The sequence below is a fragment of the Malaclemys terrapin genome, chromosome 14, assembly GCF_027887155.1.
Source record: "Malaclemys terrapin pileata isolate rMalTer1 chromosome 14, rMalTer1.hap1, whole genome shotgun sequence".
Taxonomy (NCBI): Eukaryota; Metazoa; Chordata; order Testudines; family Emydidae; genus Malaclemys; species Malaclemys terrapin.
The window spans coordinates 24,406,383-24,531,271 of NC_071518.1; the positions used below are offsets into that span (position 1 = coordinate 24,406,383).

At 42.7% G+C, this 124,889-nt stretch overlaps 3 protein-coding genes across 3 annotated transcripts; 2 read left to right on the forward strand and 1 right to left on the reverse strand.

Moving 5' to 3' along the window:
* Positions 1–64,483: 64,483 nt before the first annotated feature.
* LOC128848708 (histamine H3 receptor-like) lies at positions 64,484–71,560 on the forward strand. Its single transcript, XM_054048807.1, has 3 exons — positions 64,484–64,751; positions 65,170–65,336; positions 66,685–71,560. The coding sequence occupies exons 1-3, from the start codon at positions 64,484–64,486 to the stop codon at positions 67,573–67,575; spliced, it is 1,326 nt and encodes a 441-aa protein (XP_053904782.1). The 3' UTR covers positions 67,576–71,560.
* On the reverse strand, positions 71,028–110,378 carry VPS35 (VPS35 retromer complex component). Its single transcript, XM_054048806.1, has 17 exons — positions 110,289–110,378; positions 96,080–96,178; positions 93,560–93,656; positions 92,397–92,520; positions 90,267–90,449; positions 89,188–89,401; positions 88,169–88,252; positions 87,154–87,263; positions 84,125–84,221; positions 83,887–84,035; positions 81,942–82,149; positions 81,079–81,234; positions 78,734–78,856; positions 76,572–76,751; positions 74,915–75,154; positions 73,722–73,865; positions 71,028–72,006 (listed from the first exon to the last, which is right to left on the reverse strand). Exons 1-17 carry the CDS (start codon positions 110,289–110,291, stop codon positions 71,827–71,829), a joined length of 2,391 nt encoding a protein of 796 aa, XP_053904781.1. The 5' UTR covers positions 110,292–110,378; the 3' UTR covers positions 71,028–71,826.
* Positions 110,379–110,592: 214 nt separating this feature from the next.
* Positions 110,593–121,682, forward strand: ORC6 (origin recognition complex subunit 6). Its single transcript, XM_054049171.1, is given in 8 exon segments — positions 110,593–110,694; positions 113,430–113,559; positions 114,445–114,608; positions 116,866–116,955; positions 118,337–118,449; positions 119,532–119,606; positions 120,578–120,699; positions 120,702–121,682. Coding segments are annotated over 8 exon segments (825 nt in total). The 5' UTR covers positions 110,593–110,617; the 3' UTR covers positions 120,756–121,682.
* The last annotated feature ends 3,207 nt before the right edge of the window (positions 121,683–124,889 follow it).

Below are 124,889 nucleotides of genomic sequence, written 5' to 3' on the forward strand. Positions count from 1 at the left end.
CCCCTCCCAGGCTTGTGGCGCCAAACCGCTGATTGGCGCTGCAAGCCTGGGAGGCAGGAGAAGTGGAGCAGCGACCGTGTGCTCGGGGAGGGGGCGTAGGAACGCTGTAAAAAAAATTGGGGGCACCGCTTTTTGGCACTCCCAAATCTTGGCGCCCTAGGCGACCGCCTAGTTTGCCTAAATGGTAGCACTGGCCCTGCCTTGAGGTACATGGCACGTTTAGCCATGAGGAAACCGTAATAAATGAAAATAGTGGCAACAGTTTTTTCTTCGAGTAGATGCAGCCATGTATTCCATGTGGGCGACTGGCAAGCAATACTTGCAGGAAGTGGGGCTTAAAGTCTATTTAAAGAAAGACTCCAGGATTGCCATCCCAAAGTTTGCATCCATCTGGATGCAGACATAATAGCATAATGGTTTACAGAAGTATGCAAAGAGGCTGCTCTGCAAATGTCCAATATAAAAATTGGATTTAGAAATGCCGTTGATGTCATCTGAGCTCTTGTGGAATGAGTTCGTACCAGTGAGGCGGCATAGCCTGGACTAGTTCATATGCTGTCATGATTCAGGAAGTTATCCACCTGGAGATTGTTCCATATGCAGATCGAATGAAGGGTCAAGTGGTCTCTGCACAGACAAGGTGAGGAATGGAAAGGTTTAGTTCTAGCCAGATAAAAAGCTAGACATTGTCTGACATCCAGTGTGTGAAGACGCTGCTCTTCTGGCATTGAATGCAGTTTAGGGAAGAACACTGCAATAGATATGTAACTTGGTTCAAGTGAAACTGAGAAACCACCTTTGATAAAAACTTCGGGTATGGCTGAAGGGTTAAATTGTCTTGGGAAAATTGAATGTAAGGATCAATGCCTGCGACTCTCAAACTCTCCTTGTAGACAACACCAGAGTTTTCTGGAACAAAATGGGGAAAGAAGAGGTTGTCAGAGGCTCAAATGGAGGTCCAATAAGAGAGACTAAAACAGTATTAAGGTTCCACAAAAGAACCAGCTCTTTAACTGGTGATGGAGATGAATGACTTCTTTCAAGAACCTCACTGCGTGGAGTTTGAGAACACCAGCTTCCCATGGATAGTTGGATGAAATGCAGAAACTGCCGCCAAGTGGTCTCTCAGTGAACTAAGTGCAAGACCAGAAGACTGAAGGTGTAACAGGTACTCCAAGATGTCCTGGATGCAAGCCAGTGTCGGTTGAACTCCCTGGGCTAATTACCATGCTGAGACTCATTCCCATTTGGCTAAATAGGCTGCCCTCATGGAGAACTTCCTGCTATTAAGGCAGACCAGCTCTGAACATCATGCCTCCTCTTCATCTAGCCATGCAGCATGCACACTGTGAGATGCAGGGAGCCAAGTGCTGGATGCAAAACCTGACTATTGCTGAATCAGGAGGTTGGGGGTGAAGAGGATGGAATATGGGAGGCTGACTTGATAATGCTTCAGCCACACTAGAGCAATAAGAATAAGTTTGGCACAATCCAATTTCAGCTTGAAAATGACCTGAGGCAATCTGAATTGGAAGAAAGTCATAGCAGAGGAAGATTCCCAGCTTGCTTTCTCTTCAGGCAAACAGGTCAATGGTCAGGATGCCCCAAACCACAAAGATGGGCCACAGGATTCAGGACTTCAGAGATCACTTGTGAGTCAGGGAGAAATTCCTGCAGAGGTGATCTACCAGGTGGCTATGGGTCCCAGGTTAGTGACTTGGCCACAGGGGTAATGTTTTTCCTGATGCAAGACTGCCAGAGCCTGATTGCCTCCTGACAAAGCATGTTGGAGTGTGCTCCCCCTGCCAGTTGACATAATACAGCACAGTGATATTGTCGGTGAGTATGAGAACTGCTGAGCCACTGATGTGATCCTGAAAGGTGTGACAGGCACTGTAGATGTCATGAAGCTGCAGGATATTGATATGTGGAGAAGCTTCTCATTCTGACCACAGACTCTGAACTTTCGTCGAGTTCAACTGCACTCCCCAACCTATTAAGGAGACATTGGTGACTACAGTCCTAGGTGGTACAGGCCCCAGGATACATTATCCTGAATTGTCCAACACGGTAAGAAGTCCAGAATTTGTGGGGGAAGTCACACTAGCGTGTCCAAGGGATAGCAATTCAGACAATAGACCAACTTTAGACACATCTGAAGAGGACACAGGCACAGCCTGGCATATTGAACTACCTCTGTTCACATGGCCAAGGAAACTTAGGTATATGTCGGCTTTGTTTGATGTTTGAGACTGTAGCTCTAGTCATAGGGTGCGGATTGCCTGGAATCACTCAGTCAGTAATAATGCTCTCCAAATTGTAGAATCTATCCAGACCCCAATGAACTCAAATTTTTGAGTTGGAACCAATGTGGACTTCCCACTGTTTAGGATGAGACCAAGATGATTGAGTAGGCCTACTGTGAAGTGAACATGAGAGAGGACTTCCTCTCTGGACTTGCCCCTCAGTAACTAACTGTCCAGACACTGGAATATATGCATTCCCTTCTCCCTTAGGTATGCTGTAACCACAATCATACACTTGGTAAAACCCAAGGAGCAGAAGACAGGCCGAAAGGCAGCCTGGTGTACTGGTAGTGCTGGCCAGCCATGACAATTCTGAGGAAACTCTTGTGACTCAGGAAGATTGCCAGGTGGAAATAAGTGTCCTGAAGGTCCAGGGCAGTGAACCAATCATGATTCAAGATGGGCAAGACAGTTGTCAGGGTCACCATATGGCATCTCACATATTTGATGTATCTGTTCAGATCGTGGCAGTCAAGGATAGGTCTCATCCATCCCTTGGGCTTGGGGACCAGGAAATATGAGTAGAACCCTTTCCCCAGTGCTGTGGGAGGACCTCCTCTATGGTCCTCAGAGCCAGTAAAGACTGAACCTGCTCAAGAAGCAGTGTCTCATTAGAGGGGTCCCTGAAGAGGGATGGGGTAGAGGGATGGAAATGAGGGTTGGAGCAAAACTGTACTGTATAACCCAATCTGACAGTGCTAAGGACCTAGTTGTCTGTGGTAATTGAGTCCCAAACTCTATAAACACAGGTCAGCCTGTCCCCCAACAGAGGGGACAGAGAAGGAGAGGTTGCCATTGGATTGTTGTCCTCGACACATGAGTTGAAACAGGCAATTGCTAGGTGCTGGGGAGTGGGGGCGAGGATCAGTCACTGGATAAACCCAGAACCAGAAGACCTTCTCCTTTGGGATCTGTGGCTCTTTCTGGAGTAGTTCCAATGCTACGCAGGAAGGGAGGAATGAATTCATAGTCTGCAGCCCAGACAACGCAAGTGACATAGCCCAAGAGCACAACTAAGGATGAGCCGTAGAAGCCATAGGACTGGAAAACTCATGGGCTAGTGAAGAGTCCAGGATTGATTTGACTTGTCTATGGATGCTGATCTCAGCTGTGACCCACAGCCTGTCCCCAAACCACAGTTTCAGCGCTGCCCTTGGCCTGGTCCCAACTCTACAGCCAGCTTTGGCCCTTAGTAACTGTTCTCAACCATGGCTTCAACCACCAGACCTGATCAACTAGAACCCAGAGCCTGACAGCATCCACAGCATCGTTCTTGTCCTGAGCCTGCTAACTATGCAGCTTCCTATAAGACAGACAAGATATCCAGCACTCCAGGGCCTTGTCTACACTAGACTCCTTTTCCTAAAATTTTCCAGTGTTGATACCAATGCAATGTCACTGGCAGTAGCTATGATGGGAGCACTAACGTGCACTGTTTACTGATATTTTGATCATCCTGTCACCTAACACTGTTCAAAGAAGGACTTGACAGCATGGTGGTTAAAATGCTGGTAGCCAGCAGTGGCCTATTTTTCCCAGTGCTCCCAGCGATGGCATGCTGGATGCACTACTTTCATGATGCACTTTTCCTAGTGAAGTTCTGCACACTTGTTGGGATGATAAGAACCTCCCATTCCAAGGTCACACTTAGAGGTGTCATCAGTACACTTCTAGTAAGTTTGGCAATGATAAATCAATACTTCTGACACTGCTGGAATTAGAATTCTCGCCAAGCTTTCCATGAAACCACTTTATCTCAATTCCTCTTATGTGGCTGAATAATAATGCCTCGATCATATATGGCCCTTTACATCAGTAGAACTCAAAGTGTTTTGTTTTTTTAAAGCAGAACAACAAAGATACTTAAAAAGCTATTTCACCTTTGAGAAGGTTTATTACAGGTTTATTACATAGAAAGATATTGTTGCTGGTCAGAGACACCAAATACCGACAGCAAGACGAGTATTTCTTTCACTGCATCCAAAGATAGAATTTATTTTTCCTGGCCCCAGATGAACCTGGTACACAGCTGAAGAATATCCAGTATTTACAGACATTTACTGTCTTCAAGTCACAGCATGCAAGAGGCAATTTCTATAAGCCAATCAAATACTGAAAAATATGGCTCTCTGCAGAATACCATGTTACAACAAAGAATTTCAAGGGTTTCAAAAAGATTGTACCAAAATGAAACATTCCACACATGCCTACCTACATGTAGAATTTATGTAAATGTACTTTAGTCACCACTGTACATGCTAATCAGAGCTCAAATTAGAAGGTCAAGAGTTAAAGTGGTTTTGCCATTAACAACCTGGAACTAAGGGCATGTCTACACTGGCAGTTACAGCGTCAGGAGTTACAGCGCCACTCAGAGAATGCTGAAGGGAAACCGCTGTTGTGTGTTCACACTGCCAGCTGCCTGTGCAATAGCATGTTCACACTTGTGGCACTTGCACTGGTATTCAGAGCTGCACTCTGGGCAGCTATCCCACAGAGCACTTCTTTCTCTTATGCCATTAAGAGTTGTGGGAAGGCAGAGGGGGTTGAGGGGCATCCTGGGTCCTGTCCCAGTGCCCCGTGATGCATTGCTTCACATCCCAGCAATCCTTGTGCTTCTGTTAGCATTTGGCACCATCTTTCAACGGTTTGGGTATTGCGTGCCCTGCCTCTTCAGGCTGCAGGAATGGATCCCAAACTGTTGACAGTATGCTGCTCGCTCTTACTAATACACCACAAGTGGCGGTGAAGTTATTCCTTAAACTACAAAGGCAAGAGGAGTGCAACATTGATCTCACCATGCGTACTAGCCACAACGCAAGATTGCTTGTCTATACTGGCACCGTGGCGCTGTAGCCCCGGCGCAGAAAGCTTTATGCCTCTCGTTGGGGTGGTTTTTTTTAATAGTGCTGCAACTGTGCAGTTTCTGCGCACTAAGTGGCTTGGCAATGTGTACACCTTGGGAGTTACAATTCAGAAAGCTGCTTTACTGCGCAGAAACTTGCCAGTGTAGACAGGGCCTAACACCTACATAGTGCCACAGAAGTTCATGTAGCCTAATAAATATAAAATGAGACAGGGCCCTGCCCAGGGAACTTACAGGTACAACACAAATAACTTAAAGATGAGGAAGGAGAGGGAGATCACAATGGAAGGGTAGGCAAAAGCAGTAGGTATAAAGAAAGAAGGATGTGGACAAGGTGCTTTGTGCACAGGCAAGCAGAGACTGTTCCAAATGCAGGAACCATTGTGAAAAAAGTCATGAAGCCGAGATTGTCAGGAGCCAGTTGTGCAGGAGCATGAAAGTGGAGACAGGACAGGTTGTCTAACCACTTTTTCCGTGTATCAGAAAGGAATGGATAGCAGAACACACCAGTGTTTGGAAGTGAAGTACTCTGGAAAAATTAGATTGGCCCAGACATTCTAAGTATGTGCTATATTTATATGTGATATTATTTCTCTAATCCTCCTGTGGCAAGATTACTCCACAATTAAAATCTGTCAGAAATAATTTGATACAATGGCTACATCTCTCACCCCTCCACCCTACAAATACATTTCTCTTCATAGCACACAGTTACCATGGTTTCTAGGTGCTAAAGATAGCATTGGGCATAAAATCCAGGTATTATTTCAGAGCCACTTTTAATTTTGTATATTACTAATGACTTGGAAGTGCAAATAGCCTGCACAGACACAGGAAACCACTGTCAAAATCATTGCATTGTGTAGATTTAGCTATCTAAACAATTTCTAATCAGTCAGATACTTTGCCTGTGATTCAATTTTTTTCAATCAATTTAACACGTATCTAGTAATGACTCATAGGCTTGATTTTGGGCTAGTCTACGCTGGCAATGCTAAAACGCTGTCGCAGCAGTGCTTTAACGTGGCTTGTGTGGTTGCGGCACAGCACTGGGAGAGAGCTCTCGCAGCGCTCCAAAAAAGCCACCTCGATGAGGGGCACGGCTCCCAGCACTGGTGCAACGGCTACACTGACGCTTTACAGTGCTGAAACTTGCTGCGCTCAGGGAGGTGTTTTTTTCACACCCCTGAACAAGAAAGTTGCAGTGCCGTAAATTGCCAGTGTAGACAAGCCCTTTGGGTGATATACCATGATATTTTTAAACTATACTAACAACCTGCCAATTTACTAAGGGTATGTCTATACTGGAAACTTCAAAGCGCTGCTTCGGGAACGCTCCCGCGGCAGCGCTTTGAAGTGCGAGTGTGGTCGCACGTGAGCTCTGGGAGAGAGCTCTCTCATCGCTCCTGGTAATCCACCTCCACTAGGGGATTAGCTCTGGTCTGAGCACTCGGAGCCTGTCTACACTAGCGCTTTAAAGTGCTCAGCCTTGCTGCACCCCCCTGAGCCAGCAAGTTAAAGTGTAGACAAGCCCTTTCTATCAGGTATGTCTGGTGATTGGCATTAGACTAGCTATATGCAGTGTAATTATAACCAGGTCGGTCCAGGATATTAGAGAGACAAGGTGGGTGAGGTAATATCTTTTATTGGACCAACTTCTGTTGGTGAGCGAAACAAGCTTTCAAAGTCCCACAGAGCTCTTCTTTAGGTCTATAATCTAAGCAGAGAAAAAACTGACAGGAAGGGGATGCAATAGAGCGTCTGACTTCCCTTACCCAAACAAAAAGTGAGAACTCTGTTATTCTCCGACACCCACTAATCCCCTCTTTGTCCTAGGACTGCAGAGGTGTTAATGGGCCACTAACTTGAATGGTCCCTTACAGCACGTGGTCACTACTTATGCTTAACGATCTGTTCCACCTTGCATTTTGCTGTGATTCTAGGAGTTCCTTTCCCAGACCTGACAAAGAGCTCTCTAAAAAGTGGGCTGTAGTCCACGAAAGCTTATGCTCTAATAAATTGGTTAGTCTCTAAGGTGCCACAAGTACTCCTGTTCTTTTTGTGGATACAGACTAACACGGCTTCTACTCTGAAAAGAGCTCTCTGTGGATCAAAAGCAGGTCTTTCTCACCAACAGAAGTTGGTCCAATAAAAGATATTACCTCACCCAACTTGTCAGACTAGATTTATGTTAAGGTCAAAGATTGCATCAATTTATTCCTGACTAAAACAAGGGACTTAATGTTGCCATAACTATATAACCTGTCCTATTTCTGTCTTGTGAGCCAAAATAGCTCTCATAACTGCTCCATGCATTATATCATAGTCAGCAATTCCTGAATTACTAGAGGAAACTGCATTTCTTCAGTGCTAATTCATGGTGATGTTTAATTAATCACAAGACATTAAACACCAGAACTTTTAAAATCCCCAATATATCAAACAATTAATGATCAATCTGACTAAATAATTAATTGTAATAGTTTTCATATGCCATTTTAAAACATTACAGCTAGAGTTACATTGCGTAGGTGTTGACTTCCTCACTGACCTTTAGATGTTCAATGTATAAATCAAAAATTAGCACATATCTGGTCCTATGTTGGCACCTTGTATAATTACAATTTACAAACAGCACTCAAATAAGTTTAAAAAAATATTGTAGGGGGTTTTTCTTTAAGTTCTAGTGCATCTAAAAGGGTAGATTTTACCCTGAAAGTAAAACACTTCCCTCTGAAAATTTCAGTTCACATTTTATATACACTTCATGTATTATAACACAATACTTGGGAGCCAAGAATTTTGTTGTGAAAAACAAATTGATGCCACAAACAACCCTCTCTTTTCCACTGTGGAGTAAGCCCTAGGACATGACATGAACGCGAAATTCCTGTTTTTTCATGCACTCTCACAATGACCTTTCCAAACATCATGTACTCTAGGCATTATTTTTAGAGTAGATCTGAGAAAGAGGTTTGGTATTGTTTTTTTAAGTCCACCCTTTGACACCTTCCCCTTTATTTACAGTATAGTGTGTGAATCTTTCCCTTTCCTCCATCCCCCCTGTATTGTTAATCTTGTACATAAAGAGACAATACAATCACCTCTGATTTATGGTGTATATGAAGCAGACAGATAAGTTCCAAAATACAAGGAAGAGTCCATAGGGCAAAGGATGTGAATGAGGATGGTGCATTTATTACATTTAGGATGAGATTTTTTCATTTGCCTAATTCCACTCCCATAAAGTCAGGGGCATTTTAGCATTGATTTCAATAGGAGCAGAGTTAAGCTAATCCTGAACACTTTTGAAAATCTCATCCATAATGACTTAAGACAGGATGTCTGTCACTGCCTGATATTTTTCTCTTTCTTCAGCCCTCTATGCTCCAGCTACCGTAGATTAGGGTGACCAGACAGCAAGTGTGAAAAATCGGGACAGGGGTGGGGGGGGGGTCCATAGGAGCCTATATAAGAAAAAGCCCCAAATATCAGGACTGTCCCTATAAAATCGGGACATCTGGTCACCCTACGATAGATGGACAGAGGGCTACTGATTAGGGTGACCAGATGTCCCCTTTTGAACAGGACAGTCCGGTATTTAAGGCTTCCTGCAGGTGTCCCCATGTGACCCCTAAAGCTTTAAAGGTAAGGTAAATAAAAAGAATCAACTACACAGTATTTCTTTTTAACAGGGGCTCAGTCAACTTGATGTTAATTTAAATGTTTGTACTGCATAGTTCTGATTGATTGCCGTTGAACTCGCTTGAATATGAGTAATTTTACCAGGTGTCCCATATTCAGCATAGGGAAATATGGTCACTCTACTACTGACCATACCTTCTATGGAAACATTTGCTCTTAATTTACATGAAAATTGGAAACTAGCTGGTTATTAAGAGACATTCTCAACACTAAACAACACAGATGCTTATTTCTGCTAGAAACGGGACTAAAACTCCACAGCAAAGCTAACTCTCTTCTCTGCTTCAGGCTTTGGAGAAATTAAAATCTGAATCTAAACTTCATGACTTAGTCCCATCTTTCCACTAAGGAATGTGCTATCATTTAAAAATACCTGGAATACATCTACTTCGTGTCTGATGCAGTACAAACTTGACAGTAGGTATCACTGGACATCAGTCAAAGGCAGCTGAACTACAGGGAGGAGTGTGGCTAAGGAACCAGAGCCAGTCCCCACATCCATTTGTTTTGTAGCTAGATGCCCTTGAAAATGGTTTGCTTTGTAAGGAACACCAATATCAGTTCCAAAATTAAAAGAGTTCTGCTGCCAATGACACAAACTGTTTACCTTTGTTATAGGTCATTCCACATGTTGAGAATATTGATGACTATGAGAATTGATGACTATGTTGGGCAGTTGCATGAGATATGGGACTATCCTGAGGACAAAGCATGTTGCTGATGTAGAACAGTGTAAGGGTGCCCCTGTACATTGTAGGTCTTTTTCTCCAAACCTTCTTGCTTATGTGTCAGACACAGTGTGAAAAGGTTTCAGCTGCATAGGTTCCTCAGGCCAAATCCTCAAGGATCGTGAGGATATTTTTATAATACATTGACTTGCAACCGTAGCACACAGCCTCTTGACCATGAGACTTGGTATAATATCATTTTTTATAGTGGATTCCTACCGGGCTGTGCCTCTGCTTGCATCTTGTGCAGAATACCTGATCACTTGTAATCGTTTAACACCTACACTGTCTTCTTTATTCTTTCCTCTGGCTCCCCATAAAGTGGTGCATTGATTTTTAGCTGGTCCCAGTGATTTACATTCCTTAAAAAATCCTCACTATATTTGATCCTCATGCCCCCCATAGGTAGTTGCAGTCTGACACCAAACAACCTATGGTGCAATGATGGCACCTCAGAAAGATACCTGGTGACTGAGTCATTATGGTGGTCCTAGGGTGTGCTATTCACCACTTCAGTCTCAGCCCATCCCACCCAACTTTCAAGATCTAGTTCTGAAAATTGCACTGCAGAGTAATAGGGTTCACCCACATGGAGTAATTTGCAGCACTGGAGCCTTTAAATAATTTATTGAAAAACTTCTTTTCCAGCAGTCTATGTTTTAAAGCATTCTCTGTTCCACTGAGACAGCCCCTATATAATGATACCACTTTGCCTTTTACAGAGTGGATTTTTACATTATAGGCCAGATTCTGAACACAGTTTTTATAAAAGTAACTTTCATTGGCAGGACTCTGAATTCACACTGGTGTAACAGAGATCAGAATCTGGGCTCATGTATTTTCCAAAGTTTTATTTTGCTAATCTTATATTCATCCATTTGATTAGAGCCTAAGGTGTGTGTGTGGGGGGTGTATCTTTATAAATGAGAATGTCACTATAGCTGTTGTATGCAGGGCCGGCTCCAGGCACCAGCTTACCAAGCAGGTGCTTGGGGCAGCCGCTTCGGAGAGGGGCGGTACATCCAGCTGTTCGGCGGCAATTCGGCGGACAGTCCCTCACTCCTGCTCGGCGCGAAGGACCTCCCACCGAATTGCCAACGCAGATCGCAACTTTTTTTTGTTTGTGTTCTTGTTTGGCTGCTTGGGGCGGCCAAAGCCCTGGAGCCGGCCCTGGTTGTATGTGTATTATAGCTAAAATATATATAACATTAGGGTCCAGTTCTAACTCTATCTTCAGTTAGGGACAGATTCTGATACTGTTATCCCTGTTGAGTAGCACCTTACTTCACAATTAGCCTCACTGACTTCAGCAGGACTAGTCATGAAGTAAGGTGCTGTTGGAATTATTAATAATTTAGGATACTACTAGACATTAATTTAACCCTACTTTCTTTTATACACAATTGCTGTAAACATGTCTAAACAACAAGCCCTTTACTACATCCAAACAGTGACAAAACACATTTATAAGTAAGGCCCTACTTAACGTGCACTATTGCAGATTCCGCAATATTAGGCTTCCGCTGCAGTTGTGACAGTGGGAGCCCTGGCCACCCTGGGGCTGAGAGCAGCAGCCTCCACTGGCAGCTGCTGGCAGCCCTAGGCCCCTGCTCTCAGCCTCAGGCCGTCAACAGCAGGAAATTTTGGAAAATTAATAATGCACTTGATTACAGCAAATAAGGCCCCTTACTACTTTTCTGTAGTTTTCCATGGCTTGTGTCCAACTCAGCTGCAATTGTTTGACAATCATGCCGAAATTCAAGTAGGGCCTTATTTAGAAGTATTTGATCAAAATACTCAAATGGACTAGACACAGGCGTGCTTAGACCCATGTTGGTCAGCTCCAACTTGGTCAAGCAGTTATTAGCAATGAACCCCTCAAGAGTTTACACTTCATATCCTTTAACAAACAAGTGATGTAATTTTTTTTTTAGCTAAGTTAGCAACAGACAGGTTTTGACCAATTTGGGGTCCTTGCCAATTAAACATGCACAATCCTCTCTCATTAACTATGCCTGATATTTGGGTCTTCTTCTTCTTCTTCTATCTGACCAGTTACCTTTCAGGTTCAGCTTTTCCAGTGAAGTCATATTCTTTCAAGGCTTTCCTACAACTTTAACAAAACCTGCACTTAACACAAAGTGCAAAGCATTTTTTCATTAAACTAAGCTAACTGAGCATGAGGAACGGAATGGGAATCTGGCCGTACAGTCCTAGCTTAGCAAGAATTATAGGATGAGGTAGGGTTTCTGTACCCATGAGAAGCCAACCACCACTAGGAATAATCCATTACTAAAAAATGGGGAGCCCTTTTCAAATTTATACTTAAAATAACAAAAGGCTACAAGTATATATAAATATTAACTTAATGTAGCCATTACACTCCAGATCATGCAAAGCAGGGAAGAAGTGGAGGAAGGGATGGAAACCCAACAATGAACCAGCAGACACTTACATTGTAGTTGGGTTCTTTAGTTACAAGATTTAATCATTGCTTTTTTCTTTCCCTTTGCTTTTCTCAATATTTTTTTTTCCATTTCAACCCCAGACACTTTTCACCCAGTGATTTGTACAGATCAATGGCACAAGATACAACACTTCATATAAAAAACACCAAAGGGCCTGATCCTATTCCCATTGAAATCAATAGGAAGTGTCCCATTAGTTTATATGGGAGCAGGCATGTCAAGTGTTAAATTTTATTAGAGCCAAAACAAAATGTGCAAGGCAAGCTGGTGAGAAGGCGGCCTGAAGCAGCTGGAATAAGCAGTCCATCTGATTTTAAGGAGCTTTGTCAGTGTAATGAGAGCTGAAATAGTGATTTTACACAGAGTGACCTACACTCTGTTGTCTGTATGGCTGTGAAGCCTGCTGACCATCTGGGAAGGGTACGCCAACTGAGACTAGCTCAGGAAGCAAAAAACAATGTTACATTTTGAATGAGATAAATATAAATGAATTAACATCAACATATCAAATGAGAGGAACAAAGAAAACAAAAGAGTGAGAGTCCAGAAGGACCCAACAGTATCTGTTTTTCTTATTTTCAAGCTGCCTGGAGACTAAGTGAAAAGACCTGTGGTGAGGCCCTCATGCTGGTATTACTGTCATTATCCTGCTGAGCTTAAGTACCAGACAGGCCAAGCCATGCCACCAAGTATTTCTCTTTATTATGCAAAGGTCACATCTGCATGATCATATTCTATGCAGCTAGATAGAAGAATCCAGAGGGAAAGCTGCACCTGACAACCTGGACTTCCACACACGCTAATCTACTTCAGAGGAATGCTGTAAGAGCTGCTAATTCATAAGGGACAGATTCTGAATCCTTTATTTTTGTTGGATAACCTCTGACTCCCTGATTAATCCTAGTAAGGTCAGTGGAACTTCTTGTGGAGTAAGGCTTTATGCAACCTAAACAGGTATATCAGATTCTGGTCCTAACTGTTTGTAAAACACTTTAAGAACAATCTGAACTGCTACAGAAATAATGTAATAAGATCAATGAAGTATCATAAACCATTTACCATATTCTCTCATCTCACATAATCCAGTACAGTCTGAATTGACCTCTATGCTTTAAAGATATCAGTAATCTTCAGTCTTTCTTCAGACCCAGTGAATTCAGGTTATAGAAGGTTGACTAAGGTGAGAAAGCAGACATGATCACTGGAAATCTGTGAGGGCCTTAAAAAAAGGGGGGGGGTGGCTTTTAAGGAATGACTTGGGGGAGGGAAGGAGAACAATTGAAGGAGAATTTGAAATGTTTTAACCTTTGCCTCTTGCAACTTGACAGAAAGCCATTTTATCTGTGTAATGATCCTCACTCAGGGGTTGGTCAGGAAGCATAGCCTAGTGATCACAGCCATGACCCGGGACCAGCAGGGGGATTGTTGGGAGGGGAGCCCAGGCCCTCCCACTCCACCAAGCTCCAACCCAGGGCCTTTTGGGGCTACTAGTGGTCTGGCAACTGAGGCTGGACCACTTCCTATTCCCCACCCCCACTCCCACCGGGCCAGCTCAGTCCATGGCTTTCCCTGCTGGGGTAATCCACACCAAGAAAATAAAAAGGGATTACCAATGTCCAGGGTCCATGCAGGGCAGAGGGTGATACTTCCCTCTCTGACAACTGCCCTAAAGGGGCCCTCCCTGAAGGAAGGGAGGACTCACCCCAGAAACAGACTAATCAACCTTTCCTTTGCTCTTCTGGAGCTGTGGAGTGCATGTCTGCCCCCACATGAGCTGTTCCCCTGTCTTAATTCCTCCACCAGAGGACACATTTGCTGGCTGAGCCCAAAATAATCCCTTAATTTCCTGTTGCCCAGTGTAGGGTTTGTACACCCATCACACCCGGTCATGTAATAACAAGTTGCCGCTGATACTTCATGCTGCATTTTTCTGAGTGTTCTACTAGGAGAAAATCCATTAGCCTTTGTAATAGGGATGACACATGCATTGCATGGCCAGAAGTGCAGCTTCTCCATTCATCTCTATACACAAACATAAGAATCTGAACTCTCTCTTCAGGGAGGAATGGTATTTCCTGGTCAGCATCTTGAGTTTGCTCCATATGAGAAATGAGTCCCTTCACCTAGTTAAAAAAATATGGGTTCAAGAGTAGGGCTACCATACGTCTGGATTTCCCCGGACATGTCCGGCTTTTCGCTCTTTAAATAGCCGTCGGGGGGGGGGGGGGGGGGGATTTCTAAAAATCTAAAAGTGTCCGGGATTTCCCCCCAGTCGGCTATTTAAAGAGTGAAAAGCGGCTGACAGGGTGGCCGAGCGCCGCTCGCACTGGGGCCTCGGCAACCAAAGCCCCTTCCCGGTTCCCCCCATCCGCTGCAGCCTTAGCACGCCGCCCAGCAGTGCTGGGGGGCGGGGCTGTTCGCCTGTGAGGGAACGCGGCGGTGGGGCTGGCAGCTGCAGCCAGAGCCTCTCCCCCACTTCCCCCCTCCTCCACAGCCTTTGCATGCCGCCCGGCAGCACTTGGGGGGGGGGGGGGGCAGGGCAGACCCCTGCTCTAAGCCGAGCGGCACAGTAAGGGGGCCGGGGAGTTGGAGAAAGGGGCAGTCAGGGGACAGGGAGCGGGGGGGGGTGTTGGATGGGTCGGGAGTTCTTGGGGGGCTATCAGGGGGCAGGGGTGTGGAGTGGGGGTCGAGGCAGGCAGGGAGCAGAGGGGGTTGGATAGGGCATGGGAGTCCTGGGGGTCCTGTCAGGGGGCGGGGAGCAGTTGGATAGGGCATGGGAGTCCTGGGGGGGGGGGTCTGGATAAGGGTCAGGGGACAAGAAGCAGGGAGGCTTAGATAGGGGGTGAGGTCCTAGGGGGCAGTTAGTGGCAGGTGTCCCAGGAGGGGGCAGAGCAGGGCTCCCCCCCCCCTCTTTTTTGATTGTGGAAATATGGTAACCCTACTCAAGAGAAGATAAGAGACAGAAGCTTGAATGATTCAGGGATCTTCAGTATCACAATGACCAGGGGGGAAAAAAAGGGGCTGTGTGCAAATACAAATTCAATAAGACCCTGATTCAGGAAAGTACTTGAGCACATGCCTAATTTTAAGTATTGTTTGCAGTGTTGTTGTAGCTATGCTATTCCCAGGATATTAGAGAGAGAGAGAGAAAAAATGTGGGTGAGGTAATATTTTTTGATTGGACCAACTTCTGTTGGTGAAAGACATAGAACTCGTATTTAAATCAATAGAAGTATTCATGTGCTTGAAGTTGAAACTTAGGCATGTGTTTTTTCTGAATCAGGCCCTAACACTTTGCTGAACTGGGATCTAAAAGTGAAAGCGAAAAATCCAGACGGGCTTTCACCCTAATAATTTCTAAGCACTCATTCTTTCGAGGTGTTGCATAGGAAATGAGACAGAAAATATTACACTGTTTACAGGAGTGAATAAATCAGTATTACATACATACTTGGCACACTTTAATGGTCCAGTAGATCAACTTACTTTCATTTCCACTGTTCCATTCTGTGTGATAGCCACACACAGTGGATCTCCTGCTCAGTTACCAGCAGCTGAAAAAGAAATTAACTGAGGCCTCCTGTATGCACAGAGCTCTTTCAAGTTGTTAGAGAACTGCAGGGTGAAAATGATGAGTAGAATATAACATTCACTGTCAGCTTTCCTGCCAGGCCTGAGGGAAAGGGTTGCTGATTTCAGAAGCAGAGCTGTAGCCATTCTCTCCTGTAACCAAGAAATAAAGAGGGAAAGGTGAGAAAAGACTGAGGGAAAAAACTTGGAAGAGATGAAGAAAAATGCTTGTGAAAGGAGGGAAGAATAATGAAGAGAGCTGGAAAAGGTAGGGAGAGAAAAGAGGTAGGGAAAGACAGAATATAAAGGACATCAAGGAAAGATGGACAATAATTTTCATGTATTTGTGTCATCAAAGTCCCCAGCAATCAAGACTCCATTGTTCTAGGCACTGTACACACATCATTTAAAAAGAGTCCTTGCCCCAAAGAGCTTGCAATCTGAATTGGCATGACAGATGGGGGAGGTGGGATGCAATATATAAACAGAGTCATTTAGACCAGTGGTTTTCAAACCATATGTACCCCTGGGGGTACTTGGAGGTCTTCCAGGGGGTACATCAACTCGTCTAGATATTTGCATAGTTTTACAACAGGATACATAGAAAGCACTAGCAAAATCATTAAACAAGTCCTTGTCTGTATGAGCTGTTAGTTTGTATACTGCTCTATATACTATACACTGAAATGCAAGTATAATATTTATTTTATAATCATAAGGTAAAAATGAGAAAGTAAGCAAATTTTCAGTAACAGTGTGCTGTGACGTCTTTTTGTCTGATTTTGTAAGCAAATAGTTTAAGTGAGATGAAACATGGGGTACACAAGACAAAAATCACATTATTGAAAGGGGTACAGTTGAGAGCCACTGTTTTAGACTATCAGTTTTATGGGGCAGGGACTAACATTTGCTGTATGTTTGCACAGCACCTAGCACAATGGGGCCCCAAGCCAGTTGGCCTCTAAGTTCCTTTCCAATATAAATGTTAAATAGGAGCAATCACTGAGGTCACATTAGTTCAATTGGGGGAAGATCACGTTTGTTTATTTTATTTTTGATTATTGATGCATCTATAAGAGGGGAGATGGTGGAGAGAATGAGAGTTAGGGAGCCTGGGCATATGGAAAGGAAGGAAGGGATGGGCAATATTGAATGGTAAGGCAAAAGGGGTGGGGGATAGGGACAGGGAGAGGAGAGATGGGGAGGAATGTTAAGGGCAGGAGGAGAGAGGGCATTTTTTCATATTTAAATTATCAAGTTTCATGTTACAACAGCAAATATGATGTTTGTCTCCACATAGAAGGTGAAATCATGGCCCCATTGAAGTCAACAGCAAAGCTCATATTGACTTCAATAGGGCCAGGATTTCACCTGCAGACCTTGCATCTATGGGGATAAGGGCCACAAGATGCATTATATCCAGCTCTACCATTCTCTATACCAGTATTCTGGCCACTCGATTTAAATGAACAACATTAATTTGAACATTCTTCACAATGAAAAAGGCATTTACAGTTATTTTGAGCAGACAAGATTTTTGTTCAATGCATTGATATGTTTTCATCTATATGAATTAAAATTTTTGCTTAGGTAATGTGAATTACAATTCCTGTCATAGAGGAAGTGAGGTAGGTGTATCTGCTACAAATTGTATAGATCACCATGGCATTCGAAAAATACAATGTGTGAGTTTACATATATATAAAATCTCTGTACACAGATATAGATATAATTTAATCTACTCTAAGAAACATTTATACAGTTAAATGAGGAAAGCAGGGAGACAAAGTTAAAATGCCCCATCTCACTTCTATTTGTATTAATGTATTTTGCTTTAATTGCAAAATGTAGATTTCCCAGTGAAATTAATTAGAATGTTGTTCTCAGGAGATCTTACAACATGCAGCAAAGAAATTGTGTTCATAAGCTAAATATAAAACTTCATCTGAGTGAATTAGATGTCAGCAAATTCCCTATTATAACACATTTGCCCAGTGCTGATAATACGCTATTACACTTCCTGCTCCCAGTCATTATTAACCTTAACAAGACTGATGACCCTTTAAAAAAAAAAAAAATAAATAAAAAATAAAGAAGCCAGCATAGCCTTATCATTCATGTAGCTTTGGAAACAAAAAATAAAATCTATCCTGACTAAAATCCTGATCCTACAATTAGATCTCCATTGAATTTAAACTCCCAGCTCCAAATTGCTTATAGTCTAAACTAGTGGCTCTCAAACTTTCCAGACTATTGTACCCCTTTCAGGAATGTGCTTGTCTTGTGTACTCCAAGTTTCATCTCACTTAAACTATTTGCTTACAAAATTGGACAAAAAAAAATACAAAAAAGTGTCACAGCACTCTATACTGAAAAATTGCTTACTTTCTCATTTTTACCATATGATTATAAAACAAATCAATTGGACTATAAATATTGTACTTACATTTCAGTGTATAGTATATAGACTAGTATAAACAAATCATTGTCTGTATGAAATTTTAGTTTGTACTAACTTTGCTAGTGCTTCTTAGGTAGCCTGTTGTAAAACTAGGTAAATATCTAGATAAGTTGATATACCCCCTGGAAGACCTCTGCAAACCCTAGGGATATGTGTACTCCTGGTTGAGAGCCACTGGTCTAAATAAGATTTTACAAACTCAGGCCTTGATCTTGCAGCTGGATATGCCTGGACAGAACCTGGCACCTGTGCCAATCCCTACTGCCTTTAGTGGGGCACTGCATGGACAGAAGCATCTGCCTGCTTGGAACCAATTGCAGGGTTGGGGCCTTCAAACCTACTCGTGCTCTGACCAAAGTCAATGTCATGCAATGCTTTTTGGCAAATTGCATGTTCTGTCATTTGTATTGTATAGTCCGTATATTGCACATCACAGAAATAGATGGAATTCACTTAAACACTTACCATAAATCACAGATTGTCATTTATCTTCACTTGTTAATCCTAAAAGTCATTAACCTTAGCACTATTATCCCACTCCACTAAAGAAAAAGTTGAAGAACCATGGCCTTGATACAGGGAGTTATATCAATGCATTGGGTAATAGACCTAGGCAAAAGCTATTCTTAATGAAAGAAAGTCACAGTAAAGGGGAAAAAAAAACAAACAAAAAAAACACCTCAGGGGATGCCTGTGACTGGCAGGTATTCAGGCACATCTGAAGAAAACTGATTTCCGAGATGACTTGGACATAGAATTAGAGGCGTCAGTGATTGAAGAGATTTATTAGCCCATTTAGTCCATCTGCCTGCCATTGCAGGACTGTTTATGGCCTATTCCAGACCAATCCAGTTTCAAATGTCTCAAACAACAAGATTACTCCCATACCTTTGGGAGGTTATTTCACATTCTGTTCAATTTAGGATATTTTTCCTGATATTTAGTCTAAAAATTTTCCTTTGCCTAATTTGATTTAATTACTCCCAGGATTATATGAAACCAAACAGCCTTGGTGAATGATCCCTGCAGGCCTGGTTTTTGCACGATGGAGCATTTTCAAGCTGCTGAACTACTAGATGGCAGAGCTGAGCAATCAGCTAGCTCCTCTGAAAAGCCTTCTTGTGGATTTGGGGACACTGGGCTTATGTCCCAGATATGCCAGATGAAGGATGCATGTTAGCCAACCCCCAAACATCCAGAAGGGGACCAGGATAAAGTTCCCAGGGTCCTCTGCACCTTTGAAGGATGCAAAAGTGAAGGCATGGGTGTAAGGCCCACCAGTTGGACTGTTGGAAATGGAGTAAGTGGGTCTTGGGGATTGAATACTTTAAGTTTTACATGAACTTCTAGCCAGGGGTGAATGTAACTTTAAGGACTTACCAGTACACCGGAGTCCTGAGCAGGGGGGTGGGGCCTCAACCGGAAGGTAGCGGCAGCTGGGAGCCCCGGGCCCTTTAAATCACTGCCAGAGCCCCATGGTAGCAGTAGCTGCAGAGGCAGCCGGGAGCCCCAGGGCTCTGGCAGAAGGGCCCTGGCAGCAATTTAAAGGGCCTGGGATTCCAGCCCCTGCCGGGAGCCCCGGGCCCTTTAAATCATCAGCCTGGGGAAGCTGCCCCCTGCTGGTACAGTTGGCTGTGTACCAGCTCTTGCCAGTATGCCATACTGAACTGGACTGGCTTACTTTCACCTCTGCTTCTAGCCCATGTTTGTGCAAGCTGGGGAGAGCTTAAAATTTTGGGGCCAGTTTCAAGTTTTGGGTGAGGGGGAAAGGAAAATGTCATGAACTTTTCCCTTTTTTTCTGAAATTCAAAATTTCATTGACGTTTGAAAAATTCCAACCAGCTCTACCCAAAATATTGACATAGTAGTTCTGTCTTTTCTGCCCTGGATCACCCTAAATATTTCTATTGCCGCCTTTGTGCCTTGCATTTTCCCAGTGTTTGTAGGGAGGTCTTTGATTCTGAATTCTCCAATAGTCAAATGTCTTGCAAAATAGTTTAATAGAGAGCATGCAGATTAATGGGAGTTACAGATGCTCATGATTTGCCCTATAAAGAGGGGATTTTAAAGACAGAAATCTCGCATTTGCAATAAATAAATAAAAAACCCCCACACACTCCAGGCATGGGAGAACTATAAAACAGAAAGCCATGCCCAACCATCAACATCTATGAGCAGTCTCAGTAGTTACCTGAGATTGGATCTTTTAGCTAGCTCGCACAGAAACTGGCTTGTGGAAAGACCCAATTGCTTGCTTGGCAATGATCAAAGTGCTGTTGCCAAATCCCAGTGTTTGAGTTCATTGCCAACCAACTTTGGAATGTTGCCATGGTTCTAGGTGTGGCCCATGAACCGCTGGTGCCAACTGGCAGAGGGCACAGGAAATGCGAAGTTTTACAGGGATTCCCTGCATAATATGCATAATAATTCATTATAGGGTTGCATGTGAGGTTTCTACCAAGAGTCAGTAGTCAACTTGTCATCATAAGTCACTGCAAATGTATGCTCAGATAATATTTAAGAAGCTGTCTTTTTACTGGTTTCAGAGTAACAGCCGTGTTAGTCTGTATCCGCAAAAAGAAGAACAGGAGTACTTGTGGCACCTTAGAGATTAACAAATTTATTAGATCATAAGCTTTCGTGGACTACAGCCCACTTCTTCGGATGCATATAGCCACAAGTACTCCTGTTCTTTTTGTCTTTTTACTGAAAATGATGTTCTTAAGGCAGGTGACCAGAAGGCGATATACCTCAGGAATGTTCCTTTCAATCAGGTGGTACAGATGTTTATCTCCTTTCTGGTCACTGTGTAGGGGATATTGTCCACCTCACAATACATGTCTATTTGGATACTGAGCCTCATCAGGAAATTGCGACACCAACAAGAGAGGAAAGCCACAGGAATCAGCTGGGGGGCTTCCTGTTAATGAATATTAACAATGGATTGTTAATATATCTGGGGGTGTCAGACACCCTGGTCCTTTCACCAAGGAGACAAGCTGCCAGTGTCTCAGGAACAGAAAATCACAGTCAAGCCTGGCTGTAAAATGCTGGAAGAACGTGGGTGAGATTTGCTCTACGACATGAAAGTATCTAGTTAAGGAAGTCTAGGTTCTAGAATGCGTCTTATGATTTTATATGTAACCATTTGTTTCCAATATTTCTACTTGCTATCACTTGTATCTCTATACCTCATTGAATAAAACTTGTACTTGTTTTCCCTACAAAAATGTCTACATGCTGTGTGTTAAGCGGAGTGGTGATCTAAGGTGTAACTGGTAAACTGAGGTGCATTACTTCTTTGGGAGCAGCACATCTGGAAATACTGTAAGTATCAGTGGAACAGGGGCTGGATTCCCCAGGGAGATGCTCAGAGGGCTCGAGGATTGGAGTGGAGTGTCCTCTGGTAGCTTGTGAAGAGACAGCAGAGCCTGCTTAGGTCTTAGGGAGTGCTTGTGTTGCCTGTTGCCACAGGAGTCACGGAACGGACCTCCACCAGGCACAGACAAGGGCTCCTCACACAGAGGGCCTCAATCCTGGGAAGCAGCATGCTAGGTTGTTCATCACAGGTGAGGCAGCATGGGCAAATCTTGCACCACTATACCTGTTATATGGAGAGAGGATTTTAGTTTCCTATCCAGCCTTTAAATTACCCTTCACAAAAGGATTAGAGTTTGTCTAACCCAAGCCAGGGAAGTTCAATGGAGAAAGCCAACTATATATTGTACATATACCTTAGTACTATGGCTCTCCTGTTTCTCTTAGGCTTAAGCCCGTCTACATCCCACCCTTTCAAATTTAAAAAGGTATTTCAAACAAAATGGAGAGCAGTAACATTTCAGCCATTTGGTTTTGCCTGAGGATATTAATAGTAAAACAGACACACAGGACACAGTCCACCATGTAGACATAATTATGTCAATTGTCCAGTACCCAGAAAAAAGGAAATATAGGACCATGTTGCCATGGAGACCAAGTATTAAATCTTCATTAGTTCTAATGATATTCAAGAGGACAAAGTGCTGTTGTAGAAGCCACTAAAGCAGTTTTAATGGACCGAATAAATAAATATCCCTCAAACTCATCACAATTTTTTTTAAACAGAAAAGGTAAAGTTATTTTAATTGTATCTACATTTTACTGAGAAATTTCAATAGACAAATAGTAAATCTGCTCACTACAAAAAGTTAACTCTATATCCCCATCTGCCTTGTAGTTTTTAGATTATATAAATGTTTTTATATAACTTACTCTAATTTTCAGTACAAAAACCTTTGTCAGTGAAAATGCACAATACCTAGAGCCCTGTTCTCCTAGGACCTGTTACAAGTAAACCCTACTGAAGTCATTGGGGGATACTCATATCCTGCTCTAAGAGATTTGAGCATTCGGACTTTAGGACAGCAACCATTTCACCATATCCTAAATTAATCTTAGGGGAGTTTAAAAGCTCAATATGGTGAACAGATACAATGATGGTCATATTAGAAATAAAAAAACAAAGGGTTAGAGAGATAGAAAAGGTGTGTAGGAGAAAGAGAAATTAGGTATACTAACTTTCTACTGACCGCAATGTTGTCTTCTGAAATGACAAACCCTGCATTGGGGAGCTATCTGACTAGATGATTTGTATACACATAAGGAGTTTTGTGCATACAAACAGCTGCACACTCAAAACTTGCAGATGTAATTCAGAGATCAGATTTTAAAAATGTGACCCTGTAGTTTGCCAGTGATATTTTGTAGAATTGTAAATTTGTGTCACAAGCTACGCACAATACTACAAGCAGAACAAGAGTCCTTAGGAAGTTTTCTACTAGTAACCTTAAAGTTACTTTAAGCAGATAAGTCTGCTGTGTATTAAAGTAGGTCTCTTAGGTGACACAATGACTGATGAAGAGACATACTCAGCTCTAGGAAAAGACATCTTGATACAAATTAGAAATGCAAGTTAGGTACTCTGGATCCAAAGCTCATTGAAGACAATGGAAAAAGATTCCCCCTTACTTCTATGGGTTTAGATTAGTCCCTTAGTCCTCACAAATATGCAGCTGCCAAATCTAAGCAAAACTCTGCTCGGATCTGGATTGTAACTCCCATAGATTGTGTCGAGGTGTTACGAGGATGATTAGAATGTCATGGATGTAAACAGCAATTTACAAATCTATAAAGAGGACATACCATTAATCTGAGGTAAATGAAAATCCAAACAATAAAATATCAAGCATAAAATTGAACATTTCTTGTCTGGGAGCTGGAAAGTTGTAAGAAAGGGTGATTTGAATAAAAGGGCAGGGAATGGGGGCATATTTGGCACACAGGAAGGGAGTTTGTGCCAAACCTAGTGTAAAGAATAGAAATGAGGTGCAAAGTTAACAGTAGGAGGAAGAGACAAAGGAATGCAAGTTGCAATTCCAGGCTCTGAATGTTCACTAAAGACTGGTTCCATAGATAACTGCAGTGTGGATCAAAGAGCAAGATCTTTCCCATTGAGAGTAATTAGCAGGTCAGGTTAGTAGCAAAAAATAAATTCCCATTATACAGGTGAATAGCAGGAATTGTATTACTTATGTGTGTCATCTTTCATTCTATGGTCAAATATCCACTGCTAATAACGTCTTCACCATTTGACAGCTCTCTCCTTGTTAGCTCCCAGTTCATTGCCATATTATGAACATGCTGTGCTGTATTATCCCAACTTTCACCTATGATTTAATAACAGGTTTCAGAGTAGCAGCCGTGTTAGTCTGTATCCGCAGAAAGAAGAACAGGAGTACTTGTGGCACCTTAGAGACTAACAAATTTATTAGAGCATAAGCTTTCGTGGACTAAGTGGGCTGTAGTCCACGAAAGCTTAGGCTCTAATAAATTTGTTAGTCTCTAAGGTGCCACAAGTACTCCTGTTCTTCTTTCTATGATTTAATATCTGTCTACCTAACACTCAGCTTCAGAGAGCTTATACTTCTGAGGCTGCTCTGCAGGATGGTAAAGTTCTGACACTAGAAGAGTTTCCTTGTTGCTAGATTTTTTTTGTTTTGTTTTATATTCAATACTATATTTCATTAGTTCACTAGCTCTTATGAAAGAGAGGCATGTCAACTCACATATTTGTCATTATGCCTGGCCTCAATTATCTTGCCACTCATTTACTGTTTCATTTCTATCCAACCCATCATCAGCTGTTACTAATGTTCCATAGAGCTCAGATCTGTAGCACAGTCTACTTTTTCCATTGCAGAAATTGTGACATGTTCTGGGTTTAATTATCACCATCATGAAGAGCATACTTATGCTCCATGGAAGTCTTAATCTTTTCCTATATATTGATTATTGAAGGGTTTAATTGAGACTGAACATTGGATACTCAACGATAAAGGACTCTCAAATTCTATACACACACTTTGTTATTAGCTCTGTTTTATAGAATAATCCACAAAGTACAGGTTGGTTGGAAGTGGTCTATTAAAATATGGTTTAAATAAATTTTATACATTTTACCACTAATCATATTTCAAGCGAATTATTAAATTGTAACACTTTCACCAGAATATTTAATTTAAACCGCATTCCTCTTAAACCAGGTTACTAATAAAGTTCTTATTAATTCCTTTATTTCATCCATTTGTTTCTTTTCCATATACATTTATATGTTCTATGAAGAAGAGTTCATATACACCATAAGATAGGGATGTTAGTAGGGTAACAGGAATGTGGCTTAAAAACAACCATGTCAGTGACTGAGACATGGGTGGTTGTGCCCAGGGATTAGAGCCAGACTCAGGAGCCACATGCCAAAGCTGGAATCAGAAATTGGATCCAAGGATCAGAGCCCAAGTCAGGAATCAGAGCCCAGGGACAGGACCAGGTTACCTGGAGTGAGGCAAGGCAGGGGTAGGACTGGGAACAAGCAGGCTTTAGGTACTATCACAACCATGAGCAAATGCTTTGAGCAACCACTGAACTGCTGCTGGCCTGCCATCTCTTCCAATCAATCAATTAGGCAGCCTTCTATTGGCTGCACTTGAGAGGTTGCCAGGAGACTCTGTCTGCTTGATTTGACAATGTCAATCACTTTCAATAGTTTTTAGCTCCTTGCATTTTTTTTTTTTTTTTTAACCCTGTAGGACTGTACCTTGAATGTATGCGGACATGTGTATGAGAGAGAGGTGAAATGATTAAGTGGGCATATTGTAACATGCATAATCCTACAAGCCTAAATCCTTAAAATTCCCATTGATTTTAGTGGAAATTTTACCGGAATAAAGGACTAAGCATGGGCAGCAGGATCCATCCCAGAAAAAAAAAAAAAAAAAAAAAAAAAAAAAGAAACCACACACACGAGGATTTCAAATGTAACAATTTAAGAGTTTCCCCCCCATTTTCCTCTGCAGAATGAGAGAAACATGGAAAGTTATTTGAGGCCTCAAGCCAACGCGTATTTTATTCTGAATAAATGGGATATAACTGAACCTTCCACTAGAATCATATGAGCCAAAATTAAAGAACAGCAATCATTAGGAAGCCTGTGTATTTCACAAGCAAGGCTGGACCTTAACATTTTCTTCATGATACGGGGGTGAGCTTTCTAAGGGACAATGAAAGAGTTAGTCACTGACACTTTCACTGTGCAACACAAACCCACTGAGGTTCTCACACACAGAAGAAGAAACTTTAAACAATATGTCTGCTCACATACCTACTGAAATGGTAGACAAAATAATGGCATTTTTCCTCCCTTCCTCAAATCAATGTGAGAGAAGGGCCCAAACCAGAACATTAAATCTGAATACTGCCACATTTCAGGGGTTGTCAATTCAAATCCCAAGTTCCAAAGCTTGTTTTCTTATATTTTAGTTCTGAGTTAGCTCTATAATTGGAAGAGACCTCTTTTCCTACATCTGATACAGATACAGCCCCTAAGTGATGGAAATCTAATGAAAAACACCTGACTATGCAGGATTTCTGCCATTTGAAGCCAAAGTCTCATGATAAAAGCTTGCAAGATTTCAGTGCCATCAAAACTAAACCCCAGATTCTCACACTATTCTGTGTGAAACTGTCATGCTAGCAGAACCCCGAGGTGGATGTGGATTTGCACACTGCTTCTTTGACCCATCTGTGGCTAATTCGGATAAGCTTTTTCGAATTAATTACAAACCATTTATTGCATCTCTTCACTTCAGTATCTCCACATGCCTGTATAGAATATCTTATGAGCATTCATTTTAAATGTTGCTGTTTTAAAAATTAACTCTGATATTATCCTGCCTGCTCTAACAAGTCACAGACCTGTCACTTTTCTCCCCCCCCCCCCCCCCTTTCTTTCCAAAGACTAATTTTTGTTTCTACAGGAATCAGATTTCAGGGCACTGTAATCCAATATTAAACTCCATTAAATCCCAGTCTGCACATCTGTAGCCCAGCAGCCCATTATTTTTGCAGAGAGTTACCATATTCTACAACCGGGTGTTACTTCTTTACATTTCAGATACTCTGTCTGCAGCTATTTAACTCTTCCAAGCAATAGACATGCAGCAGATAGCTGCTAAACTGAATTGCTTTGATATACATAATTCTAAAATAAGGATGCTTTTATTAACCTGACTTGTCTTCAGGGAGATTGAATCTCTATTAAATATTTTCCAGACATCTAGCAAGAGGACAATGATTTCTGTCTGCAGCTTAACTCAGAATCCACTTTGCACTCAGAGCACAGGAATATTTTTCAGTCACTTGTTCACTCAGCTGAACATTTTATTCTGCAGAAGAGTGTAGAATTTCCCCCCCTTACATTGGTTTGGGGGATTAATTCCATCTCTTTTCTCCCATATGAAATTGGACCAGCTGTCCCCATGCAAGGAAGGCGCTGATTCAGTCCTAAAGAAGGCGGCATTCCCAACCAAAATAAGAATGGTAGAGGGCTTCACAGCCTGGGAGTACTCAGCTGGCTGCTTTCATATGTCCCGCATTCACAGAAAGGACTGATATTTTCCCACCACCCATATTAAGAACACCAACTTTTAAAAGCTTCACACTGGTCATATCTACGGTCACATCTTTACATAGATTCAGTGCATTTTATGCAATCTATGCAGTTTGTGTTGATGTGACGGGGTGTGTGCACTTCATCTAGGAGTTTGGGAGGGACCTTACTCTCTCAGGAGATGCCACAAGTATCAGCCCTAGCTGTTGAGACAGCAAAAGCATCCCAGCCATAAGGGCTATATGCAGGATTCACATGGGGATAGACGCTCTTTAAAGGCCTGATCCAAAACTCATTGATTTCAGTTTAAAGATTCCCATTGACTTCAAATCAGACCCTATCTATATATGGGCCATGGCCCCTCGGCCCCACCAGTATTCTAGAAAGCAGGCCCAGACACACCAGTGTTTGAGCCAGGGTGTGATCAGAATTCTATTCAGGAGGGGGATGCAGACTACTTTGCCAACCACCCCAAATTAGATTTTGTTTCAACCTGGTACATGGGATTGCAATGCCACTCCAATGTGGACCGGCCACCCTGCCATCATGCCATACTTACGTAGGGGGCTTTACCCCCCAGATGCCCAAGTACAGGAAGCTCTGCTCCTTAAACCCCTGCCAGAGGCCCTGGGCCAAAAATGTTACAACCAGGCAGCTATGGTCCTATAGGACCCTTACCTGCAAATTGAGGGGCTGCTCCATCTCCCCTCGATATCACTAGGAGTCGCAGCTGCTCATTACCTCTCTGGATCACTTATGGCCATGTTTCAGAGGAGCTCAGTGCATTGGGAGTGCACAGGAGACTGAGTGGTTTTGGAAATCTGGCCATCTGAGTAGCTTAAATGGGAGCTCAGCTCCTTTGAAAAATCTGGCCCCCGACTGTGGAAGATGAATACTGCAAAATTGGTCCTGAGCTCTTTGCCAAAAAAAAAAAAAAAAAAAAATCTCTAGTTCTAGGTGAGTCTGGGTCATTTCCCCTTGCTATTCGCATTAACCACATAAGTGGTTAATGAGTCTGCTAGAGTGGCCAACTAAGGGATTTAGGTAAAGACGTTTAAAAACAGGAGCCTACAATTAGGCATTTAAGTCCATATTTAAGCTTCTAAATAGTGTTCTGTTCTAAAGAGCCATAAACTAGTCTGAATTGGCAAGCTGCTCCTTTTTCGCACAGGGTGGAAGCCTTATGTTTTTCAAAGCTACCATTTTATGGGTTGTATTCTCATGCCATGTACGTCCCTTACAGATATCTACTTTGATAGATCAGTGCAGTGTGCCAGATCTTCCCATTGAAGAGATCCAAGGAATAGGAATAGTTAGATGGTCTGGAGCATTCTTAAATAACTGCTGCTGTTTTCCCCACAAGCTGCCTGTACACACTATACAACAAAAGCAGCAGAATAGGCTGCATCTACCCTGCATACTGTGTCAGAAAAATTGCCAGGCCTTTCTATTTCTAAGCAATACTAGATTATCCTCTAATAAAACAGAGCTGAATGAGCTCACATTGAAAAATAGCATTTATTTTAGTGAAAGGAAATGTATTAGTACCTACAAATCAATTCCCTATGAGATGGAGGATCTGCACACACAACTCCTTAGATGTTAACAGCAATCAATGCATTGTTTTGTAACCACCAATCAAGCCAGCTGAAGCCTCTGTGTAGCTTGCACTCCATCCTTATTAAAATGCAGTTACCCAAAATGTAAGAGTTCATGCCATACTGTAGATTACTGAGCGACCAATTAAAAAGGAAGTGTATTTGCATATAGTATGCTTTCAACATAGCAAAATGCCTACTTAAAGCCGTATAGCTCCCTTGGAGAGGGAGAAATTTATGTCCGTCTAACCCAAGGGTCGGCAACATTCGGCAGGCGGCTCACCAGGGTAAGCAGCCTAGCGGGCTGGGCCACTTTATTTACCTGCTGATGCGGCAGGTTCGGCCAATCGTGGCTCCCACTCGCCGCGGTTCACCGTCCCGGGCCAATGGGGGCGGCGGGAAGCCACGGCCAGCACATCCCTCGGCCCGCGCCGCTTCCCGTGCTGGCATCAATGAGGTTGGGCCTGAGAACAATCAAAAAAAGGCCTGAAAAAGTGAGATACATGACAGGGACAAACTGAAAAAGTCAGATATCAGAATACAAAGAAGCTGTGCAGAAAAAACATAATATCTCCAGTGAAAAACATTCATTTCTTCTAAGAGACATGGAACAATGTAAAAATGGGATTATGAGAGTGTCTGAACAAGTGTTGGGCTACAAGGACAAAATGAAGAAACCAAGGTGGATTAGAGATGAAATGCTGCAGTTGAGTGACAAGTATAGAAAGCTAAAAGATGCAAGTCTAAAAGCTGAGTACAATAGGTTGACCCGAGATACACAACAGGAAGCAAAGAAAGAAACAATTGGATAAATGAACAATATAAAGAAGCAGAAGAATATATGAAGATAATGCAATACAGGGGTTGTATTGCAGGGAAGGAGAAGTGAGTGTGACATATGAGTTGAAGATGGTGGTGGTGAAAGATAAGCACAGGTAGATAATTGAGGGCAAACAAAATGATGTAAAGAATATTCTGGGGGGGGGGGGGGGGGGGGTGTACAACATACAGAGCTCAGGAGATGAAATTGAACTGGAGAACCTTTCCAGTACAAAAGAGGGAGAGCAGATGCTGGAATACTTAGAAGTAATAAAGATCTCAATTGAAAGTTTGAAAAAGAAAGGCTCTAGGAGTGACAACGTAACTGCAGAGCTGCTAGGTACACATAGTAAAGGCAAAGCACAAGCTATTTAACAAGAGTAAATGCCAAGCAAGTGAGGAAGAGTGGTAATAGTACCGATTGGAGGGGTTGGGGGAGGAAAGAGGAGGGAGTGCAAGATCTACAGAGGAATCACCTTACTGAGCATGCCAGGAAAAACATTCCCCAAGGGTACATCTACTAGCAATTGTATTTTCTTACATGTCCATAGTTATGCCATAATCCTGCTATTGTCCACAGCTAAACCCCAGAAGCACATGCCTGAAAGCTAGTAGAGGGTGGGCAAGCTAGCACGCCTGAGGGATATGGGTGAGTACATGCCTTAGGATTGGTCTACACTGGGAGGATGGTGTCCAACTGAAGCGCTACAGAGACATAGCTGTAGTGCAGCAGCTGTGCCAGCATTGCAGGTAAGTGTAGGCATATGCTTTGTCTGTGCACAGCCTCAGACCTGTGCCAGTTTGCAACAGATGGGGGGTAAGGGGCATGTATGAGGTCGAGTTTCAGTAGTCCCAACAATGCACTGAATCCTTTTCTTCCTGCCCTTAGCCAATCAGTAATAGCGTGCTGTGCTGACCACTTCAGAACAACTTTCCGCTGCACTCTTTACAGATCAGTACAGGTGTTAATGGATCCAGCTCCGATAGCAGCTACTTAGTCCGGCAACCACATGAGTACCACATCAGCGTACACCAGCCTCCACAACGTCACCTGAAGCAGCAGGAATATTCACCTCCAGTGGGAAATTTCATGGAGGTAGGAGCAGGTGGGCATTCAGAGGACTGTCTTCGTTCCAGGAACACATTATGCACTTGAAGCTCCTGTTCAGTAAGCCTGAAGACTGAAAGTCACTTCAGGAGCCTTGTCATACATGCCCCTTCTATTAGGAGCTTGACCGGCTGTTGTCAAGTGCTCCACATACACAGCCTGAAGTGGCTCACAATCCCCTCCTTGTTCTCAGTCCCTCATTGTCCAATTGAATGCTGATGAAGGCCAGGGCAAGGAGGATGCCACAGAAGAACCAGAGGGCAAGCAATTCTGCACCTCTACCTGGAGAGGCCAATTGAGGAAGCCCCTGATGACTCTGAGGTGGCCCCCAAGCCACAACAGGAACCAGGCCCTGAGGCTGGTAAAGTACAACAGACCTCTACCCTCCCCACCATTATCCCATCTTGTTCTGATGATGAATTCCAGATTTTAAAAATACAGGGCATTTGAATTACTGTACACTGGCTTTTCCTCGCTGGATAGTGTGCCATGTGTTATGTCTGAGTCTGAATTACAAGTGCTGAAACCACAGCACTGTCACACCCTGTCCTAGGGTGACCAGATGTCCCAATTTTATAGGGACAGTCCCGATTTTTGGGTCTTTATCTTATATAGGCTCCTATTACCCCCCCACTCCCATCCCGATTTTTCGCATTTGCTGTCTGGTCACCCTACCCTGTCCCCTTACCAAACTACAACTTTCACCCTCCATCCAGCCCTCACTCTGCTACACCCCACACATACCTCAAGCAAGACATGGTTATAACTCAATTGTTCTGTTGATTTCTGATTAAGCACTATCATGCATTCAGATTCTAAAAGGCACTTTTAAAAATAGGTTAAGGAAAAAATCATTGTGCCCCCGTGTCTGTGCATTTCTCAGACAGCAGTCAGGCAGTGATAGTCCTGGCGCTATGCAGGCAGAGGCAAGGGAGGGGAGGACTGGAAAGGTCCCAGCTGGGGATAGGATAGCTGTGGAAAACTTATAGTTGGTTGTCTAAATTTAGACAAGCAGTCTTTTGTCCCTTGGAAGATTACCTAGTTTCGGAGCTTCTCCCGTCACCGATTTTACCTCCCTTTTACAAACAGGAGATGTGCAGAATGCGGGAGGTGGTGGGAACTGAAGAGGGAGTTAGGCCTGGGGAGGGGAAGAGAACAGAACACAGCTGTAGAATACTTTGGTTGTCTGATGAAAAGTTAGTCACAACAGTCCTTTCACCCTCGGAAGATTGCAACATTTTTACCACCCCTGTCTTGTCTCTCCTGGAATGCTGAAACATAAAAAATTGTAGCCTTTTACAGCCAAGTTATGTTTTAAGGGGAGATTTGTCAGCTTCTTCCAAAAATAAATACAATGCTATCCTTGTGTCACAGGGTCCTCTTACTGCTAGTGGTACCTCCTCCTGGTCATTCTGGGGATTATCTCCTTCCAAGTGCTGTGCCCTCCTCTGCATAGGTGCGGGAACTAACAATGCAGTGTGTGCTTCAGGACCCCCAGTTTTTGTGCAGTATCCTGGCACTGGCAGCCTGGCACTCCACTCCCAGCGCCGCACACAGGGTCCTGACTCCCAGCTGCTGCTGGACCCGCGTCTGGGGCTCTGTTCCTGGCCCCACATGCAGGGTCCCAGCCTTGACCCCTTACCCTTGTCTGTGGCTCTGGGGTGGGGGGGGGGGGAACGCAGACCCATTCCTGGTCTCAGCTCTGGGGGGCAGGGGGGGACATGGTCAGGATAAGGGGGGGTGAGGTAAAAAGTTTGGGATGGGGAAAACTGGCTTTCAGCCCCCCCCCCACTGTAAAAAAAAAAAATGTTCCGGCGCCACTGCTCCTCTGGCAGTCTCTCTGCAAAAATAGCTCCCACATGCTGTGGCTCCATTGTCTCTTCTCCCTCCCTTCCCCCCCCTCCCCCCGCACTACAACTTTTCACACTCCCCTTGTATCAGAGGTGACTGCTTTATACAATTTTTCCCAGTCCACCGCAGACTCCCCTTTTATCAGGGGTAATTGCCTGCACAGTCTTTCCCCTGCCCTTTGTATCAGGGGTACTGATCTACCCCAACATTCTCCACCCAACATCACAGGGTTCATGCACTACTAGTGATGCCTCCTCCTAGTGGCTGTGGGGTTTAGCTCTCACCAGGTGCTGCACCCTCCTCTGGAGATGTCTCCATCGGTCTTCTTCTCTTACCCTGCAGGCTCTCAGTGTCCAGGAGCTGCATCTTCCTCTGTGACTTGGCCCACCGGGCAGGTCACTCTGGTCCTCCCCTTCTGGGGTATCAAAGTCTTCCAAGGCCAACTGTCCCAGACAGTCCAGTTTCTGGTCCATGCCACTTTCCCTGCAGCTGTTAGGGGATCCTGGTCCTGACCTGGGTTCCAGCTCAGGGGCCCTCTCATCAGCAGCCAAGATCTGCCCTACCCCATACCTTGCTGCCTTTCTGACTCTCCCCCCTTCTCTGGGTTTTCCAGCCCAAACTCCCTCCTCCCAGGGAATAATTGTAGGCTACCGATCTCTATTGCCCCAAACATGCCTTCCTTCACTCAGGGAATCACTGCAGACTACTTCCTTGCAACTCCCAGCTGCTCTCAGCCCCTGGGCTTTACACAGGCCCTTCCTGTTCTTCTCCAGCTGGGCCCATTTAATCAATCCCTGCTCCCTGGCTCCTCCTCCAGGTGCAGGTTGGAGAGTTAATTGGCCCACCTGGCCACCTTAACCACTTCAAATCTTGCGTGGACAGATTGTCTTTGAATTGGGAGGACCTTCAACTCCCAAGAGGGAAACCATTCCTCCAGGAGGGTAGGAGCATCAGCATAAAGACAGCAGAGGCAGACAGGGAAGGACTTGGAAGAACTGCTTATAGGGATGGATAGGAGAAACCAGGAGCAGTTTGAGTTCCTCAGGGTACAGGACGAATGGGCTCTTCATCAGGAGGTGATTCATGGAGCAGAAGGAGGTACACCTTAGGGCAGTGGTTCCCAAACTCATTCTACCGCTTGTGCGGGGAAAGCCCCTGGCAGTCTGGGCCAGTTTGTTTACCTGCCGCATCCACAGGTTCGGCCTATTGCGGCTCCCAGTGGCCGCGGTTCGCTGCTCCAGGCCAATGGGAGCTGCTGGAAGTGGCGGCCAGTATGTCCCTCGGCCCATGCCACTTCCAGCACCTCCCATTGGCCCGAAGTAGCGAACCACGACCACTGGAAGCCGCAATCGGCCACACCTGTGGATGAGACAGGTAAACAAACTGGCCCAGACTGCCAGGGGCTTCCCTGCACAAGCGGCGGAACGAGTTTGGGAACCACTGCCTTAGGGAATGGGAGCATTCGCTAATGGAGAGTGTCATTGAACTGGTGACCAAACAAGGTCAGGGTCTGACTGCGGCTGAAGTCACTGAACCAATTCATCAACAGCAACCACCACATTCTCCTCTCTCCTCTTCCAGTTACCGCCCAGGGTGCTGCTGAGCGGCAAGATCCTGTTTTAAGGATTACCCCACCCTGAATCACTGGGAGGAGAACATGGAGCCTGCAAGACTCCCAAGAGCTCACCCTCCACTGACACCTGAAACTCTGCACACAGGGATCCCCCAAGTCAACAAGAAGGGAATGATGAGCCAGTGGGAGTCCTGATGTCAGATTTGTGTCAATTTATTCTTTTGCGTAGATATTCTCCAGTTTGGCCAATGTACATGGCAGAGGGGCATTGTTGGCCAGTGGACACAAATAAATGGACACAAATCTGACATCAAGAACCATAACATTTAAAAACCAGTAGGAGAACACTTCACTCTCTCTGATCACTCAACAGGCCTAAAAGTGGCAATTCAACAAAAAAAACTTCAAAAACAGACTTCAACATGAAGCTGCAGAACTGGAATTAATTTGCAAATTGGATACCATCAGATTAGGCCTGAATAAAGACTGGGAGTGGTTGGGTCATTACAAAACCTAAACTTAATTTCCCCAATACTAATTTCTCCTTACTGTTACTTACACCTTCTTGTCAACTGTCTGTAATGGGCTACTCTCTTACCACTTCAAAAGACATTTTTCCCTCCCTTGGTATCCTGCTGTTGATTTCTCTCATTAGACTGACCTCACCCTTGGTAAAGCAACCCCCATCCTTTCATCTATTTATACCTGCTCCTGTATTTTTCACTTCATGCATCTGATGAAGTGGGTTCTAGCCCACAAAAGCTTATGCCCAAATAAATTTGTTAGTGTCTAAGGTGCCACAAGGACGCCTCTTCCCCTCCCGCCCCCGATACATACTAACACAGCTACCACTCTGAAACAGATCAAAAAGGTTCAAAGATTATACCAGCTTCATGGCTTAGTTAAGACAAAAAGTGGTTTAAAAAAATGTATTCAGACCCATCATCCCTGCTGAGATGATGAATGGGAATCAAAGAGGAAAAAGAAGAAAAGTTACTACATTTTATTTCTGTAGCTTTTTCTGAAAGAAGATCAAGAGTAAGAAGTGCCAACAGCAGAAGCGTGTCAGAGAAAGTTATTTCTTTTCTTCATTAGATCATATGTTCCAGTGTAATTTCCTCCATTTCTTTTATTTTGTGCTATTATTTTCTGTAACAATGTAAGGGCAAGAAAACCAGATAGATTTTCAGTATTAAAAAAAGAAGAACAGGAGTACTTGTGGCACCTTAGAGACTAACAAATTTATTAGAGCATAAGCTTTCGTGGACTACAGCCCACTTCTTCGGATGCATATAGAATGGAACATATATTGAGGAGATATATATATATACACATATACAGAGAGCATAAACAGGTGGGAGTTGTCTTACCAACTCTGAGAGGCCAATTAATTAGGAGAAAAAAAAAAAAAAACTTTTGAAGTGATAATCAAGATAGCCCAGTACAGACAGTTTGATAAGAAGTGTGAGCATACTTACAAGGGGAGATAGATTCAATGTTTGTAATGGCTCAGCCATTCCCAGTCCTTATTCAAACCGGAGTTGATTGTGTCTAGTATTAAAAAAATATGGTTCATTTTTGGTTATTTCCATTTACTAGAAACAAAACATTGTTCTGCAGTGTTTTCTATACAGCCCTTCACCAGAGTATTGAAATTCTAAAATTGAGACAATTCCTGAACGCAGACAGACAGAATCTGGACTCCACTGAAGCTGCTCTGGTCCATTCTGATTGTGCAGAGCTACCATAGAGCCAGCTTATTCAGTGTCATGGAGATTCCCCTGGCCTGCAGGAATCCCTAGGCTTTAGTCATAGAATCATAGACGATTAGGGTTGGAAGGGACCTCGAGAGGTCATCTAGTCCAATCCCCTGCTCAAAGCAGGGCCAACCCCAACTAAATCATCCCAGCCAGGGCTTTGTCAAGCTGGGCCTTAAAAACCTCTAAGGATGGAGATTCCACCACCTCCTTATGTAACTCATTCCAGTGCTTCACCACCCTCCTAGTGAAATAGTTTTTCCTAATATCCAACCTAGACCTACCCCATTGCAACTGGAGACCATTGCTCCTTGTTCTGTCATCTGCCACCACTGAGAACAGCTAAGCGCCATCCTCTTTGGAACCCCCCTTCAGGTAGTTGGAGGCTGCTATCAAATCCCCCCTCTCAGCTTTTCTGCAGGCTAAATAAGCCCAGTTCCCTCAGCCTCTCCTCGTAAGTCATGTGCTCCAGCCCCCTCGTCATTTTCGTTGCCCTCCACTGGACTCTTTCCAATTTGTCCACATCTTTTCTGCAGTGGGGGCCCCAAAACTGGATGCAATCAGGGCCAGTGCAAGGAAGTTTCACGCCCTAGGCAAAACTTCCAACTTGCACCCCCCCACCTGGCCCTGTGGCAGCTCCCCACCCCCCCTTACCCTGAGGCACCCCCCCCCACGGCAGCTCCCCCACCTGCCCTGAAGTGCCCCCCTCCCACAGCAGCTCCCCCCCCCCGGGGAGCCATGCAGCAGCTCCCCACCCCAGCTCACCTCTGCTCTGCCTCCTCCCCGCCGGCAGCCCAGCCTAGGAACGCTGTGAAAAAAAAATTAGTTGGGGGCATTGCTTTTTGGTGCCCCCAAATCTTGGTGCCCTAAGCAACCACCTAGTTTTCCTTAATGGTAGCACCGGCCCTGGATGCAATACTCCAGCTGTGGCCTCACCAGTGCCAAATAGAGGGGAATAATCCCTTCCCTCGATCTGCTGGCAATGCTCCTACTAATGCAGCCCAATATGCCGTTAGACTTCTTGGCAACAAGGGCACACTGCCTCATATCCAGCTTCTCGTCCACTGTAATCCCCAGGTCCTTTTCTGCAGAATTGCCGCTTAGCCTGTCAATCCCCAGCCTATAGCAGTGCATGGGATTCTTACATCCTAAGTGCATGACTCTGCACGTGTCCTTGTTGAACCTCAGATTTTTCTTATCAGATTTCCTACTTCTTTCCTTTTGCTGGGGTATGTCAGAGGTGCGTATGGGAAAAGGAGGCATGGCCAGAGAGCTACCTGTAGCCACCTTCATGCATACAGCCCCCCCAGACCTGCACTGTGCTCCCCAAGATCTACCCCACAGCTAAAAAAAACCTGCAGATAAAACACATGATCATTTACAATTGATATTAAAAACAAGAAGTCCTACACATTCAAAGGATGATACACTGGCAATACTTTTAATCTTGTCATATTTGAAATTGGTTACTTTGTATGGCTTTCTAAGGTGGTCTCATATGAAAGCAAAGTTCTTAGAAGATTGTAACAATAAAATCATATTCCCAGCCAGTGAAGGCAGGCTCTGGATGTTCTCCCCCCCTACCCCCGCCCCCAAACCAGCTGACCTGGTAAGAAACCCTTACATAACTGGACCCTGTTGTGGAGAGAGCTGTTTTCACTAGCATGAAGGTGGAGAAATGCTGGCCTTTGGCTCAGTCTTCCTACCCAGAAGCTGGAAAATATTCTGCTTGATTATATACCATCTGTGCTTGTTCAAAAAAATTGTTCTGATCAAATCAGGCTTATCCAAATGGAGAGCATTGAGCTACCTCACTCTAGAAGACCAGAAAGAAAACAAAAGATCTAAAGTTATTGATCTGTTGATGTGACATGATGCAGTGTGAGACAGGAGATGATTGATCACATATAGCATGCCATCTCGTCACTTTACATCCAAGAGGAATATATATGAAGAGTTGCTGCAAACATGGCCGGCTCCAGGCACCAGCCTGGCAAGCAGATGCTTTGGGCAGCCGCTCCGGAGAGGGGCAGCACGTCCAGCTATTGGGCGGCAATTTGGCGGACGGTCCCTCACTCCCGCTCGGAGTGAGGGACCGTCCGCCGAATTGCCGCCACAGATCACTATCGCGGCTTTTTTTTTTTTTTTTTGGCTTCTTGGAGCGGCCAAAACCCTGGAGCCGGCCCTGGTTGCAAACCATAGCAAGGTGCTTGCTGTACATGGCAGCCTGCAAGAGCCCCTGTCCTTTGGTAACTGTCATGAAATGGTTGAGTGCATTAGTGACTCCAGGTGTGAATAACATTTCTTAGAGGGAGTTGAGATCATGTGCATATTTTTACATGATAAAGCCCCTGATATAAAAATGCCTGTCTCAGCACCTTCTCAAATGATTGACCTACGATTTGGTTGTAAGAGGCAGTGATAACCATGGAAATACTCAGCTATGCCATTATCGCTAAAGTTACAGTGTCATCACAGCCACTGAGAAGGCATAAAAGGTAAATTGTTCAAGCCTTTTCTGAAAATTGAAGAGCCCCTGACTGTTTAGATATTGCAGTTCCCATAGACTATAAGAGACGCTTTGCATCACTGATTTTTATGACATTCCAGAAGCAAAAAAGTAAGCAAATACATTATGTTCTAAGTTCATTTGTAATCGAATAGCAAATATTTTACAAGAAACAGCAATACTTAGTGAATGAAATGCACATTTTCATTACCAATGGCAAGATGCAAAGCTGAACGATAGAACCAGCTAGCAATACGAGCTGAGGATCACACTGTTTGCACTTCCTTAGTAAATGAGCGGTCACCACTGCCTATCGTGTTGATCAATATTGTCTGTTCACTTGTGTTCCTGATCAGTTCATCTGTATCCATCTGTTGCCTCATTTTATATTTAGATTGTAAGCTCTTTGGTGTAGGGACAATCTTTTGTTCTGTATTAGTACAGTGCCTAGCACAATAGGGTCCTGAGGCTCCTAGGTACTATCAAAATACAAATAATAAATAAGGCATATAGACACACATCTCTACCTAGATATGTACACTCAGGGCCCTGTCCTGCAAACTGTTGAGCACCTTCCACTCTTACTGAACTGAATGGGAAAGGAGAGTACTCAATACCACACATGACCAGGCCAAAGACACACACTGGGAAGTAGATTAAATCTATTCTAGAAATGCACACATCATGAGAGTGCACATCTTCTGAAATGAACTCCATACAGCCATCAGATAGTAACAACTAGAACTAGCCAAGTATATTAGCTAAATACAACATTTGACATATTTCCCAGGTATTTGTGGACTAGCAGGTTCACTGAATAGTGTTCAACCTGCTAAAGAACTGGTAAAACAGAAAAGATTATTCATAAATAAATTTGACAAAAAACAGTGACCTTCATTGAACAAGATGTTTACCAAATACTATTTAACTAGTTGCAGAAACAACTTGTGGTCTCTACCAAACTGACCTTGTACTTGAATTTTGTTCTGGTGTTTTATTGTTTAGGACTTTAAATTTCATTAGCATATGCTTGAGTCATTTAATACCCCCTTTATTTCCCCATGTAATTTAAGTAAGTGGGCCTCTCAAGTCATTTCTCCTACCCCCATGCTAGCTAAGAATCAGTGCAGGCACATTAAAGATCAGTGTGTGACACAGAGGAAAAACTCATGCAGGAGACATGGCAGATTGTCAGATGATTAGCATCTGTATTAGCAATGCAAAGCTTTGACAGTATTAACCTTGCATGCAAAATCCCATTCAAAGGAAAAATAAAGAGATTTTAAAGTAATGAAAATAATATGAAGGGTGGGCAGGTGGAGATGTTACATGAGAGAAACATGAATTAATAAAAAACAAGAGAGAACAAATTACATTATGGATCTACTCACTTCTTATCGTGCTTGCAAGCCTTTCAGTGAAGGCCAAATAACCCATCAGTGAAATCTCATACTTCCCAGCAGAGCAGTTACAGTATTAGGATGTGTTCCTGTAAGTTGTTCCTTGCATACAGGTCCCTGTGCCTAGAAGATGGAGCTCCATTGACATCCATTATGTTCTAGGTAGACACAGAAATCTGACCTTGTGGAACAGATTACAGAATCAGGACGTTAATGTGAAATCAAAGTGGTACCACTAATGCACCCTCAGGTTCAAAACCACAAACCCAGTACAACATCAATAGAAGTGGCTCATACAATGTATGAGCCCTAACACGGTCTTCAACATCATATTGGATCCAAGGGAGATGCATATGGTACATAAGAGGTATTTATAGACTAACAAGAGGTGGGGACAGGAAGGCATCGCTTGGAATCTGAATTGAGTTTAGGATATGATCAAGACCAACTGAGGAACAGTATTTGCATCTGATTGCACCAAAATTGTATGATCTGATCTTGCAAAAATAATGAGACCACAAAACAACAAAAGTGTCATGATTATGTGAGTTCTCTTTTCAAACTGTAATTTTTTTTGGTTTCTGACACCCTTCTAGCTTTTACCCTTTTCATGGGTGAATTCTGATTCTGGCCTCCCTGACATCCATACCACTTTTGTGCTGTCAGTTTCCAATACATTATTGAATTCCAGTAAGTTTCCTTTAACTAGAGTTACTCATTTCCTGCAGTACCTAGACAAAACTAAACAAGTTAAGAACGGAATGGCAATTTTAACTCTGAGTTTCCTTTCATTTGCCAGCTGAAATTTGATCTATGACATATGAATTTAGCTAAAATATTTAAGAATGGCAATAATCATTTCTTCTCTGAAAGAGCTAAGATGAATAAACATTGATTGCAGCAGGTGGTTGCTATATAGATCACACAATGCCAATGGTCACTGTGCAAAGCAAGGTTTGTTTGTACAGTTGGTACAAAATTAGAAGTTTTATTAAGGACACAAGGGATTTGAGATACCAGCCTATTTCATATTTTTCTTAATGAGCTTCACACTGTGAATCTTGTATGTTAGATTTTGTTTTAATGGCTTGTACCAATATTTTTTCAGTTATGGTGCTGGAGCTTATTCTGCCTTTGGCAATTATTATTAGAGCCACCACTGGACTAAGCAATTCAGGTAGGTGATAAGCCTAGAAGTCTGTGGATTTACAAACAATAGGCCAGATACTGCAGGGTGGGATTTTCAAAAGCATTCAGGGTTGGTCTAGCTCTGCTCTCACTGAAGTCAATGATAAAACCCCATCGACTTTCAATGGGAGCAGAGTTAAGGTCAAGGGTCATTTGTAGACCCTATTCAGGCAGAAGTAAGAGTAAGTATCACCTGAGCAGGAGCTGCAGAATTTGGCCCAATGCAGTCAAAATGGGAGATGATGAAATAAAATATGGGATAAGATAGCATGTACATATCAGAGGTTAGTCTGGGCACTGTCCCAACTGCTGGAGTCCCATGAGATGCAAATGATATCTCTTGCACTACCAGGTAATCTATTCTGTTGGACCTAAACACTCCCTTCATGGAGAATCACAACCGCATTAATGATGTAGGAATGGCATAGGGAGCAAGAGGCAGGAAAAAGGAAGGAAGGGAAAGAAGAATATTTCCTCCTACTCTGTATTTGCATTCTTTGGATTTAAAGAAGATTTTTAAGAGGCATCCTGACAATTATCCTTACAATGATATCATTGTAATGGTCACCCAGATGCATTAAAAAAATACCACATATTGGTGATTCAAACTCAGTCCAACAGCAGCATTAAACAATCATAAGTGATTACAAGTGATCTCATCCAATACATCAAAGAAACAGAAAAGTTCTTTCCATCCCCCACTACCTCTAGTTATGGCTCCTTCAGTCTGGACACCCTCATCTCACAATCTTCATGCAACAGAGAAGTCTGTTTTGTAGTCCTTTGTGTTTTCCCATCGAAAGCAAAAGAGGCCAAACTGAAATGAAAAAGAACCTTGCTGATTAGCCTAAGGACTGAAAAGTCACCAAATCTTAAAAGGTCAATAGAATTAGGTACATCCATCTCAACCCAAACACTGCATTCCCAGGATTCAAGCAGGAAATGGAATTCTGTTCTTCTTGAGAGATGGCTTGAGCTCCTTTTCTAACGAAACCCCATTATATACAAAATCTGTGAGATCCATTTCTAAAATCTCCAAGGAGTACAAAGCTCAATAAAAAGGAAGAGAAATATATTGGTGTTACAAAAGGAAAAAAGTGAGAAAGTGTTTCATTATGCATGTCTAGAACAAGCTGACAATCTCCTCCTCCTGCCCCATATGATTCCATGTAATGTGTAATTTAGTCCTGCAAATATTTTAGTGAAGTTAACAATTTGAACAAAAAAATTGCACCTATGACCTGAATAGATAGCAGTATGAGTGGAAAACAAATAATGGGTCATACTTCGAAGGAAGAACATAGGCCTTACAGCACATTCTAGTACTTGAGTAATATCAAAGGAGTCCCTGAGATTTAAATGAAAATAAATATTCTCTCTCGGTTGAAAATACATATCTGGTTAAGATATATTACATAGTAAAACATGAGCAAATTCACAGCTTGTGAATAAACTTAACTAAATTGAGAGAGAATACTTATTCAATACAGATTTTTTTAAATTAGACTGAAAATCCCTACAGTCCTTTATTAAAATGCAGATTGAACACTGCTAAATACAGTTCTGGAGAAATCAGAAGAGTGTCTAAACTGTTGTGTAGTTCATTTAGATTCTTTTTCTTCTGCTTTTATTTCTAGGGTTGAAATATCTCTAGTGATCTGAGTTCTAATGACCATGATCCTCCTTCATAAGAAAGATTGTCTGTTGTATTAGTGAAGTGTAGCTACCACAATTTGGATTACGTTCGGTCTTCAGATCTCTGAAAATCAAGCCACTTAGGTGTTTAAGCACCAACATATAAAATGTCCTAGAGTTTTATATCTACTTTACTTTTCAAAGAGAAGTCAGTATACATTTCTAATTATTTTCTTCTGGGCAACTTTCATACCCAGACACCCATTGCCACAAATCAGATTGGGCATCATATAGAAAATATTTTTATTCCCTTACATTTTCCTCTTTAATTAAATCTCACCTCCCATGGGTAACTGGCAGAAATGTCTGGATTAGAATTGGCTGTGTTGCCAAATTCTTACATTTCCCACTTAACACAAATTTCAATACACAAATGTTGATACAAACAACGTAAAAGCCATTTTCAAGTGCAACTGTGTTTATATGTAGTTTCCTTTTTGTCCTTTCAACAGCCGTGCTGCTGCAAGCACTTTTTCACTGGAGATATCAGAGGTGAACTTTAAAACAATAAATGGAATCTAAATCTCTCATCTGGGCATTGACTCTCTTGCCAGCTCTTCACTCATTCCTTCTAAGGAACTGCCATTCATCAATAAATGCGGAATGAAAGCAGGATGTGACAATGATCCTCAGGGTGGCTGAGAGGTGAATTTTATCTTCATTTTTGTAAAGGGCCTTAGATTTTCATCAAGTATTTCCAGATACTCTATTCAAATAAATTATATCAAATAGAGACAAATGTCTTCAGGATGTTGTGACAGGCTGCGCACAGCTGGCCAGTCTAATGTCATTGGACAGGGAACCATATTCTACAATTACAGCTAATAAACTAGCAAAAAGAAAAGGATACCAGCAATAAAAGTGCAAGCAACAAAGGAATGTCCCAACAATTCCAGCTAATCAAAGATAGGACTGTTAGCTTGCAAAAGAAAAACTTCATAAATAAACTCCAAATGACTCACCCTGGGATAAGCCTTATTACTGTTCATCAGAATATTTTCCCCTCTACAGCTATTATGGACCTGGTCCAAAGCCTAGTGAAGTCAATAGGAATCTTTCCATTGATCTCAATGGGCTTCGGAGCAGGTCCTAAACCAGCTATAATTTAAGCTAGTGTCATGTTTGATTTTAGAGGCTAGTTTTAGTCTGTCAGATGCTTGAGTTTCAAGAAGCACCCACATGGCACTGAAAGTCCAGGCTCCCCTGGGTGCTGTCAGCACTATGATACATCTTAGTAATCTTTTCAGAAATGAATTTCTTATGCTTTCTGGCTAGGGCTAGCACAATCCAGAAGGCTCTTTCTCAGTACAAGTTTGCTCACTGAAGTCTTGGTTTTCCACTCACCATTTTTTAAGCCTCTCTCAGTGTTCCCTATTGCCCAGTTTATTCAGATGTGAAATTGATGATAGAAGTCATCAGGGAAGCAGTAGAACTGCCCCTGTGGAAACTGTTCTGACCCTTCTTTGTATGTTTTTGGACCAATAGTCAGTTATTTGTAAAAGTAAAGGGTAGTTTCACCTGCCTCCTACACAGGCAGGTATGGTTTAAGCACAGCACTAGAAAATGTCAAGAAAGTTTTTAGATTAAAAAGACTAACTGAAAGCACAAAGAAAATGCAAAACTCAGAAGCAGACCTTTTCCCTTCACCTTTCCATACAACTGTTTAAGCTTTAGCACTGAAAGAAAAAAAAAACTTTTCTTTTTAAGGCAGGGATTTATCTGTAAAAGTCCTATGACTACAATATCATAAAACAGCAAAAAAGCTTCAGTTCACATTTTAAGTGGGAAAGCTAAAAAAACCAAATATGGTTTTGCAAAGTATAGCAGGTTAGTTTGCATGTAATGAGGTCACACTTTCAATGTCACTTCTCAGTTGGTGGACTGTTTCACTTCTTCATGCCTCAGCTCCTCAAAGGACCCTATTCTGCAAACATGTATGCACAAGTGGCCCTATTTACCTTTCTAAGTGGAAAAAAGTTATTAGTGATCTATTTATAAATTATGTATGATCCCTTATGTATTATAGAGAGGAGAATGTTATAGCTACCATGGAGCTTTAATGCCCAGTTGCCATTAATTTTCATTGGAACTGGACATCCAAAACACCCAGTCTCATCCATATACAAGATAAAGCAGAGACACCAAAATGCTCTCTTTTCAAACTGACTAATATAGAAATTAACAGATCCAAGTAACCACACATAATCACCATCTGGACTGGAGCATCAGAAAAACTCAAGGAGATGTTAATTGTACTGTCACTTTCTATGTTCCCACAGACAGTGCATTGTGTTGTAACAGGGTTGGGACTCACCACCTGGCACCTCCTGCTGGATGTCACCAGGAATTAGTTCAGTCCAGTGGAGCGCCCTCTCTCGGTGGTGTCCCAGCCATTGTCTCGCCCTTGGCTGGCATCTGAGCCCGCATCGCTCACCAGCTCGCAGCGTCCTCTTCAGGACCACTGCCCTCCAGCAGTGCCCCTTAGTCCATCCACACACCCTTCCGGGAAGGGGGGGGGGGGGGTCTTAACAGGAGTCTTTGCACCGGCCTCAGCAGCCTGCCACAACCCCCAAATCTAGCCCCTCTTACATCAGGGGGCAGGTAGCAGCCTGACTCAGCCACTGCTCCATGGCCTGGTGCAGCACAAGGGGGAAAGGGGGGGACCCAGGCCTGCCCACTACTCTGGGTCCCGACCCAGGGACCCTCTAACAGCAGCCTCTCGGCCCTCCGTCTCTCCCCTTGCCCTTCAGCCTTCCCTGGGTCACTTCCCCTCTGACCCCCTTGCACCCTCTAGGCCCTTCTACTCAGGGCCTGCAGTCTGGCAAGTATCAGGCTGAAGCTCCACTCTGCTTCCCTAAGCTTGCCCAGCGCTGCGCTGCGCTGCGCTGTCCTGGGTACTGATCTTCTGCTCAGGAGACAGGCCTTCCTCCCTGACAGTCTGGGACAGACTGCCTGCTCCCTGCCTGAGCAGCCCTTTTATAGGGCTGAGCCGGGCCTTGATTGGCTGTCTCCAATCTGGGCCCTGATTGGCTCTCTCTAAGCCCTTCTCTGATTGGCTACCCATCTGCACAGGCCCACTGGCCTGCTGCAGCCTAAATTCTCACCAAGTGGGGCAGTCCGTCCTACTATATGTGTGTTTTCCATGATAAATAGAATTTGTAATTCATCATACACAGATTTAAAACTGATTTTAGTAGCTGAACTATGATAGGTGTAAAGATGAATTATTATTAATAATAAAATAATAACAATATAAAATATCTTAATTAATCTCTCCTTCTTTCCATCTTTCTCCTTCCTCTCCATGGAAAATTCAGATACTTATGCAAAGTATAGGATTATCTAATGGGCTGGATTTATGTTATTGCCCCTTTTTTCCAGTGGTGGAGAAATCAGTGATCCTGAGTCTGGGCACATCCTATGTGTAACTTGCTCTATTTACACATCTATACCTGCCCAGCAATGAGATGGCCAAACAACACACAGAGCAATTCCTTCTTCCAGAATCTGAGCCCAATATCAGTGTCCACTTCCCAGGGAACAACTCTGCCTCATGAGTTTACTCTAATCAGGAACAAAAGCAGAGAAAAAAGTATATTGCACCTCTCACAGTTCCCTATCTCCACAAGCTGCCTCTACACCGAACTTTGTATAACCCAAAACTAACAACAACACAGAATGTCTTTCCAAGAGTCAAAACTTGTCTGAATGCTAAGAAAATGAACTTAGAAGACAATGAGTAACAGCATTACCTGGTGAAACCTGCCATAACAACATATTTAAATTTTACCCACTCTTCATTATGCTATCACTTTAAATGAATATTGTTTTAAAATATTGCTTGTGTTCATAGTGTTGGGATCAATAAATGTCTATGATAGCTTTTGAAATATAAATTAAAGCATACTGGATATTGAAGGGATACTGTCAAAATAAATGTGTCATGTTATTTGAAATGTGTTTTCTTAGCCATGTCTCTAATAAAGCCATAGGGAATAATTGTGCCAATATACAATGAGATTTGCCTGGTTTGGGGTTTTGTTACAAGTTTAAACATCAAACTAGGCTTGCTCATATTCAAAAATCTTATGTGCAAAACCAGTGATATTAATATCTGTGACCTGGAGTGCAGGACAGGGATGATGGCACTGACCCAGCAAAGCACTTAAGTGGTGCAGAACTTTAAGCACTTGAGCAGTCCCATTGGCTTTTTAAAAAAGAATTAAACAAGAGAGGTTTTTTTAAAAGAAAGATTAAGGAGTATAGTTTCATATTAATGTAGCATTATTATTTGCCTAGCTCCCATTGATGCAAATGGGAACAGCTTGCTTCAATCAATGCACACAAATCTGAGGATATCCCAAAATATGGTGGGTGATAGCTACCTGGACTATTGTGTTTAGTACTCACAGAAAATGGATTTGAACTCTACAATTCTGCTGGCATTGTATTTATGAACCTCTCTAACGCAAATCAATTATAACAACACTTTGGCTTCTATAACAGGCTTTCATCTGAGGGTCTCCAAGTGCCCATCAAGTGTAAACACACTGTCAAGTAATGGGAAACAGACATGAACAGCTGAGTGATTTGCCCAAGATTCCCTGTCTACAGCAGAGCCAAGAACAGAGCACAGGTCTCCTGGTGCCTACTTCTGTGCTTTAATGTTTCCTCTGGAATTAGTTAAAACCATGCTTTATAGACTTTGCAAACATGTTTGAAATTAGGGTCTGATTCAAAATACATCAAAGTCAATGGAATCTTCAGGTTATAAATTGTCATAAGCTGTTGATTTATAGCTATGAATGCTTCCTGTATGCATTTCATTACCAGGTATGATTGTGAGCATAATGCTGATCTCACTGGTCGACAATTTTTGAGAAGTAGTCTGCTTCAGAGATAAAATGTGCTATTTATTATATATTTTGATGTGCTGAATTCAAATATGACAATTAAAACAACTGATTGGCTACTGTTTCTAAGATATTTAAGTTTTTACATTTTATGTCTATGTATATTGTATAGATAGTAGAGTTTTCATCATAAATTGTAAACCTAGGTCTTTTCATGTGTTTATGGTTGCTTTACATGATAATATTTCACCTGTCCTGTTTATGTAACACTTTAAAAATCAGCAAAAGGGTTATATAAATAAAATTTATTATGAAACAAAAGGCAAAAAACTATTATGTACATAGTTTAGTCCTATTCAGTGTCTACTCGGCGCTTCTTGGCTTGTCTCTTGTATTCATTAAATGGAGCATCTCTTGTCACTGTCCAGCAATAGTCTGCAAGCATTGATGGGCTCCATTTGCCCTGATAGCGTTTCTCCATTGTTGCAATGTCCTGGTGAAATCGCTCACCGTGCTCGTCGCTCACTGCTCTGCAGTTTGGTGGGTGGAAAAAAATCTAGATGAGAGTGCAAAAAATGTATCTTTAGTGACATGTTGCAACCAAGGTTTTTGTATGCCTTGAGGAGGTTTTCCACCAACAACCTGTAGTTGTCTGCCTTGTTGTTTCTGAGAAAATTTATTGCCACTAACTGGAAGGCTTTCCATGCCGTCTTTTCCTTGCCACGCAGTGCATGGTCAAATGCATCATCTCGAAGAAGTTCACGAATCTGAGGACCAACAAAGACACCTTCCTTTATCTTAGCTTCACTTAACCTTGGAAATTTTCCACGGAGGTACTTGAAAGCTGCTTGTGTTTTGTCAATGGCCTTGACAAAGTTCTTCATCAGACCCAGCTTGATGTGTAAGGGTGATAACAAAATCTTCCTTGATTCAACAAGTGGTGGATGCTGAACGCTTTTCCTCCCAGGCTCCAATGACTGTCGGAGTGGCCAATCTTTCTTGATGTAGTGGGAATCTCTTGCACGACTATCCCATTCACAGAGAAAACAGCAGTACTTTGTGTATCAAGTCTGCAGACCAAGCAAGAGAGCAACAACCTTCAAATTGCCATAAAGCTTGCCACTGATGTTGGTCATAGTTTATGCACCTCAAAAGTTGTTTCATGTTGTCATAGGTTTCCTTCATATGGACTGCATGACCAACTGGAATTGATGGCAAAACATTGCCATTATGCAGTAAAACAGCTTTAAGACTCGTCTTCGATGAAGCAATGAACAGTCTCCACTCATCTGGATCATGAACGATGTTGAGGGCTGCCATCACACCATCGATGTTGTTGCAGGCTACAAGATCACCTTCCATGAAGAAGAATGGGACAAGATCCTTTTGACGGTCACGGAACATGGAAACCCTAACATCACCTGCCAGGAGATTCCACTGCTGTAGTCTGGAGCCCAACAGCTCTGCCTTACTCTTGGGTAGTTCCAAATCCCTGACAAGGTCATTCAGTTCCCCTTGTGTTATGAGGTGTGGTTCAGAGGAGGAGGATGGGAGAAAATGTGGGTCCTGTGACATTGATGGTTCAGGACCAGAAGTTTCATCCTCTTCCTCTCCCTCATCTGACTCAAGTGAGAATGATTCTGGTGCATCAGGAACCGGCAGTCCTTCTCCGTGGGGTACTGGGCGTATAGCTGATGGAATGTTTGGATAATGCACAGTCCACTTTTTCTTCTTTGACACTGTCACGGAGTATTGGGGGACTCAGGGCCCTGCACCCCCGGCTTCCTGCGATTCACCATGACTCTCAGCCAGCCAGTAAAGCAAAAGGTTTATTTGGATGACAGGAATACAGTCCAAGACAGGTCTTGCAGGCACAGACAACAGGGACCCCCTCAGTTAGGTCCATCTTGGGGTCCCCGGGCATCCCAGCCCAGCCCCCCTTGGGAGGTCAGAGCCATCTCTGCCCCCCAGCCCTCTCTCCCTGCCTGCTTCCAGCACTCTCCCTTCAGCGACCCCTCCCACAGCCTTTGTTCAGTTTCCCGGGCTAAGGAGTCGCCTCGCCTTCAACCCCTTCCTGGGTTCTCATGTTACACACTCAGGTATGCGCCCTCGGGCAGATCCCATCCTGCAATGCAGACCATCCTAGTCACACTCCCCTGTCAGCATTCACAGACCACAGTGAGAACAGGCCCAGTTCGTCACATCTCTCCCCCCTTCGAGACCGAACTGAGCAGGGTCACTTTAGCCAGTGACCCGGGGAAGTTCGAACCTACCCCCGTTCCCATGGATGCCCCCGCATCCCTCCCATTCCTTGGTGAGAATTACACCAGGCCCCTCCAGTTTCACGCCCCCCCTTAGGTCGGGGGTGCTTGATGGCACTCGCAGTTCGCATGTGGGAAGGTTTATGCGGCCTGCGCCCTTTTCCCACCCCCATACCTCTGGGGTTCCAACTGGGCTGTGGTCTTCTCCCAGCGCTCCAGTCTGGAGGTCTGTGCTTTGGGCTCTCTTGGTTTAGAGCCGCCCTTTTAACCTTGGCCACCCTCTGGAAAGGATCCTTTATGCTGGGCAAGGGTCCTAAAGCTGTTTTCCCCTTGTCCCAGGCCTTCCTCCCCCTCTGACAGGGGTCACAGGATCCGCAGTACTGTCGGACAGTAACAAAGACCCCAGGCCAGTAAAAGCTCCGTAGCAGCCTCTGCTGGGTACGCCAGGTTCCCTGGTGCCCTGCGAGGGGAATGTCATGGGCCCGGCACAGCAGCTGGCGGCGATACTTCTGGGGTACCACCAGCTGCTTCCTGATCCCCCCTGACTCCATTTTCCCTGGGGGAGCCCATTCTCGGTACAGGAACCCCTTCTCCCACAGGAACCTTTTCCGGCCACCTCGTCCCATGGTCTGTACCGCATTGAGGTCAGCCAGGTCCCTTATCTTCCGCAAGGAGGGATCTCTCTGCAACTCGGCCTGGAACTCAGCAGCTGGGACAGGGATGGCCACCTGCTCTTTCTCGCCCGCTGGGTCCGAAGCTGCAGCCTCCCTGAGCCGTGTCCCTGGGCGTTCCCTCCCCACCAGGTTAGGGTCCCGCGCCTCAGGCAAAGCACCCCCCCCAAGGCCAGGGGGCAGTGCCCCTCGCCGGCTCTGACCGCGGGTCACAACTAAGGCGGTCTGGGGGCTGCTTGGCCAGTCCTCTAGGTCCCCCCCCATCAACACCTCGGTGGGCAAATGGTGGTGCACTCCCACGTCCTTGGGGCCCTCCTTGGCCCCCCATTTCAGGTGTACCCTCGCTACGGGAACCTTGAATGGGGTCCCGCCCACCCCGGTCAGGGTCAGGAAGGTGTTGGGCACCACCCGATCTGGGGCCACCACCTCGGGCCGGGCCAGTGTCACCTCTGCGCCCGTGTCCCAGTAACCATAAACTTTCTTCCCCTCCACCTCCAGGGGAACAAGGCACTCGCTCCGCAGGGACAGCCCCGCGCCAACCCTGTAAACGGAGAACTTTGAATCCGGAGCATCTGGCCCCCCAGAGAAGCTAGCCTGGGGCTCTCCTCCCTCCTTAGCAGGTGGTACTCTGCCAGCCCCCCTTCCCTGGGAATGCTGCCTCTCGCCGGGCTGGGTCTCTACCCAGTCAACCCTCTGTGGGTTCGGCCTGCTCAGTCTGTCCCTGAGCCTGGGGCACTGGGCCCGTATGTGGCCCTTTTTGCCACAGTGGTAGCAGCCCATGTCCCATGGGTCCCCTTGAGTGGGTCGGATGGTCCTGATGCCGGATGTTCCCCTCTGATGGGGTTTTTCTGTATTTTCCCACGGGGAGGTCCCATGGTGACTCTCTCTCTGCGTTGTGGTGGGATTGCTCCTTTGGGACTCCTCCCTTTTATCTCCTGACCGGCTCTTTACGAACTCATCGGCCAGCCGGCCTGCCTGTCGCGGGTTCTCTGGCTTTCTGTCCACCAACCACAGCCTCAGGTCAGATGGGCACCGCTCATACAGTTGCTCCAGTACCAGCAGTTTGACCAGGTCCTCCTTCGTCTGGGCCCCATCAGCCCACTTGCTGGCGTATCCTTCCATGCGGGCGGCTAGTTGCAGATATGAGATCTCAGGGGTTTTATCCTGATTCCGGAACCTTTCCCGGTACATCTCAGGAGTCAGCCCAAACTCTCGTAGCAGGGCCTTTTTGAATAGCTCGTAGTCCCCTTTCTCTGCCTCTTCCAGTTGGCGGTACAATGCCACGGCTTTGGGGTCCAGTAAGGGGGTAAGGACCCGGAGTCTGTCCGCGGGATCAACCTGGTGCAGCTCGCAGGCCGTCTCAAAGGCCTCCAGGAAGTCATCCATGTCCTCCCCCTCCTTGTATGGGGCCATGATGCACTTATCAAAGCTCCGTGCAGTCCTGGGTCCCCCCTCACTCACCGCAGCCGGGGGTTCGCTGCCCCTCAGTCTCGCCAGTTCCAGTTCACGCTGATGCTGTCTCTCATTCTCCTGTCTCTGTCTCTCTTTCTCCTCCCGTTCATGCTGTCTCTGTCTCTCTTCACGCTGATGCTGTCTCTCTTTCTCCTCCCGTTCATGCTGACGCTGTCTCTCTTCATGTTGTCTCTGTTGTTCACGATCCTCCAGCTCCCTCAGTTTTAGCTCTTTCTCCCATTCCAGCCAATTCCGCTCCCCGGATGCCGAACGCCGCCGGGAGGATCCTCTGCTGGCCGGCGAGCTTCGCCGGGGGGACCCCCGGCTGGCCGGGGGGGTCACGGCGCCCTCGGTATTTGCTGGGCTCCTCCCCACCCTTCCCCTAGGCATAGGAAGGAGGGGTCTCGGGAAGCCCTCAGCAGCCGGCTGACCACTCCCAGCTGGGACAGACACTGGTGCCTGCGCTGCATTTGCCAGGCTGCTTCCCTGAGACACAGGGATCAGTTCATTCGCGCGATCTTCCGCCTCCAGCTGGGCAATGAGCTGTTCTTTGGTGAGCCTCCCAATGCGCAGCCGCCTCTGCTTGCACAGCTCCACCAGGTCGCTCTTAAGCCGCTTGGCATACATCTTCCTGCTGGCCACTCAACGGCCTGTGTGCTCACAGCTCCCCACAGTTCCCAGGGGGCCCCCTAGTGTGCCAGCCCTTCTCGAGGTCACCGCCTCTCTGCCAGGGTCAAGCTGCAGACTCCTCCGCCCCTGGGACCACTCGCTGCGATCCCCCCGGGGGACCCTGTTACTGCAAAAGTCCTTCTCGCTGGTCACACACTCCCAGGGGTAATAACCGTCTCTCTCTCACTCTTCAGCACGCCTGGTCCCCGTCAATCCCCCTTCGTTTTACTGCTCCCCAGTCACTTACTGCAGGAAGCGCCGTCCACGGGGTGCAGTAGATCCCACCGCTGCCACCAGTTGTCACGGAGTATTGGGGGACTCAGGGCCCTGCACCCCCGGCTTCCTGCGATTCACCATGACTCTCAGCCAGCCAGTAAAGCAGAAGGTTTATTTGGATGACAGGAATACAGTCCAAGACAGGTCTTGCAGGCACAGACAACAGGGACCCCCTCAGTTAGGTCCATCTTGGGGTCCCCGGGCATCCCAGCCCAGCCCCCCTTGGGAGGTCAGAGCCATCTCTGCCCCCCAGCCCTCTCTCCCTGCCTGCTTCCAGCACTCTCCCTTCAGCGACCCCTCCCACAGCCTTTGTTCAGTTTCCCGGGCTAAGGAGTCGCCTCGCCTTCAACCCCTTCCTGGGTTCTCATGTTACACACTCAGGTATGCGCCCTCGGGCAGATCCCATCCTGCAATGCAGACCATCCTAGTCACACTCCCCTGTCAGCATTCACAGACCACAGTGAGAACAGGCCCAGTTCGTCACAGACACACCTTTCCCTACTGGAGGCACCATGCAGAAGTAATAATTGCTGGTATGATCTGTTGGCTCTCTCCAAATCATTGGCACTGCAAAAGGCATAGATTTCTTTTTCCTGTTCAATCACTGGCGAAGATTTGTTGCACAAGTGTTGCTGCATATGTGTGGGGCCCACCTCTTGTCCTGATCTCCAATTTTGCAGCCAAAATAAAGGTGATAGGCTTTCTTAACCATAGTGGTTATACTGCGCTTTTGTGATGCAAAAGTCACTTCACCACAAACATAGCAGACGTTATCTGCACTGTTCACACAAGTACGAGGCATCTCTGCTCACTTTGGCTAAACAGAAATGTGTCCCTTTGCAAAATCAAACACTGACAAATAAGAGAGCATGACACTGTATGATTTCTAGAGCTGATATAGGGCAATTTGTTCAGCAGAGTGATGTAAGTTTCATTATGATTGCATCATCCATGACTTCTAGGAATAACATGATGAAATTCGTATCATGTATGATGCAATACCAGCTTCAGATGGCATCATTCATTGTTTTGCCTAAAAAGCAAGTACTGTCCAAATCCAGTCATAGATTTATTCATAGATCCAGTCAAAGATGTATTTTAGTCATTTCTGTTTTAAATTGAGATCCCTTCCCTTTATAACTCACTTATCCTCCGCCATTCCCAAGTCAAGGGTCATATATACTGACCCAATAGCATATCTTGAAAACTAGAGTCAATCAACAATTTTAAGCATCATTTTCATTCTCAGTGACCCAGAATTAGTAAAGTTTGACTACATTTATTTCAGAAGCATTTTGGCTGTAGAGCAGTGTCTTTTGTTTCTCTTGTACAACGGACTAATTATATTTGTTCTTATATTTTCATCTTTTTATAATTTTGAGCAGGTTTTCCTGCGATGTGTTATGGATCTAGGTCTATTCTGCTTTAAGGAGAGAAAATAAAGAGACATTGAGCTGCAGTATCAATACAAATCAAATGATTACAAAGATTTTCTTAATTTAACTTAAAATGAATATGTTCATCAGTTTAGACTGAAAAAGTAAATCATTTTAGACTTATGAGATCTGCTGAATGCAAAAATTAACCTACTAGTACTCCAAGATATTCCATGGGTTAAAGTTCTTTCCCTATAATCACTGACATTTGGAGTAAGTAACATGTGACTTCTTGGGCTAGGTCAGACATATTTGTTTCAACAACCATGTGGGTCAATATTTATTCAATTCCTGTTTACTGTATTTTCAATTGATAAAATATTAAAATATAAGGTTTTGGGTTCTACCATCAGTAATTTGGAGCAATTACCTACTGCAACAAACATACATAGATACTTTTGTACGTGCAAATGCTCCATATGCACATAAAATTGCATGCAGTCTTTGGGCATAAACTTTCTGAAAATCAGACTCTTTCACTTAAAGTTTTCCTCCAGCTCTGAAATGAAAGAAATTTTGGTCTCATGTTCTAAACAGAGGCTGGGAATCACAGCTCTTGATTTCCATCTTGCTGTGTCAGTGACTTGCTGCATGCCCTCTGCCAACTTATTTCACTTCTCTCTGCCACAATACACCTATGTGTAGAACAGATGTGATTTTTTTTCACTGAAAAACAACCCATATCATAAGGAATATTGTGCAAACTGCTTTCAAACAGAAACAATCCATAACCAAAGTTATACAGACTGGAATTGAGAGGCAGACCCTCAGGTGGTGCAATTTGCATAGCTCCATTGGCTACAATATAAACATTAAAGAGGAGTAGAACATCAAAAAGAAAAAAAGCTGGACCTTTTACGTAATACCTGCCAATAATCATGGGAGACTGCCCTTTTACATCCTATAGTTCGAAAGGCATAATTCAACCTCTCTACAAAGACATATAGAAAATTAAAATTTTTGTCCCAACATAATTCACAGTAGAGATGAATAGATAATTGGTTAAATATTGTTCAACAACAAATGCCATAATTGTCCAGATAAAATATTCACAATTAATAATTCACCCAGATCTGATGCAGCATCCAGACATTTCCCCAAGACTCCACTGTCCAAATGGTCATTTGTCTCTGCCCCCCTGAGAACCCCAAGCCTCTAATAAATCTTCCTTTATTTCTTTTTTGTCTTGATATCATGTTTCCTGATAGCTTTCTTCTTGCTGTTCATGAATTTGGGTTGAAACACATCTAACCTGCTAGCGAAGCAGATACAACAAATGCTGCCTATTTCTTTTGTTGTTTTTTTCTTTCTCTCTAGTTAGTATGCCAGCTATAGTCTAATGAATCATAGCAATGATTTAGTCTCCTAAAATGTGTTGATTTTCCTTGTGTGAAAAAATGCCCTTCTTCATTTCACCTTTTCATCCTATTGATATCTCTGCGTGGAAGAAAACTGACAGGTAAATTAAATTGGGAGGGATAATTCTAACCTGATTTTGACAGTAACTAGAGTCCTAAAAACAGTTTCCAGCCCTGCGTGGCTGATAGTGAACTGTTCCTGTGAATTCACAAACAGACATACAGCTGTTTCATTCTGACAGGACCGTAACTACCTTATCATCATGAGACATATTTGGGATTTGGTGTGGGAGGGATTGATGTCAGAGCCTGCACTTGTTGTTTGCATTTGCAGTGGACTGCTATGTCCCTTCGCTTGATTGTCTTCTGTGCCTTTTAATTTTAGTGTCTCTTATTTGTATAACTGATATCTATACTGGAACATAGTGGGCAGTACCCTGTTTTCACCTTAGTCAGATCCAGCTTTAGTGTTCATCTCATACTTTGACATTTGTCAATGTTTCTAGAACAAAATCCTGTCCTAGCCCTGAAACTTCCTCAAACATGAACCATATCTCTCTAACCTAAACACAGTTTCCTCACTGCCATTTGTCATTGTAATTTGTTCTGCATATGTATTACTCCTTGTGGAACATAGTACTGTCTGAGTTCAAAGATTTATGCTTATCTTTTATGTCCTAGTTTTTCTAATATTCTCCTTTATCCCCCCTTGCCAATGTGATAAATGCATTTTTGTCAGCTCTATAAAGCATCACATAAAGTTTTTACCCTCCTAACCTGGCCCTACTCACCTTCCTCCCTGTTTCATGTAAAGGTGAAAAGGTAAAAGCCCAAACCATAATAAACCCTTGAGCCTTCCAAGTACAAACAAAAATAATAAAGCTAAATAGAACTAGCATGCTGTCTCATTTTACAACATGGCAGAGGGAGATCTGAAGCACTAGATAGTGCTTTGTCACATTATTTCAAGTTAAGTCGAACTGCATTTATAAGTAAAATTCTTTGGTTTTGTTCTGATTTGGAATGATGACAAATTTTGAAATTGTGGAATTTCCCACAAAATGGAAATTCCAGTTCCCACACAGCTCTACATAACACAGTATAACTAAATTTATAATCCAAAATGGGAAACATTCCCCACATAATAGCAGATGCAGAAGAAACCCCATCCCACTACTCCAAAAAGAACAACAAACAGCAACACCCAAATAAGAAGTGTCAGCTATCTTAAGGTGTAATTGCAATATAACATTGACCTCCACACAACTGTAATTACAGTCTATCAACTTGGGTATTATCAAACATTAGTTTCAAGGGGCGGGGAGAAAGGAAGTAGATGAAAATGGTTGTACATAGCATAGCAAGCGTGCACTGCACTGAAGCATGAAGTGAGGTGATTGATAGATTCCTGGCATGCCTGAGAGCATTTAATATGGGCTCTTAGGACAGGTTTGAAATGAAAAGAGTGAAATTACAGCAGCTTATGAAGATCCCTGGATGCATATGCCTTTCTTTCTTCATGCAGAATTTCCAACATAAAGGTGGATTAAGAAAATAAAAATACAGGCTAAAAGCATGTGTTAAAGGTATAATAGTTATAAATCTGCCTTGCAATAAAGCATGAATAAAGCTAATTGGGCCCTTGCTTGGCAACAAGAGGATCTCATTTCAGAATGGCCAACATTCCACAAGTCCTCTCTCTAACTCCTCTAAATCCATTTTGTGTTGGCAATGCACTCATGCTCATCTGAAATTAGCATACTGCTAATCTAACATATGGACATATGCATTAACATGCCAAAAAAAAAAAAACCACAAGCAAATGTGAGCACATCAAGGTCTCAGTACTGGGAGCCAAGGTTCCAGCAAACAACATCCATGGACAGCTTTGGAACATATAGGTCTAAAGGGAAAGAACATCTCCCATTACTTCTTCGAGCTGGAAAGGCTATGAAAATCCAACTCTTGATGCTACAGACACAGAAGGTGAATTTTCAGTGAAGTTGGCAGGGGGGAGCATATTAAAATATCTGTTCATGAGCAGCTCTGTGTGGAAAAACAACCTGCTGGTTTGGGAAAAGTAAAGATGTGGAAACCAGATTCAGCTTCTAGCTCATTTCCGAAGAATACCAGCTGCAGCATGAAAGGAGGTATTTCAGAATTATATATGAATGCTGGAATTCCTGGTTTGCTGGTACTGTATTGTCAGTTCTGCTAGTTAGAATACTTAGAATCATAGGATTAGAAGGGACTGCAAGGGCCATCTAGGCTAACCCCCTGCCAAGATGCAGGATTTGTTGTGTCTAAAGGTACATGAAGAAGTACCATGTCACCTCTTCACCCCACCCCTGACTTTAGAAATGCCCTGTAACTGGGCTAGGAGGAAACTTGTAACTAGCCAGTGGTGCTCGTGTTGCTACCCACTCCCAACTCTCACTAGTCTGCAGATTACTGAGGTTCTACTGTACATTTGTTCAATATAGAATTGTTTTTAAAAAACTGTGCATTTGCATGCTCATTAAATGGTAAGATTCAATAACCTGTACTGAGTCTCCTTTCTAGTAGCACAGATCAGAGAGGTTCTGCTTCCCTACCCAGGAGAGTCAGAACAATAATATTAAATTAAAAGGAATCATGCTATTTGTCTGGAGATGATGGGAGAATATCAAACAAAAACACCTGAATACATGTGGAAGTGAAACACTGATTTGTCAAAGTGGAGAAAAATAGTAGGAAACGAGTATGATAGAATTCAATTTCCCCTACTCATTTAATTAAGACCAGATCTATCTAATAAAAGCTTTTCATTTATTTAATTGATAAATCTATGTATATATTCTCTCAAGCAGCCCAAAAATCTGTTCTGTTTGCCACTGACAAAGAAAATACTTTCTCTCTCAAGTATTGAACTCTTGTCACTCAGTGCTGCTAGCAGAGACAAGAAGAAAGCTGGCATCTGTCTGCACAATCTGAAAAGGGGCTATTAATAAGTAAACCCTTTTGCAATAATATGCTACAACTGAAAAGTTGCCTTTATATAAGAAAAGACTTTCTGCACTGTGGCTATATCTACTCTAAGGAATTTTACAAAAAATACCATCAGTTACATCTCAGTGCTATTCCAACAGGAGGCCGAGTGTAGGCAAGGTCACATCCAGAGTTTTGATCACCATGTCAATTAATCCCAATTAGAGATGTTTTGCATTTGTACTGCTTCAGATACCTGAATTTGGAATCCTTTGATTAGACAGAATAATCAATAGCTGATGCTAAATGATGATATCTGTAGCATGTTTTGCCCCTTGAGATGTCAAGTCATTTCTGAAATAGGGCATAGAATTTGCATTAATAATTTGACAAATGTCCCCTTTTTCTTTTTGCTAGTTGCTTGTGAACAGACTGTGATTATCAAAAGTACGCGTTATTCAAAATTAGTTGCTGAATAATTTCTGCAAATTATTCTTGGGTGTAGCTCATTTGCAAAGAGCTGGTTGTGGTAACCACTTGAAATTCAAGCTGGCTTGATTGGCTATGTAACTTACATGGTGTGTCTCTCACTAAGTGGTGATTAGATTAAATGTAAGTGTTTGTGATTACAAATTCAGAATTCCTGTCCTGCAAATATTCTACAATATTCACATAAAATGTGCTTCCCTCAGTGAATGCTCCTAGTAGTGAACTCATTCACAGAGAACAGACACAAAAGGACCACAAACTCTGACAAAGTGGATTCATTTAAAAGTTCAAATGGTTATTCATGCAGATTTTTTGCAGTTTTCACCCAGCTGTAAAGTCAGCCAACATAGACTGGCCACAACTGTAACACCAGTCCCAAATGGGATTGATGCCTTTTAGGGGCAATAACTTCCCAAGGAATATCATGAATTATAGTGGCCTCATAAACTATTTGTGAGAAAGATTAGAAGAACCCTCCACTCTGGGACTCACTTTCCAATTGATCCAAGAGCATCTAGATTTTTTTTAAACCTGGAACTCTGGAGACTTTGGAAATAGCCCAAATTTGGCAACTTTCAGGGTATGCTGCAAAAAACACCAGTTTAATAGGCTCAGGTTTTGCTTCCTAGATGATGTAATGGGTAGGTGGCTGGCTGTCAAGTTCCCGTGGAACAGGTTTTAATGCTTCTGAAGTTTAATTTAATTGTACTTATTGTATGATTAATCCATAATAAGGTACCTAGAGCTTTGCATAGGTGTCTTTGGTATTCATTTGAAAATGAAATAAATAAATTTCACAGCAAATTGCTGGATGCATCTGTTCCCCTGGGCTTTCTCTTTTATTGTTTATTTAGCTCATTTCCAATGGTGGACTCTATTTTATATGTGTTCATTATATTGAGAGGACCTGGTTTTCAAAAAGAGTTCAGCACCCAAAAGCTATAATTGAGAACTGTAGGAACAATGGCAGCATCTGGGTCCTGAGCACTTTTGAAAATCTGGACTTGAGTTTATTGTGAACTGTTAATTATAGTTGTATGTTATATTGTACTGCATTAGTCTGAAGGCTATATTCTATTGTATGCTGCCTGAAAGCCTTTGTATCTGAATTTGAAGTGTTAAAGGATTTTTACCCTTGAATTTTAATTGTATAATGTTGGGGGCTTGAGAGTAACTATGTTAAAAGAAATAAACAGTGCAGACAGCTAAATAGCTTAATATTTCAGTATTCACCAGTCTCTAATAATTCAGTAAGTACAGAAACAATCAGTATACTTTTGCAATTACAATGTACAATAAAACAACAGAACCAGGAAAACGTTACTACAATGTACACATGAAGCAATTAAAATAGAATACACATTAATTTAAGTTTCCCATTTTCCCAAAAGACCTTACTGCTCTTGTCATTCAGATGGCTGTGAGAATCTGTCTCATGTGTCACTGAAACCTAGTTTGACTTGCAAGCTGACAGAAACACAAGAAGTAAATAAATAGCAGAAAGCGTGAAAAGTAAATTGCATTTTTAAAAAAATTGTTCAGGTTTAATAGCACTTGTGAACATAGAGAAATTGACCAGAATAGCTCCCTGTGTGGACACTATTCTATTACCAAATAATGAGGATGCTTCCAAAGTGGAATAAGTATTCTGAAATAAAATCATTTTTATTCCAAAGTAGAATATCTAGATGGGGAGCTATTCTAGTCAATTTCCCCTGGGTGGCAAGCTAGTAATCCAAGGTATTATTAGTAATATAAGAAAGGAATTGTGCTTAAAACATGTTTTAAATTGTCCATACCTATACTATTGATGCACATGAGGCTTCTTAGATATCATTTTTGTGTTATTCATCTCAAGTGAGATCTGCATTTATTGGACCAACAGAACACACAGCAAGATTCTGCCATCTGTCAGTTACCCATTTGAGGGTAACAGGTGTAACTGAGGGTTGAATTTAGCCCATTCTGTGGAAAGTGTCAGCTGACCATAGTGGGAAAACACATTCTGTACTGTAGCTACTATAGTGACATTCACCCACATACGCAAATACACTAGAGTCATCAGGAAAGAGCAACCAGGGGAGGGGGCAAAAAATAGTCTTTGTGATTTTCAAAAAAGAAAACAATCAAAAAATTCATGGAAATTTTTGAAAAATTCATGACCCAGAAGAATGAAAATGCCTTGAATTTTTTTAAATTTATTTTTTTTAAATAAAGTTATTATTTTTCAACCAGCTCTAATAAACTAGAACTTTTGCTTCAGGGATTAGACAGAATTTATTCCTGGGTCTTAGTCTCAGAAATTCACAATCCAGTCCTCTCTCAAACAATTTAGAAAGATTCTGTACTTCCTCTCTCTTTCTCCTCTTTTTGCCATGCTTCTTAGCACATCCCAGTTGGAAGCCTCTCCCCACAGGACTGGCAGCATATGTTCCAGAATAAAACAAAGCTGTTTTCTCAACAATTGATTATTATTAAGAAAAAATCAGCATGCATCTGTAACAGGGAAAGTGACAGTATAATAACTCACTACACATGAGAGACAACCTTTCCATTTACAGGAAAATGAGAAAGTGTTTGAAATCTGTATTAGCAAAATCTGCCATTCTGAGCATGCTGCCCTCTAGTATGTGTTTGTTCTTAGCAGAGCTTGAAGGCTTCAGGGAGCATTATTGGGGTCTTAAAAAAGCTCTACACTGAGCAAAAAATGTGAAGTGATACTTCACTTTTCTGGGAAAAATCTTTAATAGTTGTGGACATCATGTCTTTTTAAACTGTTAGTACTAAAGGAGAATCAAGAGGTGATTAACCAGTAGGAACCAGTGAGAATCTCAAAAATCTGACTGCAGGTTGTACACTACAGAACCTACTTGAAATGTGCACTGATCTATCTGTACTATGTGAAAATCAAGGTATGTATGATGAGTTGAAGACTACAGCAATTATTTATGAAAGAACACCAAAAAAATCTCTTTTCCTTATGACTGAGTCTTGTTTTCTCTTTATATCTTTGTGCTGTCTCCATGTATTTTATGCTCAATAGCATAACCAGCAGAAATTATCAATGGGCTTGATCCCATGCATATTGAAGTCAATGGAAAATTCCCATTGGTCTTAATGAAAACAGGAGCCAGGCAGACCCAACATCAGGTAATAATCACTATTAAAACTACCTTATTCATAGTATCGGGGATAGCCGTGTTAGTCTGTATCCACAAAAACAACAAGGAGTCTGGTGGCACCTTAAAGACTAAGAGATTTATTTGGGCATAAGCTTTCGTGGGTAAAAACTGAAAAAGTGGGTTTTTTTAAGGTCAGATGGGACCATTACATCATCTTGTCTAATCTCATGTATATCACAGGCCATTGTCAACCCATATGTCAACCCATTACCCCTGTATTGAACCCAATAATTTGTATTTAACTAAAGTATAAACTTGTGTTTGGCTAAAGCATACCTTCAAGAAAGTCATTCAGTCTTGATTTGAAAGCGAAGTGATGGAGAAACCATCATTCACTTGGTAGTTTGTCCCAATGGTCAATAACCCTCACTATTAAAAATGTGTGCCTTATTTCTAAAGTGAATTTGTCTGTCTTCAGCTTCCAACCCTGGGTTCTTGTTATGCCTTCCATGCTAAATTAAAGATCCCATTGGTACCTGGTATAGTCTCCCCATGAAGATACTCATACACCATAATCAAGCTATCTCTGGGTCTTATTTTTGATAAACTGAACAGATTGAGCTCTTTTAAATAGTTCATTGTAAGGCATTTTTTCCAGCCCTTGAATCATTTTTGTGGCTCTTTTGTGCACTCTCTCCAATTTTTTAACATCCTTTTAAACCTTCTAAGGACTTTTATTTGTTTGTTTGTTTGTTTCCCTCCCTTTTTCATTATGTGATTTTATTTATTTGCTTTAGGAAGACAAAGATACGGTAGCATATAAAAAGGGTATTTTGTTTGTACATATTACACTTCAGTCTCAATATCAGCATAAACTTGAAGGGCCAGATCTCAAGCTGATGGAAATAGAAATAACTCCATTGTGGAGTTATGCTGATTTACACCAACTGAGGAACTATAATGGAATTTTTACTCCCAATGTTGATAAAAGCTAGCTTTGGGGGTATTCTCTCTGTGAAAAGGGGCCAGTTTGCGTTACGGAGTGCATGTGTGCATGCACCCATACAAAGATTAAGCAATTTATTAAAACAGCTTTTTTTGTTTGCTTCCCCTGGTATCTATATGACCAGCTTGTTCTTCAGTGTCAGTGCAATTGCTTCACGAAGTGTCAACTCTGGAATTTTTTATTTCCTTTCTGCCTGGTCTATTTTCTCTTTTGTGTATAAATAAATAATTTTTTTTTCACATTTTCTCTTTACCCTGCCAGGGTAATTGGAAGGGCTTCAACAAGGCACATTGTTCTAGCTTATTGTGTAAAAATGACTAAAAGTGTTAGTTCAATGTCATCTTCAAATATCTTTCAGTGGCTGCTTAAATCACTAGCCTTGTATAACATAGTTTCTGGCTATTCAAAAGCCCTTGAAAAGGTTGCTCCGTGTTGGTATTTCATAGTATTGAACAGGAAATAAACTAAGACTTCCATCCTGAGCATTGTGAAAGAGCTAAAAAAAGAGAAAAAGTCACCTACACCAGAATTTTGCAAGTTTCTTTTGGGCAACATGAACAATTCATTGAAGTAACTTTTGGTTACTGGCTCCCTAACTTTGTGGGCAGCTATTCAATATGTTGCCTGGATAGACCAGAGATTTCTTTGAGTAGACGAGGCTGGGGTTCAAAGTTAAAGGCAATGACAAAGAGAGACCGAAATGTGTCTAATTAAACTCTCTACCATTTCCCCGCTCTAACTGACACCGAGATCCTAGTAAACTCAGGAACAGCTTTCGAAGCCAGTGAGGCCAGAAATCGGAAGGGAATCAATCTGGCCACATTCCAGCCAATGATTGTCAGTGCCTCAGGTTTCGGGTGCCCCAGGCGGGACCCATTAAAGCGGGCCTGACTTTTAGGAAGTCCTGAGCACCTGTCCTCTAAACTCACCCGTGGCCGGCCCCTGGCGGCGCTCAGGCGAGGGCTGAGACACGAAGCGATTTGTACCGTCTAAGGAAATAACAGCCCGCCTCAGGCCGAGCGCACTCACTGCGGGCGGGAACTGCTTCAGCGCCGAGCGGGGCCGGGCTGGCCGCGCCTCTGCGCCCAGCTCCGTCCCCCCGCCCTCCCGCCAGTCCCCGCCTCCCCGCCGGCCGCCCGCTGGAGGGGACAGGGCGGGGGACGCAGCCCGCCCTGGAGTTGCTCCGGCAGCTCGCGCCGAGGCTCCAGAGCGCGACTCGCCTTCCCAGCCGGCGGCGCCCAGTGAGCGGCTTCCCGGGTGCGCCCCAGCCCCGCCGCGGGACGGGCAGGGATGGCGCGTACCTGAGCCCTGCCGTGCCCGCCGCCCAGCGCAGCAGCCATGCCCGGAGACCTGCCCTGGCTCAACCTCTCCAGCCGCCCGGCGGCGCTGGGCAACGCGTGCGCGGCCGGCGCGGGGCAGCTGCTTCAGCACCACGGCCAGTTCTCCGCCGGCCTCTCGGTGCTGCTGGCCGCGCTCATGGGGCTGCTGGTGCTGGCCACCGTGCTGGGCAACGCGCTGGTCATCCTGGCCTTCGTGGTGGACCGGAGCCTCCGCACGCAGGGCAACTTCTTCTTCCTCAACCTGGCCCTCGCCGACCTCCTGGTGGGTGAGTTCCGCCCCCAGCGGCGCGCCCGCGGGAGCCGGGCCCCGGAGCTGGTTGGGACGGCCAGGGGCATGGCCCGGCCCCGCGCTGGGACCCCGGGGCGATCCTGAGCGCGCGGAGAGCCAGTCCCTGGGCGCTGCAGCCGGGGTGGGGCCCGGCCAGGGAGCGGGGCAGCACTGTGCCCAGCTGGGGCTGGAACAGGTTAACTCCCGGGGGCAGGGCGAGTGCAGCCCCCACCTCACTCCACCTTTCCCAGGGGGATAGGCGCCCAGACTGTACGCTGGGGCTCAACCACCAGCCAGCTGGCACTAAACGTTTGGGTCCTGCCCCGCTGGAAGTGCCGGGCGGGTTACAACAGGAGTACGCGGAGCGGGGGAGGGGGGCAGGTGGGGTCCTGCGGTGCTGAGCTCTCTGCCCGCAGGTGGCTTCTGCATCCCGCTCTACATCCCCTACGTGCTGACGGGCGAGTGGAAGTTCGGCAAGGGCTTGTGCAAGCTGTGGCTGGTGGTGGATTACCTGGTGTGCACCGCCTCCGTCTTCAACATCGTCCTGATCAGCTTCGACAGATTCATTTCCGTTACCAAAGCGGTAAGGGACAGAGCCCTTCCACCTGAACCCCGGCCCTGCCTGGAGCTCCACGCCCCTCGCTGCAGCAGCGCTCAGCCTGGAGGCTAAGGGGAGACTTCTAGGTTAAAAGGGATAAGATCGGACCCACTAATAAAAGCAAAGGAGAATGCGGGTTTTGAGGCTGGTCAGCACGGTCTGCATTACCACTGCTTGCCAACCGTGCTCCAGCCAACTCACGGGGACTGAATGCTACCTTAGCAAAACAAAGCATGGCTTAGATTGATTTGGTTTGAGTCTTCAGTATAGGAGGAACTGAATTTTAACAGTTCAGAGGGATGCAGATTAGTTGCCTAGAGGCTAGGTTAGAACAAGGGCAGGGAAGTAGAGTCCCATTCACAAGCAGTTGTACTTGTCTGTGCAAGGCGTGACAAATACTAATTAAAGGCCACAACAAGCATGTGAAGCAGGGAAGTTCTATCTCCCTCATTTTATAGCAAGTCAAGGACCAGTATAGGATTTCAATTCAGGTTTCTGGCCCCCACACACACCCACACCTGTGACCATTGCTATAGCCCCCACTTCCCTCAATATTTGGGCATTAATTGAAATACACATTGTGGAGTGAGAGTAGTCATTTTGCAGAAATAGCTTGCCCCTCTTCGCATGGCAGTTTTCCTTTTATCCTTCACATCATTGCTTTTATTTCTGATTTTGTTTGGGAAACAGTAAGATTTCCCAAAATATTGATTTTAAATCCATTGTTTATTACAAGTCACAGACTGAGGCAGTAAGACAAGTGGGGATCTAATAATTTTTAGTGATCATAGCCTGTCATACCAAAATTAAGCATTACAGCCTTTCCTACAGTTTAGTATGCGTTTACAGAGGTGTTCTGTAATCTCAACTCATCACTTGAAAACGTAATTTAAGTTACTTAACTAATCCCACAGGAGAAAATATAAAAACTAAGAAACAAAAATTCACTCCCACACTATCCTACAAGCAGGCATCAAAGCTACTACAACGAAACACATGCAACCTGTGACCGGGGCTAGAAATATGATCCTTTCCTCGAGAATACAGGTGTTTTGTGCCATCCACAGCTCTTAGTAATGGTGCAAGATGCAATTCTTTGTCCACAGAACATGGACAATCAAGCAGCCTATTTTATTTAAAGGCGGGTGTTGGAAAGGAAGTTGCAGGAATGGCTTTGGTTTGTTACAAAAATGAAACCTTTTCTTGCTAAACACACTAAGTGTGCCCAGCCGGTACAACAAAAATAAAACAGGAATCCTTTCCATTGTAGTTATAGGTTATTGAATTGTTCTGGGGTGCATGAACATAATTTGTTACTTTTTTCATTGCTCAGGTGAGTTACAGAGCTCAGAAGGGGATGACTAGAAATGCCGTATTAAAGATGATAATCGTATGGATTGCAGCTTTTCTTCTCTATGGACCAGCCATCATCAGTTGGGAGTATATTGCTCAAAAAACTATCCTGCCTGAAGGAGAGTGCTATGCTGAATTCTTCTACAATTGGTATTTCTTAATGATTGCTTCCACTATTGAATTCTTTACACCTTTCATTAGCGTTACATACTTTAACTTAAGCATTTACATCAACATCAAGAAGCGCACTCCCATGAGAAATGAAAACCTAGCACCTGGTCAAGAGGACTGTGAAACAAGTTTCCAAGGGAAAAAAAGAGAGCATGTAATATTTTTTGTAAAACCTACTGACAGACAGAGAGATAAGAAAAGGAGAGCTAGTAGCCTTTCACCCACTAGACCCTGCGGTTCAAGGCTCAGCCTATGTAAACTTGATAACCAGTCCCTAGATTTTAATGTCGGTCAAGATTTACCACCCTTACAGGTGGATGTTGAATCTAAACAACCCAGGGGCAGTTTTTACAGAGCTATAGAAAACGTTTGCAACACCACAAGAAGAACAGACATTGCCAACAGCATGGCAAACAGAGTTAGACTTTCCCGGGACAAACGAGTAGCCAAGTCTTTAGCAATTATTGTCTGTGTGTTTGGTTTGTGTTGGGCTCCTTATACACTTCTGATGATCATTAGAGCAGCTTGTCATGGGCAATGTGTGCATCATTCTCTCTATGAGACTTCATTTTGGCTTCTGTGGCTGAACTCAGCCATTAACCCTGTTTTATACCCACTATGCCACATGAGTTTCAGAAAAGCTTTTATAAAACTGCTGTGTCCTGGTAAGGCTAAAATTCATCCCCACATTTTTATGTAAAAATGTGTAAGGAAAACAAGCATGTTATGTAGAAACAATACTTGCTTCTAAAAGGAACCTACTGGTGCTGTTTTGGTTTAGGTCCATGAATTAGGACTACCAATGGTTACTTTAAGTCAGGGTAGGCTTAGGAGAATTTAAAGATCAATAAAAATATAAATCTCTGATTTATTTGTAACAGTGCAATGCTAATGCATCACAACCAGAAAGTGGCCCTAGCTAGTCTGTTTCCATTCAAAGTAGAATGACATGCAAAAAGGCAAACAGCATTCCTATGAAAAAAGTAAAGTAAGAGTTTGCAAAGTCTTTCCCCTTTAATACTTTCAGGTGTTAACAGGTTAGGATTTTTTCTTAAAATATGATCTGTAACCTGATAAAATTCCCTTAATTACTTTGCAATGATAAAGGGTAGATGACATCTGCAGGTCACAAAAATACAGAGTACCGAAAGTAAAAATACTGCAAGAATTAAAGTAAGTTAAAATATAGAGTCTAGTTTGAAAAGATCTATTTTTCAGAAAGAAACTGATTAGATTTACAGTATTTTTATCCATCCACTGATTTATTCCTCCATTAAAATAATCAAACTGTACAGAGAAAGTTGAAGAAAACATACGCTGTGTGTGGATTTATCAATGTGTAAGCAATATTGCACCATTTATAAAACAACGCTGCACTAAGGACTGAATTCAAAATTCACTAAAGCTAATCATAGTCTCCCTTGGCTTAAGTGAGTTTTGGATAGGGCCCCAAATATCTGTGCGTGTTCTTATATAGAATAGCACACCTTCGAACTCTTGTGTATAATGCCATACCTAAAAAACAGCAGCCTATTTTATACCTATGTACATCTATAAAACAGAGTTAAAACTAAGTGAATACAGAACAAGCGCGAATGAATAAAATGCCTTTGGTAAGTAAGGGGAAGTTATTAACCCTGGATGGATGGATATTATATATATATATATATATATATATATATGGAAATCTATATCCATCCAGGGTTACTACTCTAAATATGAATATTGATGTAGCTTATTATTGGGCTATTGAGAGAAGAGATTAATAGAAGGAAGAAAAATGTGGGCAAAGAGTCTAATTTTAGTTTTTCCTATTGTGTCATGTTAGCAGTCTGCTAGTACAGAGTCCAGCATAATGTCAATGGGCATTAGGGTCAAAGGTGCAAAGAAATATAAACATGTGCTCCAATTATGTGTGGTAGCATAAAAGTATATATTTACCCTACAGGCATCTTTTTAAATCTATGAACAGTGCTTAAAGTGATACTAAAATGTTTTTATGAATCTCACTATCCATAATCATTGTCTCAAATAAAAATTAGTATTAGACTAAAATTGATTTCCTGCTACGGCAGCATTTTAAGTCAATGAAAATATTTGTAGACAAACAGATATTGGTTGAAATTCATTTTTAAACACACACATCTTTCAAAGCCTAGTTATATACAGTCAGATCAGACATTCAGTGAAAATCCAGGGAACCCCTCCCAAAATAAAACAAAGTAAAAAATACAAACATCAAGTCTGAATCTTTCAAAACGTAAATCCTTTTGCAGATAAAAATGGTTTGCTTTTTTAAATACAGTGTCCAGTGGCCTATCAGAAAGTTACTAGTGTTAAGTGAAAATATTGATACATTAGGCCCAATACAAATCCTTACTAGTCTTTTACTCAAGTCCACTCCCATCTCATCCAGTAAAGACTGTTCTCCCCGGAGTCTCTACCCTGGCAGGGCTTAGGAAATGGCAGTAGGAAGGGAAAAAAAAAAAAAAAAAAAGACATTGAAAATATCTCCCCTTTTCTCAAATATTTGAAAGGGATACACTACCAGTCAAGCACTTATGTTATTTGGAGCAAATCCTGTCCCTAGAAAACAGCCATGCTGTGCACTGAGGCAGGTAGGGGAGAGAGAATGACCACTCCATAACCAACGAGGTAGTTGTGTAGCTCATCTAGACAATACTTTGTCCTGCCATGAGAGGAGGGCATTCCCTTCCAAGCCTATGAAATACCAGTCCCACTACTCTTGCCCTCCCCTAAACCTATCTGTGCAGTGAAATTCAGGAAGCACCCAGAAGACAGATCCACAGCATGCTCCCACCAGAAAGATATTGCAGGGGTTCTGCTGTGTTCAGGTGTGTCTGCGTTAATTTGAAAGGTGAAAGCAGGATTTGGCTTTTTACCTCTTTAGTTCTCTCATCTTTCTCTCCCCACCCCAAAGGGGAGAGTCAAATCTCACTTGACACACTGAATGCCAAAAATCACTTCTACACTTTAAGCACACTGATCTGAGCAGTGAAACTCATGAAAGGTGCAGTTTCTTAGCTTGCAGGAGAATGTTCCCCCATGAGCTTCCTCTGTGTTGTTTTGCAACTACTTCCCCATTGACAAACCAGAAAAAAAAAAAAAATCAGTTGGTGAATAGCAGTATTCATATTTGTCCATTACCATAGCAGACATACATGTTAATCAGCTGTTATGACCCATCTTGTATTATATGCAGCCTGTGAACCACTGGTTTTGAAATCTGTTACTTGTAAAAACTTCCATTAAAAAAATAAGTTTACTGTAAATGAATTGTCTAAGTCATAAAATAGCCTACTTACTTAATACTTATACTCTGGCTCCAGCATACATGGTTACTTTGGAGACAGAAGCTGATATGGTAAAATGGACCTACTCCCAAGACTGTTAATTGTGCTCTCCCTTGGATATGCTTCATGAAGATCTAGCAGATGGGCCTTTAGGACTCCTCCTATGAGCAGGATAGGGGGTCTGTATTGTAAAACAATGGGTGGTTCTTATTTCTTAGCTCCACACCACCACCTACAAACTCTTACTATAAAGATAACTCACTAAACTTTTTAGAATAGAGTTTGCTAGAGCTACAGAATAGAAGCGATGTTCACACCTTTCTAGCATAGTAGTTTGTAGACAGACTGTTCTTGGAAGGCCAAAAGATGCCAATAACATTAAACTTTTCCATAGAGGGCACGACTGGTGCTTGTAATCAGTGCATCTCTTGCAGATATTGAGGCATAGTGTAAGGTATCCTTTCCAGAGTTTACTATTAAGCAATTATACATTTAAATAAAGGCACTTATCACCATAGCACAGAATCTGCAGTATCAAACCATTTGCCTGGATCACCACAGATCTCACAAAAGGGATTCTATAAAATAAAAATATATGTACAACTTTCAGCCAGATGCTGATTAGTGAATGTATGTTAGTGTTCTTGGCTGAATTCTGATGTTAGGTAGCCATTTTATAATCCTGCCATCTGCATTCACTGGAACACCAGTGTACGCTCTCCCCATTAGTTTGAGTTAAATGCACTTAGATTTTTATGACCCCCACCTGCGATTCAAGAAATTTACTTTTGCTTTTACTGTAACAAACATTAAATACAACAGCAGACAGACATAAAACCAGAGTTAATAGCAACTTTATTGTTTCAATGGTGCAAAATCATGATACTGAATAAACTTGTGTAATGCATTTTTCCCTAAATTTACAATGGTTATACATATACACTATATAGATCACAATTTCTCTATTTTTTTATACTATCTGGAACAAAATTATCTTGATAAATACGCCCTGTGCACAGTACTGGCCCTCACTGAATGTCACAGAGCCCTAATATGCAAAATATAACCTTTGTTTCTGAGCATGGTGTTTTAAAACTCTCCAAACATGCATTAATATATTCTAGTTTTTAGGGAAAATATTACACTTAGACTTAACTTGCACTAAAAGAAAAGCTCAAGCAGAATCCAACAAACAATAGCCCCCAAAATCAAACGCTCCATTAAAGAAAAAAAAAAAAAATATCAGATCACTTTGAGATGGATAGCCACTGCCAGGTTAGAGTTCCATAGTGCTACAGAAGCGACAGTGAACATGACAGAAAAGACAGGTCAGAACATGGAATAAAAGAGCCCTCACATGTCACATGAATTTTAAAGAAACAGGTCCAGTCATGCTAACATGATCAAATCTATAGTTGCTGGTCCAATCTGAACACCTTTTAAATTTGTTAACATATTGAACGCAAGTGTTTGGAAGTGCTGAACTGAACACATCACATTTAAATGAATTGTAACCTAACTTGGCATTTCTGAAAGGCACAGTCTATTAAATCTATCATAATAAAAAGACATACTGTGTGTAAATGGAAAGACAGAAATAAGTACAGTGTGTGCATGTCTGTGCAAGTGTGTCTTCTTTAAAGGACAAGACCTTCGTAAATTGGCCCTTCAGATTCTGGTGATTCCCTCCTCAAACGCAGGTGCTCCAGTGTGTTATGAAAATGTTTGTTAATTTGTTCCGTTTCTTCAGTAGATTCAAGGTTTGGAAGGTCTTCTCGTATCTTTTGTATGAGCTGATTCAAAACCTGAATTGTCACCTACAATAAATATATAAATAGTAAATTCTACTAGTAAATAACTGAGCACATTTAATAGAGATCCGAGTTCTTTTCACCCACAGACCTTGCCTCCAAGTAAGTGCAGTTAGGGCACAAGAGAGCTAGTCTTGTAGCTCTACCACAGGCTTGTGAGAATGATTTTGTACCTCCATTTACCCATCTTTAAAATAGGTACAATGCTTCTTACCTCACAAAAGTCTGCAAAGACTAATTCAGCAACATTAAAACACTTCAAAATCCCTTGTAAAAAATTATAGTGGCAAGTTTATTCATTTCTATTCGCTTTTCTAATAACCTTAGAATTAGAGCAGCTTCTATTGTAGAGAAAGCAGTCCCCGAAGTCTGGGATTTTCAATGGCACTTAAAGGAGTCTGGCATCCAACTCACTGGAATTCAATGGGAATTGAGCATCCTTAGGCTCATCCAAAAACCCACCCTAAACTTTACGTAAAGTAAAAGCCATACACAGGGAATCATTTCATCCACTATTAAGTGCAGCTGCTTCTGGGGTGAAGCACAGCAACTATTTAACAAGACAGTACTACAGAACAGAAAACCTGAAATCTACTGGATTTAGCAGATCATTGTAGTCAGATGTAAGAGAATTGATTTTCACAGCAGGATCTACTGAGAGCGTCAACGCAGTTTGGGCAAGCCAGAGGAAAATGCTTCAAATAAATCACAGAAAAGATAGGTCCTCTGAAACTAAGTTTTGAAGTTGTGCATCTTGGAAGGGTATGTTAATTAAGTACAAAGCAGCCTCTGAAGTATGTTAACCACTGAAACCTAATTAGGCAACAAACCCATGCAACCTTATTTTGCAGTAATATTATCACAAAGCATACAAAATTCAAAGTTACCCCATACTCATTTTCACAATCACATACCATATTGTATCTGAAATCCATTTTAAGTCAGTACAATACCAGAAGCCCTACTGATAAGATAAAAGTTAGCATCTGAAGCAAATTAGAACCAGTTCTCTCCCTGGGCAGAATATCTAAACATTCTCCTCTAACAGTTGTCTTTCCCCTGTCACATACATACAAGCAAGATGTACAAAATTAAACATGCTCTCTACAACTAAATTAAAGTTAAACTTTAGGAGTTGAGTCCTAATAAATCACTTTATTATCCAGCCTTAGCTCCTCACCCCTTATATTCATCTTCACTTAAAGTGGCTAGTGGGTAATACAAGAATTTCTACTGAACATCTACATTTTATATTATAACCTGCTCTACACCTAAAAATTAGGCTGACCTAGCTACAATCACCCAGGGCTGTGAAATTTTCAAATCCTGTGAGATGTAGTTAGGTCGACCTAATCTCCACTGTAGAATACTTCCACTGACCTAGCTATTGCCTCTCGGGGAGGTGGATTACTTACATCGACCAACAATCCCTTTCTGTCAACATAAGAAGCATCAACACTACAGCAGCACAGCTCTTTCCTCCAAGAAACTAGAGACAAATGGCTCTTGCAATAATTTAGAAAAAAGGGGATCTTTTTCACAGACATAGAACTGATTCACTACTTTGTCGTCAAGCAAAGGCAATACTAAGTAAACGGTGCTATGGGATGCATTTAACTCACGTCATTAGGAGAGTTGGGTATAAATTGTAGTGCAAGAAAAACTTCAAATAGGATTCAAATAGGAAAAACCCTATGGTTCTATATTACATCTTCACTTACCGCATCATTTTCCTTTTCGTAAAAATAGATGTATCTGTTCAGAATTTCTATAAAAAGCTGAACTTGGAGTGAAGGATCCATGCACTGATTTGCTATCTTTAGAGCCTTTTTCAAGCATTCCATTACTCTCTTTCCTCCATGAAGCTAAAGATAGAGAAAAACAAAATGTTTATATATAGGGACAAATGTAAGCCTCCAACACCATTCCAACCAACACCTGAGTGGCCAACAGTCAAGAACACCTGTGTACCAGGAATCTTGCATAGCCTGAGCACAAGGACATGCAAAAACCTACATAAATTCACCCACCTATTAAGAGCATTCAAGCACTCCTTGAGACAGGACTACGAATGCACCCAACACTTCTTTTTAAAAGCTTGATAAAATGTTCTGAGACAGTAAATATAAAAAAGAAGTGTACACACTTGCCTAATAGCATCCACTCTAGCTAAAGTGGCAAAAGCTTTCATTATAAACCCTATGTGAGTTTTTCATCACACTAAAACTTTCTGAAAGAGTCACCAACTGGGCTGAAGTTTGTTGCTTGATCTTTGCTGGAAGGGGCCTTTAAAATTTAGTTTGAGAAAAATCCCTCTAATCTCCATGTAGTTGAAGGGTTAAATTTTCCCCTTTTAAAAAATTTAATTACAATCTCTTCTACACATGAAACAGGACTACAGTAAAGTCAGACAAGTATGAAACTTGGTCAAGTCCTCAACAAGGATTGCTGCTTTGGAGTTTGGGGGGTAGGGAGGGGGGGAGATTCTGGAACCCACTTGGTCATTTTGAAAGTTACTTGCGCAGAATACACAATAAAATAAGTCTATAAATGAACACTTCAATATGGCACTGCGGCTAATTTAGTACTCATTTCTACTCCCATTCAAGTCAATAGTTTTTTCTACTGATTTTAGGCAATACGGCGTCTGTCCTTAACTGCATGCTTTTCAAAATTTGCACTATTCAGGTGTTCATAACTTTTTAGTTATAGAGCTTACTTTACTTTGTAGTTCTCATCAAGCCAATGTTTAGGAAAGTCAAATTTAGTTGTTTTGTAATAGAGAATATAAAACAGACTTTACATCATAGCTTATCTAAGGTCTTCATAGACCTGAAACCAAAACTCTTTGGAAAGAGTCAGACACCCAAATGCTGGGAAAATATCTAAAGTTTTTGTGAATATGCCCTCCTACCTCCTCTCCATTTTTGTCAGTGTTTCTGCCAGACCAAAACAGGTGGGCACAAGTGCTTACAGCCCGGCACTGGTCTGGCTTCTTAAGCAGCTTTGAAGCTGCCAGTGCACACTGAGTCCTCAAAGGCTCATGGTTCTCCTCACTGAAGCATTTCATCCTTTCAAATGTTCCAATTATCAAGGTGATTGCAGCCAGCTGTGCTTTTGAATCACTGATTTCATCTTCATACAGAGAGAATGCCTAATACAACCAAGAGAAGAGATGAAACAAAGTTACAATTACTGTTCCTTACATCATTATTAGCAAAGGGAATGTAAGTGTGTGTTCTAAAAGATCTCTGGAGCTTTGTGGGTGGAATTCCATACATGCTTTTAGGCTGAACACTTAGTAAACAGGACATAGATTAATTCCTGCATGGATAGAACCAAGCTAGAAAGCCAGAAACTGAAAAGAAAAAGAAAAAAAACCACAAGCTTGTCTAAAGCAGCCACCACACACACACACACCTCCCCCACCCCCTCCAGTGACTACTACAAGTCATCTTTAAAATACTCTCAAAGCTTTACTAGAGCTTTGTTTAACCTTTAGTTAAAATGGCTGCTAAAGACAAGGAGCTTCCTATTACAGACAGCCCTTGGTGCAGGCTCCACTCTATATCCAGAATAGGTAAAATTGCACAGGGGATGATAAAGCCAGTATGGGGTAAATTAGTGACCCTGCGTAGTAAGTCCCACTGATATGAATGTCCAGAATAAAAATTATTTGTAAAGCGGCAATGCAAGTGTCTCATGAGGAAAAGACCCTCTTATTTAAAAAGACTAGGCACATGCACACACACCTGACAATATCAGTCTCACTTTCATAAAACAAGATTCTATACACAACTTTTAAAAGTCCCACGCCACCCACAATTAGACAGTGACACACAGCACATGCTGCATGTCTCAACTATCCAGATCTGGCATTGGAGACACAAGGCAATACTTTGGGGGGGCAGAGGGGGCTTTCAAACAGTTATCAAATAGGAAGATTGAGAGAGAGGTGTTGAGGAAAGAATAGGTTGGCCTCGAAAATTCATTGTTTTCCAGTAATCTGGTCAACGTGCAGTAAAGTTAGCTCAAGGAGTTATTCAACAGGGATCTATAAAATAAATGTGGTTCATTTTCAGATAAAAGGACTATCTGAAATAAGTTCTGTGGATTTTAGCAGCAAGACCCAGTACGAAAACTCAACACTGCAACTTCTGAAGCTTATTGTAAATGTCTTGGGGTTTTGCCACATCAGACAGATAGCTGGACCTTTGAACTAAGACTAGAAAACTTGCTGAAGCAGATTTGAGGTCAGAAGAAGCCACATTCTCCAATGAAAGGACTGCTGGAGCAGCAGGTGGCACTACTGTGCTCCAGAAGTTGTTAAATTAAAGCACTTGTTCAGGCAGGGAGATGCTAGACTTAACATGGGACTGAAGGAGTAAAAGGGAAGATTCAGGGGTCTCTTCCTGAAGAGGATCAGTTGCTAGAATCACACCTTCAGCGATCTTTGTAGTTAAATGTCAGATTTAATTTCTATAGCCAACCCATAACAAAGACAAAACTAGCCACACCAAGATTTTAAAGCAATGCAGGCAAAGAAAAATATTCAGCAACATCATTGTTACCTGGGACATGAATTCATAGGCCACCGTTTCGTGGTTTTCAAAACCAATTTCTCCAGCAGCCAGTGCTCCTTGGAGAAAAAGCCGCAGAGGCAGCTCTGCCAATTCTGCTTTGATTAAAGCACTGATGGTCTGATGTGCAAAAGAGAAGATCTTCTGGCATTTCTTTTCCCATTTGTCATCCTAAAGAAATACGGTTAAGTCAAAGCTTGGACTAAGCTATCGCAACAGCAAGAAGAGTAAGATTCAGGAGAAGAAAGTAATCAAAACATGTTCATCATTACTCTTATTCTCTTCCTCTCTCAACTGATCTCACTCAGCTTTGCACACTAATTAAGAAAGCAGAATGTTTAATCACGTTAGAGCAGGTTACCACACAAAATCTGTTTGCACTACTGTATCCTGGTGTAGAATTCTCAATGGTATTTCACAGAAAACCTTCCATTTATGACAGTTCAAAAGTAGCACTAAATATCACCTTCCCCACCATATTTTGGAGCTTGACTTTCAGAAATGTATACCCACTTTTGAGGCACAGTTACCATGTTTATGCTTAATGCTCACAAGCAAGTCAGCCCAACTACAAATCAGTGAACGTGCACATGATGTAAAGAAAAGAGTTGTGAACAGGGGTCATTATAAAATATAATCTTAAATTACATAAAGATTTTGATGCTCACCCTGAAAATATTTTGATGAGAAATATTCTAACATTTCCAGTACCAACCAACAACATCATACAAAGTGTGGAACAAACATTTTACTGCAACAAAGAGGTCTTTGGATGAAGTGAGATTGCTAGTTTTCAAGGGGCCAGAGTGGAGTAAACTCTGTACATACTTGAAAAAAATTCTGCAAGTTAGTAACTACCACATTATAATTAATCTGAGAGAAGGAATTATTTGCTTTCAAAAGGGCTAACATTTTTAAAGATAGTTTATTTTAACTGTATGCACTTTTAGAGCTGCAGGTATCTAGCCTGATTTTAAGTAGCAATTTCATTGCAGTCACCTGAAGTATGCTCCCTTAATCATTTGCTGCATGATATCAGGGCATTAAAGTCAGCCACTTCCAGTCTTAGAACATAATCTAGAACAGGGGTGGGCAAACTTTTTGGACCAAGGGCCACATTGGCATTGCAAAACTGTTTGGTGGGCCAGGTAGGCAAGGCCGTGCCTCCCCAAACAGCCTGGTCCTTGCCCCCTGTCCCCTCCCCACTTCCTGCCCCCTGACTGCCCCCCTCAGAACCATCGTTCCATCCAACCACCCCTGCTCTTTATTCCCTGACTGCCCCCTCCTGGGACCCCTGCCCCTAACTGCCCCCCGGGACCCCACCCCCTATCCAACCCCCCTCTGTGTCCTGTCCCCTGACTGCCCTGAGCCCAGACAGCCCCCTCCCCCCCCCCCCCCCCCACCGGACTCCCATGCCTATCCAACCTCCCTGTCCCCTGACATCTATCCACACACTGCCCCCCGGGACCCCCCCCAACCTCCCTATCCTCTGACTGCCCTGACCCCTATCCACACCGCCAACCCTGACAGCCCCTCCGCGGGATTCCCACACCTATCCAACCCCCCCCCTCTATTCCCAGACCGCCTCCCCCCAAAACCTCCGCTCCATCCAACCACCCCCTGCTCTCCATCCACTGACTGCCCCTTGGGGTCCCCTGCCCCTTATCCAAACCCCTCCATCCCCCCCTTACCATACTGCTCAGAGCAGTAGGAGCTCGCAGCCGCGCGGCCCAGCCATGCTGCCCGGCAGGCCAGAGCGCTGGCAGTGCGGCGCTCTGCGGCTCCGGGGGAGGGGCCGGGAGCTAGCCTCCCTGGCCGGAAGCTCAGGGGCCGGTCAGGACAGGCCCGCGGGCCATAGTTTGCCCACCTCTGATCTAGAACTATCCAAGTTTACATCCAATTTTTGTTTCATAAAATTTTGGACTAACAATTTCTTAGCTAGGAAACTGAGTGGATAAAACAAACTTTTATTTCACTTGGCTGCCTAAGAAATTGATTTGCTTTCTTATTTAATATCTGATTTGAGAAGATAAAGAAATCAGATTTTAAAACCCTGTATCAAATTTTGAACTACACAGTAAATTTTAGACAAACAGAAAAGATTTTTAGGAGAATAGGACTAGAAGCAAGTACACAAAATGTGCGTAACTCACCACTTTGGAATTCTCCTTGTAGCGAAAGGCAAGCTGGTATGCAGCAAAAATCAAGGGTGCCAGTGTGAAACGAATACGTTGGTTTCCACCTGCGCCAAAGTGTTTCCGGGCAGTGTTTAAAATCTAAAATGAAAGGACTAAAATTATTTTCATAAGCCTAGAGATATTTTCACATTTGCCTTTTGGACCATATAGTGGCTTATGCCTTTTGGACCATATAGTGGCTTATGCCTTTTGGACCATATAGTGGCTTATGCCTTTTGGACCATATAGTGGCTTATGCCTTTTGGACCATATAGTGGCTTATGCCTTTTGGACCATATAGTGGCTTATGCCTTTTGGAATTAGGGAATTTTCAGTGAATGAATACAAAGCTGGCTTTAGACCTCTCACATCAAATCTACTAATTAATACCGCAAAGGTCCATTGAAAAAGATTCCAGAGAGCAATTTAAAACGTTGTTAAAAAAAACACTGTGAAAGTGCTTGCACAAGTGCACTTGTGCATAGCCCCTTCTGACAAAGCTGTTGACTGGAAGGAGTATTAAAAGTTGAGAACCTAAGGTTGAGAGCATGTTTTAAGCACAACATATGCACAGGGTGAAAGAGTGGGATCAGAGAACAGCTTGCATATTTATAGAGAAAGCAGTTTTTCCAATGCATATTGAGATTCACCTTCAAGTTACTTCTTGTTTGTCGTTTTTGTATAGAACTCCAATCCTAAACATCTGTAGATTACTTTCCATTTCTGCAAGTGCTGATAATTGCTTAACATTTAAATATTCCCACAGCCACACCACTAAACATAGTTGTCATTTTAAGTCTCAGAAGGTGACCCAGAAACGGGTACTGAGTTGTGCAGGATCATTCTGTGGTGGTGTCTTCACTGCAACAGAGACTAGTAATTCAAGCTAGCAGAGAGGCCACCCTGCAAAACCCTCAGCACAGAGCGATTGGATAAGCAGCTAATGAGCTATGTCCTGTAGCTATATCCCGACTGCGTTACTAATTCAAGCATCAGCAGCACTTGAGCTTTAATCCACACACAAACTGGCCAGCTAGTTAAGGTTAAAGCACCACTAAACTCTATCTTAATTGTGTGTGAGAGTGTGGTGACAGGAGTCAGGTTAAGGACAACATTTGAGTTATACCTTGAGCTAACACTGTAGTGAAGACAAACACGAACTTGGTATTAATCTATTACCAAGAATAGGAGGACTATTCTTAAAAGGCAATATTTTATTTAACAACTACAAAAATTAGCTTATTCCTTTTGTTACCCTTTTTGTTTGTGTTATATTTCTGATACACTCAAGGCATTGATCCATTGAATGGTTCAATGAATGGCTCATTGAATGCTTCTTGAAGTGAGGAGAAAGGTTTCAGAATGTGAGCTTCAAAGGGACCCTCCCTGTGAGGAGGGAGGGTCCTAGAGCCTGGGCTCCAGCCCAAACCCAAATGTCTACACCACAGTTAAACAGCTCCTTAGCCCAAGTCCAAATCAGCTGGCCCAGGCCAGCTGCAGGTGTTTAATTGCGGTGTAGACATACCCATAATCTCTTTGTGTGACTCAGCACAGTGTGACCCTCCTCACACTGTGACCAGCAGAAAAAACAAACATACTGTCATAAGAAAAAACGGTTCTGGCTCAAGATTGTCTGGTGTCAAGTCAATACGTTTCATTTTACCTGGTCAGGGAGAATACTGGAAGTATGGAGCAAAGTTAGCCAGAGGATAGAAAATTTAAATACAACCTGATAGGTTACAGGTGAGTTTGGTTAAGACTAGTCACCCCGATAAGCCACATAGAATAGGCAAAAACTTAGCTTGACTGGCTGAAGTGTATTCCTCAGATCTGCATTTTATTTAACATTTAAGGACACAATTATGTCTATATTTATAGTAGACACCTATCCCATATAGATTTGGCAATACTGCATGTTGCCTATGACTAGATAGCACAAGGGGATACATTCTCTGACTGCCTCTATGTTCACATATACCCAGCATACACTGACACATGCGAGACGGTGCACAGATAATGTTTCTTCAATTTCAAACAAGACTGAAGGCCACTTCAGACTACTTGGCCCATATGATAGAAATTTTAACAGCTGTAACCACTCTTGGACTTCTGCAGCACCAAGTTTTACACAAGAGTCAACCTGTGTATAGGGAAGTCTAAGTGCTCTCCACCCTAATCAGTATTATTAACAAACTAAGATCTAAAAATGAGTTCCTTTGCTTACATTAAAATGTACCTTATAAACAAATGATAGTCTAAGTTATTACCACAGGTGGCATGCTGAAGAGCATGGAATGCATGTGGAAGTGTTAAAACCATACCAGATACTGTTGATCAGGGTCATCTGAATGTAGAAGATGAATAAATCTTCCCACAAGGCTCTGCTCATCAGCAAAGTCCTCAGGGTCAGGGTCTTCGGCAGGCTGATCTGGTTGGTCCTGGATCAGTGTTGATACCAGATTCATAATTGCATCAACCTGTAAGGAAGGCAACAAAACATATCCAATCAGGCTTAGAGTGGTATCAAACATGTAATAAACCACAAACCCAACCAAGCCCATTCATTAGATCCTACCAGCACAAACAAGAGTTACTGATCAGGAACACACAAACTCTTTACATTACTATTTTAAAAAGCAATTCACAACACCCAAAGCACACTGGGAAAAGAGACTTCATTATTATTTTAAAGATTCTTTAGTTTATCCTGTTCTGAAGGGTGACCCTCATAATACGACAGCACCCACTCTGCATGAACTGTAGATTTCATCTCTTCAAGTGTGTGTAAGGTACTTTTTTAAAAACTTGTTTAAATACCTTAGATTAAAACAAAACAATCAATGGTAAATTTGCTTTTAGCTAGAGACTTGACGTAGTCCCTGCCGCACTTAACTTACACTCATTAATTAGCCAGTTTCCTCTGATCACATCTTGGAGGTTTAGGCACAGTGGACCAGGGAGATGAGTGAAAACAACCTAGATAATTTTGGAGGGGGAGTGTAACTCTACCAAGTATGGTAAAGAAAATCATATGCGAATTATGCTGCGGTTAGACTGTGGTTTTGAGACACACACACCCTCACCACCCACATGAAGTCAATTAGTGTTGGTTTCCAAGACTTCACACAGACAGAAAACACACTAAAGTTTGCGATAGTTAATATTTAGCTGTAGCTTTTCATACCTGTTCTTGGGAGACAATTACTGTATTATAATCCAGTACATTGCTAAGCACGTAACAACTCATACTCTTTCTGGACTCATAGTCAAAGTACTCAAAGAGCGGATGGAAGTGCTTTAGTTTCAGAACTGTCAGGATATTGTTGTAGGTATCAACCGGGATCTTTAAAAGTCGTGTTAGCTCTTTCGAAACAGCACTGCTTGTTGCAATGCTAGAATATAAGTAGACAGTAAAAAAAAAAAAAAAAAAAAATTAGAAATCTCATATGTTTACTGATATTTAAAAAAAAATAGTGAAAGCTAAAGGCGGAAATAAGAGTTTCACAACAATGTACACCTCTACCCAGATATAACGTTGTCCTCGGGAGCCAAAAAAAATCTTGCCACGTTATAGGTGAAACCACGTTATATCAAACTTGCTTTGATCCGCCGGAGTGCGCAGCCCCACCCCCCCCAGAGCACTGCTTTACCGCGTTATATCCGAATTCGTGTTATATCGGGTTGTGTTATATCGGGGTAGAGGTGTAATTTCACCGTTCAACATGTGTGTTCAACCACTTGCCTGTAGTGGGATAGAAAAATCCCTCTACACAGGCAATCTTTGATGGCAATTACGGTGGAAGTTAAGGCACAAATCCTGCCTCCAGCATGCATCCCAAGTTGCAGGGCTACACACTAGGAGTTGACCTCCCAGACCAGAGTGGTAGCAGAACTGCATTACAGCTACCATTCCAACTGGAGGACCAGAACAGCCGTGCCTATGCTATCCCACCTCTCCTTCCCCTTTATGAGGAGGAGTGGCCAGTGCACAATTAGATCACTGTGAAACTGTACAAAGGGAGGCCCCAAGGTAGCGAGCTCAGCTGCATACAAGTCACGTGAACCTGTGTAGAGACTCTCCAAACCCTGCCCCCACCTCACAGAGTGGAATCGATTCCACTGTAGCAAGATCCTCTGTGCCTGAATGTGCGGAACAGGGTTTGCCCATAAATTGCCTATTTACTGGCAGGAGAGAAGGGACCACAGAAGTAGTATCTATTAGATACCTGAACACCATGAACTGAGCTAACCTAGTAGAAGCATCCTGTTGAATTTAGTACGAGTCATAGGTAAAAGGGAATATAAGAATCCAAGTCTGTGTAATTTTTAGAGATTAAAAAATGGGTTGACTTTACTTTAATACTATACAGTGTGAAGTGTTTCCTCAACTCTTCCTAGAGTTGCATTTGTTGATTTTTCTTCAGAAACCAAAAGGAAACTTTGAAGATCATACCATAGCTATTTCAGGAATAATCTAGTATTCCTACAATATAACTTGAATGCTGTCCACCCCCAAGGGATGTCTTATAAAAGATCTGTGTACCTAGAACAAAGGTTAGCACCAATAAACAACCTAATTTATTCAGGGTCTCTTCACTGTTTGGTCTTCGTTAGTAATTTCAGGGTATGTCTACACTGCATTTAGACACCCAGGGCTGGCCTGTACCAGCTGACTCGGGCTAAGGGGCTGTTGAATTGCGATGTTATCGTTCTGGCTCGGGCTGAAACCCAGGCTCTGAGACCCCACACAGTGGAAGGATCCCAGAGCCCAGGCTCCAGCCCAAGCCCTAACACCCACACTGCAATTCAACAGCCCTTAGTCTAAGCCCCACGAGCTAAAGTCAGCTGGCACAAGCCAGCCACCAGTGTCTAACCACAGTGTAGACATACCCTGAGAGACCAAATCATTATCACCTGTGAAGACTGATGTCATCATTAACCCTTTGAACACTGCATTTTACAGTCTAGCAAACAAATGAATACTTAAGATAACATGTCAATCTCCTCTTTTTTTGGCTGACAGTAGGGGTTTGGAGGGTGTTATTAAAAAAAGCCAAACTAAATACAGTTGCTCCCAGAGAAAGTACAGAAAAATTTCATATGTCACAAGAAAATTAGTGTTCACTTACTGCTCCAGATTAAGTTTATTAAAAATTTCCACAGTTGTCTCTAACACTTTATCAACGTAGTCAACACGATCTGGATAGCATTTCATAGCTAGGTTAATAAGCGATACTTGCAATGACACCACGTCCTCTGAAGGCATATCTTGTCTAGACTGAAATTTGAGACAGCATAAGTTAAATTTGAGAGAAATGTCTAGTTTTTTGTTAAAGACCAGATTTGCATCTTGTATTCAGAACACACCTGTATAACAGTGGCCACCTGCTGTGAAAAGATGTCAAAAAGCTTAATATCTGCTGGGATCCCTGGTCCATCTTCACGGTGAGCAAATAAAGCTAACCTGTGAACAGAGAAAGGAAAAAAAGCTCATTCAGGTTAGATTCTTCTTACTTTAGGGAGACAAAGCATTAAATACACACAAAGAAAAGAGGAATTAAGTCATGTACATAGACCCAATGTATTAATACCTACTGGACATGAGTAGGAAGTTCGAGGGAGAGGTCAGAAGGCATAGCCGTCTTCATAAAAGTAAACCACTAGCACAACCTGGGAAATACTAGCCCCAAGAAAAGAGATTGAGAATGAATGGTGACAAATAACAGGGAGAAAGGAAAAAATAAAATAAAGGAGGAGAACGGGAGGCCTCAGTATGTTTTTGAATTCATGCTCCTAAACATGGGGCATACATCCTGCACCTCTGCAGCAGAGGACAGTCAGACAATGGTCATATTCTGATGCACCCACAACTATTTCATGCTATTTGCTGACAAAACATTATTTACTTAATCTCTGTACTGGTCTCAAGAGAAAGATGTATTTGGAGATAAATATTGACAGCTGTCTGTACACATGAAAAAAAAAAAAATCAGATCAGCAAGTCCAGGACTTTCACTGCTTGTGCAGGGCAAAACGTGAAGCATGATTATGGTTGGAAGCATTGATGATCAATTTCTTTCCATGTTATGGAGAGAATGCACATCTGCTGAGAATGCAAGCAAGACAAGAGGGGATGTTTCAGTTCTGTATGTCATGTAATTTGCTAGAATTATGCCCAGTAGTTAAAACTGTAAGAGAAACCATTCATGCTCACAGCATGTTTCAATATTTAAAGTTACAAGGGAAACAGGATGTGTTGGGGGGGAAAAAACATTTCAAAAGAACAGGAAGCCAGTAACGTTTGCTCTGCTGTGTGACAACAATACATAGACTTTGCCAAACTCCAAGCAATGCCACTTAATTATTGTCTAACCACTGTGCCATAGGTGTTCTTCCAGTGCCTCACTAAAAGGAGTGGGGAGGGGAGGGGAAGAACACCCTGACTGAATATGCAGGGAATCAACTTTAAACCAGTTACTCATCTGCAATACTTGTGACATCTGGAACAGGATTTCAATCAAAGTTTGCTCAGACTTATTACAGAAGAGGCAGGTGAGAAAGGTCAGTCTGCCATGCTCTGTTTCCCAACCAGGGGAGAGAGAAGGGCCTCAATGATTTAGTTTAGAGGCTGCAAGGCTCCATAAGCCAGGATCAACCCATCCTCACACTTCGCACAGCTGCAAGTGCATGTTTGCAGAGGAGCAGGCAGCCCCCTGAAAGCCAAAACACCTTCCTTTCCTGCTTCTGCAGTGGCGTCAAGGCAACTGGCCATGACAGTAGAACATATGTCAAGCACTGCAGAATCAGAGTAGAAAAACAGTATCCTGGCCAGCAGCAAAACAGAAGACAGAATTTCTGCACACTGTGGACAGAAATAGTCATAAGTTAAGGACCCCAACACTACAAACCATTTCTGGGAAGACTCCCTGAACAGAGGGTTCTGATAAGTGTGGTGGGTTAGATCTTCAGGATGTTTTCCTCCCCACAAGCCAATCCTGCTACCTCCTACTAAGCTCCTTGTAATAAAAAGTAACAGCCCAACCATGGATACGACCTATGAAACCAAGCTGCATGCCTATCCCCACACACAGCTAAGCCATATTTGATTCGGACATGAGGCTACATACCATAGATATTACTATGGTCTCCATACTAGACTGTTTGTAGTATTTCATGAATATGTTGGGTGGTTATAAAATTCTTTTGTTCAGCTGGAATCCAAGATGCAGAACCTAAATATCAAATTTTACTCAACACAAATGAAGCCATGGTAATCTCAGTCATCTCTGCTGTTCACTTTGGAAGCTTAGCCCTTTTAGTATTTAGGTGTTTCTCTGTTAATGTAATAAGGTAGAATGTGTACATTTGTTTATATTGGAAAAACAAAAGGAGATCTTTGTTTTGACATGGCTGCACAGAGATAGCGATTTGACTCTCCAACTGCACTTCCCATTCTCATTGACACTTTATACACACACACCCACCCCCACCCACCCACCCAGCTCCACTCCTGGCCACGGCCCCATCTCCAGCTGTGGCCCCAGCCTTGGCCCCCTTACTCCTGTCTGGGGGAGGGAGGGCAGACAGGAGATGGGGGGGTCACTAGGTAAAACGTTTGGGGAGCACTGCTATAAGGACAGAAATATAGGCCAAAACATTTTCTTTGGTTTATTCAGGTATTTATAATTCAAATAAAATTAACTGTTGCAATTTAAATTTTTTTAAAACAGATACCAAGAGATAAAAAGCAGCTTTTTTGGGAACAGGAGTAAAGCTCTGCTGGTAAACTATGAAATTAAGAACAAAATACTTTTACCTCCTCAAACTAATTCCTCCTCACAACATTGGAGACATGCAAAATGCTGCATATTTTGTAAATACAAATAGATGCTTGGATCTCACAGACGCTCAAACAAGAGATTGCATAATAGATAGTTTCTGATATGCAGCCACCTCTGATGTGGCTGCTGCTTTGTTTCATGACTCCACATCAGAGCTCTTAATTATTGTGACTAAGTTCATTCATTCATTTCCTGGAGATGGCCAGAAAAATCCATCAACCAGAATTCACAAGTCACAAATTCTCCAGGATAGAAAATGCAAAGTTCAAAAAAGAGCACACACAATTAGTTCTTTAAATACTATATCTACGATGAAGGAAATTAATATGAAAGCAACATAAGGTAAGCACATGCTTATCTAGTAATATGAAATCATTCAAGACCAGCTATTCATGGATTTTAATTAAAACTGAAATTTGGAAGATACAGAAATAATGACGTTAAAATCAAACAATAGGAGAAATCCAAGAAACAAAAAACTAATAGATCCTCAGCTGTTTGTGCTCAAGCTACTTAGTCAATATTTATTCCAGCTAAATCCTTCCTCATACTCACCTGTCAATTAAAGCGATGATAATGTTTTTCACATTCACATTTTGGTGTAATTCCGCACAGGCTCGGAGAAAAGGGTTAAGGGTCTGGAGATGAAATTCGTCTGGGAAAACCTAAAATTCACATCAAGAATTACCAAGCTTCATAACAATATACACCTTTAGTTACTCATCTCTCTGGAGAAGTAACATGATAAAATTGCTACTAATGTAAAGAAAATAGCTGCAGGATAACTGCACTTCACACTATGCAAGAGAAGTGTCACTTGGTGTCACTTCAGGGCAACAGGCAAAATACAAAGCAGAAGTGGATTGGGCATGAAACGAAGCAGATGAGGACTGCAGTGTCTCACAGCACACAAGCAAAGCTGTTACCATCAATCATTTGTAATGCAGACACGCCTGTCTTGAAGAACTTACAAACTTCCATAACGGAAAACGCAGGGGAGAGGAAATGGGATACACTAGCTGCAGCTTAGAGAGTCACACCTCTAGCTTTCCCCACAAGCTGAGTCAGTCATCAAAGCATTGTGCTAGTACCAGGAGACAAAGGCCAGCATATGGGAACTGGGCTCAAGCCAGTACATGATAGTCCCAGAACCCCAAACAAAAACTGCTCCATCACCTATGAGAAAGGAGTGACAGCAGCTATGGTCCTATTAAGAATAAGAAGGGACTGGGATGAGGAAAATTAAGTGGCCTAATGCTCAAGAAGCAACATGCAGATTTACCCAGTGGACCAAGACGAACATTTTGACAGCTATTACAAAAAGTATATAAAAAAAGTACTTCTTCCCAGTGTCAATTATATAAGCCAATAAACAAAAACCTAAGGAAATTCAGTAGTCAGTTAAAAAAAAAAAAAAAAAAAAAAAAAACTGAACACAGGTCAACTGCTTAGCCCCCAGCCCTCCACCTCCCACAAAAAACAGACCCACCACACTACAATACACCACAATTTTAAACATTGTCACCCCGACCATCAAATGAAGCTACTTCTGCTCCTTTCTGCAGCTTACCTGAATAATACATTCCATGAGATACTCCTGAGCTAGAGCATCCCTGCAGTTTACTACTTGCTCCAATATTCCAGGCAAAACAATCTGTAGAGGGAAGGAAGATGCTGCAATATTTGTTTCCTGATTGACTTCCTCAATCTATACAAATCCTGAATCAAATTTTTAAAGTCTTATAAATTTTCAGTCTGCCTACGCATGTACAAACTTTGGCATTTTACAGCACTAATCAGTCTCTCTCACTAGGTATCAACATATAAATCACGATTATACACTGACACTAAAATAGTAATGAGAAGAATTTAATGTCCATTCTTACTGAAAACATAAAAATGAAATTTTTCTAATAGAGGCACATGCACATGCTCACTCTCTCTCACCCACCTCACTCACTGGACAGATTACGAACGGGTATGTCCATTTATATAAATCTCTCCCACTTTAATTAAATGTAATTGTCTTCAGTGGCATTTGCCATGGCTTACAAAGTATTTCTCATCTATTACTTTAGACTGTCCAGATAACTCAGGGGACATTCCAGATTTTTGGATCATCTGGATTCACTAGTATTGACACTGGGGGGGGGAAGGGGGACGAGGTCTATTATTTTGAACAGGAATGTAGTCAATTTCTTGAATGCTTTGAAAGGTATCATTTCGTCCATCTTTTTGGCTCCTTTCCCTGTACCCATGCATTGCATGTATGCATATAAAGGGAACTAGTACACAGACTGGGGGACTGGGAGGCAGGACCTCAAAGTTCAATGGCCAGTTCTGTCACCAACTGTGTAATCTTGTGCATATCACTTTGTCTGGTTGCACTTCTTATTAACCTACCTCCTGGACCATTATGAGATTTCATTAATGTTCTGAGAGCTTCAAATAAACAAACAGTGCTACAAAAACACCAAATACATTGACTTTTGTGACACAAATAACTTTCATAGACAATGGAACTCTCAAGTCATGTTTTATTCATCTGGTAAATATGGATACAGTTAAGTGTTAGATGAAAAATCTCACCTGTTTGTATCTCTCCACATTAACGCCTTCCAACTGACTAAGGCGAACCAAGTTTGTTCCCACTAGGATTCTCAGTTCCTGCCTTTCCCGCTCCCTCTTTTCTCTATCTCGACTGTGTCCTTGGTGTTGCATTCGCACCCAGAGTTTGTTCATCTCAGCAAAGTTCAGCAACACAAAATCCATGGAATCACTGATGTCGCCAGTGGTTTCTTCACTGAAATAAGGTCAGTGGTTAAAAATAAGAAGGGTATGGCTTCTATCATAGAAGAGTGTGTGTGTGTGTGTGTACGCATTTTGTCTTTTTAAAACAAAAGATGCATGTTCCACCGTCCCCTTGAAAGGGGAAAGAACTTTCCACCATGAACTTTAAGTGAGATCAAGAGGAATTTTAGTTTTAGGAGAATGTGACAAAAGAAGTCTACAACCAATCAAATACAGATACAATAGCCCCAATCTACACTAGCATTTGAACCATGTTGGAAAAAACTGGGGTGGACAGGGTCAGTACCAGATAGCATAAAAAATAAATCTATAGCACACTTTGTCCACATCCACAATGGCCAGAAAACATTTTGCAGACCAGAGATGTATTTAAAACATTAAATGTTCTCTCCTGTAGAGAGTTTATAGTCTACGTCTTGAAGACTAGAGCTCATTTTATCTTAAATCCTACTTTCCACAGTAAGAGAAAACACAAAAAGCTTACATACCAACCTTAAAGCCAATAAATGAGTTGTTACTGACCAAGTTCTACCAATATTTTTGGGTGCATGGGGGAAGGAGGAAAATGAGGATGTGTTGTTTTGACCAGCGAGGCCATTTTAAAGCTTTATTTAAGTTTGGGTTTTTTGCCCAAGCATACAAAGCATCTCTTAAGGTCACCTGCCAGGAATTAATTCATCAGGTCTTCACTAGAGACTGGACTTGCATTGTCTATCCAAAGAACAATTACAAAAAACAAATTCTATTTAAAATATGCACCTATTTGAAGCCTTACAAGATCATAGAGAATAAACACTATTCATGTATTCCTCATTTAAGGATGAAGCCACTCTGCGCTTGCATTACACTTCTCTTACTCTGTCTGTTCGCCTTCATCTGGTAAGATATTCCTGGTACATTGAAGAAGGTAGTTTCGAAGAAACAAGCCTCTTAGAGGATGCTGGACACCGCGGCACATTTCCACCAAATCTTTCAGGATATCTTTTCTGGACTGAGGAAAGGATTTGACATAGACAACACCTACTGTTATCAGCAGATAGCTAGAAAAGAAAACAGAGTTGAAGAAATTCTGATTAAAATGGTGGATTAAGTATTATTGGGAAAAAATTGTCTTGATACATGAATATAATACAGTAACCTGGTCAGAGGCAGGTCTACCCCTCTCTTCTCACAAGATACTTAGAAAGGATGAGAAAGAATTAAATGAAGTGATGTGTAGGGCACAGATTTTGGAGTGGGTGGGCAAAGAAAGAAGTTTTTTTAACTAAGTTTGGGTAACAACAAATACTTGGCCCTATTACAGCGCTTTATATATTCAAAGCATTGTACAGACATTAACTAATCAGTGCCCATAATGCACACCACTTTTGGCTGGTGGGCAAGAATTATTATTTCTACTTACAGAAGGGGAAACTTAAGGCATGTCTACACTTACCAGTGGATCAGCACTGCCTCAATCAATACAGCCAGTGTCGACTTAGTGAGTTTGGTGAAGACATGCTAAATCGATGGGAGAGCACTCTCCCATCGATTTATGTATTCCACCTCCCAAGAAGCGTAAGGGAAGTCGACGGGAGATGCTCTCCCGTCGACACAGCGCAGTGTATACACCGCAGTAAGTGGATGTAACTACGCCAACTTCAGTTACGTTGTTCACGTAACTAAAGTTGCGTAAGTTAGATCAATTTACCGTGGTAGTGTAGACCAGCCCTAAGAGATGATGTGAGTGGCCCAAGGCCACAGAGTGAGCCAGTTGCACAGCAGGATTGGAATTCAGGTTCTTGCGACTCCCCAGCCCTATACTCATTCCTCCAAGCATCACTGCCCTTCAATGTTCTATTTAACACCCAGAAGAGGATGTGAGGATTTACAATCATAAAAACTTAATTATGGGACCACGGACTTAGAAGGGAATTGAGATTGCAACCCTACAAGCATCTCCTCTTAAAAACTTCTGTATTTGCCGAGTACCCCTGAAGACTCTACATGGGCACAGGGGTCCACTCACACAGAGCTGCTTGCGGGACCGGAAGCTAAATCAACATGAGGATAAAGAATGCTATGTATTTAGGGCAATTAATGAAGTTAAGACTTTGCAGTAGTCTCAAGTGTACTGTATCTGAGTTCTGTTATTGTATTTTGTTGTATAAGCTGAATTTTTGTTTTATCTTCTTTAGTGAACCTTACTAAGAGAAGCACATGACTAAGAATCAGAAGTCACTTCCTTTTCTAAGGATCAAAAAAGGGAAGAGGAATTCTTAAACTGAAGCGCCTCTATTCCCATGCAATAGTCACTTTTTAAAATTATCTTTTCAATACTAAGTTTACTGTGGACTGATTTAAGAGCTTTTATTTAAAAGATACTACTAAAATGAAGATGTAGAGACATGTCACAGTTCTGTTTTTTTAAAAATGTATAAACTACAGGAATATTTAATATATATTTAAAATGTTTTTTCTATTCCCTATGCCAATAACTGAACATAAGCAATAGGAAAAAAAGAGACCTCCCACTTATCTTTACACATATAGGGCTAGATCCTCAGCTGCGTGCAATCAATTTATACCAGCTAAGATTTGGAACTTATGTCAATTAGGCTTACTAAGATCAGTACAAAATATTTGGAGAAGTAGTTAAATAAAAATGTAAGTTTCTAACAGCTGGTTTATATTAACAATTAGAGTCAGTGAAACTTTTTTTTTTTTTTTAAACTTTATTTCACTAAATTGCTAATAAAAGAAAGTACTTGACTGGAGAATCCAACTACTAGTTACAAAAGCTGCATTTGGGGCCTAAATATCTCAAAACAGTAATCAGGAGGCTCCTGTGTTACCAGATACAGAGATTTTCTTTAGGGTACTTTGCAATCCTGCTCTGAAGCAGGAGACGAACACAAAATCCAAGGCAAGAATTTCCCCCGAGCAAGACGTTTTAGAAAAATAGTATTCATTAGTTAAGAAAGTTTCTTCAGTGCTCATTTACTTACAGTCTCGGGATAATATTGCCAGCATACTGTACTAGTTCATAAAGATCCGCCACTTTCCTTCCCTTGGCAAATTCATCTGTCAGATATACCTCCAAATAGTGTAGCTCATCAGAAATAGCCATATCTTTTCTCTTATGGTTAAGGATTAAACATTAATATTACTACAACAGATATGCATACCCATTTGCTCAACGGTACCAAGAGGAAGATACTGCCCAGGGAGTTTACAATCTGAACCACACAGACAGACAAACAGTAAGAGTCAGGCACAGGGAGCTGAAAGGGTTTCTCACAGGGCATCACTGCAGAAAGATTGAATTTACAAGTTGAAATATTTGAAGGAGAAAGGTGTTTAGCATGCAGAGGAGTGAGAAAGTATTGGGGGCAAGGATACTGCCGTAGAAGGTGGAAGCAAAGGCACAACGGACTAGGCAAAATGAAGAGTGGGGGGAAGGTCATGGCTTTCACAGAGGGGTATCCCCATCCTTAGCAGCATATATATATTATATATATATATACACACACACACACACACTTTTGCTGCCTTAATTTTTTAGAGTGGGAAAGTAAACACCTCATTTCTCTGCATGTCAACAACATATTTGCTACATGAAAAATTATTAGATGTTCCCTCAATTGATATATCACATAAAGAGAAGTAAGTGTACTAGTCTCCCAGCTTTTAGAAAGAAAAAGCTAAAGCACATAGGGGCCAAAAAAGGCAGCTAACACCTGCAGCATGTTCTTTTGGGGTAGGTAAGTAGTTGTACTGACTCTAAAGAGACTCCCTAGTTTTCTCGGCAAAATCTAGGTGTTCCATAGTTCTAACTCCTTGCTCAGCGCACACTGTAGTTTTTAATAATGCCATACAGAATCTAAGAGGTCAGGCCCACAGAGTTCTGATGTGATTATGGACTACTTTATACTATACAACAAGAATGAACAATCTCTTTCACAGTGAGCTAGTGTGTTCCCTTCTTCAGCTTATCTGGATAAAGAACAGTTCTAGCAGACAGAAACCTGAATAAAGCAATGTTAGGGGAAAAAATTGATTTTACAAGAGATGAGACCAAAGGGAGATCATGTTACTACTAGGCACACAACTACACAGACTGCAGTGCACAGTACCTCAAATATTCTCCCATCAACCATTCAAAAGATACAGAGTTCATAATAGCTCTTTGGAGATAGCATAGAAGTCCGCAGCTCACCAAGCATGTTGGAGGCATGTTTCAGAGCATCCATAAGCTTGTTTTTGTCCTAAACAGTGAGTGTAAGAACAAACATTAGCAGTGTTCACTTGTCATTCCCCAGCCTAGACAACTGCAGTTTGATTTGTGTAGCGAGTTAGTTTTCTAACACGTTAAAAACAGCATGGAAAACTAAACTGCTGTTTTTGCAAAAATGCAAAACCAACCCCAAAAACACAAAACTGAGAAACAATCTACCTCAAATCCAATTATTTTAAGTAACTTGGTCACCATCTAGACAGAGAACTAGTGAGTGTTTAACAAGAAAATGATGCAAGTTTTGTTCTGAGTGTCTCTTGATATGGGGATATAGTATACCTGTGGGCTAGGACATGAAACACTGGAGAAACAGCTTGTTATTTACACTAGTGGGGCAACCCTCGCCCCTCTTCTCCCCAACAAACATAATCCCACCCTGGAGACCAAAGCAAGACATCTCTACAACTCTTTAAAGTTCTAGACCCAAGTCTGCTTTCCAGCTCAGTCTAGTGATGAAGCACAGCACTATGCCCTAACAGATAAAGATACAGGGTAACTCACATTATTAGTGGAAAACTGATTTGGATAAGATTCCCCTGTCCCTCTCCATAAAATGGTATTTTTAATGTGGGGGGAAAGTGGTGTTTTATTAGACTGTTGAGAACAAGAGGCATATTCAGAGTTCCATATAATTATCTGGACCATGAATCTGCACACTTTTGTATGAATATAAAACAGTCTACTGGGTGGGTGAGGATTAAGTCTTATGTCTACAGAGTTTATGAGCATGGGACTTCAAAATGTCTTTAAATAATGGGACAAGTTCTCCTTTCAGTAACACGGATGGAAAGTATAGATGTGATTTCTCTGCAGGTTGTTTTGGAGATGCCAACACATCAAGATATGAACAGAGGAAATTCTGTTGGTGCTATTGTTTCATCCTCGCTGGCTGCAAGTACGTGACTGTAGTTGGCCAAGGACCACTATAAGCTTCCATAGACTCAAAGCTTCTCAAACTCATTTTAAATTCAGATTCAAGTTTTATTCATTCTTTTGGAGTTAAAGCCAAATTCCTCACCTATGCTAGGCTTCCTACTGTTTATGCTCCTCTCATCTTCCCTCCAATTGTCTCTTCAAGTTTCGGCCAGCAGAGGTAAAGAGATGAAGGGAGATCTCAGTGCAATGCATCACAGTACAATCCATCTAAGGCTATGTTTACACTACCCCCCGGATTGACGCTCCAGGGATCGATGCACTAGGGTCAATTTAGCAGGTCTAGTGAAGACAAGCCAAACCGACCGCAGACCGCTCTCCAGTAGACCCCAGTACTCTACCCCAAACGAGAAGAGTACGGTATGTTGATGGGAGAATGTCTCCCATCGACCCAGCATAGTGTGGACCCCGCAGTAAGTCGACCTAAGCTACGTTGACTATTCATGTGGCTGGAGTGGCGTAGCTTCGGTTGACTTACCACAGTAGTGTAGACGTAGCCTAACTAACGCCACAACTGCAGCCCTCGGAAAGTCCCCAGTGTATGCTACAGGAATAGTACTCCTGCACAGCAGCATACAGAGGACTGCCCTGCTGAAAATACATTCAGCAAAATTCTGCAGCTTGACAGAAGGGAAGAGACATGGAAAAGCACTGTGGGGAAATACGCACTTAACATAAAAAGCAACAGAGAGTCCTGTGGCACTTTTAAAACTAACAGATGTATTGGAGCATAAGCTTTCGTGGGTGAATGCCCACTTTGTCGGATGCATCCTATGAAGTGGGCATTCACCCATGAAAGCTTATGCTCCAATACATCTGTTAGTCTTAAAGGTGCCACAGGACCCTCTGTTGCTTTTTACAGATTCATACTAACACGGCTACCCCTCTGATACTGGACACTTAACATACTGAAAGTAAGGGACAAGCAGGATGTGTTCTTACCACGTTATGGACTACTTAGTTTTACATAAAAGGAAAGGCTACACTAAAACCTTTGTGAAGATTTAATCTAAAGAGCTTTCAGGCTTGTAGGCACTTGCAGATTTCCACTTGAGAAGACTTATTCCCTCACTTGCTGCATAGAATAGCAGGTATTCGGACACTTTTACATTTTGCTGAGGGAAATTAAGTCAGTAAAACTTCTGGCCTATGAAATGAGAAAAATATTCCTTCCATTTCAGCAAGCAGTGGCACTAAAAGTAGTGCTCCAGTTTCACCCTCTGCTGGAAGTGTCACGTCTATTTCTTCGAAGTGTGCTGGGTTCACCCTGAACAAGAGAGTCAGTCAATGCTTGTGTACTCAAAACAGACTGTAAAGTTCACCATGCTTCCAACTAAATCCAATTAATCGAACTGCAGTTCATGGGGGGGAGGAGAGAAAGAGTTCCTTCCAGCTTCAAGAAATTACATTCCACTACTTAAAAAAAAAAAAAAAAAAAACACCCACACACACATTTCTTACCAAGCATCGCTTCATCTGGAAAGACTGGACTTTTACAGCCTGAATGGCTTCATCCAGGAGCTTTTCCTGCTCATCTTGAGGAGACTGCTGTGTTGTTGGCTAAAGAAAGAAAGAGACAAGGAAAAAAAATTGACTCAAGTGTAACTATTTATGGTTTGTTCTTCTCAAAGTTGGATTCCTACCATTTTGGCCATGAGATGTCCGCTGGGCTTCTATAAGCCTAATCCCACTTCTACAATTCAGAGTTATTTATCATTGTCCTTCACCTAGGGTATGCCTACGCTTCTGAGGCTACGCAGGCACAGATATGTCGGTATAGCCTAATGAGCTCGATTTGGAACAGGTGCAGAGAAGGGCTAATAGGAATGGAAAACCTACCTTGTGAGACTAGACCCAAAGAGTGTGGCTTGTTTGGCCTAACCATAAGAAGTCTAAGGAGAGATATGATTGCGCTCTATAAACACATCAGAGGGATAAATACCAGGGAGGGAAGAGGAGTTATTTAAGTAAAGCGCTTATGTGGAAACAAGAACAAATTAATATAAACTGGCCATGAACAAGTTTAGGCTTGAAATTAGACAAAGGTTTCTAACTACCAGAGGAGTCAAGTTCTTGAACAGCCTTCTAAAGGGAGTAGTGGAGGCAAAAAAACCTAATGGCTTCAAGACTGAGCTTGGTAATTTTATGGAGGCGATGGTATGATGAGACTGCCTACAATGGCATGTAGCCAATCTGCAACTGCTAGCAGCAAATATTTCCAATGGCTGGTGATGGGACACAAGACAGGGAGTGCTCTGAGTTACTATGGAGAATTCTTTCCCAGGTGTTTGGCTGGAGGGTCTTGCCCACATGCTCAGGGTCTAACCGATTGCCATATTTGGGTCAGGAAGGAATTTTCCTCAGGTCAGATTGGCAAACACCCTGGGGCAGTTCACCGTTCCCATGGCATGGGGAACACAGGACTTGCAGGTTTAAACTAGCGTAAACAGTGGATTCTCTGTAACAAAGTCTTTAAATCATGATTTGAGGACTTCCATAACTAAGCCAGAGGTTGGTGGTCTATTATGGGGGGGGGGGGGGGGGGAGGAGAAGGCGGGGGGGAAGAGGAGGAATATTAAGATTCTGTGCCCGGCAATGTGCAGGTAAGACTAAATGATCATGATGGTTCCTTGTGACTTTAAAGTCTATAAATCTATAAGCACAGATGGCAGCCTACTCCGACAAAAGGGGTTTTTCTTTTTATGTAGGAACACTACCTCCCCAAGCAAAGTTACCTGTGTTGATGGAAGCATATATTCGTCAGTGGCATGGTTTTTTCAACAGATATAACTATGCCAATACAGTGTAACTTACAGGCCTCGGAATGAACCCCTGGAAATTTTACCTTCTTCACACGTCCACATATCTGAGAGGCAGTCATTACAGAGAGGAGATAGTAATAGAGAGCTCTATGGCTGAGTGACACCACCTCACCGCCAAGTCACGCTCCAAAAAGGAACATATGGTTTTGGCTGCATTTGGCACACTCCAAATTGTAACATCCATTCTTTTCCAGCCATAGGCTTTTTGGCAGGTAGCAGACAGGTGATATACTTTTGTGAGAGATGGGAAATAACCTCACATGAGTTTGTTTGCTTTTAAAAGAAAACTGGACAGCTCAAGTGGTACAAAAGATTTTTATCTTTGCCCCACCAGAAGATACTTGAATGACTTCGGGATTACGTGTATTACATGTAATACACGAATGAACAGCTCTCTTTTCCCTGTCAGGAATTCAAGTTCCACACACACACAGATGTGGGTTTCTCCATAACATGATATTGCCTATTCAGCTAGAAACCTACAGGCAGTCCTATCCTGTTCTGTGATTATCACTTTTCCAAAACACATTACAATACAATGTACTTAGAGAACAACTTCAAGTGACCTCCAGCTCTGCAGCTCTCCTCCATCCACTGCAGGAGGGGGATTTTGCATCAAGGATGATGAGTAGAATACAAGTTTCTATGGAGGGGCTTCCTTCAGAAGTGAAGCCACTCAGACAGATGTAGCTGCAGCCTCTCCCATGCGCCTCAATCAAGGTACAAGTTAGTAGTATTTCCAAAAGGAAAGAAGGGATCCCAAAATGTGTGCTGCCACATTAAAACAGGGGTTCAACATAATCTTACAGCTATAGGAACATACTCTTATTCACCTCGTTCCAAGCTGGACTCACTTTTACAGAGGAAGAGCTTTAGATCATGTAAGGCCATTTTTGGAAGCAATACAGTAGAAAGGAGCACTATGGGCAGCCATAGTGAGAACATCCACCCACTTTGCTTCTCTACAGCAAAGCCACTGGATATGATGGAAACAAATGTAACGCTCACCCAGGCTCAACAGGGACCTGCATGAAACATTTGGCCAGAATAAAGCATGGAGAGGCTATTGGCTGCACCACCGCCAGGAAGAGAACATTCAGAGGCAACAGAGTACGGCTGCTTCCCTCCCCGGAGCATTAAGAACAAAGTCCCATTCAAAACCATAACATTTATCTTTGTGCAGAATTAGAGGTTACTGGTAAACTTTGCTATCCATGTCCTTATGGCCTTAACCGGGGCAAATATTAGAGAAGCAGAACACTAACAGATCAGAAGTGCAATACACATTTGCAGACAGTGAACATAAAACACAAAACACGTCTTTCCTGTATTCTATGACTTCTGCTCCCCTGCTTCACAGCTTTTCACCTTGATGAATCCAGCAAGCTTCAGCTCTGAACAAATTTGGTTCCTTCTCATTGATTTAGATGTCAGACAGCCTTCAGAGCCCATCACTGTTTCAGCAGAGAACAAACGATCTTTTCACTGATACCAAGACTAATGGGATCATGACATATCCATGGAGATATTAGAAGTCGTGCATCAGTAGCATGCAGCTTGGATGATGGACTTAAATATTAGGTACAATATCATGAGCATATCCAGACAAAGGAGACAGAGATACAAGTACTCCCTAACCCTACTCCAAATACAATCTCCTTTGTTATTTGCCAGGTTAACATCTCATTTATTGTATCACATTTTCTGCCCATATACTAAGCAGAAAAAGATTTTATTTTAGTCTTCTACAATGTTTTGAGGCTTTGTACATTAAAACTGATCTTATATAAGCAGCTATAAATATTAGTATCAACTGCACCTTCACTTCTGAACTAGTGGAACAGATTTGCCACATTCCAAAATCCCTTTTAGAGCAAGCATCTTTTTACAAAATATTTCTCCATTGCAGAATTATAGTAAGGAATGTAAGTCAGTTCAGAAACAGCAAGTTTGAAACTTAAGCAAAATATATTAAATTAAGGCTGCAATATCTGAAATGCAGCACAATGCATCAGTTTGCATTAAATTATTTAAATTTTTAACAAGTCATCCCCTACCCCATTTCCTGTGAAGTGGACACAATCGTTTGCTTCAAGAAACTCCTTCCTATTTGAAAAACTAGTCACTTCCTTATTATTATCCCTTTTTATAAGAGGGCTACGCTTACTACAAAGCAAACAACACGAGGAAGGTGAGATGTTTACTGCAATTTAGGAATCATTTAATTCACAAGAGACTGTGAAGCAGAACCACAAGCTACTGTTTTTATCATGACTAATTATGAAAACTGACTGCAGGAGTTTAAGTGTTATTTGGATAACTAGGGACTATATTTTTAGGGTAATGCCTCATGTACAGATAAGCCTTAATTATGATTAACTAATATTTCTACCCAAATTTTGTGCCCTACTAGACTGTCCAAAAAAAGGCATTGCTCCCACTAGGCCCAGGATGCATTCTGGTGCAACACATCTTCCCCTAGCTTGGTGCTGGCCAGGCCCTTGAACAAAGCAGCATGACATACCTCTGGAGTAGACTAACCCGAGACAATTTGTTTCAGGAATAAGATGTACATAATTGCAAGAACACATTCTATTTCCCCCCTCACTAACTAAAGTGTTTGGGTTTAAAAAACACATAATTTGGATTTTCCTTTTTCATCTGAAAGGTGTGAAGTTAATTATGTACCAGCTGTAAAAATTCAGGGCTTAAGATAAATGTTGTTCATACACATAAGCCAAAAAGTAGATACTGCTAAAGCAATGTCTGCAGAGGGAGATGGTCACCTATCCAAACACAGAAGAATAACTGCAGTAAATTCAAATAATCACATTCAAAAGTAAATATTTGATGCCATTGCAACTTAATACTAACATTATAATTCTACTGATTCTTTATTCCATATGAGTACATCTGAGTTAATGTTTATTTAAAAAAAAAAAAAACACATGTGGTGCAAATTACTCCCCAGCACTACTGCTATTCAACCTACGTCAGCAAAATTAACTTGGAGTCAGATATCCCCATCACATTTTATGCCCATTCACAATTACATCTCTGAAGGACAGAGATCATTCCCCAAGGCATAGTGCAGTCTCCAGTATTAAAGATAATAAAAGTAGTAATAACAAGTATACTAGAGAAAGACACTTCATTAGTATGATTAACACATAAGCCTTGTCCATGCTGGGAGAAGAATTGTACTAGCTATCACTGTTTAAATATTGGACAGTACAATGGCATAGTGGGGTAGGAGGTCATAGAAATATAGGGCTGGAAGGGACCTGGAGAAGTCACTGATTTCCAAGATGTAATTCCAGCCTGGTCAGGAACTTGGTGTGGTCCTGGGAAAGGTCAGTTCCCGTTTTTAAAATGACGATAATACTACCTCCGTGGGACAGGACTTGAAGTATATGACAGATGATAGTAGTGAGAGACTACTTACCAGGCAAAAAGTAAGTATAAAATACGAGGTAAGAACTCTATCAAAGGAATCCAGGAACAATATCCTGACAAGAAGCCGAGCCCTACTGGCTATGCTCAAAAGCTGGGAAGGAGGAAGATTCCTAGCAGAGTATCCAACCACACACCCTTGTCTGTGCATTATATATACTACAACAGCTCCTAGCTAGGATGCTAGATACACATGAGGCTCCATTCGCACTCCCCTCATATACTAGAAGGAACGAGGAGCTCTCCGTCTTTTCTCCACCCTCCAGAGGATCCTGGCTTCTACAGCAAATAAAAGAAAAAAGAAGACAAAGTCTCCTCTGCTCTACTCCTCCCCCACTACCCATCTCCCTTTTGGGGGTTTGCCTCCCAGTAACCCCACAGCCTACCTCTGACAGTCACTAGCTTTCCACAAACAGCAGTAGACAATGGAGATTCCCGGGATTCTTGAATGCATCACTGAGTCCCACAATGTTCTTGACAGCAACATGAGTCAGCATTAATTTCACTCAGCTACTGCTTAGTAAAGCTATAAGCAACATCCGCAGCCTAGGAACTCTCTCTACAGATTCAGGAAGACAACCCTATATTGAAAGCGGTCTTTGCAATGGTAAGGGCTAGCTAGAATTCATTTTCTTAAATCAATAGCAGAAGTTCATGATGTGCACCAGGTCAAGTTTCTACTCATACAAGGCAGGGGAATTTCTTCAAGCACTGTTATACCATGAGACCTGCATAGAGCTACATATTTCTAACGCTCTAATTTATGTGGTGCTCACTGTCATACTAACTGACCACCTGGCAAATATGAATTTTTTTCACAGCATCCTTGTATCTTAGAAAGTATTAGCCACATTTTACAGATAGGGCACCAACACAAATTGTCACAAGCCTACACACATACAAAAAAAAAAAAAAAAATCTGAGAGAGGTGGGAATCAAATCTACACCTGTCCCGTGCCTTAACTACAAGTCCATTTTTGCAAAAGGACTAATTACTAGTACAAGAGCTATTGCGAACAGATTTAGCACACTTTCTCAGAGAGTAATGCCAGGGTCAGAAAAGTTTGTTCTATAATTTGGTCTGCTGGTGGACTTCATGGCACCCTCTCTCTCTCTAGAATATTAAAGTAATAAGAGCATCATCTAAGTACTTTTAGGGCCAAAATTTCAGGTGTACAAGAGCACTCTGATTTGCATATGTAAATCAAGTGTTTTCATGCACACATGAAGAAGTCTTCCTTTGCATACACAACCACAGAATTGCACTCACAAATTAGGCAAGCCTTTTGCCAAGCCTAAGACTTCTACAAATAAAATCAGGTTCTTACTTTCAGTGCAAAATTGTAATGTTGGCTATAACTGTAAGCCAAAGAAGTAACAGACAACAAGAATGGTGGCATCTGAGTCAATGTATTTAATATTAACACTACATTTATCTGAAAGAGAAAAAAATAAGCATTGCAAGTGCCAGAATATTCTTATCTAACTCAATTGCTGTAAAAAAAAAAAACAGTAGCATAATTTGATGTTCTACAGGGATGCCAAATATACAGCCCATGGGCTGGGTACTACCTGCATGATCTATTTGTGTTGCTCAGATGATATCCAGATTGTGAAGAATCTAAGCTCTTGCACGCGCTTTCTGCTATTTTCTTAAAAAGTTGTTTAGTCCTCAGGGTTGCAAAGAGAGCCTTCCAAATATGAACCAAGTGTAACCAACCAACAGCATGATGTCTGCCTCATTTGAGTATCAATTGTGGAACCCAGTGACACCACAACATGAACTGCTCCACTGCTAATCATCTTCACAGCTGAAACAAACATGTTCAGCTTTTCAGGTTTCAAAGAAGAGCTCTGTGCAAGCTCGAAAGCTTGTCTCTCTTCACAGAAGTTGTCCAATAAGAGATTATTAGATAATATTTGAAAAATAAACGATACAGAAAATTTGATGCGTCAGTTATTGGTCATTGGGGGTAGCATACAGTGTATAGGGGGATGTTAGTATTTTGGTGTTGGGCAGTACAAAATATATACAGACTGCAATGTCCCCAATGGGAGCGGTAAACGGTGGGCGGAACCAAGATACAGCCAACAAGCGGTGAGGGTCCATCACTCATACAGAAAGTAGAGACACTCATGGGTATAAGTAAGTGGGCTGGGTAATGGGGATGGGGTGACCCTCACGTGGTGGGACTCAGTTAGATTCGGTGGGTTCAGGGGATAAAGTCCAGCAGGGGGGTTTATATACTACCTCACCCTCCTTGTGTCCCTAATATCCTGACACCAACACAGCTACAACATTGCATACAATAATACGATTTTTGAACAGTCACAGTTTCAGTATTGCATATAACTTCCACTGTAGCTCTTCAAGACCAGAAAGTTAGTATATAAGCCCACTGAAGAGAAATATTTTCTGTGTCCATGCTATCACAGCTGGAAAAATCCCTTGCTGCAGTCTGTTTCTTTTTTTTTCTTTTCTTTTTAACTTCTATATCACTTTGAAGTATGTATATTAACATGGTCTATCTGAACAAGGTTTTGTGTTTTTTTTAATTTTAATACTAATTTTGGCCTGCGAATGAAAAGTTTAACTGTTCTAAAAACGGAGTGGTGAAGATACAAAGGTTCTTCTTACATCTAGAAGCCTAGATGGAATAGTGAGCAACTGGAGTCACTGACAATTAGAAAGTGTGTGGCTAGTTAGCAGAATTGTCTATCATTCAATAAGCAGTAAGTGAAATTGTCAACTAGTAGGGGACTTTGCTTGGAAGAAGCTTAAAGACTTCTGGAAGGTGGGCCAGGGCATCTGATGTGGTTTTATAAGGGTTAGCCAGCTTTATTTATTTTTCAGCCTTCACAATCTGCATTCACTAAGGCAGTTCACCTAGTTCTCATTCCAACTGTATAACTATGAAAGCTGCTGCTGAAGCCTGCAAAAGGGCAATATAGTACATTACTGGGTATCAGTGTATGAAAGTTTGACTCAATAGCCTTAAAGTGTAAGGAAGTGGTAAGAAACAAGAAACTAAATGGATTTAAGCACTGAAAATAAATCATTCTTCTACAGCAAAATATAAACATTGTAAAGCATTAGAAAATGAGAGAGGATTCATGCTCATCTCAAATAGAAAACTGGGTCCTTTTAGATTCTTCAACATCAAAAAAAAAGCTACTAAATGAAACTTTGTCTAATTGAAGATGAAGACCAGAACATTGATGAGAATTTGAATTTTCCAATGACAGGTTTCAGAGTAACAGCCGTGTTAGTCTGTATCCGCAAAAAGAAGAACAGGAGTACTTGTGGCACCTTAGAGACTAAGTATGTGTGTATATATATCTCCTCAATATATGTTCCATTCTATATGCATCCGAAGAAGTGGGCTGTAGTCCACGAAAGCTTATGCTCTAATAAATTTGTTAGTCTCTAAGGTGCCACAAGTACTCCTGTTCTTCTGAATTTTCCAATGACATCAAAGTCCAGCTTCAGTAAGTCACTGTTCCACGATGCCCAGCAATAGAAACTCTTCAACATGGACTATATTGGGGAAAAAAAAAAAATGAGTCTCTCTCACATAGACTTGGACTTGCCATGACAGTATAAAAGAAGGTTGCAACTAACACCACCACCTTCAGTGCAGCATAATATGAACAGTGTAATGAAAAGATGCAAGGAAGCACTTTGCCCTGAATAAACTCCTGAGACAGATTTGAATTTGCAGCTGTGCAGGTCCATTACTTAATGCTCTAAGTGATGAAACAGAGGGAAAAATTGAAGGAATAAACCCACAACCCAACCCCTCAATTAATTTGACTTTGATGTAAAATGGTTAATTGAACACCAGAAGTGACTCTGTAACAGCTACAAGCATCAATATAGTGAAAAGTCTGTCCCTATGTTATGCTACTGAATTTAGCGTATTAAAATAAAACTGCAGAATATTATGTCCAAGGTGTTGAAGATGCTATCCAAAATGAGCAAAGTATATAAAGGAGGTCTCTGCTGTTTGTTCAGACAATAAACAAAAGACTATAAATTCTCTGACAAAACTACCCAGAACTTTTGGCACACGAATATTCACCACATTACTTAAACCTCATCAAGAAAGGAATAGCACTGCACAGTCCCAAGACACAATGGAGAAGAATTTTTGAGTTTCTACAATCATCAGGAAGCTGATCAGCTGAATGAAATAAGATTTATGCCTCAGGTTCCACAATATTTTGTGGAAGTCCCTAAAAGATTGTTTATCTACATTTATATCCAGCTACCTTGTGTTGAAATCTATACTGAAATTTGTACTAAGCACAAAGACTGATCACAACATAGCAGTCATTTCACAAAAGCAACTGAAGGTGGCTTCAGATGGACTTGACAGATTACAAGATGAACACACAACTGTCAAGTGTGACTGAACATATGGCTGCATAAATTAACAAAGTTTTGGATCACATAAGGACACAGTTATGTGTCCACAGTGAGAAAATATAGAATCTTTCCATTAGTGTATACGATTGATCCCAAACACAAAAGCCATAGGTTGTCCCCAGACAAGGAAGAAGAGGAAGTTACACGGCTAACAGAACATACATAATTCTGAGTTTCTTTCTTCTCTTCCACATTTTAACATTGCAAAGAGGAATATGTCACATTTTTTTGCATCAAAATACTGGAAAATTATATAAGTCTCTATACAGAGCAGCTGAATTCAGAATGAACAGTTTTTAAAAAGTTTCAGAGTAACAGCCGTGTTAGTTTTTAAAAGCCTTACATTTGAACACATTGGAGGAAGGAAACTAACTGGCTGAGTGATAAAATTAAGTAAATTGGCTGAAGGATATCACCCTCTACAGGCAGATACAAAAGAATGGTAGGCCTGATTGGTTGGTAGACTGGGATGCTAATTATTTACTCCTGGGGAAATTCTGCACCACAGCACGTGTACAGAATTCACATCTACCACAGATTTCTTTGCTTTCTCGCAGAAAAATGACTTTCTGACAAGGAAGCTGCAAGAGCAGTCACACACCACTCCCTAGCAGAGTAGATACATTGTGTCAGGCACCCGGAGCAGCTGGCAGAGAGAAATCACCACGGGGCTGGGCTAGTCCAGGCTGGGCAGGAGAGGACAGGACTGCCTCTTTCCCTGCAAGGAGTGTCTGGGGTTGTGTCAGACCCCAAGCCCCCAGAAACCGCCCCCCCAGCTGCAGGAAGCTCAGCATCCTCCTCTGCTTCCTGCCTCCATCACTCCTCAACTGTGGGGGAAGGGAGCTGCTCCCCCATCCACCCAAGCCCCATGCAGCTGGACCTCCCATATCCAGATACCTGCCAAGCCTCACCACGTACATCCAGAACCCCCCTAGCCCTCAATACCCAAACCCCACTCTGCACCTGGAAACTGCCTCCCCCCCCCCCCCGCAACGAGCCTCTGTGCATCCAGATCCCTCCACATCTAGACCCCCCTACTGAGCTGCCCGCACCCAGATTGTCCCACACAGAATCTTCTCACCCCACACCTGGATTCCTCCCCCACTGAACCCCTCCACACTTGGATCCTGCCTGGTTGAGGCTGCTTGCCCCACAGCTGGTGTGCCTGGCACAGAGGTGCAGGGCCCAGAGTGTTTCTGGGGCAAGTCCAGGCCTTGTGCTGTGTCAGGGTCAGGTGCAGCCTCACCATGGAGTCCGGGTCCCGGGGGTGGGGGAGCTTGCAAGGTGATCTCCCACCTTCAGCAAGCCAGTAGCCTGTGCTCTCCACTGCCATGCTGGAACCTCTGCATTTATTTACTGACAAATAAAACTTGCAGAATTTTAAAATATTGTGCGTAGAATTTTACATGTTTGGCACAGAATGCCCTCAAGAGTAAAGTTGTTTTATTTACAGAACTACAACCTTTTCATTTTGGACAATATGTATCTTGTGTGAGGAATGGATTATTACAACGTGAATGATGTAGTACAGGGGTAGGCAACCTATGGCACGCGTGCTGAATGCGGCATGTGAGCAGATTTTCAGTGGCACTCACACTGACCAGGTCCTGGCCAGAGTCCGGAGGACTCTGCATTTTAATTTAATTTTAAATGAAGCTTCTTAAACATTTAAAAAACTTTATTTATTTTACATACAACAATAGTTTAGTTATATATTATAGACTTATAGAAAGAGACCTTCCAAAAACGTTAAAATGTATTACTGGCACACGAAACCTTAAATTAGAGTGAATAAATGAAGACTCGGCACACCAATTCTGAAAGGTTGCCAACCCCTGATGTAGTATATGTCCAATGTTTAATTTAACAGGAAGAACATGGTCATCCCCCCCACCACCTATTCCCATTCTCCCCCACACCCTCACCCCCAGAAGAGTTTTTTTCAGATGCGGGAGAGGGTGAAGAATCCCAACAGCCAGGTATAGGATAGATACAGATTTTAAAATGAAACACTTCAACAACAACAAAACCAGCTACTGCTCTACACTTTCCCTAACGTTAATATTTTAAAGTTTGTAAGACGAAAATTTCTCTTCTGAACAGACTGTAAAGTCCACAGATCTTCATAAAGTGCATAAGTTATAGCAACTTAAAAAAAAAAAAAAAAAAAAAAAAAAATTTAGTAAGAAAAATCTGCATCTGTGTAGCAGCTTTCAGCACTACACAAACTAAAAGAGTGAGGTTACAGGTCCCCATAAAAAGGGATTTGCAACGCCAATCTTTGTAAATCTTATTACGTTAGCATTACCTGGCAGGGCACACAAGTCAGTAAATGGTAAAGTAGGGTTACATGTGTAACTCCAACTTTGCTCCTTTCGAAGGCCTGGTTTACATCTAAAAACTTAGGTCAACCTACACCACTCGGGCCTCTGGAAAATTTCATGTCCTGCTAGACAGTTAGGTCAACCTAACCCCCAGAGCAGATGCCGCTAGGTCAATGGTTCTTCCATCAACGCAGCTTCTGCCACTCCAGGAGAGGGGGGGTGATTTACTACAACAACGATCAACCCCTTCTGTCACTGTAGTAAGTGTCTACACTACAGCAGCATAGCTGCAGCTGTAGTACCTGTGGTGTAGACAAATCCTAGTCTCCAGATGATCATGTACTGTTCCTCAAGTACAAAACACATTTTTCTACAGCCTGACTAGGTAGCTAAGTTCCCCGTAAGCTGCGCAGCACGCTTCTTAGCACCACGCAAGTGCTCAGGAAACCCGCCCGGGGACCTGCCACAGCCAGGGGAGGGGCGTCCCTCCCCCGTCCCCAACTTAGCCCAGCCCCCAACCTGCCACGTTGCCTCCCCTACCCCCGCCCAACTCTGCCATGGCCGGGGAACCTGGACCAGCCGGTTTGCACCTACCCCAGCCCTAAGGATGTGACATAGGTCACAACTCTGTGCTGATTGGGCCACAGGTTGAGAACCACTGGTTTAAGCCAATCTCTATTAGGGACCTTAAAGGGGAGATTATCCTTATCTGCTCATGCAGAGTTCTTACACCTTCCTCTGAAGCCTCTGGTGTCAGGTGGCCACTATTAAAAATACGATACTTGACTGGATGAACATCAGATCTGACCTAGTATGGCATTTCCTAGGTACTACATATTTAGCAAAGGTTGTAAAAAGTTATGTGATCATTTAGTTAATGACTACCACAATGTATTCGGAGAGGAATAAAGATAAGGCTACTCATTGAACTTTTATCTTGTCATTGCCTGACTTGAATGCTTAGCCACACAACCCAAGTCCTCTTAGCATGTTTCAAATGAAATGTTCCCACACACCTTGATTAGGTTTGCAATAGGGAGTCCCTGCCCTGCATATCTTAGGAAGTATGTGGGAGTCCTTTTTCTCCTGCAAAGTTTCAGAGCTATGCAGCTTTTACTTTATAAGACGTTCAGCAAATAAGACAAGATCTTTGCCTCATTCACTGCACACTATCACTAGTTTTTTCCATTCCATAGCTAAGTCAGTCAACACCTGAATGCAGTGCTGCCTTCCTAACTGTACACGTTACAAGCTTAGCAATAATACACAATGCAAAACACACTGAACATATACAATTTTAAGCATATCACAACTTTCAAGTCAAAACTTAAGTATTCCACTGAAAATAAGACGCTACCCATGAGTGCTATCTCCATGCCAAATTTCAGGTTGGTCTCCCCAGCCATTTCAACAGTAGGGCTGTTCGAAAACAAGAACAAAACCTATCAAAATATTTTCAATGTCCATGCGCTCCAATTAGCGAACTGTTTTTGTTCAAACCCCAAAAGAAAATTCAATTTTAGTCAGAGACCCAGATTGGAAATGATCAGCCTGAAAGATGAAAACTATGGCATGTTATGAGTGACTGTAGACAGCACATTGGAATGGGGACACTAATTCTATCCTAACTGTAGCTTTGATATTACTAATACTTTTACTGTGCCACTCCTGCTATTGGCAAACCGCACTTAAAGTTTAACCACAAAAGCATTGTTAAGGCACCGCTATGATAAAATATATACATCCCATATATATTCAAATATTTTGTTGTGAAATTCAAAGATACCTAGGTATTTCTCTACTAGTGGATTAATAGTTATAATCTGCACCAACAACTCACATTTTAGTCAAGAATCTCTGAGAGGTTTATAAGCATAAAATAAGCCCAGGAAGGAAGGCAAACATTCTTCTGCCCATTTCACAGATAGGCAGACAAAAAAGTCATGGCCCAGATTTTCTCCTCAAAATATCAGCATCAACGCCAGCCACTGCATTTTCAATAGAGTCACTGCAGATCCACAACAACATAACCGAGGGCTGAACTGGACCAGACCCAGTAGCACCAAGCTAAAGGAATTTCAGCCTTAACCAAAAAAAAAAAAAACCAACCTGGGGATTTTTCCACCTCAAAATATAAACACGCTCTCAGCCTCCACAGAAGTGGATTCACAGACATCAGCTACAGACTGTGTACAGCACTAGAGAAGGGAAGGAACAACTTAAGGCAACAGTGACACGATCGCAGAGGTGGGTTGGTATTAAAGCTAGACTTTGCCAAGCACTGGTGGCCTGAGCAAGGATAACGTTTTACTGCACTTGCTCATGCCCAGGGCACGTTAGCACAGACCGCCCCTGCACAGGAACCGCCCCGACCCCACTCCCCGGTGCAGACCCCTCTAGGGCAAGAGGGGGAACGCGGACGAGGCTGCCTCTCTCCCACCCGGGAGCCAGGGCCTTGGACTGTTCGACGCCTGCCCCTCACCCCAGCGCAGCAAGGCCAACCGCCTCCCCCCGCCCCGGGCCCCATGCAGGGCTGCAGCCCCCGCCCGCCTCCAGCCACAGGCTAGGGCAACCCCCGGCCTACCCAAGCCACAAGCCGCCGCCGCCCCCCAGTCTCTAGCCCGCAGGCCAGCCCCACTCACCATGATCGCTCCAAGCCCGCGGCCAGCACCAGCACCAACACCAGCCCAGACAGCGTCTCTCTGTCATGTGACTCCACGGCCTCCTCGAAGCCCCGCCTCCCCCCAACAGCGACTCCTCTTCATTGGCCGACTCCAAGGAAGTCAAGCTGTCAAGGCTGATTGGTTCTAGTGAGCCACGATTGACGCTCAGGGTAGCCAATGAGTTTCAGGAATACTCCTTGCCAAGGTGGCGGCTCACGTCACGCCTGCTAGTAGCTCACGTCACGCAGTGAGGACAGGCGCGAGCGGGCGGAAGGGGCGGGGCTAGCTGTGGCGAGCGGCGCGCGGGGATGCGGCCTATGGAGGAGCCCGGAGTGATCCAGCGGCTGGCGCCCAAGCTGGGCATCGCTGCGCCCGGAGTGCTCAGGTAGCGGGCGGGGCGCCGGACACGCCCCCCCAGTGCCCGGCCGGGGTAGTCCCAGCACCTCGGAGGGGACCCGCCCCCGGGAGCCGCCTGGTGTCCTAGGCGGGAGTAGGGGCTCGGGGCCCATTTTCCAGGGGCCCGGATCCCGCCGCCCCCGGTCGTCTCCTGCCTGGGTGCGAGGGGTGGGTTAGCGCTGCGCCCCGGAGGTGGCGGGGTGGGGATGATGGGTGGCAGGATCCCTGTGTGACGGACGCACCTTGGGACCGACGGGAGCCGTGCGAGCATCTCTTCGCTGTTCAATAATAGCGGGGATGATCGCCCGGCGCGTTTACATTGTAATTAGGCGTGGCAGGATTCGATTTGTATTTATCGCTTCAGCACCTGGCCAGATCCATCCTGCCGGCCCAGCCGCCGATGCAGAGTGGGGCCCCCAAGCCTGGGTGGGGGGGCTGAGTTGCAGTGGCGCTGGAACATTTTTAATAGTGGGGGTGCTGAAAGCCAGCCCTCTTACCCCTGTCCACCCCCTCCCCACTCAGCCCCCAGCGCGAGGGGCCAGCAGCCGGGATCCTGGGGGTGCTGCAGCACCCACAGCACCCTCCACACCCCTAGTTCCCGTGCCTATGCTGATTTGTCCTGGGCCCCGCACCCGCCTAGGGATGGCCCTGGCTACTGTGATGATAAACACAATTTAGGATATGTCTACACTTAAACAGCCACAAAACCTCATCCATCCACTCATATAAGAGACCACTAGCCTCTGGCTGAGTGACTGAAGTCCTCAAATCATGTTACAGAGAACCCACCATTTACACTAGTTTAAACCTGCAAGTGACCCATGCCCCATGCTGCAGAGAAAGGCAAAAAAAAAAAAAAAACCCAGGGTCTCTGCCAATCTGACCCTGGGGGAAAATTCCTTCCTGACCCCACATGTGGTGATCAGTTAGACCCTGAGCATTTAGGCAAGACCCAGCTAGATACTGGTGGAAGAATGTTTGCTACCAAGTTTTAAAGAAAGTCATACTGATGGAAGTCACTGGCTAAGCACGTGGAATGGGAGTTTATTGAAGTTCTAAACCAACTTTTGAAGTCTCTGTTTTCTTCATTTCAGTTTATTGAACTAGTTCAGTTCAATGATGAGTTCATTGAAAGTTAAGAAACCAATTGGGAATTAGAAAAGCTTGTTTTCTTTTCCAATCTATGAATAAAAATAAGGTGGGAGGATCAGATCTTCTAGTTCTAAAATCTTGAAGGACATAATGACCGGAAACAATCAATTTAATTAATTAACTACAGATAATTCTTCCTTTGTTTAATAAATAAGTTTTCAATGCAAAACAGTTTTGATAAAAAAAAAAAAAGTCTGGTGTCCCGAACATTTAAGGTAGTTTTATTTAATAAAAACATTTAAAATGCTGGTTTTGTGAATATTTAATTGTTTTGAATTTCCATCCAAATAGAACTTGACACAAGCACAAGTAAAAATATATCACCTAGTAAATAAGAAATGCATCATTTTCTAACATAATAAATGTAAAAATTAAGAACCTGAATAAATGTAAATTAAATAAAAGTTAAGCTATATAATTGCTTAAATAAATGTGTATAGATATAGTGAATCCTCCTGGTTAGCAAAAAGAAGTACCAAATTTAACGTAAAGGCTGTATTTAGTTGCAAATCAACATGTTTTAATGGTTACCAACCCATGAGAATCAACTTTCTTTAGGAAAATAACTAAAGTACAAATACAAATATGATTTAAAAATTTGTGATTTAAATCAATCCATTGTGGTAAGGCTCCGTGTGAGGGCAGGAAGGAGTATGCTTGTGGCAAGCCTGTTGCAGTATTGAGACCACATCAGTTAAAACACTTGCAAGCAGATCTGTGCTAGGATTCCTGCCATTGCTAAGCCTCACCTATAATAGCAATAGCAATGGCGGGACACCTTGATGCAGAAAAGCACAGAGAAGGCCCTTGGCCTAAATGATTCTTCCCATTATCCACTTTAACTCTGCTGCCTTTTTAAAATCTCTCATAGGGATGACTAGTCCCTTATCACTGGCCTACTAATTCGCACCTTAAATTAAATTTAATTTGAAATGAGATAGTTCATGCATAGACTGGCCCTGAAATAACTAGAGGTGTGAATTATAACAGATTTAGTTACTTCTAGACTAGTCTGTTCCACCCCCTTGCCTGAAACGAAAGGTTGTCTTCCTTAGATTACGCCAGCTGGTAGAGTTAGAATAAAGATGAGTTTTTACTATAAGCTTAATTATCACGAGGGTGCTCAGTGTTCTGCATGTGTGTAATGGTTATTATAGTTAAATCAAAATAAATATATATGTGCATTCCCTGTAACATTTGAACATCACTAAGACCTATAACTAAATCCAATCTCTTAACTTCTCTCCAGTGCCTAATCCAGGGAAAGGGGAAATTACTTTTAACACTGTTCAAAATTACTTTGAATTCCTTTTAACTAATATTTGACTGACATTTCGGTAGGCTACAACACGCTACAGTGCATACACAATTATGCAAACCAGCCTGCCAGTGCTTCCAGACACATTTCACTGATCTCCCATTTATCTTAATCTTCTTTTATCTTGATTTAAAGCAGCCAGTCCTGGGTATGTGTGTTTGAATTCTTGCAGATGTAAATGCCACCAATCTGTAACCTCAGTGATATTAACGAATGGCATTTTGTGCGTGTGCTCACGTGGGGATATTTTACAGAAAAGCAGAAGAATATCTGCGACTGTCCCAGGTGAAGTGCACAGGCTTATTGGCTCAGATGACAGCAACAAGTAATGCGGTGATGTGCCTGGACCTAGCAGCTGGCTATATGCAACACCCAGTGGACAAAGTAGGATACAATACGTGACATGGTTCTTTGTTCTTCCTAATGCTTACCAACTCCAATAAAATTTGTACTGTGTTTAGTGTATATGATGAGGCAGCAAGGAAAGACTAGTAAATTCCCATTTCCTCACATTATGGACCAGACTGCAATTGGGTCCTTCTGACAATCCAGTGCTATTCCAGTTTTCATCAGAGGTTAACAATGGAGAATTGGAGACTAGAGTCTCCATTACATTCTGGTGTGAATTGACTTCTACCCCTGACTGAGGGTTCCTGAAGGGTGGTAAACAGTAAGCCCGGGTGCCCCTTTATTGTGAGAAGTGATGCAAGGGGGCTCTTAAAGCTACCAAAAGGAAGCAATGGCTTTATGTATGTCCCTCTGCCTCCTGCAAGCCTGTGGATGCCTGTTTGCAGGACTGCCAGGCAAGACAATTGTCCCCACCATCACCCCCCCCCCCAAAAAAAAGAGACAGAAGACATAGCTGATTGTCTATATAATCTTTTGTAAATTCCTCCTCCATACATGGGAGAGGTTTCCATTGCCTAGATTCCCATGAGTAGCACTGACCCTTCATACAAATGATCCTGGTGTCTTAGCTCTCTACAAGGCAGTTAAAAGGGCCAAATCATTTTCCAAACTGCAGCACCAGTATAACTATGTGAAGGTAACTGCATTGAAACATGTGTTGTTCCTTTGCCATTGTGTATTTTTTCCTCTTCATGAGGAAGCCTCACGTGTGTAACAGATCTAACCAAACAGTGAGCAAACAACAACAAAACTATTCAAAACAAAAATAGAAGATGGATTGATTAACCTATTCTATTTAGATGGTTAAGTTCCAGAAGGGAAATTCTGCTCACACATGAGGTTTTGTTTTGTTTTTCAAAGAGCTACTTAGTTAAACTCTCCGGTTTGAACAAGAGGACTTACCAGAGCTGTATGAAGTCTTTCGAGTGTTTGCTAGGTTTGAACTCCAATCTGGGAATCCGAGATTTGGCTGTACAGTTCTGCTGCACCGAGGCAGTGAACACCGCTTCAAAAATATTACAAAGGTAGGGCACATAAACTTTTATGGCCATCATTTTATTATCCATTTCTATTAAGAAATGGAAATGCTTTCTTTGTTTTTAAATAAGACTGCTCTTTAAGTATGAAAAGTCTGATTTTTAAGAGATACTGAGCACCTGCAGCTCCCATTGACTTCAGGGAATGTTGAGTGGTCAGCACCTCTGAAAATTAGACCACTTATTTAGGAACTCATGTTTGAAAAATGTAGACCATTTGGGAATAGACTGCAGGACTCCTGACTCCCAGTCCAATTTCCTATCCACAGCCCCACACTTCCTCTCATTTAACCCTACCTGTAGCCCTTTCTCAGTCAACCTTGCAGTTCCAGGAGATATATACAAATATGAAAGAAACCACATGTCTAGAGAAATGTATCCATTCCAACATGAATCCTACATTTTCTTGATAAAAATTGTTGAATAAGAAAACTTCACAAAGTTGAGAGTCCTGTCACATAAAACCCTCTCCTCTGTGTAATATCCGCTTTAACAAAAGCAATTTTTAGCTGGAAATTATAAAAAACAACAGCAACAAATGGAAGAAAGGAGAAGCCAGTAATAATGGCTATCAATCAGAAGATAGAACTGTAGAAAATTGGTCAAGGAAGCAAAGGGACATAAGGAGACATCTATGGCCAGCAGACTTAAAGGCCATAAGAAGGGGAGGTTTTCAAGTGGGAACAAAAAGAATTCTGACAGTGGGATTAGTTCATTGCTAAATGGAAATGGTAGAATTATCAATAATAATGCAGAAAAGGCAGAAGCGTTCAATAAATATTTGGTCTGTATTTGGGGGGGAAACAGATGATGTAGTCATATCTTCTTCTTACCATATGCGCAACATGCCAACGTTTAACATCTTCCTAAAATACTAGTGGAATAGAAAGTTTTATCATATGGTATGACAAAGGGAGCATGGATCAGTGTCCATGTTGCACTCCCCATCAGTACCCGGCCCGGGCCAGGGAAGCTAATGATTCGACTAGCAGACCAAGTTCGTGGCCACTGATGGTGGCATGTGACAAGGATTCATGACCAAATTTGGTCCACTGATTGGACCACACACCATTTTGTTTAAAAAAAACCCGAGAACAATGCATAATTAACATGTCACACTTTAAATGGATTAAAAGCTGGCTAACTGATAGGTTTCAAAATGTAATTGTAAAAAGGGAAACATCATTGAGTAGGTTTGTTTTTAGTGGGTCCCACAGGGATCTGTTCTTCACTCTATGCTATTTAACATTTTTATTAGTGGCCTGGAAGAAAACAAAATCATCACTGATAAAGTATGCAGATGAGATGACACAAACCACTGACATAGCACAATCCAGAGGCTGGAAGTTGAAGCTAAACAAATTTAGTCTGGAAACAAGGCATAATTTTTTAACTGAGATAATTAACTATCTACACAATTTACCAAGGGTCATAGCAACTTTTAAATCAGATTGGATGTTTTCCTAAAAGATCTGCTCTAGGAATTATTTTGGGGAAGTTTTAGGGGCTGCGTAACAGGAGATCAGACTAGATGATCATACTGATCCCTTTGGGCCTTAGAAGTTATGAATCCTGGGCTGCAAAGAACAGTCTTCACTTATGTAGCTGACACTCTTCATGGCTGCATCATATTTAAAGATTAAGGCTATTGAAACTTACCTATAGATGTTTCCTTGTATAAACAGTACACCTGTCAGTCTGACAACTATAGATTGAAATAATGGTCTGTTGGCTGTTTCATAATACTCAGAGAATGTCTCTGTGCTGAGGGCTCACAAAGCCTTCTGCCATGCTTAAACCCTATATCAAGGGGTTATTGGGGGATTAAATGGTTAAAAGAGCTATGGCAGACCCTCTGCACTGGGATGAATTGAATTCAAAGTGGCTTATCACATTTTTTAGAGATAATTTATAGATGTTAAGTACTAGGTTCCATTGAGTGTTGTGAGTAGGTAGAATAGAGACTGTGCTGACTCCACCTTGTCCCCTCTGCCTGATTTCTTGATCTAAAATAAATATCACACCTCTAGCCCCCACCCCCTATCTCAGGATGTGCTGCCATCCCTTTCCCATCTTTGCCTCTTTCTTCTGTTCTCAGGCAGGAGTAGAAAATGCTTGTGCCTGGCTGAGACAAAGAACCAAGCAATCTTGTACCAGGTCTTTGTTCAACTCCGAAGTAATCAACTTCACAAGCTTTGTTTAGAAGCAAACTGGCTGTGTAATAAACAATGTTGCTCTCTTTTAGGTATGAATCCAGTCTCTCTGAAATGCAGCAGATGGATCTTGATTTATCAAAACCCTTGTTCACAACAGCTGCGTTGTTCACAGCCTGCAGGTATGCTCTTCATACAATTACATGCTGGGTGAGATTCTCCATTATTCTAACTGAGAGAGCACAAAATCACATTATTGGATTTCCCCCCAACTCAGGCATGCGGTACATGATAATGAAAGATTTCACAAGTGTTACAGTGCAAACAGCTGCTCCAGGCTCCAGAATGCCTTAATATCCTAAAGTACCGTTAGGTGGTTAAATGTATCTTGTAGCACTACTCTCAGAACCCCAGATAGTCTTGACAGCCTGCTGAGGCTAATGTCTTCCTTGCAGTGAAGTATTCAGCCTAGAACTAGATTGTGTTTTGCCTTGGAGAAAGAAAACATTAAATCAAACACGTAGTCTAGTAGCTCAAAGGCAAATCACATGATTTTATAAATATTGCCACTGGTACTTAAAGTATTATGGATGGATGATTCTACAGTGTGAGAGTCATCTGAAGATCATCTGTTGGGTGTGTTTGACCTTCCATCAAACCTTTCTCCCAAACCAACATAAGAATCTTACTAGTTAATATCTTGCATTTGGTGGGAAGATTGTTTCTGTTTGCCAAGATGTACTAGAGTGTATTTGAGTTGGTCATATAGCAGACAAAGATGTCTGTGGAATGTGCAGTGGTAATGAGATGATGTCTTGCATTCAAATTGGGAGCCATTGCAGAAAGGCTAAAGACTGACAAGCTCCAAATAGTCATCTGTTTCTCTGCCTCCCCCACCCCGCAGGCAATCTTGCCTTTGAGACATGGAGCCCTCTAAAGAGAGAATTGCAACAGCCTGCAAGTTAGTGTCCAGCAGACAATGACTCAGGAAAACCCACATGGACTTTTACTGTACATGAATCTTCCCCCAAGCTAAGAGTTATACATGTTAGAAATCTTATGAACCAGTCTGGCTTTAGGGGTGCTGTACAGTTCATCAGATGAGCTTTAAAAACGAGCACCTGTCTACTGGGGTGAAAGTCCCATTTGGCTCATTGCAGGAGTAGGATTGTTTACTGTCCTGGCCAAATTACAATTTGTAGAACTACTTTCTTTCTATTTAAATTTCCCCTTGTGATTTCAACAAGGTGTGAAATTTTTCACTTCCTGTTCCAAATTGTTACATGCTGTTAGGATTAATTGATCATTACAGCTTCCCTGTAAGGCAGATGGGTATGGCTCATCATCCTTTTTACAGACGGAGAAACTGAGGCAGGAAGGAAGTCTCTTGAGCAAGGTCACAAAGTGAGTCAGTAGCCTAGTTGGATTTGAATTCTGGAATTCCAGGCCCCAGCCTTCTGCTTATTCTCCAAGGCAGCGCTGCCTATAAATGCATTGATCGACCTGAGTTATGTATGTTTGAATGTTGCTTCCTTCAGAAAATAAACTAACTTCCTATTTTAGGTGCTTGAAACTAAAAGTGGATAAGAAGAAAATGGTGGATATCTCTGGGGTGAAGAAGGCAATATTCGATCGGCTCTGCAGCCAGCTGGAGACAATTGGCCAGCAGATCAGCAGTAAGTGTTCAGCACTTGCAGTCTCATGCTCTGGAACGCAGGTGATGTAGCCATGCTGTTGGGTCCCACAGAGCAACATCCTTCTCTCTCTGCACCCTTTCTGAGGGTGATCTCCTTTGCTCCTCTAATTTCAACTGTTTTGTGCCAGCCTGTCTGTCCACTCCTAATTTGTCTCCTTCAGTCCACTTTCTGATCACTGCCTGTCTCGTTCCTCAGGGATGTCATGTCAGTCTGTCATCTAACTCACATAACACAGGAACTGTCTCTGACTCCTCCCTTGTGCTTGCCTCACACATGGGAGCAATACAAAACTTACGGCTCTTCGTCTGCAATATGTCAAGTTCTGGCCTTTTCTTTACCGCCAAACAGCTAAAACCCTCTTCTAGGGTCCTGCCCTTCTTCTGCCTTTAGTAGTGCAGCTGCCACCTCTGACTGACTCTCCTGTAGCCCCACTCCATTTCGTACAATGCAGCTGCCAAGATCATCTTCCATACGTGTCACGGAGCCCCTGTTAGAATCTCTCTGTCTCGTCCTTCTCCAGTCACCAAGTCAATGTCCTCACCTTCCTTGTACAACTCTGCCCCATCACGATTTGTGCACTTTTTCCTCGTACTCCACCATTGGCACCCTCAGCCCCCATCCCCTGTCATTGCATCTCCTACCATAATGCTCATCATGCAGAGAATGTCCCACCTGAACTTATCCATAAAGCCATTGCTCTCTCCTCCTTGAAAACCCCTTCAAGGCCCACATCTGTTGCTGCTCCTACAAGAAATTAGCCCATTGCTGAAACGGGGATTGTTGCTGCTATCTTCAGCTGGGAAGTTTGCCAGGGAAGACACTGTTCTTGTGTGTGTGGCTTGCACCCAGCACATTGCAGGTGCTACTGTAGTAGAAATACATTAATTGGGGTGCTGGAGAAATGAGAAGCAAGAGAGAGTCCTGCCAGAGATATCAGCAAAGTAGAGGGAAGTGTGTGGGGGGGTCCTAAGTAAGGCATGAATGTGAATCATTAGGTGCCCTAGTACCCCAATGACTATCCAAAATTAAATAAATAAAAGCAGCTTTCTCTTCTTTAAAAGGAGACTGTGCTTCACTGACTCCTCAGCCAACCCAAAGCCAGAAGACCTTGCTTGAATGCATTGAAAAGGAAGAGAGTAAGTTGTCTCTTAATTGTGAAATTAAGCTTTGATCTTCTGCTGTTGCCTAATAATGCTTTAGCTAGATAACTTTGTTATAGTTCAGTATGTCTTGAGGCTGTTCTCAACAACCCACTCCCTTCCATATGGCCAGATGTTGGAAACGCTGAGAGTCTAGTGAGGTGGGGCATGACCCCTCTGCAGCAATGGAGGGGGGGACACGGACCACAGGCGCCAGCTTTCTCCGGGTCCCAGGGGTGCTCAACACTCAGCTCCACCCCAGGCCCCACCTCCACCCATCCTCTTCCCCTAAGCGCGCCCCACCTCTTCCCACCCCCACTCCACCCCATGCCCGCCCTCACCTCACCCCTTCTTCCAAGCCCCCACTCCAGCTGTTCCCACCCAGTTCTGCCCCTTCCCCGCTCCTCCCACTCCGTGCCCCCTGCACACTGTGAAACAGCTGATTGCGGCGGGCGGGAGGGGGAGGTTTGGGGGGGGGTCAATCCACAGGGTCGCCAGCTGATGGGAGGCGCTGGCTGCTGGTGGGTGCTAAGCACCTATTAATTTTTTTTTCCGTGGGTGCTCCAACCCTGGAGTACCCATGGAGTCAGCACCTATGGTGTGGACAGATTCCATTACTGGGGAGGCGGAGGGGGGCACAAGAGGAAAAGTTTGGGCATCGCTGGCCTAGGGGAAGCATCATTACGTTTTTGTGGAGCAAGTCTAGTGGAACTAGGGTAGCCTTTTCCGCTCAAACAAGAAGATAAATAAGTGAAGAGCATAGTGTTAAACAAAACTATAGCTTGATTTATTATTTTCTTTTAAATATTTGATGGTAGTCTTTGTGTGAAATAGACTGGTATGTGTACATTCCAGGGGTCTGAGACTCAGTATTAGGCACTCTTTAGGCAAAATATTATAAGTGATAGAGAGCGTTTCCTGAAAGTTTTGTCCTCCCCTTCCCCCTCCCCCCCCCCCCCCCCCGGTAGATCATGAATATGAAGTTGAGACCCCTCGCAAGCGGCAGAAAAGTGAAACCGAAGCAAAACAAGATTATGAAGAATGGAAAAAGAGAATCCTGGAAAATGCTGCTAAGGCAAAAGGGGCCAATGTCTGACTTCAGTCTCTGGAGTGCCACCAAGCAATGTCACTACCTCTGGTTTGTAATTTTAAATCCCCCTTCACACTAGTGCAACTTGGTAGCATGTGAATTTATGCATGGTAACCAGCCATTCTTATTTATTTGACTGGCAAGATTTTAAATTGTTAAAGCCTCTCATTTTACTAAGTAGGACCAGCATTATGGTGACACACTATTACTACGCAGTTGGCCCAAGTTTGAAAGTTGACCCTGTGATGCCTTCCCCTCGGACCAGTGCAGACCTCAGCTCTAGGACATGGAGTAGCCTTGCTACTTTTAAGCAACAAACAGGCCAAATAATGGTGCAGTATTAAGTAACCTCTGAAAAGGTTGCACACTCTTGTGTTCTGAACTGAAGCATCAGTCATGGTTACTAAGGTCCATCCATGAGGAAACCACTTGAGTCATCGGCGAAACAAAACTGAGGAATTCAGACTTAAAACTTTTTTATGGCCATAATATCTGATTAAATAAATTTTCTACTGTGTATGTGGGACCTAAATCTTTTTAGAGAGCAATAAAGATTCTTTTTCCTACATCTGGATCTTTAGTTTAAGAATTTGCATATGGTCCTAGGGTTGCTTCGGTGACCTCTTATCACTTTTATTGTATAAATACCATCAGGCTCAAAATCTAAATGGATTTAAAGAAACTTTCTGTACTTACTTAAAATGTTTATTTACGTCCAGTAATAAGGTCTACAGATCTGTGATAAGAGGTACATCAGTCTGCTTGCAGCTTGGGAACAGAATCAAATCTGCCAGTCAGTGGCAGCAGGAGAATACCCCATCCTCTGACCTTGCCTCCACTTGAGACTACTTCCACAGCCAGCATAATTCATTTTTTTCCTCCTACGTTAGATTAATTATACTTTGATGAGAAAGCACAAGTTTATCCTATGGCAGAACCTGGGGTTAACTTCTAACAGAATAAACCTGAATCTTTGGATGTCACTTTCCATCTCTGCTCTGGGTGATCTGTTTGTCTCCAGGGTGAGCTGGATCTGACTGGACTCTGTTTCTCAAAGAAAGGACTCTTTCAGGTAAGCCAGAACATTTCCTATTCATTGGGCTAAAATAGAGTGGGATTTTCACAACTGTGTGCCTCCACTGTTGGAAACAAGATCATTATCTATTTATATTGAAAATGAGGTTTATGAAAAAGTTGTGAAGACTACGTGTCTGCAGTAAAAGTACAAACCTGGGTCTCATCTGAGGAAGCTAATTGAATAAACTCATCTGCATAAAGATAGTAATCATACTTCCTGTCCATTCGTGTGGATGTTGTGATGACACCTACCATGGGAGTGCTGCACCAAGCAGGAACGGGTTCCAAGGCTGCACTCTCTACATTTGTGGGGCTGGAATCACTGTAGTTGCCCTCAGGAAGCGCAGAATGTCAGGGTTTGTACAAAACTTCATTTCGTGAACATGCTGAGAAGACTATAGTGCTTGGATGCTAATACACCTCAGGGGGTTGGGAATCCTCTGCTGTCACTGACTGATAGCGGTGGTAGCCATTGTAACAGAGCTGTGGAAATTAGTACAATAAAGTGCACTCCTATGTTTGTCTCCTCTCCGCACCCCACATTTCCACACCGTGCCCTGGTATAAAGGACACGACTAGCCTGTTACCATATAATGCATATATGAAATTAAAGTGAGAGGCCCATCTCCAAAGTTAACGAGTAGAGAGCCGGCACAGAATCTCGCCCTTCAGAGCCAAACATGGAATTTACAGAGGCAGGGTAGGTAATCCTGCATTAATCCACCTTTGGGTCATCCCACTACAAGGCTGCTCTGGGCCCCCAGCATAATTAAAAGAGCCTTGTGCACCGTCTGAGGTATGGCATCCTCACTCCCACTGCCTGCCAGGAATGGCAGTAGGGCGGAGGGCTACAGCCCCACCCCGCCAGTACATTGACACTTGTGAAGCAGGTTCCTGGGGGAGCTTTTGGCCTGCACCAGGGGAGTCCTCCCAAAGCTGGGAATTGGAACTTATAGGGCCATGGCTATGAAAAGGGGCCAGACTATCACCCTAAATCTCTTTTAATCCACTGCTTCATTTGTACGGGGCTGTGGTACAAAAGTCCCCTCTGATGTAATAAGGATGAAACCAAAAGGGTTCTATAGAAACTGCTGGGTTTTTTGTTTTTGTTTTTTTAATAAATTGAAAGAGTTCTGCAGAGAGGGGATTTGTGAAAGCCTGGCCTGCTACCATCTGCGGGATGGATATTCTGAAGGGACTTTCATGTTAAGAATTAAGGTCTGAGCCTAAAGTAGGCAACTGAAAAAACTAAACATCAAGGAACAGTGTGCAGCCTGCAGTCAGCCTAAAACATATATCATGAATAAGGCTACGTTTTAGTCACGGGTATTTTTAGTAAAAGTCAGACAGGTCACGGGCAGTAAACAAAAATTCACTGCCCGTGACCTGTCCATGACTTTTACTATATACCCCTAATTAAAACTTGGGCTGGGGGCTGCAGGTGCTTGTGTGTGGGGGTGCCGTGGGGCTGAAGGAGGTGGCTCAGGACCCCGATGGTGCTGGGGGAGAGGGGGAATTGGTGAGGCTGGCAGGGGCTCCCTACCATGCTCTGCGTGTCATGCAGCTCCTAGGCGGTGGAGCTCCACACATTGCTTCCACCACAAGCACTGGCTGCGCAGTTCCTGGCCAATGGGCGCAGCGGAGGCGGGGCCTGTGAGCACGGACAGCTCACAAAGCCCCTTGGCCCCTCTGCCTAGGAGCTGCAGGGCCACGCCAGTGGGCGCCGGGGACCCTCCCATACCCCGAGGTAAGCATCCCCGACCCCCCTGCCCCTAGCCCTGAGGTCCTTCCCACACACCCAAACTGCTGCTGCTGGCCCAGGGCCAGCACCAGCCACTGCAGTAGTCACAGAGGTCATGGATGCCATGATTTCTGTGACAGACTCGCAGCCTTAAGCATGAATAAGTAAGGGCATCCATCCATTATCCATTTACAAAGACCAGGTAATGAAGAAGAGATGCTGCCAAGGCAACTGACCAGCTTCTTAAGAGAGAAGTTTGCTTCTCTCTCTCTTCTATTCACCCACTCTGCTCCACCCTGTTTTACAAAATTTAAGAGTGAAAGTGGAAGCCTTCCTCCTGGTCAACTTACAGTTGATTTGGGGTTGGTTCAAGTTAAAATTTTAATAAGTTGATTCAGGAAGAGGCCAGACAAATGCTGAAGAGCAGGGCAAACACGGAGCAGTCTCAACTCACTAAGAATAGCTGTAAAATGAGATTCAGAATTTTTTTCTAATTCAGATTTCGTAATACTGAAGGAGGGTCCACACTCTGGGAGAAAGTCAGTTATCAAGGGCTCACCAATGCTACCTTTACATTAGACTGATTACTGTATTTCAGACTCGAGAGAAATAGGCCAGTTACATTTTTACTGAGATTTATTAGTGTTAATTTCATAACTAGGCATACTAACAATAACTATTTACCATGCAATGTCACTGGGGAGGGGAAATGTGAACAAGCTTGGGCCTTCATAGAAGGTGATCCCTTGTCAAGATTTTTTCATGTAACTTTTGTTGCCCTCTGACATAATGCCAAAAATGCTGTACAAGTCCAGTCCATCTGGAAGTGAAGGGAGATGTTCTAGAACTGAAAAGCTAGACAAGCTTAACATTAAACTAGTGTAAGCAATTTTTAAGGTCTTGATGAGGGCTGGTAGCAATAACCACGTTAGGCAATTGAAGGGCTATGAGTTAATGGGAGTAAAATAGTGATTTGATTAGGCTTAATGTGCAGTCTTAAGCTGCTACTGTTAGTAATAAATTATTTTAATCAGCTCACATAGAGTAGTGCAGCCTCTAGGTTAGCCACAAAGGAAACAGAAACAGCATGCCAGCCACCTCTACAAAAGTGCCTGATAAACATTAAGGAAACGCAATTGATACTGGGCTTATGTTATAGGGGGTGCCTCCAGCTTTATAAGCCTCAGGAAAAAAATCTTTGGTTCTTGAAATTAACCTTTTTCTTCACAATACTAATTTACATTTGTTTTTAAACAATCAGAAAAAGGGCAACAGTTCCCATGTGACTGAAACAGAGTCAAAGGCTGGTAATTCACTGATTCTCCTCCCTCACCCCCCCCCCCCCCAGCAGCTGAACAGAAACAAAAACCAG

Coding starts and splice junctions, on each gene's coding strand:
- LOC128848708 (XM_054048807.1), top strand. CDS start 64,484: ATGCCCGGAGACCTGCCCTGGCTCAACCTCTCCAGCCGCCCGGCGGCG. Junction 64,752..65,169: donor CCTCGCCGACCTCCTGGTGG/GTGAGTTCCGCC, acceptor CTCTGCCCGCAG/GTGGCTTCTGCATCCCGCTC. Junction 65,337..66,684: donor TCATTTCCGTTACCAAAGCG/GTAAGGGACAGA, acceptor TTCATTGCTCAG/GTGAGTTACAGAGCTCAGAA.
- VPS35 (XM_054048806.1), bottom strand. Junction 89,402..90,266: donor GATGAAGGCGAACAGACAGA/GTAAGAGAAGTG, acceptor ACCTTATTTCAG/TGAAGAAACCACTGGCGACA. Junction 84,222..87,153: donor ATCATCGCTTTAATTGACAG/GTGAGTATGAGG, acceptor CTCTGTTCACAG/GTTAGCTTTATTTGCTCACC.